The 124,548-nt window shown below is 41.6% G+C and overlaps 5 protein-coding genes across 8 annotated transcripts; 4 read left to right on the top strand and 1 right to left on the bottom strand.

The window, feature by feature from the left end:
- Positions 1–30,762: 30,762 nt before the first annotated feature.
- LOC144512553 (helix-loop-helix protein 2-like) lies at positions 30,763–31,134 on the top strand. The gene has a single exon (XM_078243315.1). The coding sequence runs from the start codon at positions 30,763–30,765 to the stop codon at positions 31,132–31,134; it is 372 nt and encodes a 123-aa protein (XP_078099441.1).
- An 11,755-nt stretch (positions 31,135–42,889) lies between these two features.
- LOC144512905 (vang-like protein 1) lies at positions 42,890–92,482 on the top strand. Its single transcript, XM_078243878.1, has 9 exons — positions 42,890–43,024; positions 52,687–52,965; positions 64,439–64,565; positions 79,174–79,605; positions 80,200–80,375; positions 86,430–86,563; positions 89,685–89,838; positions 89,987–90,224; positions 90,618–92,482. The coding sequence occupies exons 2-9, from the start codon at positions 52,895–52,897 to the stop codon at positions 90,876–90,878; spliced, it is 1,593 nt and encodes a 530-aa protein (XP_078100004.1). The 5' UTR covers positions 42,890–43,024; positions 52,687–52,894; the 3' UTR covers positions 90,879–92,482.
- A 5,023-nt stretch (positions 92,483–97,505) lies between these two features.
- On the bottom strand, positions 97,506–104,944 carry LOC144512852 (calsequestrin-2-like). Of its 2 annotated transcripts, XM_078243807.1 has the most exons (12): positions 104,702–104,944; positions 102,048–102,132; positions 101,673–101,773; positions 100,531–100,639; positions 99,086–99,159; positions 98,461–98,591; positions 98,331–98,376; positions 98,153–98,207; positions 97,964–98,064; positions 97,795–97,869; positions 97,571–97,715; positions 97,506–97,531 (listed from the first exon to the last, which is right to left on the bottom strand). In XM_078243807.1, the coding sequence occupies exons 1-12, from the start codon at positions 104,942–104,944 to the stop codon at positions 97,506–97,508; spliced, it is 1,191 nt and encodes a 396-aa protein (XP_078099933.1). The 2 variants fall into 2 exon arrangements, with proteins under 2 accessions (XP_078099933.1, XP_078099932.1); XM_078243806.1 differs by having other exon boundaries at positions 97,506–97,715.
- A 689-nt stretch (positions 104,945–105,633) lies between these two features.
- poglut1 (protein O-glucosyltransferase 1) lies at positions 105,634–111,645 on the top strand. Its single transcript, XM_078243445.1, has 11 exons — positions 105,634–105,734; positions 106,382–106,472; positions 106,708–106,851; positions 107,036–107,171; positions 107,274–107,395; positions 107,561–107,620; positions 107,804–107,903; positions 108,112–108,170; positions 108,323–108,490; positions 109,967–110,023; positions 110,559–111,645. The coding sequence occupies exons 1-11, from the start codon at positions 105,662–105,664 to the stop codon at positions 110,713–110,715; spliced, it is 1,167 nt and encodes a 388-aa protein (XP_078099571.1). The 5' UTR covers positions 105,634–105,661; the 3' UTR covers positions 110,716–111,645.
- A 194-nt stretch (positions 111,646–111,839) lies between these two features.
- timmdc1 (translocase of inner mitochondrial membrane domain containing 1) lies at positions 111,840–119,615 on the top strand. 3 transcript variants are annotated; one of them, XM_078243446.1, is made up of 8 exons: positions 111,840–112,833; positions 114,485–114,828; positions 115,310–115,475; positions 115,862–115,950; positions 116,613–116,680; positions 117,193–117,271; positions 118,858–118,968; positions 119,095–119,615. In XM_078243446.1, exons 2-8 carry the CDS (start codon positions 114,506–114,508, stop codon positions 119,243–119,245), a joined length of 987 nt encoding a protein of 328 aa, XP_078099572.1. In that variant the 5' UTR covers positions 111,840–112,833; positions 114,485–114,505; the 3' UTR covers positions 119,246–119,615. The 3 variants fall into 3 exon arrangements, with proteins under 3 accessions (XP_078099572.1, XP_078099574.1, XP_078099573.1); XM_078243448.1 differs by having other exon boundaries at positions 119,085–119,174; XM_078243447.1 differs by lacking the exon at positions 111,840–112,833 and adding an exon at positions 112,856–113,407.
- Positions 119,616–124,548: the final 4,933 nt, after the last annotated feature.

Below are 124,548 nucleotides of genomic sequence, written 5' to 3'. Positions count from 1 at the left end.
AGTTACGTAAAAGGTGAAGCTTTACTTGGCATTTGAAGTGGATTTCAAATGAAATTATTGATCAGTTTGCTTAACATGTTACCATATCTTAACTGTGTTTGATGAATAGACCATGTTTTTCAAAAGAGGATCATGACACTCCCCTTGTTTCCTTTTGTGTTTGGTGACAAACGTTACAGGAAATACAGAGGTTTTTGGGTAAACATGGTCACCAGAGAAATACCCAAAAGCTATAGTAACCAGTCTTTGAGGTTCGGTGTGGTTGGGCTACAGCCCCAGGAATAACCAAAATCATGCAAATTAGATTTAAATCAAAGTTTAATTATTTTTAGTCAGAGAGATTGACAGTACAAAAATCATATAGCCCCTCATAAGCTTAAGCCAACTACAGTATTTCATCTGCTGATTACACTGAGTTTTCTCCAGTGTCCAACATAACAGGCCAGTAGATCAGGGTTTTAAAGGCCCATTGTATATTTGTACTGGCCAGAAAGAAAGAGGGGAAAAAAACACTTTTCCACATTTATTAATCAAATATACATTGTAATGATTCATCCAAACAACAAAAAACTATTCTGCCTCTGCAGATGAGTTCAGTCAATTAAGTTGGATTTGCACTCTAATAATTGATAATGCTTGTTTTAATTTACGTTGAAAGGCCAGAGTGAGGCAATAGTTTCACTGTGTCAAGGCCATGACACTGCTGCCTTCACTCACTCTGTAAACTTCCCATGTTGATTATTGTCATCATTAATCAATATTGTGTAATTTGGTTAAAAAAGAGCAATCGTGGATAACTTTTGTGATATGGTTTTGGTATATGTTATTTTTCTTAAACTATGCAACATAGCTAATTTGCCACAATGAAGAGGAGAAGACAGGTTTGAGTTGCTGCAGCTGCTACTAAAGGTCCAAAGCATGTGTGGACTCTTTGTTGCGGGTGCCGGTGGTCGTATGTTGACGTTAGGGAACTCCATTTCTAACCTAACGTTAGCATCAAATTACAAAGAACTGACTTGTTACTTTGATTGGCATAAACAACATGACTGGCCTGAACGGGCCGGCGACTGGCCAATCAACTTGCCCAACATGCTGTTTTACTGGCCCCAAGCCATCGGGCCATTGCTTATGTCGAAACCTGCTCTCATTTCTCTTGATTATTATTTTTCAATAAAAGGTTTTCACAAAATGTAATTCAAAATCCTTTAAGCACTCAGCATAATGGTATACCATGCTTTAATGTAGAATAATACAAAAATAACACTCAAGGGTAATTTCAAAGCATGCATTAGTACTTTTATCCACTACTTCTATCGTTTGTACTGAATATATTTGGCGAAAAGAGTTCCTCCTAGTCTGCTACAATTGCCTTACATCTACTGATTTATCATGAGGAAGAAAGCAAAAAGTACCATCACCAATTGAAATCTCATCAAACATGGTCTCGTCAAATTAAAGCAGGTAGAAGTTAGAGGCTGTAAATTATACTCAAAGAAACTTGCATTATAAATTCCCAAAGATATGATATATATTGCCTGTTATTACAGATTTCTCTCTCTGTCTTTATCACCCTCTGCGGTTCACTTGTAGCGGTAGATCTTGATGCAATGATTCATGCTGTCTGACACGACCATGTGTCCATCAGGAAGCAGCGCGAGGCCCCTTGGGCTACTTAGGCTGTCGTTCACAAGAGGCCAGCCAACACCTTTAGATGGGTAGAAAAGAACACGGTGGTGCTGCTTGCCCCAGTCTACCACCAGGACATCCCCATCGTTGTCAATACAGAGACCCCAAGGGCAGGTCAGAACAGGCCCCAAGCCAGAGCACACCCCTAGGATTCGGATAGTGTTCCAGCCAGGCTCCAGGACCCGGATGCATGGGACGCGTCCAGTCTCATTACCTCGTTCCGATACTGCTACTAGCCCAGTAGTGAGACAGGCTGCCACCAGGTAGGGTCTGTGGTACCCAGTCACCACTGTGCGCTCCAATCTGGCACCAGTTTTGGGGTCCAGCTTGAGGGAAGTTAAGGTGCCACGCTTGATGTCAGCGACCAAGAACTCATCTTGACGGGTAACAGTCACCCCTCTGGGAGCATCAAGCTCTTCGTTGGTGGAACCAATCAATGTGCCTCCAAATGTTTGCAGGAGGCGTCCATGACGGCTGAACACCAACACAGCTCGTTCAGCAGCACAGGTCAGGGCAATGAGGCCCTTTGAGTTCACAGCCACGTCAAAGTAGTTGCAGATGCGGGAAGACCTTTCTGATCCTGAAGGAGATACCTGCTGTACAACATTCTTCTGGAGATCAGTCACCTGAATGCGGGCATTTCCACAATCCACCACAAATAGTTGCCCTTTGACAGTTGCATGGACGCCGCTTGGTAGGTTAAAGTCAGTGCGACCTGATCCTTGTTTTCCAAACTGTTTAACCAGAAAAGCTGAGTCAAGCCCATTTGAACCACACTCTTCCTCCAATTCCCCCAGAGCTGACACAACTCTATCTTTCTTGTCCATGTTGTATTGATGTGATTCCTTGCCTTGGTGTAATTTGTCTCCTTCAATAGCTGACATGGACAGAGATCTGCTCACACGGTTTAAATTTAAACCATGTGTAACAGGAGTCTGAGATCTTGATTGCCGTTCACCAGAACTCACAGTGTTCACGTCAAATTCTGTGCCATGGCCTTTGCCTTTTTTAAGAGTTGAAGGTTCAGAGGCAAGACGCATTCGGTTAACCTTCCTGATTCCTCTACGCTCACCCTGGTTGATCAAAGGGCAAAGTTTACCTGAGAGATCAGTGGTGGACATTGAGCGGCAGGGCTCTTGCTTGAGGGATCCATTGACTGGAGTATTCACAGTATAGGTGTAACAGGAATCCTCACTGTCCACTGGGGATGGAGGGCTTCCACTTTCCATTGAAGATTCATTTGATGTCTTTTTCTTGGGTAGAGTGTGTTGAAAAAGTGGATGATGTCTAGTGGAAAGATCTACAAGACTGCGCCTGGAGAGTGAACTTTTGCGCCTAGTCTTTGGAGTTATTGCCACATAACTGCTTTTTGCATCAGTTTCTTCAGGTGGGCAGGATGGTTCTTCACATGAGACCAAGAAAAGGGCCTTTTGCTTCCTTTTACCCTTTAGTGTGGAGTGCTTCTTTGTTCCATTTTGTCTGCCATCAGATTCATCACCTTCAGATTCTCCTTGACTGGAGACCGGTGGGATAGCAAGAAAAAGGTCTTGCCCCTGTGTGTCTGAACACAGAGACTCTACTTCCTCATCTTGGGATGACTCAGATACACCACGATGCCTTGTTATGGGGGTGTTTAAGGTGGGTGATTTGGGATCGTCCTCATTCTCTGTAGAGCTTGACAGACGTAGTTTCCGGACAACACGCATGTTTCCACTGTTTGCCTTATTGCTCTCCTCTGGACTGAACATTTGCCCAGCTCTGTTTGTTTGTGGTTCCTTTCGAATTTCAAGAGGGGCAATGTTTGAAAATGCTGTATCCCCTGAGTGCAAGGCACACTTTTGTCCTTGGACACCACAGACACCAATTGGGTAGGTCATACTTTGCTCTCGAACTTCAACTTCCCCTAAGTTAAAGGTCTTGGACCCAGGGTTTGGTAAGAAACTGACCCTTTTCATTGTTAGAGAGATCTCCCAAGGTTGAGTGACCTCTGCCACTCCTCTTTGGAGCTGATTTTTGTTGGATCCACCAGCGGTACTGCCCCATCTTTGTATCTGCTCCGTCAATTGTCCAATTTTTCTAAGTTGCTGATCAACAAGTGACTGCACAACACGCACCGCTGCTGCATTCTCTCTCTTTACTTGACTAAGGTGTCGCTGGGCTTCTCTGTGGTCCTGCTCAACCTTCTCAAGGAGGCGACACTCCTCTCTCTGAGCTTCAATTGCAGCATTGTCCAACTCACGGTTCACCTCCTCGGCTTCGGCCTGCTGTCGCTCCCTGAGGCTTTGCAATTCTTGCTTTCCTTTTTCCAGGTTGGAAAGGGCCTGAGTCACCCAGGGAGGCGGTGAAGTAAGAGATATGGGTTTAAAGATGTACTCCCGTGGGGTGAAGGGTGGGGAAGGTGGGGAGATCACATCTCTCTGTTTTGGAGTGCTGTGTGTCAGCAGGGCTGAGAACCCAAGAAGGGCTCTTTTCTCTGAATGTGACCGCATTAACATTATGAATGATAGATTTGAAAAATCCTCCTTGTTAATAAATGGGGTTTCCCTTTTTTCACTCCGCTTTGTTTCTGTCAAGACAAAGAGAAAATGCAAAGGACAAATTTGTTACCGTCAAAACCCACAACAAAGCATTAAGTATAACAACATATACTTAGGTGCTTTTAAAAAAACTACAAGAACAACTTAAGTATTTCAAAGTCAACAAGTGACACTGCACTATATCTACACCATACATCCTGTCATGTTTGGTAAATTAACTCTTCCGTCCTCTTTGAAATCTATTTGACCTACCTGTTTACTCAGGTGTATCAAATAAAACCCTGTGGGGACATGTGACCATTTCTGTTTTCTAAAGCTGGGACACAAGTTCCCTTTCGTTGCAACTTTATCTATCCCTCGCACTATTCAGTTTCTCTCAATACACTTAAGGGCTCTCAGGTAACCACTGTCCTGTTTCCCTGAGGTCAGCATTATATTCAGACTATATTCAACACTGTTGGCAGCCACTGATCACTACAACAATGTCTATTGTCTAATGTCTACTCAGCAAACATATGCCTTGAATAAGCAGAGTCATGCTGTACCTCATCTGAAATTGTATCATTTAATCAGTATTAATAGCTATTTCCGACATTATATATTCATTGAATGGTCATTGTGATGTAAAGGGGTTTATGAGTGTAAGTCACTTCTCTTAATGTCACTCATCGTGAAACCTCAACAGTCTTGAATAGTTGCTTCCGAATGCAGCACAGACCCTCATTGTTACTTTTGGGGAAAACGGCAGCGCTTATCTGCAGAAAGCATTGAAACTGAACTCTGTCTCTCACCACCAACACAAGGTATGTGAGACACTGCCAAGAGAGGGGTCACTTCTTTCTTTTTTTTTTCTTTATGACCATGCAAAATGAATCATATTCTGAGTTGGCGATTGTGGGTACCAGAGTGTATATATTAACAGTGTAGATCAAGTTAAAGAGCCTTTTACCCCCCTGAAGCAAAACAATCAAGGCTTTTAAAAGGATGAAAGGGTTAGGTGTCAGTTTACCGCTGCATGTTCACAATAAAGTCCCCCTGGAAACATGTGACCTTAGAGTGTCCATGGATACAATCTGTTTCCCATGTTTTAAAAATGATGATTAAGATGTTATCTGTGGGGGAAATGAGTTATATGCTGCTCATGAAGGTTGTAATTTTACTTTTAAATTAAGAATTTAAGAAGAAATCAAACGGAAAACTTAATCTTGAGTACAATCTCAATGTCCAAACTTATGCACACACAGGTAAAAAGAGTCATCGATGTGTTTGTTGGAATGAGGGAAAATGTAGGTTATGTGTCAACAACAAATCCCTGGCACTCTCCAGGAGTGAGGCCACTGGGTCTCATGTTACCCCCCTTTAATGTTGAATGAGAGGCACTAGTTGCTAAGTTACCGGACAGCCTTCGCTGAGGTGCTGAGAGAGACTATAGAATAAATGATACCATTCATAATTGAGAGGATTATGCAGGATGTTAAGGAGCATTCCAGCGTATCTAAACTAAACAACAGAGCCATTCACCAAAAGTAACAGAGCGTAACGCTCACAGGTAAAGGACTCTTTGAAATTTAAATAACACCTTCTTTAGTAGTTAAAACAGATAAATCTCTAGGCAGCAAACTGCCCCAGACAAAATACTTTTTATCCTGAAATTCAATTTGAGTACAACAGTGTAACAAAGTTTTAATACAGATTTTAAACTGCAAAATGTAAGAATATAATATATAAGATTCCTCCAGTGCATATACAAAAAAAAAGCAAACAAACATAAAGATGTCTTACCTGAACTCCAGGTGTGTGCTTCTTTCTCCACTGCTCTCTCTCCTCTGTCCTGCAGCCTCCAGTTCTTCCTCCCTCCACCTCTCTCTGTCACTCCCCCATCTCACCCCTTTTCCCTCCCTCTTTTCATTGCATTCTGCACAGGAGTATTTGTCAATTGGGGTATTAATCAACTGACCACTTGCACAAATTAATTGAATATATCGATGTAAACAAACTTAAACATGATCAGAAAAGATTAATAATACGTAGTGTATATTTTGTTATTGTCTAGTGCAAACATGAGAATGGATTTTGGGAGTGACAGCAGGCTTACTATTTTGAGATTCAGTCTTGAGAGAAATATTCAGAAAACAGAAGATTAAAGCTATAGTGCACCACTATTTGATATTAATAAATGTCCGTTGCATTCAAGCCATTGCCAAATTAGTTGATGCAAAGCTATTTAAGCCTATCAGCTCCACAAAACTCTCTGTATTTCTCAGTACAGCTATGCTTACAAAACGGTGTAGTCTGGCGACATTTGAACGCAGCAGCTCGAGTGATGACGTATTACGTCGCCGCTGAGAAAGGACGACCGCAGCATTCAGCTTTGGAGACGAAGCGGACATAACAATTAAAAGATAATTACCTCTTCTGAGGAGTCCATGTTTTTTTTTCATCCTCTGTGTCCACCTTGATTTGACGGGTTAAACGCTACTGGCAACTGCGGGGAGGAGGGTTGGGGGTGATGCGTGATTTGCGAAGGCTTGCGTCATGTGGATGGGCCGACACTGTTGTTGTCATTACTCAGAATTCCTCATGGGGGTGACAGAAACTACGCGTCATAGCTTTAAATCTATAATGTAAGAGGATTTAATTTGAAATATTAAGTCTGGTGATTTTTTCTGATGTGGACTTGATCTGAAAGCGGGCTAAGGTTGTTCATTTTAGGGCTCCAAAAAAAAAATAACTTGCATCCAAAAATTGGAATAGAAATTGGCACTAGATAAAATGACACTTTGAAAGACTACATATTACCTACTAAAATAATTTTTTGGAACAGGATTTACCTCTGAAAATTCTGCCTGTTAATGAAAATGTTTGTGTTAAATGAACTGTTTCACTGGATTTACAGTCTTAAGCCACATAAGTAATAATCATACACCATCAAATTTACAATTAATGAACATTAATGTATTAACTACATCTGTGAGGCAGACACTTTATTGACACATATGGTAGTATACAGTAATTCAACTAATTGATTACATTCACATTTCACCTGTTAACCACTAGATGTCAGCAAATGCAAAGCTTCAGAAAGCAACCAACAGTCAATGCATTGTGCATCACATGAGATTATATGTTACATTAAATATCAGTGTACTTAGCTATAACAAAGGAATCTAACTAATTTACTCTACAATAAGGCTTCATGGAGCCCAGTCATATAGTGTAGTCGTCTATCTGCACAAAGGAAGAGGTACTGAGTGATAAGTCTAAGTTCTCTATTTAGAAAAATGTAAATTAATGGGGGAATTTCTTAAATTTAAGTATTGTCATATAAAAGGTAGGCTACTTAAACTAGTTAATTTCCCATTGCATAACATTTAGCAGATGGCTGACTTTCCTGTACTGTAGGTGTTGTCCTCTCAGGTGTATTATATCTGTGGTCTGTAGGTCTGCAGGTTTGGTTAGGTTTGGTCCCAACAAGAGAGTCACACACATTTACTGTACCTGCTTGTCTGATTTCACACAATATATGTGCAGGGTGGAAGCTTTGGAAAAGAACATTTCTTGATTTATCTTCTGTTATCTGACTGCTCTTCATTTTTTCAAATGTTGGTTTTACAAAGCAAGCACTGAAGATACATTTCAGATGGCACCGAAATATACCTCAACTTGTTGTTTATAACTCATATGAAACTGTGAAATGGCCACTGGTCAATCTACTGTATGAGCCTTTTAAGCAGTGTTAAAGGTTTTCTCTTCTTATAGGATCCAACATCTTCTCACCAATTACACACACACACACACACACACACACACACACACACACACACACACACACACACACACACACACAGACGCGCGCACACACGCACACACACACTGAGCGTTGCCCCCTGGACACGGATGGGTCCTGAGCCATTACTGTTGCTGGATGTCACACGAGGTCCTACAGGCTGCTGGGCTGGTGTTGTGACTGATTATTTCTATCTTTCGCTCTGTCAGGAGAGACGGAAAATTATATCGGCCTAGGGTGGCGCTCTGTTATTGATATCACTGTTAAAACTCTCCAATCCAGCTGCTCACCTCCTCGGCAACATCACTGCAATTAAATCTACACGCTGCTTCCAACCTGTGTGTGTGTGGCAGAGAGTAATGGGCCCAATAGTTACTGTAACAAAACAATAATGTGATTCAGCATGGCAGCATAACAACCCTATATATATATATATATATATATATATATATATATATATATATATATATATATATATATATATATATATATATATATATATATATATATATATATATATCTCAGTGCGATATATGACAGGGAAGTTAATGGGTTATTATTACCACTCCCAAACAAATGGCAGCATCACAGCAAAGCAGGTACTAAATTGACTTGTTGCAAACAAACAATTAAAAAAGCAGTCTGCAAGCTTTCACAGATGGAATTAGAAAGATGGTCAAGAAAGTTATATTGCACTCTTCTCTCCCACTTTGCATACAACAGGCAATATTAGGTGATGAATATGGTAATGGTCCTCATTCTAGTGGGACTATCTATCCTTTCAGAGGGGAAGATCTGGTTCTGCTGTTAGATTCGATTAATTCCTCTTCATGCCACTCCTCATTTTTGTGTCACCCCCTCCGCTCCCCCTTCCTCACTAACACTTTCAGGCCTATGATATTAGACGAACAATCGCAGAAACAAAACGAGCTGGAACAACCAAGATGGGAACAGATGGCACGTAATTGCCTGGTGGAGGAAGCCAGGGAGTCAATTTTTACCCGTCCTGGGGGAGTTGCAGTTGCAAGAAGGAAAAAAAAAAGTGCAGGTGCATTTGTTTTGATCAGAAATGGCCTTAAGGAAGCATCTAACAAATATTCATCACATGCACATTAGGGAGAGGAATCTAACAAAAGTGTTTTGGGTGAGATGCAATGGTGCGCTTTCATCAGGGCAGGGAGAAAGATTTGTGACTGAGTCTACAGCAGCAGATGCATCACTAATTAATATCACAGTGAAGTGTTGCAAAAACTGTAAAACTTTCAGATGGTAGCAGTCTGTCCTAACATTTGCCAACCTAATTTTAGGGTTTTGTGATAAAGTGACACTATGCATAATGTGAGACTACTTTGGAATAATAATAAATTGGTTAGTATCTACAAATTCCTCCAAGAAACAATAAGAGCAGTTTTTTTTGGCATTTCCAAAAAGTCTTATTGTACAGTCTTCCAACAATAAATCTTTTAAAATATTTAGATACTGTGGAAACATTTCCAGAAATTCCTGGGAAATCTCCTCTGATGAAACAGAGAAAAACTAATGAAAACTAATTAACAGTCTATTATCAAATGCGTAACCCCCTCCATAGTCTATGATTTCATCAATAACTGCCATATTAATTATAAAAAAAACAAAAAACTTTTATAAAACATAAATGCAGCTGGATACAATAACATCTCACCTATGTGCCAACAATGTCAAACTACAAATGCAGATCTTCTACGCTTGATTTTGAAATGTCCAATGTTAGAAACATTTTTGAAGAACATGACTAAAATAACTTCTGATAGGCTATTATAGAAACTTCCATATAATTTTGATATGTATACAAAAGTCTTACAAAAATGTAAGAACAAGACTAAGAGTCTACAGCCATGCTACAGGCAGGCTACAGCTGTGCTTTGGGCTAACATCCTTACATTGATAATGTTAACATGTTCAGCAGGTATAATGTTTACAATGTACGCCAACTCAGTTTAGCATGCTAACATTTGCTAATAGTACTAAAAAATTACAGGTAGGCCTAAGGGCCTGTGTCCACAGGTTATTTTTTGTGAGTACCAACTTGCAACATGTTTATATTTTAGGAGACAGAAAACTGATATAACTCTCATATCTGTCTGGTAAATAATACCGCTACCAGTCGGTTAGCTTAGCTTAGCATGGAAACAACTAGCCTGGCTCTGTCTGAAGGTATCAAAAGATTTGCCTACCAGCACTTCAAAAGTTCACGAATGCAAATGCTTGTTGATTAATCTGTACAAAAAGTATAACAATAACAAGTTGTGGTTTTACTGGGGGTTGTGTGCCTGACTATTTCTTGGCTGGCTTAGCAGGGACTTCCTGGAGTCTTGTTGTCACCATAACAGGTTAATTAGTTGGTAGGCTGATTTTGTTATCTTAGAACTGAGCTAACCTAGCCTGTTTCTAGTTTTTTATGCTAAGCTAATTATCTTCTGGCTGTAGCCTCCTATTTAATAGAGAAACATGAGAGTGGTATCAATCTTCTCATCTAACTCTCTACAGGAAAGTTAATGAGCATGCTTCCTAAAAAAAACTTTGTAAACTATATTCCAATTGATAAACAGACCAGACATTTATCATATTTTGCTGTTAACTTAACATTTTAGTTCTTTGAAAATCCTTTATTTTAAGATATGGGTTAACTCTGTCAGGACAACAAACAGGTTTGATAACACTATTTGTCTGCACCCACTTCATCCTTGGACATGAATCAGTCACATACTGTACTGAGATGAATTCCTTTTTTGTCGGTCCTCTAAGCTCTGACCACATCTGTTCAATTACCAGCATGAAAACTGCATTACCATTGGCTTTGTTGTTGGAGATGCTTGATTTTCTTAGTAAAAAGCGGATGAATTTATAATGTTGCAATCCCTTCTGTTGTGAATCTCTTCAGCGGACCGAGGCCCGGGATCAGAATAAGCATTTTGATGAGCTATAGGCCGTCTCTTCTTTTTACAATGCCAAACTTGCGCTGCCTGCCCAATATCAAACTAATAAATTACAGCCCCATCTCCCACATAACTCACTGATAAATAAAAAAAAAAGGGTCTGCCATAGTGTGCAGCTGTGACCCAGGGTTACCTAGCAACAGGTCATGCCCAGACGTGATGCACAAGGTAGAGATATACCTCTAAGGAGCAGGAGAGAAGGGAGGGATGGGGATGGGGATGGGGATGGAGGAGCAGGGGGAAGGAGGGAGGGATTGGGTCTCATCCTCACTCTCTATGACCCTTGACAGATAGAAAACGCACTCAGAGGAAACGGCATTTGATTGACAGGGATATTTGAGGAACCTGAGACTCCTTGGTTTCTCCATTACTGTTTTCAGGCTGGACTCTGAGCTGCTTTATTCGTGAAAGAAGTAGGCTAAAAACAGAGGTGTGTAGTTTTATGAAGCTGTTGACTGACAAATCCCATAATAACAAACCTTTTTCATTCAGCTAAGGCATATGTAAAGACACTTGGACTTAATTTGTATTCATATTTGAGATGTGGCATAAAGAAAACAGTCAGATTGTGTTGTTCTTAATGCCCTTTTGAAGAGTATCTTTATCTATCTCCTGTATACATGCATTAATACAAACAGAACAAATTTTCCACACTGAAGTACACAGTCAGCTTTCCGACCCTTTGCGCCCAGAGAATTGTCTGATGAAAACCCTAACTGACAGGCCTAAAAAGATTGAGCAATAGCACAAGAGACGCACATCCACAGCGGTGTACAATGTCTTTGCCAGAACAGTGTGGCATGGAAATGAGTGTTCAGTCCACCCCCCTCCTCCTCCGCCCTTCCTCTGTTGCCTGTGCGACAAACCCTCAAGGGGACTCTGCAGCTGTGTGGGGTTAGCACATGGTCGAGTTGGGGGCCACACACACAAACACACACACACACACACACACACACACACACACACACAGCCTTTAGTCTTTGTAAATATGGAATACTTATGCTGTGTAAACTGTAATAAATTATGCTTTAATGAGAATATTTTCTTGGGATGATTTTCAAAAGACTGAATCTCAAATAGTGTTGACCGAGAATGCAGCTGCCATTTTGAGTCCCTGAGTGTTTAAAACCACTATACTTTTATTTTTATGTCAACAATGGATTAGATGACTGTGTAGCTATATGGCAGGTTTCTAGACCACAGTGTAATCATCTAACCTAATACTGCATCAGGACCCCTCGTGCAGCACTTGATGCATCGCCACTATTATGCATGTGCATGTACTGTATGCCTTTTTTGTAAAAGAAGAGGAACCACTGGGAGTTAGCCTAGGATTGAAGCTTGCAAAAGAATAAGGGATTAATGTAAGACATCATGTTTTCACACTAAAAGTATGTTCAAAAAAGAGATTAAAAAGATATTAATTTCTCCAGCAGGTCATTGTAGAGCTTTGGGGCGCTGGCAGGCAAAGGCGCTTGTCAAATCTTAGTTTTACAGTAATGTAGCAAAAGAGCACCATGCTAAGCCTTGTTTAGTTTAGGTGCATTTAAACCAGCAGCAATCTACAGCTGAATCATTCACCTTCAGCTAAATCTTTTCAGCCCGGTCCATGCAGACAGACATACAGACAAAGGCACCAGGGTGAAAAATAGCAAGGAGCCAAAATGCTTAAAGGTAATCAATACCATCTTAAAATCAATCCTAAAACAGACTGGGAGACATCATAAAAAGGCTAAAATAGGTGTGATGCAGTCATGCCATGTAATTCTTGTGCTTGAGAGAGTGGCAGTTGAGTCCTGTACAGTGTGTAAATGGAGTAACGTATTCTAGCCACACAAACAGGATGGCTCTAGGGTTGGCAATGTCTGCAGGTCGGTCGGTCCACCACGTTGGTCCAGACTGAAACATAACAACTACTATTGAATAGATTGCCGTACAATTTGATACAGACATTCATGTCCCCGTCAGGATTAATTCTAACAACTTTGTTAATCCCTTAATTTTTAATCTAGTGCTGTCATCAGGGTCAATTTAAATGTGTGCATTACTTTTGTTTATGATCAAATACCCGCAAAACTGATGGCGTTTCCACAGCCTCAGCTGTACTTTGTGTTTAGCTCTGATTAACAAATGTTAGCATGCTAACACACTAAACAGATTAGCATCTGCATGTCAGACCTGTCATTGTGAGCGTGTTGGCATGCTGACATTAGCATTTAGCTCACAACAGTACAGCTTCACAGAGCCGCTAGCTGTAAACATTATTATTAAATTTGTAAAAATTGTTTGTGGGGGGCCTGGACGGACAAGTGGTAGAGAAAGCGCCCATATATAGAGGCTTAGTCCTCGACGCAGAGGTCACGGGTTAGATTCTGAATTGTGGCACTTTCCTTCATTCCCCTCATCCTTCCCTTCCATGTGTAAACTGTCATAATAAAGGCCTAAATGCCAAAAAACTGATCTTTAAAAAAAATCAAATAAAGATCTGTGGGCACTGATAGAAACTCATTTATTTAGTATAATGGAAAAAAAAACGAGTTCATATTTACTGTGATGTTTTCTGTATCCATATGGAATCTGTGTCACTTATTGCGCAAGAATGAAAAGCAGGAAATGGAAAAGGAGGAGAATGACCTCCGATATCACCGATTGTGCTGAGGAAGATGAGCAACCTCAGTGACAAGTTCCACTCCCTGAAGCTCAGCATACACTAGTTGAGATAGTGGGCGGCATGGTGTGTATTGTGCGCCTCCTGATGCAGTTAATGGACAGCATACACGCCGAGGTAATTCACAGCTAGCAAACATGACGTATGCCATCAGAGACTGGTGTGAGTAAAATGGGCATCCATCACAGATGCTAACAACTCTGATTAAAAATACATAATCTGCAAGCAGCCCCCTGATACCTCCGTCAAGCCATTTTGGGTCTAATTGCAATTGGTCTCCGTTATGATCAAAGGCAAGTCGCACCTGCTCGACTTTAGCTTTCGTTTCCCTGATTACTCTTTCAAATTTCATCAACGTCAAGTTGATAGATATGAAATGATGGGGTAAACCTGTTTACTCGTGGTCAACATTGTCAAAATCCCAAGTCCCATCTTTCTCCGGGACTTCTACACCCTCACTGTACCTCACACCTTGTTTTTCTGCTTTTGAAATCAGATCTAAAGTGTTATAGTGTATTGAAAAAACAAGGATAGTAGACTCAGGGGTGAAAGAAGGAGCAGTCGTGAAAGGCACAATGGAGCTCACAGTCCTGATACAAACAGTGTAGAACAGAAATGAGAGCCTGACTGCTTCTCCCCTCTGCATCTTCACCTTACGCCACCTGAATCTCTGTGTGTGAGTGAGTGACAAAGCATCAAGAGGAAGAGGACCAAGCTATCACTCACAAGGCTTTGCACCCAGCGATCACCCAATTTACACCTCTCCCTTTCCTGCAAACCCCACCCAGGATCCCCTTGTGACAGTACTATGCTAACCGCCATCTCCCTGCTGGCATGTGTGTGTGTGTGTGTGTGTGTGTGTGTGTGTGTGTGTGTAAGCGGAAGAGCATGTGTGGTATCCTTGTGGGAAGCAGTTTTAGACCTTCAGACTTGGTACATTTTCTGAAAGCACAGGTTATTTTGTTCCCCTTTCTTCTTCGAGATGCGAGTGTAGAATAAGAGTTTAGGGTTAAAATTAAAAAGGGGTGAGGGGATAAAGTTAATATTAGGTAAGGGTTGTTAATTATAAATAAAAGAATGCTTGTAAAAGACAGTATGGCAGGTTGTCATGGCTTCTGCCTCAGTTCTAACATCAGTTTCATTATGTTGGCCAATGCCTGCCATCAACCTTTGTTATTTAAGACCCTAACATTCTAATAATGATTTACATCGAGTGCCAAAGTTAAGTACCAACACAGGAAGTAGTGTAGTTCATTGTTGCTGCTCTTTTGGCTCACAATAATACACCTTGGTGCAGGAGCTGCGTCTCATAAGAGTGTTGTAAAATAATAAGCTCGAAATTACATTTAATTTTCAAGTCGAGTCAATTTTATTTATATAGCTCAATATCACAAATCATAATTTGCCTCGGGGCTTTAAAATCTGTACAGCATACGACACCCTCTGTCCTCAGACCCTTGATTCAGATAAGGGAAAAAGTCCCCCAAAAGAACCCCTTTAATAGGGATGGTAATAATACATAGATATAATACATAAATGAAATTACTATATAGAGAATCCAAATGATACAATGTGACTATATAATAAAGATATATCCAGGAGGAGGTGAAGCAGCTTCCAGGTGCTGCCAAACAGCTACAGCTGTGTGTGTGTGTGTGTGTGTGTGTGTGTGTGTGTGTCACCACAATTTATGAAATTGCAGAGGCCGGACCATGGAGACTCTCAGCTGCCTTAAAAGAAAATCCGCACACTCACACTAAACCCACTGCCTCCTGAGCTGAACCCCAACTTTAAGTGATGAGTAAAGGGGCTAAAGGAAATGATAAAAAAAAAACACACCGACAGGGTTTGAAATGATGTACCTACTGTACGCAAGGCCTGTTTAAACATCTTTACAGGATTACAGTGGAGTTAAACTGCTTTGCGGGCGCAGTTAATTGAAGCGGATGAGGTTTTTAATAAAGCGTGCAGTGTTAGCAGCTGACAAATGGCTCAGCTGACACACAAGGGAAATTGCATTTAATGGCATCAGGTATGTGCTTTGCTGGAGCTTATCACATTACACTGGTGGGTGCACATACACACACACACACACACACACACACACTTGCACACACGCATACAAGCAAACGTACACACCCTGCTTTCCTCTTCATTTGTGTATGTGTGCAAGTTGGCCCACATAAACACACACGAACACATTAGTTTACGCTTACCTGAGCCAGTCAAGGTGTTTTCCCTCAAGGATTCCAATTATAGCGGGATGCCTCATGTAGAGCACATACTGTAGGTTGGTAGGTAGGTTGCTAGGTATATAGATAGACAGACATGCTCACACTGTTATTTCGCCAAAGTGAAGGTCTTTTTTTGTCTGGTCTCGATACAAAGCCAGTTTGTTATTGTACAGATATTGAAAAACACAAGCAATACGTTTTCCGTCCACCTTTTTTAAGCCGTGGTCAACAGCGATTGGCTGTTCCACACATGCGTACAAGAAACCAAGATGGCAACCTCACAACATCAAGAAGAACAGCTCCTTATATTTAGCTGAACAACAACAACAAAGAATGGGAAATAGAGCACATTGTCGGCCTGCTTATAGTGTGAAGAATGCAATTGGTCACAAATTTTGGGTGGCGTGTGTGCATCTGCACGGGGTGTGTGAGGGCATTCAAGGACATGGTCAGATGACTTTATGTGGACCCTCACACCACACAGATGTGGCAAGCATGACATACGTAGGCTTTAGTCCGTCCCTCAATACTTTACAACTTCCCTACTCTGGCGCTCAGGTCAAAGTCCCTGGTTCTGCTGGTCACTGTAGTTCTTCTCATTCTGTGCCCTCAGAATTTGTGCAAACCCATTGCACTTTATTTAAAACTATTTGAATATTTGAACATCTAGAACTTAATGGAAGGGTGCAGGCGTAGAAAACATGGAGTCTTGGGTGTAAATATATCACTTTGTGTAAACATAAAGCTTTGGAATATATACGATGGCGTCAGACAGTGAGGAATAAGATGATTTCATCAAGCTACTCAAGGGAAAACAAAAGCAGAAGGCTGTAGCTTTGAAGCAACTAAATCACCATTACGTAGAAGTCCTTGTCCATGCCTGACTAGCCACTGTATGTACACACAGGCCGTAACGAAAGCAGAGCATTCGCTTGCCATCTTTTTATTTTTTTTATTATTTTTATCTAAGACATCGTGTATCCATTTCTTCCTGATAATGTGTGTCTGGATTCTCTGGGTGCAATAAAGCCAAGAAACTGTCAGAAAGAACAACATGAATAATTTCAAGTGATATGTCGGGAGACCGCTGCATAGATGCCCTTTAGGAGTTGTCAGTTTGATATCTCACCCAGCAGTGCACACACACACACCCACAGATGCATTCACAACACACACACACACACACACACACACACACACACACACACACACACACACACACGTCCAGTCAGAAATTCCTCATATAAGAGGACAATTAGAGTGTCTCATTTTCCCCTAATATCAATCACACAGCTCATGAATAAAGACAATTAGGTCCTCATGATTCCATACAATTGCATCTGCCCTTTGAGCTCCCCCTCCGATTTGGGAGCGATGCCTCTTGGGTATATGGCGCTCTCATCACTGCGACTCAGTGTGAGCCACCGCAGTCAATGAGACAAAACAGAGGAGGCAAGAGCCCAGTTTCAGACTAGATCAGATCCTCCGGACGCGTGTCACTCTTCATTAGGGAGGCGGGGTAGAAATGGATTGCCTTAAGGTGAGGATGGCCACAGAGTGGAGGGGGTAAAGGGAGGGAGTGAGGGAGGGGCGGAGTGGCAGCTGTGGACAATGACAGAATCTGTGTCCAAGGGCCCCTCAGGCCAAACACCAGCTCTCCTCCACCCTGAACTTATCTCTCGCCTCTAGACCCAGCGAGGAGGGAGGGAGGGAAAAGAGACAGAAATAGACCAGTCACACTCAATGGACATTCTATCCAGACTTGCTGTACTCAAGACTCTGGCTGACATTGATGTAACACATCACATCAATGCGTCTAATGTCATATTCATAGAAATGTGATTGGTTTACCTCAGGCATGGGTGGTTCCCCTTACAGCACAGCAGCTTGGATAATGTCATGTATTAATCTTTCATAGCCTCTGTTAAATTAAGCACTTTGATTCACTTATTATTAATTTATACTGATTGCTGCAATGTTGCTGTAAATGCAGGCGAAGGCAGATACTAAAGGATATCATTCCCTGGGATTGCCATTTGGGAAGACTGTGATCTTTTCACCAGTAAGAATAAACGGTCTCACGACAGTTTGTGAAATTGTCACGTTATTTTTAATCCATTGATTCGTGTACACAGACCTTGTCATCTCTTTTTTTTCGTGGTGCTCAGCACGGAATGGGAAGCATCTATACGGAGGTTGGGTTTAGGAAAAGAAGAACGGGGAAAGGACACATCTCACACCAAGACATGACCCGCGGTCTTTGGGGGACGCGTGACAACAACGGTTGTGTTTAGGAAAAGAAGAACAGGGAAAGGAACCGTCACACGCGGACGGTTGTGTTTAGGAAAATAACAACGGGGAAATAAAATGCCACACGCTGGACGTGATCCCCGGTCTCCGGGGTGAATTTCATACTACTCCCTACCGTAGTCGTGCTGTGGTCACGGAATATGCTTCCCTTTTGAAATACATTACATTAAAATCGTTCTCACCACCACGAAAAAAACGACATAAACGTGCCCATATTTTCTCTGTTTTTAGCTCTGTTGTTGGTCTCTACCAACTCCTGAGAAAAAATATCTGGCTCTTTAGCCGCTACATGCTCTGCTGTGTTCACCAGCTGCTAACTGTGTCTGTCTGCTGTTTAGCACTGAGCAGGTAGTGTGCTGTAGTTTTTAATAGAGGTGTTTTTTTGCTGAAAATAGCTGCCTTTCACAATATCAACATCAACAACATCAATATTTTTTTTTGTTGTAACATTGTGATTTAATTTGTAATAGCAAACATATCGATAATGGCTACTTTAAGAATTCAGTCCTGGTTGATTTGGCGACACCTGTGGTTACTGGCTGTAAGTGCGGTTTAATACTACAGCAAACAGGCGTTGAGCAGCTACTTTGTCAGAAATACCAACGTGATATCATGACTTCGCGTAAACATACACGGCACTTTCTAAAGCCAAGTGGCGCGTGTTATCTGTACGCATTATGAGCTATCCACGTGTATGTCTATGCAGAAGAACGAGATGTTGCATTTGGAGCATACAAGCTATCCGCATGTATGTCTACGCCACAACGGGACGTTGCATTTGGAGCTTGGGTTGGATTTAGGAAAACACGCGGGACGCGGGACAACAACGGCAGTGTTGGGTTTAGGAAAAGAAGAACGGGGTTGGGTTTAGGAAACGTGACATGCAGGACACGACCCCCGGTCTCTTGGGTGAAAGTCCTGTGTTGTTTGACCCATCCACCACCCCAACCAACTTCCCTATACGGATTTTCGGCCTTTCATACTACTCGCTACGGCGTAAATTGACACGCAATCGAAAGGTAATATAAGTCAATGGAGGCCAAACGGCGTTGATAAACACGCTAAAAAGCAATTATGCGTCTTGATAACACGCCAAACTGGCATACAAATTGGCATACATACGTCACTTCATGAGATTAGTCTGGAAATACAACAGAAGAGCAACTGGTATATCTGTTTACAGTGCAGCCGATCAAACTCATATCGTTTTAATAAAGAAGTCGGAGGTTTTGAAAGAAGTAGGAAATGTTGGGTTAGTATTAGCAGTAACATGATTTCTGTTAATCGCTTGTAAGCAATCTGGATCCAGCACTGGCTTAAACTATGGAGAGATAATTACTGAATACAAATACATTATATGGCTATTGCAGAAAAATGCAGACCCTAAATAGTGTCCAAACGGGGTCTGATATCACAAAAATCATGGATTACAACTTTAATTAGTTACCGAAAAGTTTACATTTGGGAGATATGACTACTACTCTCAGTTTTTGCACCATCCTATCACACACCGAGCACTGCACCCTCAACGCAACTGATGTTTTAGCAACACACACGTTTTTGTCATCAGCAATACATCAAACTAATAACCTTGTCTAAAAAAGGACAATGGGGGCTATGACAGAGGCTGTGGTGCTCTCCTGCCACACGTAGGTGGCACACACTCGCCTTATTAGCCAGGTCAAACATAATCAGTGATAGACACGGCAGGGCTGCTTAATTATGGCTGGCAGCTGGCAGCGGGGGCCTTCCTTTAGGGGCCGGGTTATGCCCATGCATGAACCCCCCTCCACACCCAACCCTCCACCAACACCCACCCACCCACACTGCCCTAAAATGGTGAATAAATCTAACCTCCCTTTTGTTTGGAGTGATGCATGTGGCAGCCCCTTCATTTAAAGCAAGACTAAAAATGTGGACAGAATTCGGAATTAATAGAGGGGAATGGGGCATTAAATTAGTGTAATTGCAAGGTAACAGTGGGGTGTGTGTGTGTGTGTGTGTGTACACACACTGTAGGGCCAGTTATCATCTGTATGCTAAACTGGGTTTGCGTATTTCACCTTGCAATGTGTGTGTGTGTGTGTGTGTGTGTGTGTGTGAAGATAATAAAAATATCCCTTCAACAAGAACAAACCCTTTCCTCTGAACAAACCAACAGTGCACCTGAGCTATTACAGGGCTCTGATTTTTCAATTTCATAACACAGAAAGCCAGACAGCCTGTTTGCTGCACTTTAGATGACACAACAGATGTATTCACATGGCAGCTTCCTCCCAACTAGGCAGAACGCATTCTGAAAAGGCACCTAAGCTTCTGTCGCAAACAGCTTGTAAATCTGCACTTAAATGAGAGCAAGCGAGAGCCCGACTCCTGCCTGTCTGCCTGCCTGCTGTGTCACAGAAGAAATATGGCTTCATGAAGTTTGTAACCAACACAAGGGGGGGGAGAAGCAGTCACAGGCTGATATACTGTGTGATTATATGGTTTCTACACCAAAATGTTGCTCCGATCAAAACAGTCCACTCTGTGCTTTTGCATGCAGTGAAAAACAGCAGTGTGTGTGAGAGAGACAGAAAGAGAGACAGTTTGAAGCCGCAAGCAGTTGTGCACTCTGATCTCCCAAGGCTGTCTGTCTACACACACACACACACACACACACGCACACGCACGCACACACGTGCACGCACAAATGCAGACCCCCAGGTTCAGCCCCCTCTGGTATATTGATCCACTTCATTCTGCCTCAATGAGATGCAGACAGCATCCCAGCACCCAGACCGCTCATAATCATGATATAACACTGGGCTGTATTGAAACCTGCCATAGGAAGCCATAAATCGGATAATGCAACAGCCGAGATAATGAACAATATCAGATGACATATCGATGTTGTCATGCACGGCCCATAATGAAACATAAATGTGTGTTGTGTGTTGTTAGGTTTGAATTGGTGCACCCATGCAGGAGCAGACACACAGATGCAAACCTGTTTTTGTCCTGCTCCATGTAGTGTGCAGGGGAAGTTATGAAAGCCAAGGAGCTGTGCACTTTTAAAGCTGGACCTTGGAGAGCTCTCCATTCACTCTCAATTGCCACTTTCTGCTCTGTGTTTATGTATTTTTGTGTACGTGTGTGTGTGTGTGTGTGTGTGTGTGTGTGTGTGTGTGTGTGTGTGTGTGTGGTGTGGGTGTGAACTTAAATCCACTTTCCTCTGCTCCCTTCCCCTTCAGCCTCTCCCCATCACATCACAGCGTAGCCATGGCAACTATTCTGATCGATCCACTGCCATCTAATACCAAATGTTTCTCCAAACCAAAACTTAAACAATCAGGCAGTCGTCAGTGACTCGCCGGTGAGGTTATGGCTCCAGCAGAGGAGGATGATGGGAGTGGGGTTTGCTTGTCTTATTGTGAGCTGTGGCAAGATGGTGAAGTCAGTTCAATAAAATTCAAATTATTATTATTATACTGTGCTATAAATTTGTTCTTTGCAGACAAATAATACAACTGATGAATAGATCATGTATTTATTGTCAGCTTGTTTGGATAAAAAAATATATATTAATGTGGCCCTGAGAGCTCAAACACTGCAACTAAACAAAAGCAAATGAAGAAAACATCTTTTCCAATTCTAGAACCTATTAGTATTACGACAAAACTGCAAAGGGAAAATAAACAACCAAATAGGCCTACGAAAACCGGCTGAAAAAACACACAACAGAATCCAATAAAGAATACACAAATACAGAAAATACAACCAAATACAAAAACATGCTGTACAAGTGTTTATTTCTAAATACTGCCAGAGCCACTGCATAATACCAATGAAACAAAGAAAATCAAATGTAATACAGACTTCAGTGCCTGCCCAACAGCTGGAGGGGGTGTATGGGTTTATGTGAGGAGGGATGTGTCACGTTTACTTTATGTCAACAAGCATGGATAGCTGGTCAGGGTTCAGGGTTCACACTGTGATATTTCACCATGTCTCTGTTCCCCTAAACTCACAGTGTTTGTATCCAGAAGCGATGCGGCCTCTCATAGCAGATCTCTCTGTCTGTCTGCGTCTTTTTATGTCTTGTGTGTGTGCGTGCGGAGGGGAAGACAGCACAACCTTTCAAAACAAAAGCAGAATTAAACACAGAGAGGAAGAAGAAGTGAGGAAGAGGGAAAGATAGAGAGAAAGGATGAATGAAGAGAAAGCTTATTACCAGAAAACAGATGGCCCCCCAATTCACAGTGGCCCCACTGGGACATGGAGGGACAACTCTTTGCACCTCCGGGTTACCGGCGCTGCAGAGAGGGGTGGGGCACTTAAACACGACTGTGTGTGTGTGTGTGTGTGTGTGTGCACTTTTGTTTGTTAACTTGTAAACAAAAAAGCAAATTTGTGACATTTCTGGCAAGTTGCCATTCTTAAGATTCCCCAGGAGCCCAGGAGATGTTTAAAGACTTTGTTGCAACGAAAAATGGATTTGGAAAGGCAAAAACAACTCAGCGATGCCACGAGTTGTCTCTTTTTCCTCTGCGGGTGCTATGAAAACCATCGGACATGCATATTCAAAACAGCGGAATAATCCTTTAAAAAACACACACACACACACACACACACACACACACACACACACACACACACACACACACACATTTGGCGTCACCTTTTATTTCATCAAACCATCACTCAACATCATCGCTGGGCGAGCTAATGTCACAACATCCGTAAAATGAGATCTCACACGCACTTGAACATTCACACTCTTTTAGTGTATGTGTGTGTGCATATGCAACTGTACGAGTGGACACACACACACACACACACACACACACACACACACACACACACACACACACAGATGACAAGCAGTGAGTGGAAATGAAGGATTTGGAGTTCCATCCCGTTACATTATGCAGCAGATGGCGTTCAGGCCAAGCCCGGCCAGGCCTCTCCCAGGAGAGAAAGAGGGGAAGAGAGAAGATGGGGGAGGTGTAGAAGGAGGGGTGAGGGACAAAGCTGTTGACGTTTTAACTTGCGTGAATGCACGTGTTTATTTCCTATTTTTTGCCGGACTCCCTCTTGGGTAGCCCGTGGGACAGAATCCTTGTTGTCCCCTCTCCTCTCCTCTCCTCTTCTCTTCTCCCCCTTCTCTCCCACTCCTCTCCCCTCTTGCCCAGCTGAGACTACACCTGAGCCCAGCCACGGAGGCCTCGACCCCAGCTGACCCACGCCAAGAAGAAGGAGACAGAGGAGGGAAAAGGTGAGAGTGGTGGGAACGAAAAATTGTGGTAAAGCTGCAGGTAAAGTACTGTAGGTGTGTATTAGGCAGAGATTTTGGGAGGAAAAGTTCACATTTTACACTAACTTGCATCTTTGTTCTTATTTCACAAGATTTAAGCTGTTTCAGTAAAGCAGCTGTAAAACTCGCTAATTTGAACAAGATTCACACACACACACATGCACCACAGTTGACTTCATCAAATGCCACAATCAATACGCACACACACATACAGAGCGGCCTGTTAAGTCCCCCCAGATCTTTGCCCCCGGCGCTTTTTGTTTTGTGTTTTCCGAATTAATTGAGCCAACGCTCAAGTGTTGGGCCAGATGTCACTGCGACCTGTGGGGATTATTAGAAATCTGTTTCCCTCATTGTTTATGTGGACCCCTTCAAACCACAACGCCTCGCGCTCTTCCCGCTAAAGTTTCAGGGAGAAACAAGCCCCAAACCAGATTGCTAATGTACAAAATAACAGTCTCCAGCTCCAAGAATGGACACGGAGCCTGAAAATCGACATGTGGGACATTCTGGGACTTTTCTGTCCCACCTCCAATGACCATGGCCTGTGCCCAATGACCACCAGGGGCCCCCTGATGCCCTCCCAGTTTGGCCTGAACAGCGGCATGCTCCTTGGCAGAGCTGTGGGCCTAATGAACCCATCAGCCAGCTGGAGGCCCTGGATGGAGGGACAGGGGCCACTTGGGAGAGGCTGTGGGGCCAGAGGGAGAGAGAGAGTAGGGGGCGGGCAGCTGGCTGAGGTGCTAGGTATGAGGAAGATGGAGGTGTAGGGCGGCTGAGCTCACCAACACAGTAAATGAGGCAGGTGCAGCTTCAGAGGAGGGTTGGGGGCTGAGACACGAGGGTCAGCGGGCAGGAGGAAGAGGTATGGGAGGCTGTGGAGCAGCTAAAGATTGTCAGTTATGAGAACTCCCTCACTTTTCCTGAAGCAAGAGACTGGCTTGATTTGTTGCTACAACTAAAATCTCTTTCAAAGAAGAATAAAATTTGACATTTTACAATGTAGTGAGAGAATAAGAGATGTACTTTTGTGTGAATTTCGAAACAGCTGGGTTGTTTGCTGCCTAATAAGGCCTCCTCTTGCTCTCTGAAGTCATCACACTTATGTCAGCATCATCAACAAGACGCTATCATCCTGTTTGCTGCACAATCAACAAACTCATCACCTTCCTCCTATCTCTCACTGTTTAGTGCGTGTGCGTGTGTGTGTGTGTGTGTGTGTGTGTGTGACTGCACGTCCATGAGAGAAAGTAAGCACCTTTGTGTGTCCATATGTGTCTGGGTGGCGGAGAACGCGCTGGGCGCCCTGCTGGGAGCACAGATGGTGCCGAGGCCTGCCACTGCAGCGCTGACGATGGCCACATTCTCACATGGGACCCCCAGCTTTCTGGATCCCACACCTCCTGTTCAGGCCTGAACTCCCCCTCCACCCCCCTCCCTACACACACAAAGCCAGGGTCCAGGCCGCTGCCTATTTCACTACCCTGGAAGAAAAGACTGAACACAACACATGGACAAGTTGGCGTTCACACACTGCCCAGAGTGTTCCCATGTGCGTGAGTGTGTGTCCGAGTGATGTAAGTGATGCAAATGCGAGAAGAGTTACATCGCTGTCAAATTAAGAGTTTCTGATACTAAACGCTTAGTCACCACAACTTCTGCAATCTTCTTTTTTTCTGTCTTGCAAACTGCATTTTCTTCCACTTCGTCTTCATTTTTGCACACTTTCATTTTTCTCCTCCATGTCTGCTCCTCTCTATTTTTTCTTTCCGGCCTCTAATTTTCTTCTCTGTCCCCTCTCCCTCTCCCAGATGCCCCCTGTGGCTCGCGGTCCACCTGAGAGAAGCCTCATACATCTCCTGACAAAGTGACTAATCCTTCCCATTTCACAGCTCCATCCCACTGCTCCCTGAATGTTCAAAAGTGTGTGTGTGTGTGTGTTTGTGTGTGTGTGTGTGTGTGTGTGTGTGTGTGTGTGTGTTAGATGACAGGTGGGAGTATGTCACACGAGTTCAAGGTGTTTTCTGTTGTAACAAGCGGCTCTGACAGCTGCGGGGTCTACTGAGCTCTGACTGATTAGAGAAATAACTCCATTACAGATGTCTCGTCACTTTCTCGTCACTTTGCAACTTATTGATGACAGCTTCTTTGAAATGACGTCCACCTACACACAAAAAAGGTATTTTCATGGTCTTTAAAGCAATTACAATTTTTTTTTTGCCTTAGCCTGGGATACAATGCGATCCTTTCCAAAAACTCAGGTTTCAAATTTGCATCTTATTTCCTCAGAAACTCTGCAGTATTAGGCCTCAGCTGGATTGGTAATATAAGCCCTGCAAAGAATAATCATGACCATAAATCAGTGTACTGCTTCCTGTGTGTCTGCCAGTTCTGAATGATTATGGGAAGCACAGCGAGAGGGCATTTCAACCCAGACTAAACTCCTGTTCCTGAGGTGGTCTTTTTAAAGGAATATTTCACCCTAAAATGAACAAATTAAGCTTTTTGATTGGAATCATCATTGGATAATTTCAATAGCTTGCAAGTTAGTTTGGTTTTCAAAGAACCTTAGAGGGTTGAAATATTCCTTTAATGCAATAGTAATGGTCTGAGTTGTGTTAAAAGGACCGTCTGTCATAAATGAGTACACTGTGTGTACTGTGTGTTTGTCATGTAAAAGACAAGTATCCATCTTCTTGGTGATGCACAATTAAGTTTTCCCTAATATCAATCTTTTCAAAGGCATATGTTACTCTAAAATTAATGTGGAAGAAAAAATGCCATGAATATGTAGATGCTCTGGTGTTATAGAGGTTTTGCCAACATTATATAATCTTATATATTGTATTGCATAAATGCATACAGAGCTGTCTGTGAGCCTTATTTCGTCTAGAAGTACTCATCTCTTCTTAATTCAAAGGAGGGTAGACTTGCTAATGTTGCCTATCTTCCTGCATGCATGAAAAAAGGACTTGATGCCTATTTTAGCTGTTCTTTTTGGCCACTTTTGGGCAGCACAACAAGCTGTAAACACAACACTGACATCCCGTTTAAAGTGGATATTTTTGGGGGTTGAAATGTTCCTAATGCAATAACATGTCTTGTTAAAGCAGAACCAGCTTTGCAAGAAGGATGTACTGTTGAATCAATCACAACTGCAGACATGATCTTGCCGTGAAGTTTCTGGATGTTCAGTATTACATCTGATTGTAATTGTGATGTAAGATGATCTTATGGGAAATTCAGTGCACATTAACAAAATGCCTTTTACCAGCAACGTCATGGCTAAACCAAGTCTCATCCCTCTGACTGATATGACCATTATCTGGTGACTACACCCTGCAGTTTGCTTCCCTGTCTCCACAGTCAGTACATCAGCTGTGGGATGTAATTGCAGCAGGCACAAACAAAACAGCCTTGGAGGGGTCCTTCATGTCTTTGGCCGAGGGCCTTGCAGACTGAGGAAGAGCCCCGGCGACGCAGACCACCAAGCATAGACTTTCTCCACTTCTCCGTCTGTGGAGCAATTAGGGTGGTGGGGCGTGTGTGTGTGTGTGTGTGTGTGTGTGTGTGTGTGTGTGTGTGTGCGTGCGTGCGTGCGCTCCAGCTGTCAGGAGGCCTCTGTCTCCTGGTCCTGACATGTCTCCGATACACCCCGCTGTGAGTCTCTCTGTGTCACACACACTACACGGACCCGGCCGGAGCCCAAGGCGAGCTGTCCGTCATCCCACACACACACACACACACACACATTCTCTCTCTCTCTCGCTCTTTCGCTCTCTCTCTCTCTTTCTGTCAGACACACACATGCTGATTTCACACTGATATGGTCCTGGCACTGTTGTAGTTCTTCTCTCTCGCACTCAGTGTGTGTGTGTGTGTGTGTGTGTGTGTGTGTGTGTGTGGCAATAAGCATGGCGGTGGCTGCGGGCCACGGCAAGTCATCCGTGCTTCCCCTTATCGTTTTAATCACCTCGTTAGGCGCAGCTAGTCCCCACACTTACTGGCCACTGCCCCTCCTCTGGAACCGTGCTCTCATGACCCACTGCTGGTGGTGCCACCGGGCACAGAGATGCATGATGGGAGGAGGGCAAGAAGAGTGGAGGAAAAGGAGCAAAGAGAAAAGGAGAAACTTTATACCATCCACCAAGTTTCCTCTAAAAAGCTTCACTTTCGCCGTGCAGGGTTGTGTCAATATGCCTTATATTAACATAAACAACACCACCAACATATTATTACACTATTGAAGATATTTTCAGTTTGACCAGTGGTGCTCCTGGTCATGTTTCAGATCTCTCTTGTTAGGAGTTCCATCAATGACACGTTTCCTCTCTAAACTTCTCACATTGTTTCTTTTCAATAACTGTCCGATGCCCAAGAGAGGTCAAATTATTCAATATTTTACACAAAAAAGCAAAAGTCCAAAGGATGAATATACATTTTTGTGTCTGAACTGTTTTTCCTTCTTCTTTCCTCTCCCTTTAATTAACTCAGGACCCCTCAGATGTATCCCCTGACCCTTGGACCCTGAAGGGGACTCAGTTGGGAACCACTGGACTAATGTAACAGTTAGTTAATTAGTTAACAAAACGAATATAAGAATTTGTTTAATTTGAATCCTAGGACTTCACAGAATAGGATACTTAAAAAGCTAATGCTGTCAACATCACCCTAAAACATTTTCTTGTGAAGTGCTAAACTTTTATTATTTTCCAAAAGCTGAAATGATGAAACAAGTATGTTATCTTCTGGATCTGACTTTCACATCGCTTCTATCAGATGTCCCCCCCTCAATCCTCTTCTCCTTACGCTCTTCCTCTCTCTATGCTATTGCAGTAGCGACGGAGGCATTGGTAGTGACATAAACCAACCTGAAAGGGGCTTGATTGAGAACTCAACATTTAAGTCACTTTAAGTCACAGTACAGTACAATTTTGCTACAGAAACAAGGAATCACATATAGGAAAAGTTTAAGTTTTTATTTTACACATCAGACAATGTGACACATCTAAAACACTGATGCTGTCTAAATCATTCTTTAAATTATTCATTATTTTCAAAAGCCATGACACAAACAAGTAGGCTGTCTGAATTGTCCATCTCACTGAACTGTTGTTGAATCAGGGAAAGTACTATTAACTTATCTTATTATGTCTTATCTTACATAGAATGTAGACAAATAAAAAGACATTTTAGCATGGACTTCTGACTTTCAAGCAATCACATTTGCGTTTAAGTTGAAAAACCTCCCTCGCTCTTCCTCTCACTACCTGCACTTAAAAAAAAGAAGAAAAAAAAAGTTAATTTTTAAAAATGATTCACCGAAAACCTGCGCACGTGCACAAACTCACAACACGGACACGCGTATTTATTTATTTGTCTTGCTATCCTTTATCATGCACACATCTCTGCTTTCCCTTTGCCCACTTCTCCCACGGGAGGGAGAGCGCTTGAGGGCTGAGGGGCGTGAAGAGAGAGGGAGGAGGTGTGTGTGTGTGTGTGTGTGTGTGTGTGTGTGTGAGAGAGAGAGAGAGTGTGAGAGAGAGAGTGAGAGTGAGAGAGAGAGAGAGAGAGAGAGGAGGCGGCGTTAGACAATACCATTCCTCAAATATATTCCATCCCCTCCGTCCCTAAAGTGAGCCTTTATTAGTCGGGATCGTTTGGATTGTATCTCGCATATGACACTTGGTGGAAGAAAGACTGGAGGAAAAAAAGAGAGGGGATTATCTTTGAACTGCCTTCCGATCCGCTCATTCCTGACACGGGAGAGCCGCGCTTATCTCGCCCCTTTATCTCCATCTTCCACAGGCGGATGGACGAGAAGCCCTGGCTGCACTTTCTCCACTATCTGCCCATCTCTTCTATTGTCTCTCCATCGCTGGGATCACACGGGGGGGCTGACTGATCCCTGCTCACATCATTATTACCTTCTTTTTTTTGTCACCGATCATCTGTATAAGACTTCGGGACCGTCTTGATGTGCAGAAACACGTTTGACCCCCAGCCCGCGTGATTCCCATGTTGCAAGTTCGCTGGTGAAAAAAAAGTAAAACTAGTTCATATATTTATTTTAATTTATTTAAAATTTTCCGTGACACATCTTGATGGTTGTTAGGTGGAATATGACTTAATTTGGAGTTGAGGCTCCGCTCAAGAGCGTTTTTTTTTTTAAGTTGGTTTCCTGAAGATTTTGCCTCCCAACTCTTTGTCAAGGTGAGTCTCAAATGTGGAAAACAATTCTGCATAGGCTACACAAACGAAGTTTGTTTTGAAATGCTTGTGCCTCCATCAGCGGTTTTTCTATTCTTTATATGCCGCTGATTTCGACATTTTTACTTCCCTCGTTTTTATAAAAACACTAGCTCCAATAATTTCATGTCAAGCAGATGTCAACATTATTTTTGCCGTCTTGTGCCTCCATGTTGTCAAGTCACTCTGGCTTCAGCCAAACAGATGTGTTCATCACACTGTGACAGATGGCCAATTCTTATTATGTTAATTCACGAAAAAGAGTTTCTCCTTCTAAAATGAGCCCAACTCGCATAATTATTATATTATATATATATATTTTTTAAAGGATTATCAAATAAAAATTAATCAGTTGATATGACACTTTAAGAATGTGATATTTCTCCTAATTGTGCGAAGGCCGCAGGCTTTACAAATTAACTATTACACGAATTGTTCGAGGCATTCATTATTTATGGAGTTTAATGTCATTATGCAACGAATAGGCCCTGGCACCTAGACAAGCACCCGCTGTGACAGCTCTCATTCTGGGGCCTCGGGGTGGCAGAAAACACTCAAAACAATTACATTTAATGGACTTTTTTTTCATTCTTTTTGTGTGTTCTTTGTGAGTTTCTATCAACAACAGACGTATTAAGAAGATAAGACATTGGAGGCCTCATTGTTTAAAATGTAGAGAGCCTATAATAGAAATGTATGTGTCACACATGCAGGGGCAGTTTCCCTTGGGTTGGGAGAGAATAGCATAAATCACTGTTTTAAGTGGCTGGGTTGGCTCGGTTAGTAGAGCGGGCGCGCATATGTAGAGGTTTGTTCCTCGACGCAGAAGGTCGAGAGTTCGAGTCCGACCTGTGATGGTTTCCTGCGTGTGTCTCCCCTTTCATATCTCAGCTGTTCTATCCATTAAAGGCAGAAATGCCCAAAAATAATCTATAAAAGAAAATCACTGTTTTAACAGCTGGGTTTGTCCACACCACAGGTTTCTTAAGGAGGAGTGAGTGCCAACATCAGAGAATAAAAATGATGCTGAGCCCGGACCAGGCGGAGGCGGACCTCTCCTGGACTCAGTCCGACCCGGAGTCCATTCTGAACGGACTCAAGTCGGCCGGCTGCACCTCGGACGAGCCGGCGGAGGGCGAGGAGAGGGCCAAATGTAAAGGCGACCAGCCGCTGAGCAGGGAGGAGAAGAGGCGGAGGCGGAGGGCCACGGCCAAATACCGCTCGGCCCATGCCACCAGAGAGAGGATCCGGGTGGAGGCGTTCAACGTGGCCTTCGCGGAGCTGAGGAAATTACTCCCCACTTTGCCCCCGGACAAGAAACTCTCCAAGATCGAGATCCTCAGACTGGCTATATGCTACATCTCCTATCTCAATCATGTGCTGGATGTTTAAAAGTCAACCCCCCCCCTTCCATGAGAGAGAAATGGTTTGGTTTGGGGTTGACAGGACTCAAGTGCACGCTGGGCGTCAATCGGGTATGGCAAGGTTGGCAGTTAGGGTCGACTGATGAGAAGCAGCTATAGCCTACCCAGTAAGTTTGTAGCCTTTCATAGCTGCTATTTTCTGAAGACGTTACTTTCAAATTTGTCAATTGAAAATGAGTCAGGAATTTGATTCTAGATTCCGGAGACAAGTTAGGCCTACAAAATAAAAACTAAAAAGCCTGAATGAACATTTTAATGAATGCAGGTTATAAACACACGTTTCATCCCATGTTTTAACGGCAGGTAGCCTATAAAATGTCAATGTCAGCATCTGCAAACGGATATCGGCCTGACACCTGTGTTACGAGCTCCCATCTTACTTTGACTTCAGGAACTTACATTCAATCGTTGAGCTTTTAATTAGCCTACAACCAACAAAAACTAAATCAGCTAACTTTAAAAACAACAATCCGCCAATTCAAAATTTAGAGGCAAAATGTATGAAACAACTTCTCCTACCAAATGAAAGCAGCTTCTCCCCGGATGCTGGGACTTTGCCATACCTGCTAGTTGACTGAGTTGACCCCCAGTGTGAGTCCAGTGTTGGTTATTTTGATGGCGGCGGTGTAAAAGTTGTTGAAAGCCTCAACCTTCAGTCCAGACCGCTCACTGAACAAAAGCAACAAGCGCCGAGTCGTTTGAGCTGTTAGATGCAATAATGCGAATAATGATTATTATCCGACATACATGTGGGGGGAGGATGGGCTGCACGAGCCCTGCAGCCATTCATGTTTCCCTCCCAGAGGTGATGTATAGTGGAGAGGAAAATGTGGAGAGTTATCATGGATATCAAGAATTTGGGTTTCAGAGAAACTTTAATTTCCACATGAAATCCCCCTAATACAAGATATTAGTTGACTCCTAGTACGTCATGAATATATTCAAGCCTAAAAACGAAGTCCTCCCCTCACTGTATTCATTTGAGGTCTAATAACTCTAATAAACACTGGGGCATTTTCACATCGAAATGAAAGGATGTAAACGAGATAGCTGCTTTAGATCTAGTTTAGATGATGTTTTCCGTAAAGGAAGAAAAAAAAAAAAAGAAGAAAAAGTGCCACTTATGACATATAAAATTGTGACCTTAATCATTTTTTTTAAAAGTGTATGGAGTTATTTATTTAATTGTGTTGATATTTAAGGCTAATTTATTTATGTTGATATTATAGGCTGGCGTCTTTTTTGTATAAATGTATATTGTTTTGTTGCTTCTATATTTTAGGCTGTGAAATTGAAATTGGAAAGTGGTGGTGTTCTACTCTTAAAAAAATGGCACTTTCTGTTAATCCATAACTTATTCGTTTGATGTAGCCTATGTTTGATGTATGTCATTATCTTTTGTTTTTTACTGTCACGTCTATTGCCTATCAATAGCAACGATAAGCACTTCAAAATGGGGATCAATGGCCCCATAAATGTTTATTTCCCTAAACTATTGTGTTGCTCAAAGAACAAGAATTGGGCTGCCTAGAAAACAAAAATGCATTCAATTTAAAAATGACAGAATAAGGTAATCATGTGAAGAATGATTATGTCAAACAGTTTCTACCACCAAGGGGTTATCATGCGATAAAGAAGCAAACCCCCTTTTTTTGCTGTTACCAAAAATGAATACTAATGATTTCGAAAATAGACTGAATTTATTCTCTTCAATGTTTTGATGTTATGTTTTGGATTTATTTATTTATTTGTGTCTGCTTTGTATTACTATATTCAATAAGTAATTTTATAGTGAAGAAAAAAAAAAAAAACATATCCTCTATCCAAAGATTTTTTGTCTCTTCAGGGTTGTGTAGGCTACTTGTTGCTTTATGCAGATCTTTTGTAGTAGAGGTGTCGTGTGACAGCTGGTTTCTAATGGACAAACTTTTCATATTTTCCGGTGTTATTTTTAATTAAAACGGAAATACTTGAAAACAAATCTCTTTCCTGTTTTGAAATATTTTCAAAAGAAAGTTACGACGGTTTTTGAGTTTGCAATTTTAGAAGAAAAAAATAAAGAGCAAACAGCGACAGCTGTTAATATCCAGCTGATTGGAATGATGGATACGGCGCATGGATGACGTCAGGCTCACGCTCAAGTTGACGCGCGCGTACATGCACTCGCGCGGGGGGTGCTATAAGCGCTCAAGCAAATCAACACGCACACGTACATACACACACACACACACACACACACACACAGCCTACTGTACACACACACATACACGATGCAAGGTGAAATACGCAAACCCAGTTTAGCATACAGATGATAACTGGCTACTGTATACACACACACGCACGCACGCACACAGTGGTCAGCAGCTAAAGGCAGTGGTAGCATACATGTGTGCTCCTGGCTGAAAAGCTCTCTCCCTCCCCAGAGAGGGGGCAGGTGTTACTCCAGACGAGCCAAGACAACCAAATTACTGGCCGTCTGGCACCTCCCGTGGGAAACACGGGGAGAGAGGAGGGATGGAAATTTATGAGCGAGCGAGCGAGCGCCGAGATATAATATTGCCAAATGGTATGAACAAAAAGATCCAAATATTTATATTCATTTGTGATATATGCGCCCATTCCCATCGATTGGGCTATAAAAAGCTTGTAGTTGAGTTACAGAACAGGAGATGTAGAGGATGTGTGAATGCTTTTATCCAAGCCACATTAGATTATCATGAGTAAACCCTTTTTTTTTCTCCTTTTTTTTTTTTTGCACAAGCATGGCTGGCCCTAGTGGGAATTGAACCCTTCACCCTGGAAATGCCACAGTTAAGCTGTTCCAATTGAGCAACAGAATGCATCATGTCAATAAAAGTCTATCTCTCTCTCTCTCTCTCTCTCTCTCTCTCTCTCTCTCTCTCTCTATCTATCTATCTATCTATCTATCTATCTATCTATCTATTCTCAGGTGGCAGCTGCAGTGAGGCTTTAGCGAAGCCATGTTTCTCGTTTCAAATCTTTTCAGACTGAAGGTAGCATGACATGTTCTTTTCTATTCAGCTCAAGGGCCTCCTGTGTCTTGTTTTTCTATTTGGCATCCGTCAGTTTGTCAGTCATCTGCCTGACTTTCTTGTTGGACCTTCAGCTGCGCCCACACGGGCCAAGAAAGTTTGTATGGTGACAAGGCTGCCATTACAAGTCAGATTGACATTTTGGAAATGAACTTTAAGCAAGACTGCAACTTTTAAAAGAAGAAATAACACATTGTTTCTCTTTCTATACAACAACAGACATTAGTGAGTTACTGCAGTTTCTGTTCATGGTCACATTTCATTCACTCTTGGTTAGGTAGCCCAATCGTAGTGTCTCGTTGTTTAGCTGTCAAGTCGACAACTTCTCAACGCTCTCATTGAGAGAGAGACCGACTGGTGAACTCAGTGGAGGTTTTAGCAGCTAAAGAGTCAGATATTTCCCTCAGGAGGTGGTAAAGACCAAAAACAGAGATAAAAGAGGGTGAATATTGGCGTGCATTTGTCCGGTGGCCAGAAACAGGATTCCAAATGAATGATAAGTAACTCCTGGATGTGTAAATAAGCAACTGTTTCCTGACACGTTCCCCATGTTAACTTAAAAGGTGATAAAATGTGTGTTTACAGCTTGTTTCTGCTGCTCCAAAGTGGCAAGTTTAGGGCAGGTTAAAAGCAGTTGACTGAGGAGAAATGTAGGGAAATACAATGTGTCATTGTACTGTTAATGCTACGGTGGCCACTGTTCAGTAGACTACTACATTTCGGCCTCGGGTCATTCACACCAATTTGACTGCTGGACCGTTGTGTGTTTATTCGTCCCAAACAGCTTGTGTACTGTACAGGCGTTAGCTGTAAACGAGCTAGCAGTTCAGTTCAGCCTTTGGCTGAACTCAGAATTCAGCAGAAACTCTTTTTTTTTTTTTTTTTTTTATGATATCCCTCCAATTTCTCTCCTTTTTCTTCCCGTCTCTGTACGTTTATGAAGCATATTCACTGATGCGCACATTTTTCACTCCAGTTGAAACTCACCCAGCAAATTTGCACCCACTTGCGTCTTTTGGTCGTCTGAACACAGAAACAGTCAAAAGATGTCACTTAGCAGAAGACAATCACATGAGTCACAAAATAAAGGCGGCGGATTTGTTACATTGAACTAAAACTGGCACTCTCAGCAGTTCAATTTAAATGTTTGATAATCACTTGATTTTCATTAGAACATTTGTTGTACATCATTAAAACCTGACTGGTCCAGTATTACAGACTGCTCTGACAATGCTTTTACAAAAACAGAAAGAAAGAAAAGAACCCCAATATGTTGCAGCAACAGATTGTCCTCTTCAGAACACAAAACAAGCTCTGCGATTCTGGCATGGCGTGGAGTTAGACTTCTGCTCAAGCTTATTGAATGGAGGAGTCCATCTGTACGTCCCTGTGAAGCACTACAAGGCCATTTGTGCTCCTCATCCCAAAAGCTTCCGTAGCATCAGTCCTCTTCAATTTATTCTTTACAAACCCCCAGAAGGGGCAGGGGAGAGAAAAGTGACAGGCGAAGCCCAAACTGCTGAGGGCACTGAACAGCCTGGCCGGTGCATGCTTGTGTGTGTGTGTGTGTGTGTGTGTGTGTGTGTGTGTGTGTGTGTGTGTGTGTGTGTGTGTGTGTGTGTCTGTGAGAAAGTACCACGTTTCACCACGACCCCCCCACCCTCTTTGCACCGTGGGATTATGTAATGGTGGAGGCCGAGGAGTGACCATATGTCAGGAGGTGCGTGTAGACAGCAGGGGATTATACAGCAGCCATTATCAGCGTTAGGACATCCTTCTCCTCATCATCATTCAGGTATAAACACACACACACACACACACACACACACACACACATACACATAGTGTTCTACACACACCCATTTAATTCTGAGAGCTCACTAGCTCAGTGTAAATTGGACAGGGAGAAAGAGTATGACAACAAACAGCCATATGTTCACAGTACTAGGAACAACATTTGGGGCTTTTGGTGCTGCCTCATTTTTTCGCCCTCTCTTTTATTCTCCACATCGTTGGGTATTATGGAAGTGTTCATGTTCAAAACAAGAACTCCCCCACTATATTGCAGCTCTGCACCCCCCTTCTCCTCTCTCTCATGGAGGTGTGTGTCTGAGGGAGTTCATGGAGCATGCCCATCCTTGTGCGTGTGTGTGTGCGTGTGTGTGTGTGTGTGTGTGTGTGTGTGTGTGTGTGTGTGTGTGTGGTATGAAGGGTACGAAGTACAAAGCCTGGTCCATGTGTTGAAATGCAGCCCCCGGGATGGGCCGTATTATCCCTGCCTACTTCACCAGCAGGGTCCCGGGGCTCGAGCTGGCTCGTGGCCCTTTGTCTCCAAACAGATGGAAATGGGCAGAGGAGAGGAGAAGTGGGGAATCAGAGAGAGAGAGAGAGAGAGAGAGGACGAGGAGGAGGAGGAGGAAGAAGGGGGGAGGAATAAAATGGATGGAGGAAGAAGAAGGGGAGGGGAGGGGAGAGAGAAAGAGTCAGTCTGTTCTCATTAAGTGCTGTATTGAAGACGACGTCCCCCCACAATGCGTCAGCAGCGGCGGATGGTCCCCCTCTCATTCAGACTCACGCTCTGACCATCTGTACCGCCGGCCTGTCATAAGGTGTGTGTGCATGCATTAGGCCCCGGCACACGGCCCAATCTGGTGAGTTAAAATGGTTATATTCATTGGGTTTGGTTAAGATCTTTTAAATCCAATTGTTGGCCCTTTGTTCTGGACGCCTCATTGGTTGTGAGTCACTGCGAGTCAGCAGGGGAGTTTATTCAACATCCTGCTGTCCCTTTTTTTGAGTCTCAGAGGCACGCATATGCAGCCAAGATGCAGGTTTATAATTGCTGAATCCTAAAGACATTATCTTAACTTTAATCCTCTGTTATTATGACTAAAAAATTAATTTTTTGCTCATCACTGCCCTGTCTTGAACTTAATTCTCCAAAATGTTTTATCATTTCTCATAATAATCTAGTGATTGTTGTTTCAATTGACTGATTATTTGTTTGGTCTATACAATGTCAGCAAATAGCAAAAAATGCCAGTTTCCAGAGCTCATGGTGACGTCTTAAAATGTCTTTTTTTTCAGTTTACTACTGTATATCAAAACCAGAAAATATTCACATTTTAGAAGTTGAAATCAGTGAATTTTTGAGTTATTGCTTGAAAAAAATACTTAAATTGTTTATTTACATCAAAATACGTACTGATCCATCTTGATTTTTGTTACTGACCCTTTCTTAACTTAAGATATCATAAGAATTTTTTTGTATTACATTTTTCTGGTCTCCTCACATTATTTAGCATATTAGCTCGGTCCCTTATGAATGAGGTAAAAATGCCAGAGCTGCCTTAAGGCCCTTACTATTACACTTTATATTGTACTTTAGTGGAGCCCCAAAAAGAGGCCTTCAGGACCCCTGAAGGTCAGGGGCCACGGGTTATATTTCTATTTTGGTAATCCAGCATTGGTTCTTTGTGACTATAGTTGTCTCAATACACTTTAGAGTTATTATATATGTTGGTATATGGTATTTATGCCTTTTACTGTATTTGTTCCGGGTTTCATTTTTATATAGGCTAGTAGATATAGGCTGCAATATAGAAGATGTTTATAATGTATACAGAATCCAAGTTAAAAAAAAATCATTATAACCTACTTGTGCTTGCCTGTTCTTGTACTTCTACTGCTGTGACACTTTGCTAGCAATAAATTGAGAGTCCAGTCTCAAATTTAGCTTTTCGTTTTTTTGGGTTTAAATGCTCGAAAGAAAGAAGTTTGCCCTAAACAAGATGTACCTTTATATGAAACATATGAATTTACAGTACATATACATTTTTTAAATGTCATTCCATCTTGAAAACCACACCGTATATGTACACCTACTCGGATTGGGCCTTTAAACCTTATTTGTCACACACTGAATGTAATTTGCCCCTGAACAGAGAATCTCATCTGGCTGACTGTAAAGTGGTCTGACAAATCTCACATTCACCCTGCAGTAGACTGAATATCTTTCTCTTTCTGTGTGTGTGTGTGTGTGTGTGTGTGTGTGTGTGTGTGTGTGTGTGTGTGTGTGTGTGGTCTCATAAACTGCATCTCTTCCCACTTCGTCTTCATTTCTACGCACGTTCATTTTTCTCCTCTATTTACCAAAAAACCCTCTAAACTCATAAACTCCGTGTCTTTGGGGAGGAATCCATCCATCTTCCGGACACCAAATTGAATTGATCTCAGGGGCCCCCACCTCGCCTTTTCAATAGGGGCCATCTGCGCGCGCTTCCCTCTTTGAATAAACGTGACAGCACGTGCTGCTGCTCGTCTTCACACGACGCGCGTGCCTACGAGCGTACCTCGCTGTGTAATCTGATTTCACTGCAGCTGATTGATTCACACACCGGGCCATGGAGGTCTTTTGTTAACTTGTAGATGCTATATTGATTTTTTTAATTAGTCACTTCCCTTATAATTCACTTTTTACTTTTAACCAAGCTAAAATAATTGCAGAATGACTTCTAAACAAACAGAGCAGAACACAGACAAACACAAATTATTAGGCTAAATGATTTTTTTTTTTTAACTTATAAAACATGTGAGGTGTAAGGTACAGCAAATATATAGAGAACATTCATCTGTCTGCCGGGTGGAAGAGTTCTGATGTGCCTTTTTTTAAGCTTTCAGCTCATGTCATAGAGACAAAGTGCCACATGGTGGCGCACTTATCTTAAACTACGACGCTTGACAGCTGATGATGCACAGATTCTGAGAGAGAATCAGTATGAAAAAGATGTGTATCCACAGAGAATGAATCTAAACTGTGATAAAAAAAAAAATACAAATCAAAATAAAACAGGAGTTTAGTCTGTTATTCGTTAATAGCCTACATCAAAAGTCCTTTTTAAATATGCAAGTATAATATAACCACTGCTGGAAGTACTGAAGTATATTTTAATATCCTTCATGTTCATATACCCATCTGACCTCGACCTTTTCTAAATATGGGTGAATACAGAAATTGTTAATACAGATATTGTTAGAGATTAAACACACATCCCCCATCCATGACGCAGCGTGTTTATTTGGCTCTCCATTGGGACAGAAAGGGGTCATGTCCCAGTCATGACCTCCATTGTGTTCTGGAGGGGATGAGATATATCTAAGGGTGTGTGGAGTGTGTGAGTGTGTGTGTGTGTGTGTGTGTGTGTGTGTGTGTGTGTGTGTGTGTGTGTGTGTGTGTGTGTGTGTGTGTGTGTTGGGGTAAGGATGCAGTTCAAAGGAGGACAAAATATTGATTCATATACAGCTGTGTAATTGCTCGAGGCATCTGTTGCCTTGTGGTTTGAACTTTCAAGTCTGTTTGGAGTCTGAATGAACTGGTCCGAGACCCCCTTTGTCTCGTGACACAATAGAGGACGAATGGCAGCAACAGCAGAGTAATGTGAAATCAATTGGTGGGGATATATGTTTTAATTGATTTTGTGTAGCCTTTATTTAACCAGATGTACTTATTGAGCACTAGTATAGGAATTGGAAAGTGTGTCTACGTATGCACATGCATGAGATAAATAGTGAAATGCATTAATTGTTCAAATGTAGTTTCTGTGATTACATTAACAGAATAATAATTCTTAAAAGCATGTCATTTTGATATCATTCTAAATCATACCAACTGATGCTGTCAACCAATCAGGGTGCAGCATCAAGACTTAAAAAAAATGCTTTTCACATTCATTCCTTTTAATCAGTGGGAGTTCAACATTTTGGGAAATTTGCTGATCTGATTCATTTTCTTGCCCAGACTTACATGAGCTCCAGTCGCCATGCTAAGCTAACTTGCTGCTTGCTGTAGCAGCGATATATTTAGTGTACAGATAGGAGAGTGGTATTGATCCTCTCATCTAGCTCGCAGCGCGACACTGAATAAGAATATTTCTCAAAATGTCAAACTATTTCTTTAAAAGGAAGCAATTATTACTTGTTTGTAGGTTATGACCAGGTCAATCAAAGAGTGACTTCCCTGTTTTAATTCAGAAGGTAAAAATATTAAGATGTTCACAAGAAGATAGAGCACAAATTGAAGGAATTTCAGGAAGAATGATTTTGTAGATGTTTATCTTTTTGTCTTTTAGCAGTCCTATCCTGTTAATTGTATTGTTACTCTCATGTTTACCTTGCTGGATAATGGATTGTTAGCATTTGAAGAACATTCTTCTTGTGAGCCACAGTTTATTTAAAAAATATCTCCAAGACTGAAAATATAACTCTTAAATAAATCTCTTCCTCTGAGGACACTTGGACAATACAATAAAGCATTCCTGTATTTTACGTCAATAAAAAATACCAGTGCCCCCAAGCTTTTCCTGTACCACTTTAATATGAGTTATAGCCGTTTTAGCAGTAGGGGAGGGAGTGTTGAATATCCAATAGTTCTGTGTTCTTCTTCATTAAATGGCTGGAAGTTATTTGACAGAAAAAGGAATATTTGTTTACATTCCCTTTTAAGAGGCTGCTTCAAGGCCTCAGTGACTTCATTGTGTCTCTTTCACTGACTGTGTCCAGGCCAGATTGCTATCACGCCACTGTTTTGTTCTGTTGCTTTGAGCGGGTGAGTGGTTGAATCACTGACAACTGTTTACCTTGTTCAACTTCATGAGCTGTGACAGAAACACTCTCTTTGCGTGGATGGATGAGAGAATAGATGGTTTTGCTCTTGTCTAAATATAAAAAAAAATTAAAAAAAACTTTGTGAATTGAGTAGAACTTTATACTAGCAATGCCGTTTAACAACAACAGAATTTAACCTCTGAAACCAATTTTTCGTTTCATTTAGTTGTAATATGTGTGCTTGGTGTTCTGAACTGACTTCAACCAGTGTCATCTTTGGAGAGAGAACAGATGATGATCCAGCTTGTTTCCATGGCATCAACAGTTTTATTGATCGCTGTCGATTTTCGCCGCTGACATGGGTGACATCCATGTAAAGCAAAGTCTTGTTCAGGCAACAGTAACTGTGTGAGATCCTGCCAATCTCCGCTCCCATCTGCTTGTTTAGAGCGAACCTCACTAATCAGACAAATGGCTTCTAATGGTTTTGATCGTAAGGAGATAATCAATTACAAATCATGAGCATTGACAAAAAAAATACATTATTAAAACATGTATTTTACCTTTCCATAGAATGACTCTAGTGCATTTTGCAGACACTTTTAAATAAGCTCTTTCCCAGCCCAAGTGGCACACAAAGATCATAGGTCAAAATAGTTTTTGGTCCCGGTTGCCATAGCATCTGATCTGACAAGAAAATGCTTAGATTTTGTACACATGAGGTGTGATTGTTAAGAGTGCAATATGATAAAATTAGTTGTTTAATACATTAAAGCAGAGATCTTCAACAGGGGGTCCTCAGAGTTACAGCAGGGGGGCCCTCCAAATCATTGATCTTTTTTTTTTAAAGTTTTTACAGAAGTACAGAAAAATACTTTGCACATCTGTAACGTGAGACAGGTGTGTCGGAGGGGGATAAGTAGGTCAAAAGTTGCAGAGAAACTTAAATTTAATAGAAGACGATGTTTTTGGTACTAGACCTTCATCTGGAAAAATTAATGAAGGGAGTTTCTTTGCAACTTTTGAAAGTTTTTTCAAAAATTTAAATGTCTTAACATGAATCCAACATATTATTAGCAAATATAAATCAGCCTATTTGTGAAAAGAAGACATATTAATGATAGGCTTACTGGCCTATATGTAAGGTAGTCATTACGATCCAGATACAGTTCATCCTGAGGATTCACTGTGTCACATGCATGTTTAACATTAAAACATGATTTATAAAATCATACCAACAAATACTTCTATAGCTTAGTTTTCTATGCACTAACAATGTATGTATAAAGGCTTTAGGCTTTTATAGTAGGCCCAGTTAAATATGCAACTTAATTTTATAAAATATGTAGTAGGGGTCCCTGCTCTATCCCTCTCTCAGATAAGGGGTCTTTGGCTTAAAAAAACGTTGAAGACCCCTGCATTAAAGTATGTTGTTGTTTACTTTGTCAAAGCCCCCCCTCCACTCAAAAATGTGTTTTGCATATTTTGACTTAGATGTTTTAGCTTCACTGTGCAGAATTATGTATGTGCAGCGTTTGACATTAGAAGGCTGTTTTTTAGTGTTTTTCTGTGTTTAAGACATGTAGGCTACATATGAGATGATTTTATGACATCACAACTAGTTTGGAAGCTAGTCATGGTCCAATATGAAACGTACACACACGTGATGTGGAAAGAAGATATCATTTTAAGACCTTTTTTGTGGAAAAAACATAGAGACACAAATTATCATTCAAAGTAGAGTATTTTAATATTTCTTAAAACATGTCAGTAGGGGGCTTTCAGTTTCTATCTTAGTATGCTGTAAGCTATATTTGCTGACTGGTAACAACTAATGATAAAGAACCTAAACTACCCATTGGGACCCCTCCTGGTGTCCACTTAGAGAATCACTACCTCCCCTGTATACAACACTTTAATGTAATTAACCAACTCAATGTGCAGCAGGTTCACTGCTACACGGTGTTAGTAATATTGGCAGTGGCTTCACGTGTTGAAGACACCCCCTAGCGACATATTTCCGTAATACACCCCCATGTGCTGAGAAGCACTGCCCCCTGTGAAATTCCTGACTGCCAGGGTGATTCCTACGGTCACCAAGGGCTGCTTCCTACTGTAGCCTACCGTGTGCTCTGTGGCAAACTATTTCATAACCTCTGGATAAATGATCAACTACGGGAATGATATCTCCACCAATAAAGGGTGAGTTATGATTTAATAACGCTGAAGATACTGCCGGTCATATGTATTCTGCAGATGTTAATGTGCTGGCTCAGTAGTGTGTGAAGCTCTGCCTTACATGTTATAATGTCCTGTCTCGATTCGTGAAGCTTTCAAAATATGGTTATCAGTGTCTAGCCTACCTATTTTTTTTTATATAGGCTAGGCTACACAGAACAAAGGCTGTTTTTCAGTATGCTGAATGCGTTTTAAAGAAAGACTTGGGAACACGCCCTTGCTGTCTTTCCTACCTGTATGAAAGGGAATGCTTTCAACTTCATTTGAATGCCCACAAACTGCGGCCAGACCAACGCACAAACCCAGACTTGCGAAGTTAACCCTATTTGTTAATTTTTCGCTACAGTTTCGAGTTTGTTACATTGTCGATTTGGTCAGACAGACGTTTTTTTAGCGCCTTTCCCAACAAGAAACTCACAGAGCCACAGTAAGACAGTAAAAAGTCAACTATGTTTCATACGGTTGACTGGATCCGCATTACCCCGGCTGGTGCACCGCAGATCAGCTGTAAACTGTAACCTGCGGCGGCAGAGTTGGATGACGCGGACGGATACATTGTAGCACTAACAGCCTCTGAAAACAACCAGTGAACCCCAAAATATACTGAGCACCCGTTTGAAACCACTGTGGCGTGCTTTGGGTTTTCAAGTAGTCGCGAACATCAGGTTACTGAGGTGAGAGAGAGCAAGAGGGGGGTTCCGAGGCCACAGTGAGACAGGGAGTTTCCTGCCTCTAGGTCGGCCTGCCTGGTCACAGGTAGGGGCTGGGCGTGTAAACCTGCTCTGGAGCAGGCAGGCAGAGAAGTGACCAACGTTACTGTAAAGTGATACGTATAGCCGTTTTCTCCTCATATTGGCCTAACCTACTTCCCTCTTTGCTTAAATTCTTCTAGGCTTACTATAACTCTTCCTTTTTGGTTGACTGTCCATAGTTCAGAACCATAGTTCAGCTCAGCAGCTTATCCCCTGTTTATTAAAATGTAGGCTATTATAAGATAATTACTAGGGCATGCAAAATCGGTCAAAAATGCTAAGCAGGTGCTCCTGTAGCACGTGCTCAGTCTGGCCACGTCTTATTGGATGTCTGTTCTGTTTTTTGATCCACTTCACTTGTGATGTTTATCGACAGAAACTTTAATTCAATACTTTTTACATAGGCCTATTGTTTCTGTGTAGTAGACAAGCGATACCAAGGAGACAGAGTTCTACTATCACCTACAATGAAATGACTACTGAATGGACATGCTTGGTAGGCCTACACATTATTTAGCCTAATGTAAACATTGTTATTTACACAGTGAGTGAAATAAATTACAATAAAAACGTACACGTCATCACAAATCTATGGCTGTCTGAGCAAAATCTGCATGGGAACATAGTTTGACATTGTGAGAGCCACTGTTCCTTCCTCTCCAATAAATTATGCAAGACCCTCATTATCATGAAAACTTGTACGTTTTGGATGAGATTAACATTTGAGAGTTGTGCATTGATTATTCTTCTTTTTCAGACAAGTGCTGGTGGTTTTGCGTGACAGCTGCAGAGAGAATATTGATAGTGATGATGACACCTGTCAAGAGCTCTCAGATTTGAGGTGGGAGAGCATGGTGAGCTGCGTGGTTGTGTTGGAAACATAGCTCAAAACATGTATGTTAATATCAGTTAAAAGCATTTAAATGTACAGGTTTCAGGGTGAACATTTTCTTGACATTGAACTCAAGTTTTCTTCTGTAGAGAGTTACTGTATTCCAGTCACATCTCAAGTCACAGGGCATAGGGCTGCTTTGGCTGGCAATATGTCAGTCAACTACAATGGCTTTTATGTTGCCATGGTGATTTTAATAAACAGGAGGTAGCCTACAACCACCTCATGTCTCTTCAAATGACTGTTGACACCTTGAGTATTTAATTATTTTCACAATGTCTAAGAGGTTAGATCTAGCATAAGTTGTTGAATAACCCTAGTCAAGCAGGGAAATAGTGCTGTCCCTTAGAAAAAGGAGAGGAAAGGAATTGTTTATCCTCCCCTTTATCTCCATTTCATGAATTGGTTTGTCACTGTTGGACTGGTTTGTTTTAAGTGCTGTATTAGAAAAACATTGCTGATAAGTTAGTCTGCTGAGAGGAAACAGGCAATATGTGAGGGTCGCCCATCTACTGTCTGTTAACTCAGGGTCTTTCGCCTGTTTTTGTGTCATGCATGATATGTCATGAGATAAACAGTAATACCCATAAGGAAATTAGGTCATTGAGGCAGCAAAAAGTGACATCCACCAAGATAAAATATAGCAAATGTAACCACACATCACAAGAGCATAAGAAGCTGTACAAACACTGGGAGTAATATTCAAATATTAAAATAAAGCCATGAATAAGTGTAGGCCTTTTAAAAAAATATAAATGCATTATTTAAATATGATTCATCAATATTCCATGGTGACATTTTGGTGTTTTTTTGTCACATAATGAACTAACCATATATATAGAACAATAGATATGACATAACTAATTGTTCTATATCTATGGAACTAACCATTTCTTCTCTGAGTCATAACTCAGTCCTATCTGAACACACAGACATGATACACACACATTTATAAATTCATGCGCCTTATATCTCCAGAACTTGCCTTAGAATCATCACGTTTTGAAGTTTTCTTTAGTTTCAAAATGATCCGATCCAGTGTCTGACTCTGTGGGTTAACACTATGTTATCCGGTGGTTTTCCCCCACAGCGTCTCCGCCACAGGCCACGCCCCCAGCTATGATGAGTCACCGACCAAGTGTATGGGTACATTGCAAGCAAGAATTGTTAATAGCTAATTTGGCATACTTTTAATGGTGCCAATTTGCCAAAGCAGTTGGTTTATGACAACCTGATGACCTCAGCTAATGCAATGATCAACAGCTGGTTTATTTAATGACCGCTCTGGATCAGCTTATTGTGGTTGCCTAGTAACACCAGCACAAAAATGCAACAGGTAAAGGCCAAATGTGAATGAATGAAGCATAAGGGTTGGAGTCAGTGTTAGTCAGACATACCTGTTGTTGAGAGCAGATATAGAACAGATGAGATGCATGCTAATTATCCTTTTAGTCAATGACATGCAGATTCTAATAATCCAATCTCTTTAAACGCTAATAGAGACTCTGGATCTGCTGCCTCATTCATATCTCACAAGATATCTGAGGTAGCCTGACGTGGTCATACTCAGATTCTAGTCAGAATGTGAAATGTCGAACATCCCGACCTCGAATGTTGTGGGCGGGGCTAAGATCAGCTGGCATCCAGACTGTATCTGAGGGGTTAAATTCAGTGACACTCTGGAATGTCGATTGAATTCCACAGAATAAATTACCCTCATTTGCTCAGTCATGGACAGGAACACAATGAGCATGTGACCGGGCCAGACTTCCACTGTGACTTGCTTTAATGTTCCCTCGTGTCCCGGCATGTCTCATGACTGCGGCCGTCACAGAGTTACCTTCTCTCAAGCTGGAGTGAAGTCATTATTGTGCATGAGCTAGTTGTCTCTTGTTATGGTGTTAGGTGATGTGTTATGATGGTGATAATAGAGGCAGAGCTACATGGGCGTCATGGTTACGGAGGGAAGGTTGAGGCGAAAGTGTCAGCGAATGAGCTGCATGCTGATGGCTGGTAAGTGACAGAGCAGGCTTCATTTTTATGAATGACTAAAACAGATATGTTTAACAGATTATGTCAAGAGGCAGGTCAAATGTCACAGCCTAGTTATCCACAATAACAATTTGGTAATTATGTGTTAATCTACAATAAACCCATCATCTCATGTTGGGTAAACTTAGGTCATATACACCATGAGCTCTAAATACATATAAGCTTTTAATAGCATATTTGCTCAAACTGGCATTGCTCCAAGACTACATGTCTACAAATTCGGCCCTGGTTATATCAATTGTCATTTTCTGAACATTTTCTTCTTTTTCGCTGGGGTTCAGTTGGATTATTATTCTTCTTAAGAAGAGAAACCGTTGTTTTCATAGCGGATCAGTGTAAAAAGTAGTGTTGGAATGGTGCAGGAATCAAAGACGTGCCTTGAACGGCAGTGCGATTTCAGGATGAATCACTGCTGAGTGTGAATGAGCTACAGGGGGCTTTTCACTTCTATTCTGCAGAAAGAACGGATGAACGGCTTGCCTGAAAGGAGGTTTTGAATCAAAACCTAACGGATCATCTGATCTGGATCATTAGATGCTTAATTTGCTGCTTTGCACAGGGAAACTGGAAGTCCTCTTTCTGCGCCTCTGACTCCTACTCATACAGTAATTGTGTCTTCAAAGGTTGAGCTCAGCAGGTCAGTTTGCAGGGTGGCTCAGTGACTTCAGACTGGCTTTAAACGGTTGTCATTGTGTTATGGGGTCAGTAAATCCAGTAAGTTCTGAGTAGGTCGTGCCCTTTCCCAGAGTTTCTGAAAAGTCTGTTTCAAAATGACTCTTAATCGGCTCAAGCTGCAGCTGTAGCAGTACAATACCATGCATTTGTGTGTAAGCTACACAGAGCATGTTGTGTCCTGTATGAAAATGAGAATATTGAAAATGTATATACATACGTACTGTAGTCAGGTTGTCAAGATAATCGAATCTCGCCAAGTGGCCACGCTGACTGCTTTTATTGGACGTGATGTGAAAGGTGCAGCCGAGCAAAGCTGATTCGTTTACGGCGGCGGCTGACAGCAGATGTCTCGTGGCTCCGGTGTAACTTCGCTCTAACTCCTCTCTCCGAGATGAAAGTATTTTCTTGGGCTGTTTACGCACGGTTGTTGGTTGAAATTCCCAGTTTAGGCCGCTGGATATTTATTCTGTCTTTGTTCCTCGAGTCTGCTCAGGTTGTTACACCTGTTAGCTTGTGTGTTTTATTTTGTAGAACACATATTTTATCTTGAGTATTTTACTGGGGGCATTTGAGCCTTGTAGCTCTTTTTTTGAAAACTCCCTGGTGCTATGTTACATCAAGGAATTTGGGATATGTTTGGCACACAGAAGTTTTCCCGAAACAATAATTTATGTTTTCAGAAAGGGGGAAAAAAAATGGCCTTGTGAGAAACTATACCTTTCATGCTTCATGATTGCTGTGATAATGTTGCCCTTCCTCCTCTCCCACTCCTCGTTGCCAGTGTTTGCCAGGACAAACAGACAAGCCGGCAGCTCAGCAGGGGTCTTGGATTACCGTGAAGAACCTGCCAGGGCTCCCTGCCTCCCTCCCTTCCACAGTGGGGGATTCCTATTTCAGCCTCGGACTCTCCCCGCAAACTTAAAGTGTTTCCGCTTACCAATTTTCTCTGGCATGGCAAAGACAGAAACCACATGTGAGAACACCCGCAGATCCTGTTTCACTTCAATATAGACCTCAGAGACAGGCCTCTCGCTGGGTTGGTGGTGAGCATGTGCAGGACTGTACTGAACAGTTGGCCCAGTGTGAAGTATCTGAAATGGTTAGAGATAATATGCGGAGACGTTGATTCCTGCGAGAAAACACACCGAAGCAGGAAGTAATCTCTTTACTCGTGGCTGCACTCTGACTGAACCTGGACCACGCACTCATTTAACCCTTATTAATCCCTCATTTAGCCACGTGCCCTTGCGTTTAAGAGGATTAAAACTGGTGATGGAAATGCCTTTGTGATATTGTCCAGCTTGCTTAGCAGTCATTCATCACAGTGAAGCATTAGCAATGTCTGGCCATCTTGATACAGGTTCCTTTAAACCCACTGGGCCCAGGAGCCAGATCTAGCTACAATTTTTTTTTACAAGAATGTATTGTTAAACATACCTCTGGTTTTTATTGTATTTGTTTGGAATAATAAATCGTTGGAATAGAAATTGGCTTTTTATTTCACATTTAATTTTCGAATTACATTTTGGGAAATGGCCCCCGGGTCATTTGAGTTTGAGACGCCTGCTTTAAACTAAGATTTTCATATCTGAATTACCCAAATAGGTTAAATAAAATAAAATGTCATCTGTTCTAAGACATATTAACGTCAAAGAGGATTTAAAAGTCACCTATGTTAAAAAAAAAGAAAAAAAAAAAGAAACTCCTTTGACTTCAGGATCCGCAGCAGCTGGCTGGTGGTGAAACTGCAGAGAACCAGTTGAGGGAGGATTTGTCACCTTGTGAGGATGATTCAGGCATTTAAAAATGATTTGCGCTACGAGCATTTCCAAATATGAAGTTGTGCAACCTTCAAAGCATTTTCAGTAGTCTGTGACAGTCACGCAAGCATTCACACACACGCGCACACACACACACACACACACACATACAACAGTCACTCACAGATGTGCCGACACCACAGAACTGGGTCATACTTGATGATCTGTGCCACTGTGTATTTTTGGACCCAGTGAAGTGTGTTTCCCTCCAAGTGGCAGATAAGGATTGCGGTACGTGCACTAAATCTGGATAAGGGACTCATTTTTTTTTCCTGGAGTTGTGAATGCAGAAAAGCAGGGATGTCTTGTGAGTGAGGGTTTGCTCAGGTTCTCACCTCCTTTAAGGCGACTAGAGTCATAAATCAGCCATAAATCTTTTGTGGCCTGAGAGTTATAGTGCAGGTTTCGATCGGGGAGGCGTACCGCAGCTTCAGACCATGTCAGGACAAAGTGTTGGTATGTAAGAGGAGATAGGAAAGTGTTTAAAGCGCTCTGGATGATGGATGTAGATATGTGAAAATTGGAATTTGTTCATACTTCCCCTAAAATATTGTAGATGGATAACCTTAATTTTTTTTTTTTGGGGGGGGGCTTTTCCCTTTATTATGTAGTGACAGTGGATAGACATGAAAGGTCGTGTCAGATGGGGGTTTGACACGCAGCAAAGGGCAGCAGGTCGGCTTTGAACCCAGGACTCAGCCTACATGGGGGCGAACACTCCTACTGGGTGAGCTAGAGGCCGCCCCAGATGGATAACTTTAAGCATAAACATTGTGTCACATAACCTAAAGCTGCTGTTTGAGAGAGCCCTCTGGTTGATATCCCCCTCTCTAAAGGGTTTGTGGATGTTAAATGGCATGTGTAGGCGGGCTGGCTCAAAGGGTTTGTGTATAGGGAATTGAGTGTTATCTGAGCAGAAATTTGATTTGTCTTTTTGAGTTTTTTAAGTTTTAACTACATGTGTATTTCACACTTCACATTTTTGATCTCCCCCCCCCCTTTTAAGTTTGTGGTTAGAGATGTAAATAAGGCCTTATCTCAGTCTCAGTGCTTTATTTATCCCAAAGGGAAATAGCAGTGTCTAGACGAAGGCGCAGCTTCTGTTTCTATCAATGAACTAAATCTAATTTTCAAAGAGTCCAATTTTATTCTGTGTTATTTGCAAGGAGGTAAGCCTCTCCCCAGAACGCGTACCTCCTATGGCGCCATTTTGATGCTACCAAGCCATCACCCCCCCGTTAGCATTCCATTGACTGCCATTCATTTTGGCGCCACTTTGACAGTGAATAACTTTACATCTGAAGTGTTTAAAGACTCTATTTGTCCATTGTTTATTTCTAAAGAAACACGACAATGTATAAAAGGCTCCATTACCTTGTATTTCACGTTATGGCTCCGTAGCAGACGTTTTTGTAAAAATGGGCTAACGATTATGTCATAACCACGTGACTTACTGTCGCATAGTAGAGGAATTACTGTATAGTACAGGAGAAGCTCGCAGGCAGTTTGGACTTACATTAGCTGTTTAAGTTTAATTACTAATGTTAACTAGCATTTTAGTTAGCAATAATTAGCCTGCGTCCATGTTATCTCCTTACATATACCTACGCTCTCCGTCTCTGCAAGATTGGGAATGATTGAGATTTCTCTTGGCACAGCTACCAGAAGGCTTACAACTTTCAGACAGGTTGCTCACGTCACATTTACGTCCTCGAGCTCAGTTGGAGGCTGCGCAGTAACGCTCAGCCATCACCGCAAAAGTGCTTCTAATATCCTTCACTGGTCTCCGTCCAGAGCAACGGGATCTGTTGGTCCATTTGATATACTGTCTATGGTTATTTGCTAGCTGAATACAAATGGGTGCAAATCAATAGCATCCACATGTGTTTTCTGTTGTTTTTTGTGTTGTTGAAGAACCCTAGGCTATTGGGTTCCACTCTCTAAAACCAAACCTACGTCCAGCAAGTATCAGATATGTAATGATATGAAATCAAGGAAGAACAAGTAACTCTTTGTGACGCTGTAACCAGCCGGCATCGTTTAGTATACATGACTGAAACTGTAAATTAATGAATCAAAATTGGAAGTAGAGAGATTAGATTTCTGGTGTTTGACGCGTATCTAGGCCTGTCGCAATATGCAATAAATCAATTAATCGCACGATAAATGAAAATGAGCTCAATCATTTTTAAATGGAAATTATCGCGGTCGGAAAAATTTCCATTTTATTTATTGTTTTTGGTTGTGTTCATTTATTGTGGATATTTAAAATGTCTAAAGTGTTCCAGTGTTAAATATTCTTTAGAAATAAAAGTTTATTGATCTTTGAAAAGGTGTACCTGCATTATTATGCCATCATCATTATATTAGATGAAAATGGTCTCAGAACGACAATATTATCGTTTATCGCAATCATTTCTGGGACAATTTATCGTCCAGGAAAATTAGTTATCGTGACAGGCCTACGTGTTTCCACTATACAATACGTGCATCTGCATGTCTAGTCGAAGGTTAAAAATGAAATGATACAACAGCATTTCTTCACTCCTTAGAAAGCTGTTTGATTTTAAATGTTATCCAAGCCTCTTAACAAATGCATCCTGGGGTTGTGTAGAAGTGCTACAACGCTTCACTGAAAAAGTTTCATTATATTTTACATGCTTTATTTTACATACAAATGAAGCATGTCCTAGCCACAAGCAATTCATTTCTTTCAGTATCGTTAATGCATTACTGCTGTGACACTCGGGAGCGAAGTAATGAAAATCTAACATGCATTATACTGATACAATCAACTGTTGATTAAAAGTAATGACATGTAGGTAGAACGAGGACACGTTGAGTGGAACAGTTCCTTGAATTTCTTCCTATTTTACTGTGATGTCACAACTCCCTGAGACTCGCTCCCAAACTGGCAACACCTCCATCTTATTGAACTTCTCCTGTGAAAGAGAGTCGTTTATATTCACCACACTCGCACTGTTTTCGTCCTCTCAACGCGTGTCAGTGTCAGGCTTAAATAGTTTGCTGTATGTCAGTTGTCAGCCGTATGGGAATAAGAGCAAATTGCTGCTTCACAGTTGCAGTGTTTCTTTTATCTGGAACGCTCAGCTGTAACCTCCTGAGAGCTGCCTATAACATAGTGTTGTCACTGCAGGTTTGTAGCCAGAAGATTGTACATCTGAGTAGCATGTGGGGTGCTAACAAAATACTAAATGATAAAAAAAAAAAGAAAAAAGAAATGTGATGAAAAAAAGCCTGTGACTTGAATGATTAATTGTGTAATGTTCTTTATTCGCTGTCAGACACTGTCCCTGTCTTGTCGGCTCCTCCTGTCCCTAACAGTCAGATGTGGGCAGGTTTCCCAGACGTTTCACATTTTGAATTCAAATTTCCTGTCTGTCTCACCCCCCCCCCCCCTTTGCTCCCCTCCAGGTTGATGCTTCCTCACCGGGCGCCCCCAGGGTCGCTTTCAAGCCTGACTGCCGACAGCTCGTCACCTCTGTCAGCCTCTTGAGCGAGCCAATTGATCGCCTCTAGCTCAACAACACCGCGCGCAAGGTTCCGCTGCGTCTGCCAGCGGTCCAGCCGAGCAGCCTCTGCTTCGCCCAGAGCCCAGCTGCCTGGGCAGGACTGCATCGCCATGGACACAGAGTCCACCTACTCGGGCTATTCCTACTACTCTGGACGCTCCCGGGGATCCCACAGGCATGGGTAAAACTAAATCCTTCTTTGTCAATATTTCTCTTTCCTCCCGTTTACCTGGAGGGGAGCGGCCAAAGTGTCCTTTTTTAATGACCAAATCCCTACCAGGGCCGAGGCTGCTGTTCGGCAGCTGAACTTGCACTTTGACCTCTCTAAAGAAGACCAAATATATATCTATTGTAACACGTAGTTGACTAATCACTCAATTGCCTAACTAAAAACGAATGTTGATAATTGATTAGTCATTTATCAAGCAAAAATTACAAACATTTCTTGTTTGGGGCTCATGTCATACAATTATAAGCTTTGAGATTGGATGTTCATTGCCAAAATGCACCTTGGTACATGCAGTTTTATAGACACAGGTTTTCAACTTCAACTGTTTCCTCAAAGAACTAGATATGTTGTAACATATTTGGTTTATCTTTTGTACTGATGGTTCAGCTGGGAGAGATCCATGTCCATTCAAGCCAAAGAGCACTGTGACTGTGAGTCACGTAACACTATCTATGGGAAAAATGAAAGGGACTTTTAGTTCTGGAACCAGGGACACCTGAAATAGCTCCTCTCTCTCTTCGCACATCTGTAATGTCAAAAATGCTGGACGAAAAGAGTTGGATTTTAGAACACACGAAAACAAACTACAATATTGCCTAAAGTTGCTTCTGGCTCCTGTCACATATGGAACAAACATCCCTATAGAACAGTATCTTGCATTATTTGTGGTTGTGTGTCTTGTTTCATTGTCAAAGGTTGTTTAATATTTACATACTTAATCTCCAACTTGGACATATCTTAAAAATATTACTTGAAATGACATTTCATAGACTAACCGAATAATCAACTAATTGACAGAATCAATCAGTCAGTTTTTCTTTATTCCCTTTCTTATGCCTGGATTTCCACTACCGTAACCTTTTTTTCCCTACACATGTCCACCCACTGATCCCACCTCCCGTGTATCTCTGTCTTCCTCTCTGGCCGAGCATGTGTGGAGCCCACAGCTTGCATTAGTCTGTCAGCAGTGAAATGGCTGCGGCTGACAGGCCTCAGGAAGGCAGCAGGGGACAGGTGCTGAAGAGGGCTGACTGACTGATGGCTCAGCGGACCCGTTGAGAGCCTGAGAGGGAATGAGAGGAGGGTATTGGAGAGAAGGCTCTTGTTCCACAACAGCCCCTCCCTTGTCACTGACGGCCCCCTCTTGCTTGTTCGCCATATATCTCTCTCAGTTCCCCATTGCCGCCCCCCCCCCACTCACACTGTCACCTGTTGCCGTATAAGGAACTTCGTGTCCCATGTCGTTGGCCAGGGCTGCTGGATTACGGAAAAAAACATAATGGCGATTACTTTGGTCAATACTGAAATCAGGATTATTTAACCCAGATTACTGTTTTTTTTTTTTAAATTGTCTTTTGGAGAGATGTTGCATTTATTGAACTTAAGAAAACAGTGAAACAGGTTAAACAAATCAACAGTGAAGCACCATGAACTGTGAAATTTCCCTTAATACTTTCCCCGTTTGAACTTTCCATTCAGAACACATGAGAAAATAAGAGTTTACTTGCAAAAAATAACGTGTAAAATAATCGTTTTTCTCGACTAGTCCGATTTTGTGATCATCAGAAGCCTAAATCGTAATCGCTATTCAAATTTCAATAAATTGCACAGCCCTATCGTTAGCCACTTTCTGTCCCTGTCTTATTCCCCGTCGCTCTTTATCCTTCACGCTCAAGTCGTCTTTATCTCTTTACTCTCCCTTCCCTCATCATACCCTTGCTCATTTTTTGCTCCCATGTGTCCGTCACGATATGAATGCAGCAGCTGCCCTTTTCCCGTTCGCTCTTGAACTCTCCTCTTGAAACCCCCCCTTCTTAAATAGATTCCTGGCTACTCTCTAAGGATGGGTAGGCACAGGCGTATCACTTGTTCCCCACTCACTCGCATTCTCTGGGGCAGGAATGTGCCCTTCTAGCTCAAAGTTACGCAGAGCAAAAGTCTTGCTTCGGTTGGAATCAAAGATAAGGGGGAGAGGTTAGTGGGTAGTGGTGGGAGCTCCTATTCCCCACTACTTCTGTTTCTGAAGCCTTTCAAGTGAGTGACAGCAAATTGGAAAGGAACATTATGGGCATCCCCGCCAAGCGCCTTTCCCGCTCCTCTGCTGCTCCGCTCCTACCATGACTGTGCCAAAGCCACCGGCTGGCCTCTAATTTGATATTTAAAAATAAATAAATTGTTGCCTTTGAAACTCCTTGCCATCGTCGTCTGAAGGTAATCTTTTTACGCCGAGGGGTGCCACGCGTGAGGCAGTTCTGGATCGCTGTAGTCTAATTACACTGATGCCCGGAACAGATGCAGGAACGTGGGCGCGCAATCGCATACGAATAATTACACACAGTAACATGATCTTCTCGTTGTATTTGTGTGAATGCATAATTTGGGAGGCAATCTTAAACACAATTTGTCCGAATATAATAGAAGGATGGAATGGAATTGGCTCAGGTTTTCATTAACAGACCATGGAGTTGTTCCCTCTCATAGCTGGCTCTTTGCCCTTCTCCTGTGTCAAACAATCCTTAACTGGTGTCCAAGATACTTTCACAAAATAGTCCCCTGATTCTTCAGTAATGGAAGAGTAGCATCTCTGTCCGTGGACGTTACTTCCTGCCAAATGCTGAGACAACACATGCTGATGACGCTGGTTTCTTTATACATTACAGCGATCCATACATAGTTGTATTTAGCCAGAATCCAGAGCTGCACAATTTCACTCTTTGGTCATACTTTTCCATTACCACATGACTTCTTGGAAGTAGCAAGAGGCTGCCATGTTTTGTTTTTGTTTTTGTTTTTCCCCAATATATTCTTTGGTGCAGTGCAGTATTTTGGTGTTGAGTCATTTTACTTCAGTTTCTTTCTCTCAAAAGTTTCCTAAAGATGGCTCCTCACACACAATTTTAAGTATTTAAATAAATATGAAATTGCAAATCTCATATTAGCAGCTGCTCATGTGGAAAATTGTTTCTTTTGATTGGTATAACTCCAATTATAGGGCAGCACACAGCATTCACATGGGACTGAGTGAGTCATTTAAACTAATTCATTCACAATTACAGTTCCATTTGGAGGTTCCTGAACGATATGCCTCTTGAAGAAGACGTTTTATATACATTTTATATAGATTTGTAAGTTGACCGTCTGGCTTAATTAGTCTGAATACTGTTATAATAAAATGTGAAGATGTTTAGGAGAGTGAATACTCTGTGCAATCTCTCAACACAGAGCATGGAGGCTGTGTCCGACCATTTCTGAAAGTTTCCAAAACCGACAATCCAGCACTCACACCCACTTCACGCTGTGCTAGGGTTTGATCCGATTTAAGCTCACTTTTTTCATGCTTCACCCAACTATTTCTCTGTTAGTTTTAATGTGAAATGGCAGAGTGCAATGCTATGAATGTCCTCCAGGAGAGACTTTCTGAAAATCTGTTATTCACACATTTAAACAATATCAAGTCTCCTCCCTCTCTATGATGGACAGCTTTTTACTCCACCTTGCAGTGTGGCCGTGTAGAACAGCTAACACTTTTGAATTTCCGACTTTCGGACAACATGTCATACAACTCCTTCTTTTCCAGCTCAACCCGACCCTTCTTTGTCACTGGAATGTCTCACCTTGCTGTAGCATTATCTGTATGAGGCTTATCCTGGGGAGCGGCCAGTTCACAAGACTGCTTATCACACCCAGTACCCCTCCAACTCAACCTGGGTCAACACCAAACTGCACGCGCTACAGTGGGGAAGTAGAGCTTATTAGTCAAGTTACAATTATCATTACCAAGAAGATTAAAATCACACGTGTTGGACCTATTAAGCTAAATATGTTTTAAAGGAAATGTAATATTGATTTAAATATAATAATCAATAATCAAAGTTCATGATGGAGACAGCTTTCTTTTCAACAACCCCATCACACACTGAGCACTAGACTTCTTGCTCTCTCCCTCTCTCCCTTGCTCCAAAACGTGTCTATGGGTTTGAAATGACTCAGGTGAGTGTGTGGTTGGTCTGTCAGTTTTTATTTGGCCTCATGACTCTGCCCATTTGGCCGAGCTTGAGTCGACCACCAGTGCCGTGGCTCAGATGGCTGCATTGACACAAAGCTGTGTGGCACACAGGCGCCTGGGTTGCCCTGCCAGCCACAGAGAGAACAAATTGGTCCACAGACAGTTTGACGTTCCATGCTAGTTGGCTCTACTTCTCCAATAGCGTCCTGCTATTGCTCTCCCTCTGTGTGAGGTGGAGATTGTGACCACAGCCACACACTTATCCTCAGGTGTTAGATGGAAACGGTGCTTCCAGAGCCTAATTGGCAGGACTCGGCCCCAGCTCTGCCAGGCATCTCTGCCCCTCCCGAGACCCCTCCCCCTCCTCCCTCCCTTCCCATCCTCACTGTTCCAAAAAAGCAATACACGTTTCAGGGATCCACGCTGGAAGTCACATTCCATTAATCAAATCATAGCACAGCACTCTGTTGGAATACCAACGAGCCGGCTGCATGTTAATGAGGCAGGAAGAGGATGTGGGAAGGGAGGGGAGAAGGTGTGTGTGTGTGTGTGTGTGTGTGTGTGTGTGTGTGTGTGTGTGTGTGTGTGTGTGTGTGTGCGTGTGTGTGCGCGTGTGTGTGTGTGTGTGTGTGTGTGTGTGTGTGTCTGTGTGTGCGTGCGCGCGCGTGTGTGTGTGTGTGTGTGTGTGCGTGTGTGTGTGTGTGTGTGTGTTTGGAACGAGGTTTCAAGACGGTGCGATCACCCCTGAAGCATGCTGAAGGGAGAATGAGAAAACGGACTGGGGGAGGGGAGAGGATGGTAGACAGAGGCCGATCTGTTCAAACCACTCCCTGGCTGCCCACAGGTCTGCTCACCTCTGCATTTCCTCGAGGTGGATTCACAATTGCACATTTCAAAATGCTGCTGTTCACAATTTGATGTCTAACTTGCATCATCATCATTTGCACGTTTTTCTTACACATCTGTAGTCTCGCCAGCATGCCGAGAACCAGGTGTTGCTTTACCTTCTGTTCACAATGAATCACGCTTTGCTGGGATACACAAATGGACGTTATACATGCTGTGTGTACAGACACACATCCACACCTTGTTTACTGTAAGCCGGTGGTTCCCAATCTTAAAATGAAGTACATGTGACTGCTCATTACAGGTTATCTCTTAATGTGGATTTGGGTTATGGGCATTTTAATCAAAGAGGGATTTGTCCCTCGCAGATGTTCATCTCGGATTTTTAGGAAAGGCCTGAAGTAATTCACAAGAGAAATAGAATACACAATAATAAAAAACAGTTTTGTGTGACATATACTATATATATATATATATATATATATATATATATATATATTTATATATATATATATATTGTCATTCTTATCAAATGAATACATGTTTATGTCATTCTTTTAATCATTGTGTGACCCCTCTGTCCCTTAGATGTAGGATTAGTAAGATTGTAATTTGTTCCAGAAGTTTCGACACTATCCTTCAGTTTGCTTCACTGATTCCTTATTCATTTACTGGTTTCTGATTTCCCAGATTGCTTTGCACTCAGAGAGAGAGAGAGAGAGAGAGAGAGAGAGGGCTGTGTAGGTGAGATCAGTAGAAATATTACAGTCATTTGTTTTCCAGTTAAAGTAACACTGTCAGTGAGATTATTTGTACAGATGTAAACACTGGCTGCATTGCATTCTAATAAATGAGTGGAGAAAAAGAAACAGCATTGCTCTTGTATATCAGTGTAGTAGATCCTGTAACTATGATAACTTGTTCATATCTGAGAAAAGGCTTTTAGGGTGAGGTCTAACTGATGTGTTTGGTGAACGTGACAAATTGCAATTTCAATTTAAGTGACTTTATTGGAATGGGTGCATAAAATAAAAAGAAGCATCACAAAAGGGCAGAAAAAAGGATGGAATAACACAAGATATAAATACATACTACAGATCATTCATTATTTGACATGTGAGACGGAGCTGTGAGATGTGAGAAGGGCTCACAAAGTTGCGGAGCTCGTGGCCGGCTGCTACATATGTTTTGCTGTCAGTCTGCAGCAGTCCTCCCTCTCTCCCAGTAGGACAGGGAGTCTCTCCAAGTCGCTTACATAGAGGAACCCTGGGAATATTTTTATTATTTTTTTATTGACTGATATTGGCTGCTCTGTCACTCACTTTCAGACCCTGAAATGCAACTTTCATCCCAATTCTTTTTTAAGTAGTAGAGTGATTATTTTCTTTTTAACACAACCTTCTGCTACACTCTGCTCTTTACTTAGTGTAGCTGTTAACTTTCCTTTCCCCCAGAGCTGCTTCTTATTCTGCTGATGACTTTGAAGTAGGATCACGGCTTTTTGAGCCCTGCTGCTCCTCCCAGCCTCCTCCCTGTTCCCTCTCCTTCCCAATTAATAATCACAATCAGTGACAGCCTCTGACTGATGATCACATCCACTGGAGTAACCATTTCTACAGGGATCATTATAGCCATAATAATATTGAAAGTAATAATGATAGCTGTAATATATTTAAGGGCTTAAGTCAACCTAATCTCCTGGATTTATCAGACAAGAATATGTCAGTCACTCTGTCCGTGAGAGAAGCTGCTGTAGGCTATTGGAAATAAGCTCTCTCTCACTGTGTGCAGATTTGAAACTTAAGTTTCTGTTGTGATTTTCTGTAGGAAATCGTGTCCACATTCAAGGGAAGTACAAGAATAGAGGCGGAAAGCATGCTGGTTAACACCCTTTTTTTCAAAACACTTCCATCCATCCAATTGCTAACTCTGTTAGACCTTAACCGTTCCACTGCTGTCAATCATTCTGATTCCACTGTTACCCTTGCAGGCAGGATATCCTGTACATTATGGTTATGAATTGTTATTGTGTGAGAAAGTAGCATTCAAGGGCCACTTGTTTTTACACTTCAGCATAAGGCTATTGTTAATGGGCACCATATCTTATTTAGCTGTGTAAGACTTTCATTATCCAAACTTTTTGTCTTTGTCATTTTTTTGTGTGTGACTTTGAAAAGATTACACCTGCTCTAATCAATATTGTTATAATAACAATGGCTCAAATGAGTTTGTATAATATGAAAGGTGTCGCTTGTAGTTCATCATCCACAGAAAATGATTACCTGTCTGCAGTTCATTCAGCTCTACAGAACATTTTAGCATCGGTCAACTCATTGTTTTGGTGGCATGGCCCACAGCTTCACAGCAGAGTCTCACCACTCTTATCAGCTTTGTTTCTGACCGCAGTAGGCAGCTGATAAATGCTACCTGCCCAGCACCAAACAGCAGACGGAGAAAGTTAGCATCTAGCTGGTGAAGCTAGCCAGCAAGCTAAAGAGCCTAATCTTTGTTGCGGCACGGTGGCTCAGTGGTTAGCACTTCTAACTCACAGCAAGTTGACACTGCAGAGTTCGATCCCCGGTCCAGGCAGGGCCTTTCTGTGTGGAGTTCACGTGTTCTCCCCGTGTTTGCGTGGGTATCCTCTGGGTGCTCTGGTTTCCTCCTACCATAAAGGTTGGTGGAGACCAGAACAGAGCTAAAAAAAGAGTGAATATTAGACTTAGATTTGTCAGGTGATAACAAATGCCAATGGCAAAATAATCTTGGACTGTCTTAACGGAGAGAATGTTGTGGAAGTTAGATTTGTTACACTTCTGTTCTAATGTTGCTCATCCAAAAGAAGTGATAATGTGATGAAACAAGTTAGGGACAGCAGGAAACGTAATTATCTAAGACAACAGCATGTATAAATGTCTTTTGTCTTCTTCAGACGTGAAAAAGAACTGCATGATGTCTCTTTCATTCACCTGATGTCCAACATGTTTGTCCAGTAATCTCCATACAGCATCTTCAGCTTGTAATATCTATGTGAGATCTGACAGCCTTGGCTCTGGTGTCTGTCTGTCTCTCATTCTTTCTGAGCGCCCTCCAACAGCTGGGAAATACAACTGCTGCCAGACAAATTTACCTTCGCATTTTGTAGTGTTTTTGTGTAATCAGTTCTGCAGCATTTTGATGTGTGCCATAAAACACTGTAAGTATGTCCAAGATGTCAGAATCCGGAGGGGGAGGGAAACAGATGAGGGATTAACTGAGCTTTTCTGTGGTAATGGAGCTGCAGAGTAGGCACCGTGCCATGTGGCGATCGTAATGCTGGGCTAAGGATGTGGAGAACCGCTATTGACGCTCTGTGCAAGATTAGGGCTGTAAGTGCAGCGGGTCAGTCTGGCTAAATGGAGCTCATATGGACAGAGGGCCTTGTAGGGAGAGTGATGGAGGGACGAGGAGGTGGATAGATGAAGGTCAGATGTATAGGGAGGGGCAGCGTTCACATGGGCTTCAGTCAACGGAAATTAGATGGAGACTGAAACCCAGTGAGCTGCTCTGGTCTTATCTGACTCAAACAGCAGCCGACTCCTTTCACATTGTCCCTGCTCTCCTTGTGCTGTGTGTGTGTGTGTGTGTGTGTGTGTGTGTGTGTGTGTGTGTGTGTGTGTGTGTGTGTGTGTTAATCTCTTTCCTTTTTTTTTAAAGATTAGTTTTTGGACTTTTTTATTAGTGCAGGTAGACAGGAAAAGGGGGATAGAGAGGGGATGATACGCAGCAAAGGGCCACGGGTCAGATTCAAACCCGGGCCACTGCTAAGGACTCAGCCTAAATGGGGCACACACTCTACAGGGGGCTAGAGGTCGGAAACAAGGTGCAAAGACTAAAGAAAGAAAAAGCAAAAATACATTCATATTTGGTTCTTAAAGGGTTACTCACTCACAAAATGCAGATATATATATATATATAAAAAAAAAATCTAAATCAAAGTAGCAAAGGCTGGGATATCATGATTTTTAGTTCCTGATATGGTTAAAGGTCCCATGGCATGAAAATGTCTCTTTATGAGGTTTTTTAACATTAATATGCGTCCCCCAGCCTGCCTATGGTCCCCCAGTGGCTATGAGGTCATAAGGAGAAAGGTTACCTCACCTTTCTCTACTTTGCCCGCCCAGAGAATTTGGCCCACCCATGAGAGAGAGACATCATGGCTTTCAAACGAGCAAAGTGGCAGTTGGTCAAGGCCACACCCCCACTCTCCACCTTGCCCCCCCCTCTCTCCTCCTCAATAGCTACAGACACAGAAATCCTAAGGAAAGCTCATTGTGGGACTGGCTCTAGTGGCTGTAATTCTGCACCAAGGCTGAATTTTGGGAAAGAGACATCAGATACAGTATTAGGGGACCACTAAGGTCTATATAAAAGAGACTTCAGATACAGTATTAGGGGACCACTAAGGCCTATATAAAAGAGACTTCAGATACAGTATTAGGGGACCACTAAGGTCTATATAAAAGAGACTTCAGATACAGTATTAGGGGGACCACTAAGGTCTATATAAAAGAGACTTCAGATACAGTATTAGGGGGACCACTAAGGTCTATATAAAAGAGACTTCAGATACAGTATTAGGGGACCACTAAGGTCTATATAAAAGAGACTTCAGATACAGTATTAGGGGACCACTAAGGCCTATATAAAAGAGACTTCAGATACAGTATTAGGGGGACCACTAAGGTCTATATAAAAGAGACTTCAGATACAGTATTAGGGGGACCACTAAGGTCTATATAAAAGAGACTTCAGATACAGTATTAGGGGGACCACTAAGGCCTATATAAAAGAGACTTCAGATACAGTATTAGGGGACCACTAAGGTCTATATAAAAGAGACTTCAGATACAGTATTAGGGGACCACTAAGGTCTATATAAAAGAGACTTCAGATACAGTATTAGGGGGACCACTAAGGTCTATATAAAAGAGACTTCAGATACAGTATTAGGGGACCACTAAGGCCTATATAAAAGAGACTTCAGATACAGCATTAGGGGACCACTAAGGTCTATATAAAAGAGACTTCAGATACAGTATTAGGGGACCACTAAGGTCTATATAAAAGAGACTTCAGATACAGTATTAGGGGGACCACTAAGGCCTATATAAAAGAGACTTCAGATACAGTATTAGGGGGACCACTAAGGCCTATATAAAAGAGACTTCAGATACAGTATTAGGGGACCACTAAGGTCTATATAAAAGAGACTTCAGATACAGTATTAGGGGGACCACTAAGGCCTATATAAAAGAGACTTCAGATACAGTATTAGGGGACCACTAAGGTCTATATAAAAGAGACTTCAGATACAGTATTAGGGGACCACTAAGGCCTATATAAAAGAGACTTCAGATACAGTATTAGGGGACCACTAAGGCCTATATAAAAGAGACTTCAGATACAGTATTAGGGGACCACTAAGATCTATATAAAAGAGACTTCAGATACAGTATTAGGGGACCACTAAGGCCTATATAAAAGAGACTTCAGATACAGTATTAGGGGACCACTAAGATCTATATAAAAGAGACTTCAGATACAGTATTAGGGGACCACTAAGGCCTATATAAAAGAGACTTCAGATACAGTATTAGGGGACCACTAAGATCTATATAAAAGAGACTTCAGATACAGTATTAGGGGACCACTAAGGCCTATATAAAAGCATCCAAAGAGCACCATGTCATGGGACCTTTAAAGTGCTACAAATATTGGATCCTACATTTCCCATAATGCGTCTCTGATGACCCAAGGATATTTGTATGCCTCCGCACCAGCGACAGCCGTGGCTGAAGGCGTTATGTTTTCGGCTTGTCCATCCGTCCCCACAATATCTCAGGAACGCCTGGAGGGAATTTCTTCACGTCAAGGATGAACTGGTTAGGTCATTTTTTTGCCGAGAATATATACGCCATTTGGTAGGATACTTAATTGGTGACACGAATCCTGGGTGCCCATCTTGAAACTGTGGTGATTGTGTCATCCACGTTTCAGAATTGGAATGTGGCTTCTTTGCAGCAACATCCATATTTGAAGCATTGTCTACTGTCATGGCTGCATATGAGTCTGGACAGACATCGATGTAAACTGCAAACTGCTTGACTGGTTGGCAGAGGCATTCAATTGCCAGGTGGTTATTGTTGTTTAGCTTTGGAAACCGTTTTCTCTAGAGGTAAAACGTTTTGTCGATCGACAGAAAATTTAAATAGTCAATGAGCGTTCAAGTCATTTTTTAATGCAAAAATCTCTGTTTTCAGCTTCTTAAATATTAAAATTGACTGTTTCTTTTAGTTTTCTTTAATGGTCTATCTTTGGGTTTTTGGATTGTTCCTCAGACAAAATAAGACATTTGAAGATGCACCTTGAACTGTATATTTGTAATGGGTTCCTTGTGACGAGTAAATTGAACTTCATGTATAAAACATGTTCCCCTCTAAGACCATTTTGTTTCCAAGCTTGTATACTAGTAGTTCTTTAAGGCAACATCCGTACTACACTAACCATGATTTTTGCTTTTGCTTTGTTTTACAGGGAGCGAAGCCGGGACCGCCACAAGACCCGCAATAAAGACAGCCGCTCAGAAAAGTCTGTTACAATTAACACGCCGCCCGCCGAGCCGCTGCTGGGCGACTCAGCTGTTCGGTGTGAGCAGGTCCAGGTAGGACTGAACACAGCACCACTGTCTGCACGATCACTTAAATGCAATCCTGCATCCAAACCACCTTAGAAGCCTCTTCCACATGAGTTCACAAAAATCTCCTTTTACATTTCTGTACATTCACCTTTAAATTAACCATTACTGAACAATGTTTTCATAAGTTTCTTTATGGATGCCTCTAATACAAGATAGTATCTCTCTGCTACTCTGATTTATAAAGGATTTAGAGTACAGGAGATTTATCAGTCACTAGTCAAAATGAGTTGGAATGATGATTATGTTTATCAGCCTGGGCTGGGACAGGCCATCTGGTATTTGAGGGCAAAAGCCAGTAGGGCCAGTCCACTTTTGGCAAGGTTTGGGCTGTTACTTTCAGGAAATCTATCACAGATAAATTGGCAACAGGATATGGATGCAGAAGGTTGCTTCTCTGGTCATCACAACTTTGTTTTGTCCAATTTTCCAAAGCAAACACTGTATTTCACTTCAGGGAGTGGGCCAATCCGTAATATGGTCCAATGGAAGGTGGGGGGATTGCTTCAGTGGCCCCCGCTAAAATGGACCAGACCAAGCAAAAACAGCAGCTTAGCTGTCAGTCAAAATTCAAACTCTACCCACAGAAACCATGCTGACTTTGATGTCAGTGATTGCAAGCTCAACAAATGGATAATGTGATGGATTATTTGATAATAGAGAAATATAAGGTAGGCAATTGTTAATCAAATAATCTTCTTCCTTTAGCATTCGTTAAATAACTCAAATATTTTCTGGTATAGGCTACACCGTCAGGATGGGTTGGTTTGGCCATTGGTTTATTCATGTTGTTCTTGCCAAATGTGCTGACTCATTTTCATTTCAGAAATCAGACAACCATGTGATTATGGGTCTTGGAATCAGATAAAAGGCAGAACAAATAAAAGACAGGTCGATCAGATTGCACTGTGTTAGCTGGGCAGGTTGGCTGCAAGTTGGCATGTTAAGACGTGAAATTCCTGGTAGCACTTGAGGGATACAAGAGTTTTGTTACCTTAAGTATTGTGTGGTACTGTTGAGTCAAAACACAACTCCTTTCTTTTCTGCATTCAGTAATAAAATGTACATTGGTATCCAATTTCTTTAGGCACTGGTCAGGTGCATTCATAAAGTGCAAATCACCGTAAACCAATAAAGGTTATAAATGTCAGATAACTAAGAGGAGAGTTTCATGGCATTTTGAGGAGCACTTGATCAAATGTGTGCACTTCTTCTTCCAGCATTCTTTGAAAGCAGGAATTTCAACACTTGCTGCTGGCAAGAGTCAAATGCATTTAATGAAAAAAGAGATTTAAGCACCCAAGACTGACCCGCTCTTTTAGCCAAACAACTGCCTGGCAGTGGTCTTCATCAAGTGTTCGGCTTAACTCGCTGAAGGGAATAGATGACAAACACAAACGCACCCAGACGCTCCATCGTTCACCATCATTTACTGACCTACTTGGTGCTCACTTTGCCTTGTGGCAAGACTCGTTAGCAGTTCTCGTGTTTGTGCAACTGCTTTTTTGTGTCTAATTTTAACACATGACAGGATTTGCCACAGAGCACAGCCATCCTTAGTATTTTGCTTTTCATTTCTTATTCATGCTGTGGCCTGCAGTGGTGCTGCTGACAGGGCGGGGGTGTTTGGCTTTAGTTTGTGTAATCAGGGCCACCAATTCAACTGAGAGAGAGGCTCAGCACAAATCCCTGTGTGTCTGTGTGTGTGCTTGTGTGTTCTGCTCTCACATATGCTCCTGTATGTGAATATTTTGGGTCTGTGTGCGTCGATCACGTCTCAGAGACTAACTGTGCTCATTACTCCACCGCTGGGACTTAATCAGAGTTTGGCTGACAGAGCAGCACATCGCTGCTGGCAGGGGTGTCCTCACAATCCAGCACAAAAGTTTCTCACGGCTGTGATGTGTCTGTGATGCCTCTCCGTCACAGGAATTATAAAAGAAGAGGGGTTGCTTTACATGGAAATGTGGCATAAACACGACTGGAGATTTGAGCCAGAGAATTGTTTAGAGGGCTTGCCTGCGTCGAGAGATGGTGTTTGTATGTGTAAATGTTTGGCTGGACCGCAGGGACTAGGACGTGGAAGTTCTGTCGCTGAGTCACTGAGTGATGAAGTTCCACCATTGCATGGAATGAGTGTGATGACGCCAGTTTTGGTGTTTCCCCAAATTGTATTGGCGCGACGCAAACTTTTAGCTCCACTATCGCCCATCAATCAGCTAATTAACTTCCACAATACAAGGTGGATGTTGTTGCGACAGAGCAGATTAACATATCGCTTTCTACATGTTTAGGATTGTTGAACAGGTGTATTGATAAAGTACACACACACACACACACACACACACACACACACACACACAAGGTTTTATCGCACTTACAAGGTCAACTTTATTTTCCCAAATAGGGAAATTCGGGTGGGTCAAGGTGCAGATGAACAAAGATATACAAAACAGTCATCATAAAACAGATAAAGATGAATATGTGTAAAGTAAATATGAATATTATATGATTATATGACTATGACACCCCCCCCTTCCATCCCCTAACACACACACACACACACACACACACACACACAGACACCCACATATGCACATGCGCACACAGGGAGTGCATTTCCAAGCACTCTTGCTCGGATAAACACTCCCACAGACACACACATGCATGTATGTGTGCACACACACAGAGCACATTCAAGTACGCTCACTCTAGCATACGCTGGCACACACACTCATAAATACTATGATATGCAGTGGGCTACATGATCCCTGAGAATGTCCAAGCATTACAATCCACTATTAAATAAATATATATATTGCACCATACAAACATTGCATACAGATTACCATTCCACACAGCCCAGACCAAAATACCATCAGATCCTATGTTTTTGTACTGTCCCTCTCATTTAACTGTCTAATTGCCAAAGGAACAAAAGGCTTGCTAAACCTACAGTAGCTGTTGTTATTTTCCTATGCAGAATCCTTCCATTGCCCCGACAGCTTAGTTGGAACCTTTTGTGCAGAGGGTGAGCCGGGTCATTGAGGATGCGCTCAGGCTTCATCAGAATGAGGTCCTTACACAACTGAGCAGCTGACATCTGGTCACACCCAATGACCTTACTCGCCATGCTGAACATGCGCCGCAACTTATTCAGATCCAGGCTGCGCATGTTTCCAAACACGCAAATCAGACCAAAGGACAGGATGCAATGAAGGACAGCCTTGTAAAACAGTTGTGAAACATAAAAATCCACATTAAAAATGGACAGTTTCCATAAAAAGAACATTCGCTGTTGCAGCTTTTGACCTTCACAGTGGAAACATAGCACTCGTTAAGCAGTAAAATCTTAAGGTGGGAAGAAATGGTATCAGTAGATGTCTGTGGCAAGTCCGCCTCTGCTGTATTTTGCCAGTTGGGTGTTTTTAAAGGACAATGGAGGTGAGTATAGCTTGGACTGAGGTATGGAACTTCTATAGGTGAACTGACACTAAATTATGTGAGTTATGGGGTCAGTTTATCCTGCTGTTATGGTTGTACGAAACTGGATATTGGAGTGGGTAGTGAGAGATGGATTGGAGTAGCTCAAGTCAATTCAGCATGGCAGCTTTGCGGCTTAGTAGTGTGATGTGAAGTGGCATTGTATGAGGTGTCAAACAGGAGAAATGTGATATGTTTAAACCATAAAGCATTCTTTGAGAATTAGCGCCTTCCTATCCCAACAAGTGGGGAGAGAAAGTGGAGCTGGGTATATTTTGAGATGTTTGTGAGCAGTTCAGAGAAGGAACTATTTTGGCCCTGTGTTCTTGTGTTCATTTGTGCAGAGATCAGGTGCTTTCTGGCAAATAAATGGGGAAGACAGTTTGGCTCAAAATGCACTAAAAACCTGCATGGCTGGCATGGGATTATAAAACTTTGTAGCACATTTGTGACATTTAATGGTTTATGATATCGGCACACAGAGTTCTTGTTATGTGGAATGGAAGTAAAGACTTAAAAGTAGAGTCAAATAAATCTATTGTTGTACTTTGACTGCAGTGTTACTCTACCAACTTGCACCCCTCAGCCTGTTTCCGCTAGTCCTCCCTGCAGCTCAATTCATTCAACTCAAATTAATCTTTGTGATCGCAGCTTCTCGCTTACCTCGGTAATGTAACAGCAGCACAACTTATTGCATTACCTGACAGACCATGGCGCAGGTAGCTCCGCCGTCCCCAACTCTGTGGGGCGCACAGGCAGCCCTGGCAGGCTCTTTGAACAGGCAGTGCACTTGCGTTCATGTTTGGCAACCCTTCCCTGCGGTGAGTGCTTCCTGGCTCAGTCGTTGTGTGTGTGTGTGTGTGTGTGTTTGTTGTAAGCTGCATGCCACGGCCAGGCTGCAGCCTCTGTGGGTGGGCAAAGCCAGAGAGAGAGCGAGAGAGAGAGAGAGAGAGAGGGGAAGATATTCTTAACACTTTCCACGGTAGAATTGGAGGTGTTTTGTGGGGGTAGATTTTTTTAAGGCATTTTTCATGCCTTTATCAGTGAGTCAACAGTTGAGAGATGACAGGAACAGAGGGGAGAGAGAAATAAGGGATGACATGCAACAAGCGGACACTCAGAGATGAACTTTGTGGCTAAAGACTCAAGGTAAGGTCAGCACAATCCAATAACTCTTCCTTGATTTGTGGCTTTGCTTTACTATTTTAGGACAGTGTTTTTTAAAGGCCATGGTATAGTAATATCCTATATAACATTGTGATTTGAGAAGATCATTAGCATCGCAGAATGACACTGAAAAATATGTGCATCATCTGCACGTCTTCCCAAAATATGTGGTTTAGGGCTTGGAGACTCATGGGTAGTTGGTGAAGTACTGTAACTGGTAAGCTAACTAGCCAGGAACTTGCTAATGCTCTATATTATTGTATTGTCAATAAATCCCATGAATAGACCAAAGCCAACAATGGCGTAGTCAATCTCTCAATATTTCAAAATCTCGAATCTCTACATCTTTAAAAACCTGTCACAAATACATACTTCATTCAAATTTTTTTTTAAGATTATTTTTTTGGGCTTTTCCGCCTTTACGTGATAGGACAGTTAGGTAAGAAAGGGGAGAGAGAGGGGGAAGACATGCAGGAAATCGTCACAGGTCGGACTCGAACCCTGGAGCTGTGCGTCGAGGCATAAACCTCTCAGTATATGTGTGCCTGCTCTACCAACTGAGCCAACCCGTCCACCATTGGTGTGTTTTTAATAGTTTTTGGACAACAATAGCGCTCTGGGGGCACAGAGAAATACGATACATCAGCCTTTGATCCTTTAAGACACACTGTCATGTTGTTGTGTTCTACTGTTGATCGGTTGGTTGTTATGAACAGGTTTTGTCTTACCTTCGTCACATGCACGCACACACACACACACACACACACACACACACACACACACACACACACATTAACACACGTGCAGTCTTGCCAGTGGCAGCACGGCGACACCGCGGTGCTCACTGGGTCAGAAGCAATCGCCGGAGAGTGGTGCTGAGGCAAGAGGCGAGCAGAGAATGAGGAGGAGAATGAGAGAGGATGCCTTGAGGGGAAGACGGATAAAAGGGAGGGAGGAAGGAGAGAGAGACTATGAGAGAAAGTGAGGAGGACGATGGGAGAAAGTATAGCAAGGGAATTGTTGTTTACTCTCCTCTCTGGACTCTGGAATATTTATTTACTGTATTCCTCCTTTCCTTCTCCATTTATCCCCCCACCCCATCCCTCCTGCTGTCAGGACATCCCATGTGATCATCTTTCCACCCCCACACACACTCTTCTTCCTCTCTACTGTTCTCCGCGCTCCATCGCTCTCTGCCTTTCTCCTTAAAGCCCCTGACATTATGTGGCAAGTGAGCGCACAGTCCCATACAATACCTCCTGAGGCATGATGAGAGATATTTCTAGACTGATAAAGCGGGGCTGGGCTGCAGATCAGTAGAGAGTCAGGGAGGTCAAACACACACACAATCACTCTGGGATCGATCGAGACGATGTTTGAGGGAACTGGACTGAGGTAAAATTAGTTTTTTGAAGATTTCGGGATGCAGTCGCCAACGGTGATGGAGGCGGGGGATGAGGTGTTGCAGGTGCTTGAGATCTGCGAGACTATAGAGGAGATAAAGGAAGTGATCGTCACCACCGTAGAAGACTCTAACACTAACTCACCTCCAGCGTCCGGCTCTGGACCAGGGACTAAACCAAGCCAGGTAGGACAGAAAGGTCCAACTTGCTCCCTGATGTCTCAGTGACATGTCAGTGTTACATGATAGGACCACAAAAGTTGTTATTCCGCGTGAGGATGTCTAGTTTTGATGCTCACTGTTGCTGGATGTCCAGTTCTTATAGAGAGGGGGTTGTGCGATCCGTAATGCAGCCCTGCTCAGGCACAAACTGCTTTATATGGTTATAGCTGTACTGTACACACTATACATATGTAGCGGCACTACAGGAGATGATGATGTGGAAAAGAGAAACTAGTGTTTCTGTCACTGAGTCCACCAGATTGATTTCATTTTAAAATGTACAAAATCTTCTTCCTGGGTAGCAGGCCCGCAGACCCCCCTCCAAGGTCCATCCGCCATGTTCTCACAAACTCTTGTGGGAAACACTGAGCTGGCATTGATTGAGTCCGTTTCCATGTATCATCACTGTCTGCACTCGTCACTGTGATGCTAAGTTCTCCTTATTATATGATTTCTCTGATGGACCTCCTCTCCTCTCATAATTTCTTTTCTCTCCAGTTGGCTTTGTTTCCAGGTTAGCCAAGTCACTGTTATTTTATATTTATGTTTTAATGAATTCCTATATTAAATCGTATTTATGTTAGTTTGTTGTTAATTTCACATGCTACTGGAGATAATAGCGGCACGGATTACTTCATTAATTGATTAGTTGATGACATCACCTTATGTGGAAATTGATAATGAAAAAAAGAATTAGCTGCAGCCCTAGTGGAGCTATTTCACGCAAAACGAAGTTCCATTTAACAGAACGTCTCTTAAAAAGTGCTCGCGCACTTCAAGCTAGCCACTTAAATGATTGTAATGAATGACATTTTATTATTCCGACTCAGCAAAGAACGTCTTTACTCCTAAATAGACTATTTCAACCATCAAGTGTAATTCTACAAAGTTAGCCCAGGTTTCTGCATCAGCTCTCACTCTAATGCTCTAATACTACATTATAATTGTCATACCACATTCTGAGTTCTCTCTATTCCCCTGTACTGATGGTTAACCGACATTTCTGTGGCTACTCCATTTCGACCAAGTGCTGCTCAGCTGCCAGTCTCCCATTGTCTCACTGTCACTGTCACCTGCCAATTAGTCGAGGAAACTGTTTGAAGTGCTTCCCTTGGCGTTGCACGCTGTCCACAGTTTGACGGTGGTTTTAAATGGCTGTAAAGAGCTCTTTGGGAATGCATGTTGCTATATTTTACACACACACACACACACACACACACACACACACACACACACACACACACCCACACACACACCTTGCCTCCCAGGAGTGAGTTAAGTGCAGTGGTTCCTGCACTGAGCGAGGGGCTTTGTTTGCAGCCCACTTATAGCTGAACAACAGAAAACAGGCTTTTAGTGGATATTTTGATTTACTGTGAGAAACAATAGCTGTTATTTATACTCTGGTGGATGAAGAATGCAGAAAATACACAGCTGAAAGCTTTGTAAATGAACGACATAGCATGTTAGTGTACGTATTCAGTGTGCTATAAATACCGGCTCAGTGTTTTTTGTGATAAACCAGTTGAAGGCTTATGCTAGTTATTGTAGTTCTAAAGAATCTCCTCAGAACGGTATGTTTAAGATATACTGGCTTCTCTGATTTTAACCGCAAAACGTAGTTATTTTGCATTATTGTAAGCAGTTTTATTTTTTTGTTGTCAAAAACAGCTGGAACTGCCATTTAATGTATCATCAAAAACACCCTAAAGGCCTTTTGAGCGAGGGCCTGTACCATCAGGAAATCTCTCCAATCCCAACGAGCAGTCCTGTAATGCAATATGATGCATCCAAACTAATGCCTGTGTGCAGTTCAAATGTCGTGCAGGATGTGTTTAAAGCTCAGCAGTTACTGTATCATATTGCAGCACTTAGTTTCCAGCCTGGCCAACATTTCATCAAAGAAATGCTTTGACGGCGCATTCTTCCTCTTATCAAACCGCTCTCGCCGTGCTTTTGTAACTGCTCTATTCAAGTGTTTTTAATTATGTTGTGTCTTTTCCTGGGTGGGTGTGATGGAGAAAGTGATTTCCTCAAGAGTTGGCTGCACATGTTGCTGTTTTGGATGCTTGCCTTAGTGCTAGATTACTGCTCTTTTTAGACGCAGTATTTTTTCCGTGCTTTGGTTTCCTGGCTATACATACTTTTTATGCTCTCCTTAGTGGCTGGACAAATTGCCGGTGTTTTCCTTTGAAGCAGTGCCAAAGTAATCGCAAAGTTGTAAGATAGTGTATTACTGCTTGCTGTGTCTCATTCACTAAGACGTGTTAAAGGAATAGTTTGACATTTTGGGAAATAGGCTTATTCTTATTTTCTTGCCAAGAGTTAGATGAGGAGATTGATACCACCCTCATGTCTTTACACTTAATATGAAGCTAGAGCCTGGAGACAGCTTAGCTTAGCATAAAGACACAAAGTAGTAGTGTACTAATTAGCACATTGAAGTCACGAGACTTGTTAATTAGTGAGCTTTAGAGGTGCTGGTAGACATTTTTTCACCTTGGACAGAGCCAGGCTAGCTGTTTCTTCCTGCTTTCAATCTTTATGCTAAGCCTCAGGGTCTAGCTTCATATTTAAGACAGATATGAGACCGATATGAGAGTGGTATCAATCTTCTTATCTCCTTCTCAGCAAGAATCCCAAATCTATTCCTGTAATGGGTGATTACTATTTAAGATCGGTGCCTACAACCATAGCTATTTGGTTTATCATCCAGTTTCTACTAGCTAGTTTGAAAAATACAAGCCGCCACTTTTAGCTAGACACCACATTGTACTCTGCTCTCCTACATCTCCCATGTGTTTTGTTGATATTGACATTGTCTCCAACCCTTTTTTCATTTTTCTCTTCTCTTGTTGAGTGGTATGTGAGAACACGTCATATCGGATGTTTCCATTATTCAGATGTTTAGTCTCCACCGTAACGCCCCACCTCCTCCCAGATCAGAGGAATTGCTTGTTAAACCTTGTCTGAGTTGAATAAATCACTGCAGACGTAGGACAAGAGTAGACCTGACAGGTGTTTAGTTGAGGTGCGTATATTCGTGACACATACGTAGTTGTGAGCGTAGGGTTTCACATGTTGGTTTGTGTGCGGTAATCCTGTCTGGCCCTTGAACTGCCACTGGCCTTACTTTGCCTCCCTTTCTGGATCAATCCCTCTCCCTTTAATTGGCTGTCTTGTTATCGAATATTTCTGTCGCGCTCTCGCCCTTTTCCTCTTTGTTTCCTCTACCTTCACTGCTCCTCTCAGTTTCACCTATTTTCATGTGATGAATGGGACTGGGCCTCCTTGGCTGCTGGTACTGAACCAGATCAGCCTGTGGTGGTTGGTTGGTTAATCCCGCCAGGAAATGTGGGTCACTAATGACTATTTTTAGCCGTGCAGGCTGAGGGAAAGCCCAGGAAGAGTAGTAAAGGATCCAACAACAACAATTTGTGGATACCTTGAAGAAGAGCATAGTAGCGATTAGAGCTGGGCAATATATGATGTATACTTTATTATTAATCCCGCAATTCCAAGTGTATGATACACTGTTGTTATTACACACAGGCCTGAATTACACACACATGCTCAGTACCTATACATGCTAATGGAGAGATGTCAGAGTGAGGGAGCTGCCCATGGAAAGGCGCCCCGAGCAGTTGGGGGTTTGGTGCCTTGCTCAAGAGCACCTTGGCAGTGCCTGGTACCTCTCCAGCTACCAGTCCACCACCATACTTTGCTCCGTATGGGGACTTGAGCCAGCGACCCTGCGGTTCCAAGCCCAAATCCCTACTGACTGAGCTACTGTTATCAATATTATATAGATATCGTGATATGAGACTAGATATTGTCTTAGATTTTGGATATCATAATATGGCATAAGTGTTGTGTTTTCCTGGTTTTAAAGGCTGTATTACAGTAAAGTTATGTAATTTTCTGAACTCACCAGACTGTTGTAACTGTTATATTATTTGTCTTTACCCACTTAGTCATTATATCCACATTACTGATGATTATTTATCGAAAATCTCATTGTGTAAATATTTTGTGAAAGCACCAATAGTCAACACTACAATATTGTTGCGGTATCGATATCGAGGTGTTTGGTCAAAAATATCGTGATATCTGATTTTCTCCATATCGCCCAGCCCTAGTAGCGATAAGACCAATTTGAATCTTCTCACCAATTTTGCTTCATATTAAATTATTTGGAACATCAGACAAGGTTCTGTTAATGTACTTATCAATGCTTACTAGTAGAGCTAAAACGATTGGTCAAAAAATCAACTAAATGAATGAACAACTATTCCACATATTGCGATATACGCTTATTTGCTTTCTTGCCAAGACTTAGATGAGAAGATTGATACCACTCTCATGACTGTCCATTTAGCTATTAACATGGAGCCAGGACATAATTATCTCAGGGTAGATTCCAGGAAGGGAAACAAGATATAATGTGTTAATTAGTCAAATTCAGAGATCCTTAGATGGGTTTTTAACATCTGACAGAGCCAGGCTTGCTTTCTTCCCCTGCTTTCAGTCTTTTATGCTAAGCACACCTAACCGTCTCCTGGCTCTAGTTTGTTTTTAGGGGTCAGACATACAGATGTGTTTTTTCAATACAGCCTGTAATCATTATCTGTGTGATTTAGTGGAAATAGGAAGCCGTGTGTGACACCAAAGGTGCCTCAGAGCAGGTTGCATCTAACGACTTTCACTATTGATCCATCTAATAATTATTTGTGCTTGTCGGACTCTGTAGAATGTCAGCGAAAAAAGTGTCCACTACAAGTTCACAAAGCCCATGGTGACATCTTAAAATAAATTGTCTTGTCTGACAAACAGTCCAAAACCCAATGATATTCAGTTTACTATCATAGAAGACTAAAAAACCCAGAAAATATTCACGTTGGAGGAGCTGGAACTAGTGGATTTATTTTTTTGCTTTAAAAAGTGACTCTACTGTAGTTGCAGTATCACTTCATTTTACCCTGATGTGTCTTTTGTAAGTCCTTGTTGTGTACAACTGGTGATAGACTTCCTAAAGGGTGTCCTTAAGCAGTGTGTGATTCAGAGGTATGAAACAAGCGCTATGAGCGATGAGTGTTGATGAGTGTCGGCATGAGAAGCTGTGACTCATGTGTCTCCCCTGGGTTTTCTCAAGGTACACAGGGTCCGACACTCTTCCTTACAAGTAATGCCTCTTGATTTCCTTTCTCAGACACACACACACACACACACACACACACACACACACACACACACACACACACACACACACACACGGAGCATGCTTGTGTTCACCAGCTAGATGGTAGTCAGACAAGATTAAGACTTGAGAATCTGTCAACAGTCAAGACGCACTGTACTCAACACCAAGTGGCTCCATTTCAAAAAACATTTGTACATTTTAGATTTTAAAAGTTCCATCAGGAGACATTAAAACATTTCTGTTTTTATGTAAAACGGCTTCAAACCTTCGTTTTGACAAAATATCTCCAGTGCTGCCGTGTAACCGCTTTGGAATGCTAGTTGTCATCCCTGATGATTTGTGAATCTTCGTGTAAGCAATGGTCGAGGCTCACCTTTTGTTGACCACTTATTTCTGCTAATACAACAAGAAAATAATGGTTGCTTACTTTTGTACTCTGTAGGGGATAATTGCTTCATGTGAGTAAAAGGTCTATTGCATAAATCTCTGTGGAGAGGCTGAGGGCCTCTTCAGTCCGCCTCTCTCATTATTAATGAAGTGGCTTTCATCGTTGTTTAAAAAGCAATCTCCACTCCAATTGAGTGGACTGAAATATGCATTATTTATGTTTGTGTGTATGTTGCATTGTGTTATCGGACATTTGTACCAACTATATTCTGTCAGATACAAAAGTGCGTTCTATTTACTCGGAAGCTGAAGCTGGGAATGACGTCACACCCGAGTTGAATGCGTTCCATTTACAAATCTGATTTACATTGTTTTCGTTAGCTCTAGCCAGGTCAGCCATTTTTAGCAATGCCAGTTGTTAACAACGCATTGCGCAGTTTCTGTGCATACAAACAGCGTAAAAACATTGTCCACAGATAGAATACGGACAGCGCTGTGTTTACGACTGATTTAGTAAGACACAAATAACATTACTACAGCTTTCACAACTGTTGATGCACAGAGCAGCCATGTTGGATTTCTAGCTCGGGCTACTCGATGGTTGCCTGAGTTCCAAGCTCGGAAATCCGAGTCAGGGGGCGTGTTTCCGACTTTGACCTCGGAAAATCCGAGTACCGAGCACAAATGGAACGCAATATTAATCTCCTCAGAATCCCAAATTAAATATGAAACTTGATATGATGTTGAGCCATTGTTACTTCGATCCATTGTAATTTCGACACATGTCAAGTCAAACTTCAGGGAATTACATTCTAAATTAATTTTGATTTCAGTTTGACTTAAATCTTATATTTGCTTAAATGTCTACTATTCACTTGCATGAATAAATGAGATGCAGACACTTTGGCTCTCTAGCACACCTAAATGTCAGGCGTCTTAAACTCTTCACTCTTTGACCTTTTGAACCCGAGTCATGCATTCCACCGTCTGGTTTACAGCTCATGAGATCGGTCGCTCATGATGTTTGAGTCTTTCTACAGCAGTGCAGACGGGGAGATGAATATTTACAACCGCATTGTCATGTCAAAGGTCAGATGAAACTGAGACAGTTTTCAGTGCTGGACATCATCAACAAGACAGTCAGTGAAAACCTATACCAACAAGCCAACATGTAACATGTTGTCTCCCATGAATAATAATGTTGCCATGAATAGAAAATGTTGCATCACGTTTTTGGTTTCCACCGTATGATACTTGGATTGTTTTTAAACTGCTTTTCACCTGGGTTTTATGTCTCACCATCTTTATCCGGTAAAAAAAAATAATGGCGCAAACATGAATTTTCCTCAGATTTTCTTCCCATCCAGTATATTTGTGTACGCAGTATTGCTATTTTGAATAGTGAAAATGTTATTCTAGTGTATGAGTATACTTGGCAGCTTCAAAGACTACCTGAGCATTCTGCCTGGGTCCTCCCATTGTTCTGCTTTATCTGGTTCTCTGCTGTTTTAACCCCTGAGGCCAGTGGGGTATTCTCTGTCCCAATGCACCATCAGCCTCCTCCTCTACCTCCCAACCAACCTCAGTCTAAAGTGATCATAATGCATCTCCTCTCTGTTAGTGCGAGGCTAATACAATCCTTAAAATAGGATTCTACAATTGTATTGCATTTTGGCGACAATGCCTTTGGTTATTGAATGTTGTTGTAGCTGATGGCGGTACATTATCAGTTCCCTTCTCACTGGCAGGGGCAGCACTCAGCCATTCACAGAGCCACGTTAGCAGCTTGTTATTACTGCTGTGTAAAGAGTCCTTATCTTTCTTGTTCTAGCGGCTCTGCTCCGACTCCGCTGACCCTCATTATCTGCGGATGCAGTCAGACCCAGACGTCAGTGCATAGCCCAGTTGGCAGCTCGCTCTGTTTACTTTTTCCACTTCCTATCTTCTATTCCCTTTCTCTCTCACGTGCTTGGAAATAACCTTCCATGCCTTTTGTTGAGCTGACGTCAAAAGCAAAAAATAATGCAGCCCCGGCTATAGGAAAATGTTACTAAGTCTGATGCAGTACAGGTCAGATGAAAGCTTTCTCTCCTAATATTTTCAATCCTCCAATGCCATCTCTCACTCACATTTCCCCCTTGAGCAACGTAGCTTTATTGAGCCAAACCCCACTCTACCATTGTGGTTTTGTTATTGTGCATTTGCTAGACCTGCTGAAGCCACCAGGTGCATCTCGGTTCCTTTCATTCTTCCTTTCACTGAAGACGCGAGGAAATCTGTGAATCTCGGAAACACGTTTTTATTAAAATGAGACCTTTTTGTTTCTCCCAGGCATCATCTGAAGAATCATCAGTTTGGCCAGTTTGCACCCTTAGGAAAAAGGAAATAAATCCCATGTCTACATACATATATGTTAAAAATGTATAAGACTGTATACATATACACTGACCTACACAACTGCATGGAAAAGAAATATGACAAATATACAGAATATAGACATTCACAAAAACAAAACAAAAATAAATATATAGTTATCCGATCCAGTAAAGCACTGTCCAGCAGAAATATGAGCATTAGAAGATCCTTTTATGATGGCAGACCGGTTCAGTCTCTTTCTAGTCAAGATCAAGAAGCAAAGAGTGATAAAATACGGGAATTAGGATGTACCCTTTACCTTAAATCCTTTTTTTTTCTTCGTTTCCTTCATTTTTCAGGATGACAACTGGGGCGAGACCACGACAGCCGTCACGGGCACATCGGAGCACAGCCTCTCTCAGGAGGACATTGTTCGCATCACCAAGGACCTGGAGGACAGCGTGGGGCTGGACTGCCGCCGCTACTTCACCCTGGCCCTGGCCGTGATCCTCGGCCTGCTGGTGTTCCTGACGCCGCTGGCCTTCCTGGTGCTCCCCCACCTCCTCTGGCCGGAGAAGCTGCAGAGCTGCGGCACGGCCTGCGAAGGCCTGTTTATCTCCGTGGCCTTCAAGCTGCTCATACTGCTTCTGGCTGTCTGGGCGTTATTTTTCAGGCCGCCGCGGGCCGGCCTCCCGCGGGTCTTTGTTTTCCGGGCGCTGCTCGCCGTGCTGGTGCTGCTCTTCGTGGTTTCCTATTGGCTGTTCTACGGAGTCAGAATACTTGACTCACAGGTGGGTTAAGAGAAGGGAATGCAGGCATGAAATAGTATAGCTATCATTGCTTGTAAGTGTACACTCTAACTAACCAACTAAAAATATATATGGGAATTCAAGTCTACAGACACACACACACACACACACACACACACACACACACACACACACACACACAGAAACAAATGTTTCCAATAGCAGTGGGAGAGGTCTCATATATTGCAGACACATTCATTTTTAATGCCTTTTTAGAAGCTCAACAAAATCACAAACAACCAAAACAGATATTTGGTTTCCCCAGTGCAATGTGTTTACTGTGTGAGTCATAATTTAAAATCCCAGTTGGCCCCTCATTCAGAATGCATGTAGGAAAAAACACACAGAAACAGGGTCTAAAAAGCTTGCAATCCTTTGAAATGTAGCTTAATATTCATATGCTCTACATTTTGTCTTACATGTGTATGATCTCCTTTTTAACCCTGCAGGAGTATTTTATGCTTTGGAAATGTCTTTGCACGTGTTTACTGATTTGCATCTTGTCTGTGTTCTGTATTGTGTACATATGTTCCATTAAGAGCTACAAATGACCCCTTAAAACATCATCCTTCCTAGGACGAGAACTACCAGGGCATTGTGCAGTATGCCGTGTCGCTAGTGGATGCTCTGCTCTTCATCCACTACCTGGCCATCGTCCTGCTGGAGCTCCGGCAGCTCCAGCCGTGCTTCTCGGTGTGCGTCACACGCTCCACAGATGGCGAGATACGGCACTACAACCTGGGACAGCTCAGGTGAGAAGCACAGTGTTTCAACTTATAGTTGTTTGATGTTGTATCCTCATGTTCATTCAAATCATGGCAGACATGTTCAGTGATTTGTGTAAATGGTCATTATTGAGAGTTATTAACTATTCAAAGGCTCAGTCATTTCCTACAACAGCTGGACTCTGTAGTTTTTAACAAACATTACTCAAACAGGTGGAAAAAAAGAATATGTTGGGGTCTATTTTCAGCTGCAGATTAACACATTTGGTGCTCTAGTGGGTAATTTGGGCAGCAGGATGTTGTACATGGGGTTGAGTCAAAATAAACTAAAGTCTATGTGTTCATGTTGATGAAGGAACATGTCACCCAATGCAACAGTGTGGCTCATTTATACGTTTTTAATATCTTTTGGAAAACAGTGGCACAGATGAATAAGAATTATTACATGGCTTTGTTGAATACTTGATTCTGATTGGTCAATCATGGCATTCTACCGTCTGGTATTTCTGTATAGCAGACCGCCATTATGGACACAGTTCTGATCCTAGACTCTGGGGGACCATTTTTAAACCAATTAAATCATTTTAAAATCAATATGTTTTGTCAAATGATTGATTTCTTCAGTAAGCAGCCGTGTAATAAGCGGGATAATGTCGCCACAAGCGAGTCGTTAATGCACATTGAACCCCTTTGCGTCGGGGTCCTGCATCACCCTGTCAGGGTTCTAATTCACAGTAATGACCGGCTCGCTCTACATTATCCCTTACTTAATGGATGCTGTTAGCAATGCAAGCAAGGTAGCAGAATACCCAGGTGACCTCTGTGCATGTAGCGATTGAAGGCAGAAGGAGTGAGAGGAAGGGACAAGACAGAAGGTAAAGAGAGCTAGGTTGATGTGAGCCACCAGGGGATAGATGAGGAGAAAGTGGGGGGATGAAAGGGAGGGAAAAGAGAATATGTGGGTGAGATGAAGGCAGAAGGAAAGACAGAAACTGGGACACCTCAAGTTAGAGACATACAGACATTACAGAAAGGAAGAGGGAACTCACTGGTTACATACTCGGAAATGGGAGGAAGGAACTCATAGAGGAAAGTGTAGAAACTGAGGGATGTGCCTTACTTGAAAAAGAGTGGTGATCGAGTAGAAAGGGAGATTGACAGTTTAGCCAGAGATGGAAGAAAATGCAGAGACACAAAGGCTTGTAGACAAAGTGGCTGATTGGGAGAGGAAATTGTGTCAGAAGAAAAAAGGAGGGTGGGGAAGACTTCAGAGAGGAAACTCCTGCAGACAAAGGGCGGAGTACAGAGGAAAGACGCAAGAGACTGAGGCAGGGAGAACGCTACGGGAGGCAGTGAAAGGCAGAATACAGAACGTGGGATTAATAGTAAATGGGCGGGTAGTGTTGAAGTATTCTAAAATGTATGTGGGAATGAAAGAAAGGTGTATGTGTGTGCGTGTGTGTCTGTGTGTGTAGGAAAGAACAGCTCAGACTAGACCAACCAGGTTTTTATGACCGTACTGTGTCAGAGGAAAAACAGGAAGATCCCATTTTTAGCCAAGCAGCTCTCCTGTTGCTCCCTGGTATTAATATGCAGCCCCCATTCTGACATACACTGCTTATGGGCAACTAATAAAGCCTGATGGATTTATAGATGGACCGACATGACAGGATGGATGAAATCTTATCCTATATCTACTCTTATGCTAAGGTCTGTATCTTTCTGTAGTTGCAGATGGACTGGTTCATACTTTATGTGCCCTGCACCCACAGTGTTTAGGGGGGTATGTCAGAATGACTGCAGTCGAACCCGACTATGTTATATACAGTAAAGCTGAATATGGTCAGACATATACACAGGTAAGATATATCTGCATATTTTGGCGAAAAGTGCAAATTGTGTGTGTGCGTGTGTGTGTGTAATGTTCTGTTTGGTGTGTTTGCCGGCTGCCTTGGGGGTGTTGTCCTTTTGTAAACTGTGCCATTCATCCTGCTTGGCCAACAGCAGGCCTGGCCTCACTCTGTTGTCTGTCTGTGACTGTAAACACACTGCTAATTAGTGCTCCCTGCGGACTGGGGCACAGCATCTGGTCAGCCTGACACACATGCATGGACACGCACAAACATAGACACATGAGTGTCTGTGCATGGCTAATTGCACCACATACATGCTAATGATCCATGCACATGTAGCCACAAACATGAACAATGCATCATTCAGAGAAACCCAGACACGAGGGGGTGTATTTTCTTATCCAATTTCTCATGTATCTCCTCTACTAACAGGCGCCGGCTGCTGCTCACATTCCTGTTTTTCTGACATCCATGATTTGCCTTATCATAATGAAGACCTAGCCTGGGCCCTGGGGCCCTGAAGGATTGTTTATGTGTGCCTGGCCTTTGATGCCAGTCTGAAGACCGGAGGAAGCCTTTTTTGTGCCCAAGTTGAATATGAACGCATTCCTCACAGCCAGAGAGGGTGGGGGTTAAACACTTTCACTGCTGGGGACTTCCCAGTGTACATTCTCTGACTGGTCAGTCCTGAGCAGCAACATGACAGAAGGCAATGGTCGTCTACCTTGGTCTCAAAGGCAACTGGTTTACAAAGTAGTCTGCAGTTACTCTTTATTTCAGCGTAAGATGCTGCTACGTAGGCCAGGGGAGCTGCTTGGTTTGAATGGTTGTGTGCAATGTTTGCGTGGCTTAATAATTGATCGAAGTTAGGCAGCGGCAGAAACTCTGACTCAGCACTTACACAAGTAGCCACTAAACAATGGTCCTGTCTGTCTAAATGCTTAATGCAGGAAGGGGCAGCCTGGGTCTCTTGAGTTAACCGTGGGAGTTGCTATCACTCCTTGCTGCCCCTGTGGCAGAAATGAGCACTGCCTCCAGCCTTGCTATAAATACACCGTCTGATGTGTTTGTTTTCCTACAATGGACCTTCAGGTATCCAATAATAGAGTAAAACCTGTTTCTTGGACCACGCTCCAGTATAAAGGCCGGTAAACACAATTGAAATATTTTGTCCAAATAACGACAACAGCATCATTATCCCACTATCATCAAGGTCTACACACCCACAGTGGGGATCTTTTTTAGGCTGTAAACTACAGCAATAGTTGGTCTTTGTAGGCTTGTAATTTGTGTACAAAAGACAATTTACCATTGTGACTTAGTTAAATGGAAAATAAAAAGTTCCCCTGCATGAACAAGACTAAATTGGAAAACATTAATCTTCAGAAAATTTGAAGAGGAGCCTTTATGGAGGCATTGCCCCCTTGTTTTTACCATTTTCTCTTTCTGTTTTTCATTTTCTTCCGATGCAGTGAAATTCTATTGATGAACATTAACAGACACCCCAATCCTCTTTTCGCAAGTTGTGTATTTTTAAACTGTTAACTAGGGATGTGTATTGGCAAGAAGCTGGCGATACGATACGTATCACGATACATGGGTCACGATTCAATATATTGCAATATATTTTGATACTGTGAGTAAGGCGATATATTGGGATCAAAGTCAAAGAACTTTACTTTAGGTAAACAATTCAGTACACAGAAAATCAAACTGCCAGTTTGGGATTGTGGTTCACAGGTTCTTAGTGAGCTAATGTTTATATGCTAAAGTAGGCCAAAGTTCAGCCATAGCTACATTGTTAGCTTCTAGCAAAAAGTCAGGCACTGCTAAGCACGAAATATGAATATTTTTGCACATAAACTAAAAAAAAAAAAGATTTCTTACACCCTAGTTGTAACTCTGTTAGCCTGTCATGATGTGACTGTCAGCTCTACACGTGACACCAGACGGCAAAGCAGTAAGAAATCAGTATGAATGACTTTTTAATTCTGACTCGCTACCTGGGTGGGTTGTATCTGCCTGTGGTATTTGAAATGACCCATCACTTGTTCAGAGGAAGGAATTGAAGTTACACAAAGTCAGAAAATATGTAATAAGTGCTTTAATCAGTGGCTCGGATGTCATACTGTGATCCTGATTTAGGATAATAGGAAGCGCATGCTGCAGGCTAGCATGTGCTGTTGTTCATGTATTGTATATTGAGTTAGCTCTCCACGTGGCCCATAAGAATGACGCAGTGAGGGCTCACACACCTATGAATACATCCATACAAACACAGAACGAAAGGGGCCCAGTGTTGAGCAGTAAAGTCGTGTTGTGGGTCAGTAAACAGTTGTCAACATCTGCTGCCGTCCTCTCAGCCAAATGCAGGTCATAGGAACTGGCTTTTGTGGCATCACAACAGAGCAGTATGCTTTAAAACAACATTAATATTTATGCATTCATTGATTTTATTGGTGATAGTATTACTGTACAAAATTGTAATGGTGAACATGTTTTATCAAACGTTGTCTTCTTTGTATATCTAGCAGATACAGACTAACATCATTCATTAAGAATCATGTTCGTGTCCACCTAATGAATTGAAGTCCCATATTCACTCTTTTTTAGCTCTGTTATATCTTACTAGCTCTTTAGCCGCTAAATGCTATTCTATGTTCACTAGCCGGTTGCTAACTTTGTCTGCCTGTCTGTTTGGTGCTGGGCACAAAGTGTACACTAAGTGTACAGCTTTTTTAAATTGAAAACAGCTGCCTCTTGCACCTGGAAATGATGACAGTAGAGCTGCTGGCCATTAAACCGAAACAATGAATTACAAGATAAATAAGCTAAGTGGAACTGCAAAGTCCATAATTCTGTGTGGGTTCGTCATTTCGAGCAACTCCCTGTATATTACATGTAGTTAGTTGATTCATGGTTAATGTAAAAATGGAGCAGCTTTAATATTAAGGTATTAACCTGTTAACAGAATGAGCATTAGTGTAACTTTTGTAATAGGAAGATTGTGTTACTATATGTCTTCTTTCAAAAGCAACATCATCTTCTCTTTAATCTCTCATGCAGCTCACTTCCAGGAAAACGGAGGCAGTATATTATAAAAGAGCTGATGATTTATGTCGTATAACGTGAATACATTCTACTTGTGTACAATTGGTTTAGTAGTGGTGTGTTATGTAGGACAAGACGTGGCATGCTGCGTGATCCACAGTGTAAAGGATCAGGACGGGGGCTGTGGCTGCTGCTCCGGAGCACACATCAGTCTCTGACTGCTTCTACTTATTCCCTCCCTTTCATACATCCTGGTAACGGATATGAACAGGAAAAGCTGAAGCAAAATCACAATAATTTGGAAACAAAGAAATGGCATAATCTGATTTGTTGTTTTAGGAGTTCCAGTGAATTGTTGATCACGTTGCTCTCGGTGTTAATGTGCCATTAAGAACATTTCCCCCATCTTTCTTCCCTTCCCGTTCCCCTTGTGATGACTCCTTTATTTTCTGTGTTTCTTTTTGTATTTAACTAATACAAGTTATTCTAGAAGTGTTGTGGTCTGTTGTTCATTCTGTGTTTCTGCTGTCACAGCATTAAGGGACTTCCCCACTAAGGCATTAATTGAAGTATTACTGTTAGATCTTTTAGTTCTCAGGTGGTGACTTCTTGTTTCTCATCTCCCTTCCTCCTTCTTCATCCCCTTCTGTCCTTCCCCCTCTCTCTTTCTACAGTTGTAGTTTCTCTTTTTTTCACGTTGATATGTGGGGTTTGTTTAACTTAAGTCCTGTTGTTTATTCTGAAAAAGTAAGTGATTTACATTTGAAAATGTCTCTCTCCCCCTTGCAACCCGGCTCCAAACCCCCCCTCCACCTCCTTGCTTCCACTCAGCAGATGATACTCGCTGTCCTCAACAAATACCAGAAGGTGTTTTTTTTCAGTCTTAGCAAGTTTTCAAAGAAAGCCAAAAAGGTCTTTCAGCTAATACTTCCTTCTCTCTTTGCCCTCTCCTTTTTTCTTTACTGTTCTTTTGTATTCAGCAAGAAGAGTTGTCGAATTACTGCAGGGATTTCTTAGCATTTGGTATTACAAGTGAAAAACGTCCTGTGGCTAATGTTTCTCACGTTCTTCTCTCCATTTTTAGAGCTCAGCCTCTCACACTGGCATAGAGCTACATGGATTTGAACTAGAACAGTTCCCTTGGCTATAGCTCATCTCCATTTCTTCTCCTCTCCAGCATTCAGCGGGCAGCTCTGGCCATCTTAGAGCACTACTACTGTGACTTCCCAGTCAATAACCCGGCGTTGCTTTCCGCCTCCAAGTCCCGTGCAGCCAAGCACCTGGCTGGCCTCAAGGTCTACAACGTGGATGGTGAGTTTCCAGCAGCCCCCGCCGAGGGTGAGTGGGATGGCCTTTTTAACTCCATGTTATGTCTTTGTCAGTGCTTTGGTTTTTCTGCGTGTTCTGGTGTGTTGAAGTCTGTAAGGTCTGCTTTTTCTTCCTAATTCTAGTCGTTTATGTCAATATATATGCCGATACATTACACATACTATAATTAGGATTTGATCTATTTAGCACGTTAAAAAACACTCTGTACTGTATATCCATTGTAACACAGAAGAGGTTGCTCATTTTTAAATAATGTGTAGTGTTAACTTGGTTTAGATTATTGTAGGCCTGCAGCTAACCATTACTTTTGTTATAATGTTTTTAGGTTCCATTATTTCTTTCAGGCAGCCATTCATTTACATTTGCTTCAGTATAATGTGAAAATCCACTTGACACTCGCTCAATCCAGTTATTGTTTGGTCCATTAAATGTCAGACTATACACCCATCACAACTTCCCAAAACCCATCTTGATGCATTGAAATTTGTTGTTTTGTTCAAAACCCAAAGATATTAGTATATTATAAAAGAAGACCAATGACCACATTTTTCTTTTTCAAAACTGAAACAATAAATTAACTTTTCTGCGACGGATCACTTATCTAAAGCACATTTCAAGTCTCTGCAAGTTGATTTCCATACTGTACTGGAATGTGCTAAAACAGCCTGGAAGGTAGGAAATGGATCTGCAAGCATATAATTGGAAAATTGTCGACAGTAAAATAAAGCATAGGTGATTTGTAGTTAATGGTTAAAGACATGCAAACGTGTGCAAATGTGGTTATTTGATATGTGCCTCAATACACCCTCTGGTACTCTCTCCTCTCCCTATGTGTCTCCTTACACTGATGCTAACCCTTTAAGATGCCTTTAGAGCTAAACTGATAGCCTACCTTTTGGACAGTAAGTAAATGCAGCGCTGCTACTTACTAAAGCACCCTGACAGACTGCTGGTGTTCACTTTACAAAAGCCATCGTTAAATCTCTATCCACGTCCCTGAAGCTAAGCCTCCGTTCACACAGAAGTAATGTCACTGAGTGAAACACACTGCTTCACACACTCGCTGTCCCCCACTTTTCGTCACTCTTTGCATGCCACAGGTTGATGAAAAAGTTTGAAGTCGTCCTTACAACAGCTGGCAGAATGTAACACAAACCCTCTATATTAAGTGATTACTCTCCCTCAAGTGTACTCCAGTTTCACTCAAGTGCACTAACTTGACTACCACTTCGTTTTGCTGTTTGTCTTCTGCCATTTGTCTCCCTCCTTTCTTCTGCCTGCCCTCAAATGTTAGTGGGAGACAGTCGCGGAGATGGCTGATAAATCAATAGCTATTATGCTGCTGGAGTTGTCATTTCTCTCTCGTGTCTCATCCTCCTTCATTTTCATCCTGCAGCAGCTGCTCAGGGACCTCTCCCTCGCTCTCTGTATCATCACTGTCTGGAGCTTTTACTTCCCATTCCTTTTTTCTTCCTGCAGCCGCACCAACATTGTAATAAATAAGTCGAACTCAAGGACAGACAATAATCTTTCCTTGATTAAAGAGTGGTGAAGCCCTGAGCGCAAAGCAGCCACAGCACTCAGTTACACTGCATCCAAATGGGTTCAGGTGATTTTTATAACGCCTGACAAGCGATTTGGTCTCCATCTTCTTTTCTCAGCTCTAGATATTGGGAATTGGAAATGAATCCCAGCGGATAGAAAGTGTTTGCAAAGAAAGAAAAGATTTAAAGGTCAAACAAAGAAACAAAGTCTAATACAATACACATTTTCTGTCAGAACTAAATGAAAACATGTTAAGGTTATTTAGCGTTTTTTTTCTTTTCTTTAGTACATGAATGATTTTTTTTCCATTCCACAGTCAAATCAAATAATATGTTGATGTTTTTTTTAATATGTTTTGCATTTTTTAAATGTTTCATTATGGCACAGTTGATGCGTACATAAAAAGGGAATACCTGTAACCATGTATATTGTGTTCAGCGGTGGGAAGTAACAATTTGCATTTACTCCATTACATGTATCTAAGTAACTTTTTTGAGAATTGTACTTGTAGTTTTAATGAGTAGCTTTAATGCAGCATACTTTTTTACTCGTATCTAATTTGCTGATTTGTTATGCCAAATCATAATATCATATAGGAGACAACAGGCAGAATGTAAAGAGAATAATATTAAGGTAATATTCACATGGGATTTTTGTGATCACACTTGAGAGATATACTGGAGAGAATATACTGGTGTATATGTCGGAAATGATCTAATCAGGAAATTATGTCATTTCCTCACAAACTTCTTTAACTACAAAGTAACAGTACTTTTACTTGAGTACAGTTTTTGGCTACTCTGCCCACCTCTGTGTGTGTTCACTTTATTACTTTGTTTGAGTTCTTTTTATTTAAAAGTGGTAAAACAATTATTTTACCTGCTTCTGACATGGCAACACATGGCTTTCATCATATTTCTCCCCCATAAATCCCATCTAAGTGCAGTAATACCAACAGCAGGGTGTGCCGAAAACTCCCTCCTCTCCGCCTATGAATTATTCTGTTCATGCATGATCCCTGCCCCGCATTAATAATTCACCAGCTCTGCCTTCTTTTAACCTGCATTAACGTCAGGCGGGGTTCTTGAGCATCCTTCTATCCCAATTCCAAAAATGTAAACTTTTGAAGTTGTCCGAGACACTTCTTTAATTGGACGCCCAGTGCCCCCTAAAGGCACCGAGTGGCAGAGTAAAGGGAATGTTTGAATATCAATAGCCATGTGTGGGTGAGCAGTATTTTTTATTTTTATTTTCCAATGATCACAGTGCTCGGAAAAATTAAAAATTACGACTTTGTGTGGCTATACACATCAGCTCCTGGGGTTTTAATATTGCTGGTGATAAAAGGAAATGGACCGTGGTTTATGTGCATCAATAATCTACCCCTCCACTCTAAAAGCATGTTGCACTGTATGTCATCACCAAGGCTTTCTTTGTTCCTTTACCTTCGTCTCTAAGCCTTTACCTGTGAGATTAGGACACACACACACACACACACACACACACACACACACACACGTATAGTAAGCAATCCTGTATTATCTCTTTGTCATGACAGGTCCAGGGAACAATGCAGCAGCAGCAGGACTGGTCCACTCCCAGTCCAGAGCCATGATCGCAGCCGCCGCACGCCGCAGAGACACCAGCCACAACGAGCTGTGGCCACAGAGAAACACTGAGCAACAGAGGCGCAAGCCGCAGCGCAAAGCACGGTAATTCATTTCAAGCATCTATGTAGGGATTGTATGTATTTGCTGTGGTTTGACTGGACTGGAACAAGTGTTAACCCAAAATTGCAGTCCCAGTCCCACTCATACCAGCTCTGAGTGGAACCTTTTTTATTGCTTTTTTTTCTCAGAGTTTAGCAGGTAAGAACATAGAAGAGGCGTCACACACATCAAGCAAAGATGGTGAGGAGGAGCAGAAGAAGGCTCCAGGGGACGTGATGGACCCTCGAGAGGCAGCACAAGCAATCTTCCCATCCATGGCTCGCGCCCTGCAGAAGTACCTGAGGACCACCAAGCAGCAGCACTGCCACAGCATGGAGAGCATCCAGCAGCACCTGGCCTTCTGCATCACCAACAACATGACGCCCAAGGTCCAGCCTCTGACCATAACATTCACAAGAAATCTTTCATTCCCTCTACAATAACAACTCAGAACAACATATCATAGACACTGTAAAGCTGATGTTTTGTATGTTTTAAATGTGTGGGTTTTTAATGAGCCCTGTCGAAGAAGAATTTCTGTCACAGCTTTGGGATAGACAATAAAGCTATATATATATATATATATATATATATATATATATATATATATATATATATATATATATATATATACAATATAATGTCTGTGTGTGTGTGTGTGTCTGTGTGTCTGTCTGTGTGTGTGTCTGTCTGTCTGTCTCTGATGACGGTCACATTTGCATTGTAGATTTCTCAGTCTAAGATATAATAAAAGTGTGTTTGTATATATCCCTCCCACCCAGGCGTTCCTGGAGAGCTACCTGACGCCAGGTCCCACCCTGCAGTACAGCCGGGACCATTGGCGGGCCCGCCAGTGGACACTGATAAGTGAGGCGTCTGTCACCAGCGGCCTTAAGGACGGCTCCATCTTCCTGCTCAAGTGTGTGGACTTCAGCCTGGTGGTGACGACAAAGAAGATTCCGTACATCCAGATGTCAGAGGAATACATTGACCCCAAGTCACACAAGTTTGTCCTGCGGCTACAGTCCGAAACCTCCGTGTAGGACTCCAAACTTTCTTTTTTTTATTCCTCCCCCTGTTTTGTCGCTCTCAAACGTTTTCACTTTGGGTTTGCAGTTTTTATTTGTACTTTTTTGGATTTTTTATATATTATATATGAATCTATATATTACACTCATGTTTGAATATATTGATCTTTTTAAGTTTGATTTTGATGGAATCAAAAGAAAGAATTGAAGCAGGATTATGCTCACGGTGGACTCTCACATGGTTGTGCGCACATACAGTATGTGTGAGTGTATATGTGTGTACAGTAAGTGTGTATGCACGCGTGTCATTTTGTGTCAACACAATCACTCGTTCCTTTTCTGTTTTGAGATGCTGGAGCCAAACAAGATGGGAACATTTAAGGAAATCCCCACAGAGAATCTGTCTTTATTTCCATGAGACAGACATACAGACAAACCACTAAGGACTGTGATGGTGTGACTCGGATTTAGATATTTGAAGCCTCATGGAAACACATGACAAGTATCCCGCCTGTGTTGCCATTTCGTCTACAACATTTGAAAGTATTCGGATGCTCTATTGGGCGTCAACATGTTGAGAAGTAAATGGATTTCTTTCCATTTGAAAACCAAATTAAATGCATTTAACAAAAAGACTTCAGACTTTGCATTAAATGCACATTTATGTATGTTTATCAATGAAAAGAATAGGCCTAAAAAGGATGGAACGAATGATCTTATCCTGCTCAAAAAGGATGTCGGACTGTTTTCCTCTCCACAATCTACTCATCACTACTTCAGGACATCTGTAGAGCTCCAGACAAACGCTTTTCTTGACATTTGGGACGTAAAACTCTGACCCGCCTCATGTCCAGCCTGAGGCGTACAGTAGCACTTTTTGAGTGCTAATTCTAGCAGCCAAAGTGGATCGCTTTGAGTTGTTTTGGTGCATGATTTGTCTCCAGGTGCAATGGAGCAAAATCTGAAATATTTCCACTTCAGTTGGGAATAACACACACATGCCATGGTAAACACAGCGGTGAACTTGCAATGATCCGTATCATAAGAGACTCTCAGAGGTGAACGCATGCCCAAAAACATTTGCCCTGCCTCATCGGTTCAGTAACCTTCTCAGGGCTTTCATGTCTGCCGTTATCTGCCTGACATGACGGAGAGGGGAGGCAGCGAGGACGAGAGACAGAGCCTTGATGTCACTAATAAAAAGTACTACTGATTACTCCAAACCACAATTCCTCCTCTGTGGGTTACATAGCAGAAAATCTAAATAGCGTAAATTCTCATATAAAAGCCGGTATTCAAGTAAGCTTAGTCAGCATGAACAAGTAAAGGCCACTCGCTAGGCCAGGTAAAACCAAAAACATTAACGGGGTGGAATTACAGCTCACATAACTAACTAATTCTATCAGTACAACAGAGTTGTGTCATACTCACCCTTCTGCTGCTCTGAGTTTATATTAACAGAAATGTTTCCATACTTTAATTAAAGGTGCAGTAGGTAAGACTTATGAAACTAACTTTCTGTCATATTTGCTGAAACTGACCCTATGTTCCAGTAGAACTACATGAAGCAGGTCATTAAAAAAAGTCCGGCTCCTCTGGCACCACCTACAGCCTGTAGTGCAATTCTGCAAAAATACGCCCTCGTTCAGGGACATGCACCAATCAGGGCCGGGGCTAACCGCGTGACAATCACTGCTCATGCACACGCATTCATTCTCCCTTGTGGGAGTGAGGCCAGAGACCATTTGGGCTTTAGCGGAAAGGGGGGAGGGACTGAGAAGTTGTTGATGTTCAAACAGCTGTTTTCAAAAAGTCCTGGATCTTCACAATCCTACCTACAGCACCTTTAACTCAGGATGTTTCGTCTTTGCCGTACTCCTGGTCGATGTTAGACAACACATATTTTTGCACATTAAAAGCATACCTATAGCGGAAAGCTGAATTTTTATTTTGATCATAGTCAATGTCAAAGACAATAACCATAAGGGGAGAGAGAAGGATATGACATGCAACAAAGGTCCTTAGATAGGAATCAAACCATGTGTTTTGCAGTTATGGCAGCTTAACATCGTTCGGGAGAAAAGGCTAAGAAGAACACGTGAAGAGACTGTTGCTGCACTGATGGAACTAGTGCTGTTGAAGCTGACATACTACATTTATAAAGATATCAGGGCAAATGGTTCTGAATAAAGGGCAATATTTGAGAATTTATGGTATTTAAAGTGCGATGTAATCTGTCAGGCGTCACAGGGTTTGCTTGTATCACTAGAATACATTATAGATGATAAAGAATCAACAGAGTGTGTACCAATAATGAGAGCTACAGCAGGGCGGAACCCTTCCCAACTGGACCGTCTGGTTTTCCTTTACTACCTTGTGTCACCTCTGTTGTCTGACAAACATGCTCACATTGAATCCCTCGAGGTCAGAAGGGACTTTTGTAATTATTTCTTTCACCTGATGAATCAGCCTATCTTGTAAATTCAGAATAACACAGTTAAATTAAGCTAATGGCACTAAAATGACACTTTTTTTTAGATTACTTCAGCACTCTGTCCCTGTCATAACTGTCACACTGAGTTTATGTGTAACTCCCTCAAGAAGAAAACTGTCACACTGATCATATCTTCTGTGGCTGTGAGCAGGGTTGTCCCCTACTGCCCCCTGGCTGGTAAACCTAATATTGTCAGTTTGTTTATCTGCCTGAGCGCAGCAGCAACACGTTTTCACATCAAACGCAAAGACACTGTTAATTTTAGCAAAAGTGTAACCGTTCAACCACATGGGGAAGAACTCCCAAAAACACTTTTGCCGTTTACTGCAAACAGCACGTATCTGAATTGAAACACCTGCCACTGGTCACACTTTGTACCTACTGACAGATGGATTTTGTGTGATCCCAATGTGACCGTGCCTCCTGTTTTTACACTGTATCTATTTATGTTAACAAGCATGTGTGTATGTATGTATGTTTGCCATTCCAGTTCACACGACCAGCCTTTGCCCCTCTCCTGTACATCATCACCACCATCTGTCATGCTGTTGCCACGGTTTGGTTGTTGTTGGACAGCTGTATGACGATGACGTGACATTGCAATGTAAGACATGTTTCAGTTTCACAGCATTCGTAGTTGTAAAAAGAAATAAACATTTTTATGAACATTTGTAAAACTGCCGTATGGGATTGTATTGTGCAGAAATTCCACCTTGTATATTCCTACCATGTGAAAACAAATGAGTTTTGATTGCCTTGTATCGTGGTTCACTGCTCCTCTCCTTTTACCTTCTTTTGTGATTATCTACATATCCCAGAATGTCTCTCAGTTCTCAGAAGGAACATGAAGTTTCTGTTTTCAGGTGGCCGGTTAGTATATGAATACTTTTAGCTACCAAACCTTTTTTCTGAAAAGGAGGACTATGTGCTCAAAATCCAACATGCTTAATGGCTGCATTGCATTCTGGTCTGTTGAGGCTTTTTGTGTCTTTTTGTCTGGATGGATTTCTTCCTTGTTTTTTTTACCTTAAAATTGCAATTAAAGTGTTTGTAACATGATTTTAATGGTATATTTAACTTACCAATTAATAATTAATATATTTCAGTATTTACTGTTTTGATTGATTTGCCTGGTTTAAAGAGTTCAAAACTCCAAAAACCATTAAAAAAAGGTGAAAACGTACAGTCATTCTGAGTACAAATTAAAAAATCCTTAAAAGGACACTTTTATAACGAGATAACAAATAAAATTGGATTATTGTGATCACGGCCATTCTAGGCTTCCATAATGAAAACGTGTCCCACTGATGATTTAGATTTGTCCCATGTTCCCTGCAATCAAACTGCATAGCCATTTTTTCCTATTGCAGTTTCAATAGTCTTCCAGACTTACTCCGCAGCATCTCCATATGCACTAGTTTCTCGCCCCGGCTGTAGGCTTGCTAACACTCTGCTCTGTCGCTGCCCATTAGGCGTCTGGCCCTGCTGTGTGACAGGCCGGTGCAAAACTTCCGTTTTTTTGGCCTTGATTTGGGGGCTTTTTGTTGTCATGAAGCTCAATGGTAATTGGCTTGCCATCAGCCTGTCAGAGTGGCGCAGCCGGGCCTTGCGGGTAAATGAATGTCCGTGTCGGTGTCCGGTGCTGAAAACAAACAACCTCATACCTCGGCGAGCCTGGGATGCGAGGCCGCCTGTCGGAACTCATCTGTCCTAGGCTTAATCCCCCTCCCGTACCCGCCTGCTCTGTGTAGGGCCGGGGCGAGGAGGAGAGAGGTGAAGAGAGAGGAAAATGAGCATTTGCATCTAAATGGAATGTTTTTCTTACCTTCATTCTTCCCTCTATATTTGTTTGGTAATGACTTGGTTATCTGCAGATCAAGACGTGAGAGGAAATCCTTCTAGCGGCTTAAGTTTTGAACAGAAATCTACACCCTTAACACATCTTACGCCTGTCTTTTCTTTGTTCTTTTGCCGTTTTATATTGAACCTGTTAGACCCTCCCACCCGCTATGTGTTGCTCTCATCCTTTCTCTCCTCCTGTCTCATCCTTTGGGAGTGAGGAGGTGTCTGTGTGTATGTTTGTGTGTGTGTGTGTGTGTGTGTGTGTGTGTGTGTGTGTGTGTGTGTGTGTGTGTGTGTTCTTGTTTAACTATATTCGTGGGGTTCAAAAACCGGGAGTCCAGTATACTTGTGGGGTCCGGACAGCTTTGTAGGGCCAAAATGCTGGATCCCACAACTTTGAAGGGCTGTTTTAGGGTTAAGACTTGGTTGTAGGATTTAGGTCAGAATTAGGTTATGGTTAGGTAAGGGTAAGGGTTAAGGTTAGGCATTTAGTTGTGATGGTTAAGGTTAGGGTAAGGGGCTAGGGAATGCATTATGTCAATGACGGGTCCCCACAAAGATAGTGAAACGCACTGTGTGTGTGTGTGTGTGTGTGTGTGTGTGTGTGTGTGTGTGTGTGTGTGTGAATTCCATCCTTCTGCCCTGCTTTTAGTCAGTGTTCATGTAAACCACCATCACACTTGACATTCACAGGATAATGTAACCTAAGGGCCCTGCAGAACATCACAACAGCTGCACCATGACACTGCCTGCTTCCTTTTCCTCAGGAGAGAGCGTGACATGTCGTCTTGCTTCAGGTCACGTTTAAATGCACCCACGTAGTTAAATGTTCTCATCTCTCGGCTATGGCTGCATGGATTATGTGTAAATCCCACACCTTGCTACAAACATACTGTTTACACACTGCATCACATCCACCTCCAGGGGAATAATTAGTCTTGCATGGCCCTGTATTATTAATTCATGTCCAGCAGGAGTGTGTCTGCTCCTTATGCAGTTTGTTGGGCCCCAGTGGGCAGCCTCTTAGCTTGTCTCACCCCATCTCCCCCAGCCTCACTGTCCAGGTCCCTTCTCCCATTAGGAGGTATAATGATGCTGAATTATTCACTGATGTTTGAATAATTCAAGGTGAAAATGCTCATTGACTGAGGGAGAAAATGTGCCAATCTGCTGTCTTGAGCATCAGTCTGGACCTTCCTAATGAGGGAGAGAACTGAAGTGTGTGTGTGTTCTAAAAACAGCAGAGGTGGTTCATTAAAAGACGTGCACATCGTTGGTGTGTACTTTTATTTACCCTGAATTAATCACAAGAAAACAATCCAAGCACTATTCTACTTAGAAGAGCAAAAACGTGTCATTTATTTTCACATAGATACTGTATGTATTCACACAATTCCTCCCAATTGTCTAATCATTTATGTCAACCATAAAGCTGTTGTAATCAATACTTTCAATACATGTGTAATGTATGTGATAGATGTGTCTCATAGTGACAAACAACACAAATAATTATTACCTGACTCTGTAGTTCCTTTCAGGTCATTGTTTTGGTTTCTTGGTCCGCAGGTTTAATGTTTTGATTCACTCAAGGCTCTCATCAGCATTGTTACAGTTCTGCGTAAAGCTCTAAAAACCCACCGCATGCTACCTGACCAGCACCAAACCACAGTCAGGCAATGTTAGCTGATAGCTGGTGAACATAGTGGAGCATTTAGAAACTAAAGAGCCAGATATTTGACTCAGTAGTTGGTGGAGACCAAAACGGAGCTAACAGGAGAGTGAATATTGGACTAACATGTATCATTTGACTCCACATGAATGGTGCTCCATGTCAGCTGGATGTTCAAATAGGAAATTTGGAAGCCATAGCAACTTAAAGGTTGATTAAATGTCAGTGTTTAAAGTTTGTTGCGTTGCCCTCAAAATGGCCAAAATCTATAAATAGAGCTTTAACTTACATGTGTACAGTATGCGACACAGAAGCTTCAGTATGCTGATATCTTGATCCTTGGGGAGTACAGGAGAATTACTGCTTCAGGCACTGTGCTAACTTATTATAAACTGGGCCACAAATTTCCCATGATGACCTTTTAATCTGTTCTGTTTTATCTGACTATTTAAACCAAAATCTACAAAGAATCTCTTTTTGCAACACCATACGTTTCCTTTAAATGTTACTTCTTTTAAAATGATTTGGAAAAAAAGTAAGAGAATGTATCAGTAATGTGGCTCTAATGTGTCAAGCGAGTTCAGTATTTTGACCCAGATGTGAACTGCCAGGACAACAACAACCCTTGACATTCCGGTTAGTCATCACTATCATCTTCCTCATCTGGGTCGTGACTTTCATAGCTGTCCGCTGGAACGTAGCCGTCAGGGTCTTCCAGGTCGTCGGCAGACTCATCATCATCCTCCGTGTTCACCCTCCCAGACAGGACGTCCTCTATCCAGTCCTCCAACTCCTCAGGGGTGGGCAGGTCCTCATCGTTGGACATGTCCAGCCACACGCTGTCCGCCTGGACCACAGAGCACCAAGAATGATAAGATTAGGGTTCATTTACTTTCCTACAGTCTAAGATTCTAACCATTACTTACATCTGTGACATTGACCACACCAATCTGAGGTCTAAACAGGTCCAACTTGAACGTTTTTTCCCAGTAAGTGGTCAGCTGGAGGGGTGAGACAAACCCAAGTTAACTTAGCCTATCAGTGACAAATGTGATACTCTTTGTTAGAAATACTAAGCTAAGGATGAGGCAGAACCAGAGGGAAGTCATCAGGGTCGATCCAGACGATGCTGAGCTCCGGGTTGTTGGTGTTGTCTCTGGCCACGTCTTTCAGGATCTCCAGGAACTCATAGCCATCTGGGGACGGCAGAACAGGGCAGCATGATCTCGCATAAGAAAATACAAAGGTATACAACTGCAAAATGAAAAGAGAAAAAGCTCAGACCTGGATCTTCCTCCTCGGCAAACGCAACAATATGGATTCCATCCATGTCGTCCTCCTAGGAATTGAAAAAAAGTTCAGTACTACCTCAAACTTGCTTAAGATAAATCTATGAAAACGTATGAAAAATGGCTTGGGGAGCCAACTCAGTCTACTTTGGAAAGACCGAACACCTACTCACCCATGTTTCAAACATATTCTCTGCCCGGAGCTTCCTCAAAGTAGCCCTGTAATGAGCATATTTTCGTAAAATGTTTAACCAGGTTGTAAAAGCGTTAAGCTAACCCTTAAACAATATAAATCAAGTAAACCTTCTATGTTGGTTGACAAATTCGACAATATCCATCTCAGACAGAGGTCTGCCAGGCAGGATGGCCGGCTCCTCCATGAAGGGCTCATAAAAATTCACTTCGTTCATCTTGAGGGAGAGGTGTTTGGCTACCTAAAACATACAACATGCCAGGATGACATTATGATAAACGTGTGAAGGATATAATTATGGGCTTTTGTTGAATGAGTGGATGAAGCTTATTCAAAAAATCCATTTTCTAATAAATGCATTTCACACTAAAAACAAGAAAATAACAGGGTTTAACCAAAAAGAGCAATCACCTATCATTCACAGTGTTACTATTCATTAAAAAACAAAATTGGGAAATAGACTTATGCACTTTCTTCTTCAAGTCCTTGTGCTAAGCTATGCTAACCAGCTGCTGGCTGTAGCTTCATATTTCACATACTGACATTATGATGCTCTCATCTTTCGGGAGGAAAGTGAATAAGCGTATTTCCCAAATGGTCAAACTATTACTCCATTAAATAGTGCATTAACAAGCAATGTGTATGTGAGAGGAATCAGAAGTAGATTGATAGTGATCCTTAGATTTAGACACTATAAATGCAGATTAGGATGTTATTTTGTGCAGCAAGACTTACAGATTTATCAAATGTAGCAAAGAACTTGATGTAAGGTTGAAAACGCTCTGAGGCCTCCTGGAAAGATTTGTAGTCTGATAAAAATAAAAAGGGGGGGGGGGGGGGGCAGAGAAATTGATGAGGGACTCAAGAGAGAATGGCAGAAACCAAAATTGAGAAAGTGAAACAGATTTAAGCGTGAAACTTCATTCACATTCTGCTCACATCCCTAGCCCAAATCTACAGCATGTGATCAGGAAGGCAAGCAGTGAAACACACTCGCTTCATTCAATTTCCCATCATGATTCTACTGTCTTCACCCCAGTAACAAAGTCTCCCTTAATATAGTTTTATATTCTTGCAATGTGCTCCTGGCTCTGCTCCCAACAAGGTCACAACCAAGGAGCAACCTATCTCTGGACAGAAATTGGCTCCATAATGAAACTTCATCAACTGTCATATCGGACCAGATAGCATCTTCTCTGTCTCACTTTTTCTCCCTTTTTTGTGAGAGGAACTATAATTGCAGTTTGACCTAATAGACAGAGAACTAGAAGCTATTAAAAGTATCTCATGGGACTGAGTGAGAGTGCCACAGTCTGGAATCAGGTTTCCCTTTCGCATGGTGATGTAGATCCATTAGCCTCTAGATCCCATTAGCGTCTTGGGAACTCAGTGAGGCAGCTTTTAGGGGACAGAGAAACAGTGTAGATGACCCAATCACACACTCCTCATGTGTGTTAATGCAAACACAAAAGCATTAACACACACTTCACTTGCTAAAATAGACGCTAGCATGAGCAGTGGTGGAAGAAGTATTCAGATCCTTTACTTAAGTAAAAGTACTAATACCACACTGTAAAAATACTCTGTTACAAGTAAAAGCCCTGCATTGAAAATGTTACTTAAGTAAAAGTATGTAAGTATCATCAGGAAAATGTACTTAAAGTATTAAAAGTAAAAATCCTCACATTTTAGAAACTGGAAACGATACAAACAGTTCTGTCAATCAGCTAAGTGTTTAATGGTCTAATCTTTTTTGGGCTTTTCCGCCTTTAATGGATACGACAGCCAAATGAGAAAGAGGAGAGAGAGGGGGAAGACATGCAGGAAGTCATCACAGGTCAGATTCGAACCCTGGACCTCTCCAGCTGTACTTGTAGGCCGTTATATTGTTTGGTACTTTAATTTATGATAAAATATTGTATTTCATAAACTACATGTGTTTTGTGCGCAAAAATCTTAACTCGTAAAGTAACTAGTACATAAGACTGTCAGATGAATGTAGTGGAGTAAAAAGTACAATATTTCTCTCTGAAATGTAGCAGAGTAGAAGTAGAAAGTGGCATGAAAAGAAAATACTCAAGTAAAGTACAAGTCCCTCAAATTTGTACTTAAGTACAGTACTTGAGTACATGTAGTTAGTTATATTCCACCACTGAGCATGAGTTTGGTGGTAAACTAACAGGAATCTTCTCCCTTGAAGTAGCCAATGAGGCGGATGTCTTCCTCCATCCTCTCAAAGGCTCGCAGCTCCATGGCGTTGTTGAGCATTTCCACTGGGTCCTCCAGCACCTATGGGGCGGTATAATACAGGTAAGGTATTTTACTGCCAAGAAATGGTCAATGTTCAACACGTTCACACCATTGAATGTAAATATGAACAGTGTATGGTCACTCTTTCTTGCCGAGAGTTATTGGCAAGAAAGCGTATTAATCTTCTCATCTAGGCTCCCTCCCAGAAAGAAAGTGAATAAGCATATACAGTTGTGAATTGGGAATGGCTGGTTCTGGAAGTGAAAGTCCCATTCATTTTTCCTCTGCATTGACTCTCCCAGTTAAATCATCAGAACAAAAGATTAACAACTGCATTAAAAATATTAGCTTCTTTGATACAAAAAAAAGTAAAATGTACAAGTCTGTGTAGGCCTTCGTAAAAACTTCAAAAGGTAGATAGCTACTCCCAAGGTGCATTTTGTCAGAAACATTCAATCCCAGAGTTAACGATTGCGTTGCTAAGAAACCCAAAATCACAATCTGCAGTTTAAATCAATTAACTTTCAAATTCTGGGTCAATTTTTGATGAATTCAGAAATTATGATGCTATGTTTTGTTTACAAATGCAAAAATAAAGTGTTTTCTCTACAGCTTTGATTCATGCCTCTGACTGGCCTATTCTCCATAGCAACTGTGGCTGAGGCTCATGGGTATTGTAGTATTTGTGAGCTGTCTGCCAAAATGACAAAAAAGTTGAAATATTTTAAACTGGTGGCCATAACACAAATTTATAGAATCGTTAAATTATCCTGTAGAGTCCTGTGATTCTATTAAAATGGAAATGGGCTGAAAACACTTCAAGAACCTGCGTCTCCTCCCACTTCGCAAATCAATTTCCCAAAATACCAAACTAATCCTTTAAATGTATTCATTTACACATGATTGACACAGATTATCACTTTTAATAAGAAATACCTTCAGGGGAAAGTGAAATACGTCATGTACACATATTCTAAGGAGACTGCAGCTGTTAATTGCTTGAGGATTTCTTCTCTCAATGGCCGCCAAGATTACACATCTAAAAAATAGCAGAATCAGATTTTCCACTTACATCCAACAGAAACTCCACCAGTGTGTCTGCTGAGAGCTCCCCATCGAACTCAATGACACGGTCATCCTTAAAGACGTACAAGCTGCCCACCTCCTCCAGACCTAAGTGAACAGCAGGAATATAGTATATGACTTTGATAAAGCTAAATTTAGGGCTTCACATTTAGAGAAAAGTAGCAAAGACACCATTTCCATAACAGTACATTACTGGCAAGGTGTGTATGAGCAAAGTCACACAAAGAAAGCATGAGAGAGGATTAGAAAATACTGATCTAGTATTTAAAGCAAAATCTGAATTTAGACATTCAGCATGCACAGCAATGCAACTGATACTGTGGTAGGCATCCGTGGAATGATGAAGACACATGAGTCATACCCAGTTTTTTGGCTACTTTGGCATCCTTCTGGGAGTCCACCATCCCAAAACCGATGTCTTTGTTCTCCAGGACCTGAGCTGTGAGCTGGGTGTTCACACAGACAAATGTCAGTCAGCTTAAAGCTCTTATTTGTGTGAATTGAAATAGTAGTACTTTCATATTAAGTTGTGTCATACTGAACAGGTGATCTTTGTTAAATGAACAAATGATCTTTGGTTTATGTGTATTGTATCCAAGCAATTGAAAAAAGTGTTAGAGTTTTGAAAAATGTGTATTTTGATCATTGGTTGTGAGTTTTGTGTCTAGAGTTTTGAAAAATTACGTCAAGGTTCTGAAATTAGTGCCAAAGTGATTGTAAAAAACTGTAACAGGATAGGAAAGATGAGTAAAGTTTTCTGACTTTTCTGTACTTTTTGCTTTTTTATGTGAAATGCTGCAAAGATGTACTTTGTTTGGTCAATACAAATTATTAACTCAACAACATATGAAATGAGTGACGAGGTGTCCCAAGTAGACAGTGCACATTTTTTGTCAAAAAGTTAAATGTTTGGGAACCACTGATGTAGGAAGATAAAATGTCCAGGAAATTAAGACTACAGTATTTCTAAAATCCAGACCACGGAGAATGCGTTGGACCATCTTATCCTTTAAAGATACTAACTGAAATCCCCTTAACTGTTAAATATAATCCACGGATCAGCCTGGTATCAAACACCTTCTACTCTGCACTCTGTATTTAGCTTGGCACTTTCTACACTGTGTATTTGAGCTGGCATCCACAGCTGCTGCTGTCTTCGTTAATACATCTTTTCAGAGGTGTCTGTGTGTGTGTGTGTGTGTGTGTGTGTGTGTGTGTGTGTGTGTGTGTGTGTGTGTGTGTGTGTGTGTGTGTGTGTGTGTGTGTGTGTGTGTGTGTGTGTGTGTGTGTGCTGAGAGACGCCTGCAGAGTTTTCTTGATAGAGGGAAGCTGTGAGTCAGGACTGCTTGCTTTTCAGCTCACAGTTCTGGAGGAAGGAAAACAGATTTTGATATATTGAAGAGAACCAAAGTCTGGTTCTGTTTAACTGAACGGGTTTCTGCTTTCAGTGCATGAAACATGACAGGAATGGAAAAGTAATAACTGAAAAGGTGAAAATATGGGTCCCCTTTTTGTTATACTTTACAGCTCATAAATGAGAAGGGAAGGGATGCAAAAGTACATCTACTTATTTCTAGTCCACAGCCAGATAGTAAAGAGTTTTGGGAACAATCTATAATTAACAGAATGACCTAGAAACAATCCCTGGATACATGTGAACCGCAGAGGAGGGCACATAATGGGATTGAAAATCACTGCTTGCCAGTTAAGAGAGTGTGCAGGTAAAACGTTTGACAACTGTGAATCCTTCTTCAGTGTATGGTTTAGCAGACACGTCAAGAAGACAGAGGAAGAATGAGGCATTCCGTGTCTGTGAGGAGATCACTGACTATACAATGACTTGTTATGACAGGTTAGAATCAAATGAGCCCGGCATTGAGGCTGCAAATCTAACCCACAGGGATTTGAGCTCCAGCTTCCTGAGACATTTTTATGTTACCAGTGGCATCAGATAGTTCAGGGCAATGTATGACACAATGTTTGATCAGTAATGACGTCCTCTTGGCAGGATTCAGGTGCATAACTGAAGAAGTCAGTGGCAGTGTCACTGGAAAATGAAGGATTTGTAGGGAAGTAGACTGTTGTAAGAATCAGTTGATTAGAACTGTAATTTATGAGCTAACAATTGATTGGTTGTTTATGCCATTTATCAAGGAACAAGACTACATTTTAACATCAGCAAGCTGATAAGCTCACAAGGACAATGTTGATGCAGCCAGGTATTTCATTAATCAAAGTAAACCTGAATTGTTAGTCGATGAATTGATGAGTCCAGCTACGGAAAATGAATCAGAAACGTTGGTCATCGATTCATTGTTTTGTCAAGTAAAAATGTTTTATATCGTTTTAAAATGATATCCTTGTAAACCTGTAAACTGTTGCTTTTCTTGATTGTATTGTATGTTACTAAATTGAAAATCTTTTTACTGGATAAGTAAAAAGTGGTGGTGCTACATGCAAACTCACCAAAATCCAAAATTTCATGACAGCCCATCAATTAGTTGGTCCAAAGTGGTCAACCGACTGACCCACCAACACGTTCTAAGGCGCCCTTTATACAAGGTTTATAAGTTGTAACTAATGGATTTGTAAACGTTTAATAAATCATTTACTCATGCTTGATGAACATTAATGAAGAAAAGAAAGTGGTATCTCTGAAATGTAAAAATATGCCCAGTTTTTAGGCAGCATTAAAAGGCATTACACTTTTTTCAGATTGGAATTAACTCAAATTCCATAATAAAGAAACAAAATGTTATTCTTAATTCGTCACATACAAACAGTACAATGTAATCAACTTTAATTACTGCATTTAACCAAGCATTAGGAGCAGTGGACAGCTATACATACAGCATCAGGAGAGCAACTTGGGGATCAGTGTCTTGCTCAGGGACAGTTTGACAGAATATCAGTACTAATCTCCATGTCCTCTACTTTAACTCTACATTTGATTTTCTGTCTATTCCTAACTCCTCCAGCTCTCCGTTTCCCACCCCTGTAGAACCTATTTCTCACCTCCAGCACCAGCTCTGTCATCTGGAACCGCTTCTGCAGGCCCTTGTTGGCAGGCAGTGGTTCATGGTAGAACAGGCACAGCAGGTCGTATCTTTTCAAAGCCTTCTTGTAGTTGCGCTCGCTGATGTCCAGCACCCTGTCCTTCCCGTCAAAATTAGGGAATTCAAGACCTTCCTCGGCCTTGCAAAAGATAACCAGGCGAAGGCAAAAGCCACACAACAGAGAAAGCCAGATTTGCTGCATCGTTGGTCAGTTGTGGAGGTGTCTGTAAGCCAGATGAAGTTTGCAGAGAAATCAAAGAACCTCTCAAGGCCCAACTTGAAGAGTACAGTATATACCATACAAAGGAGATTTGCTAAAATCCATCTACAGATTTGATCTCTATTACCTCTCTAGCAAATATGAAATATTCTCACAAATATGTAATCCCTATTTTCGATCTGTCTCTCTGCTTCTCTCTATATCTCTCCCTCTCCACCTGTCTTCTGTCTCCTCCTTTTTTCGTCACAGTCTTACTGCCCCAAATCTCCCAGGAGGGTCTCTTTCTTTCCTCCTTTTATCTCACTGACAGATAAATTTACCTCAACAATCCATGGACAATAATCCATGTTATAGTCATCCCTGCCCTTGACATACATTCTGAAATTAGAACAGAGGAACTGTGGGGATTTCATCAGTCCATTAATCAGCAATGATTATAATAATATGCATTGGAAAATGACATTTCATGCTAGGAAATAAATGAAGAATGTATTTGTTTATTTAGACAGGCAGAATGTGCATGTGAATATAAAAAGACAGAATCATTTGTGCTAGTCTTCTAAATGTTACGGTAATGTAACCTGTAAATTAATTTAGTTGTGCGCATTACCGTAATGACTCTATTCAGCCCGAAGTAACAGATCACAGATCACCGCTTTGTTTCTCCTCTTCAGACAGAGCTGGAGGATACAAAGAAAAATGGAGCGCTTTTGGCTCTGCATTATTTTTACACTGTTGCAAGTTTGTGTTTTGTGTTTGGTTCCCGCGTCAGGTAATACATATTTAAACAGATACGACTCATGAAATCATATTTAAAAATGGTAGGAAGACTTTGCTGCATTTTGTTTCGCTGTACATATTTGGGGTAACTTTTGTTGTTGGAGTCATTCATCACTTCACGAGCTAACATTAGCTAACTAGCCTACGAGCTAACTCATTTAAGCTTACTGTGCTAACGTTAAGGTTTGCATGAATTGTGTGAAGTTTCGCTTACAGTAAGATTGTAACAAATGTGAAAAATATGTAAAATAAAATGTATATTACTTAAAATGGTTATATTCATTGCGGCTGGGTGTAGTTTTAGTAGTAGTAGTAGTAGTAGTAGTAGTAGTCAGTTCAGGGTAGTTGGCACTAACAAATGCTCTGGCTGGTTGCTCTGATAGTATTTACTCAGACAGATAAAGGCACAAAATATATTTTATGCTTTAATTGTAACTTAAAGTTATGATACTGTACAGTGAATAAAAACAGTGAAAATACAGGATATTTGAGGTCCTTTTTAGGACAGTTGAGCTGCTTGCTGACCCAGTAGCCTTGTGTGGGGATCTTTCCTAACTGTCCGTCTTGTGACCCATCGTTAAATTCTAGTATTGGTCCAATATGAAAATCTATTCTGATCCGATTTGCATTTATCTTTAGGTCAACAGTGGAAGAAAATTAGAGACAAGATTTCTGATGTTGCTAAAGGACACACTCCATGCAACCCTGTCAACTGTAGCTGCCATCTAAGGTGCGTGTAATGCCAACATGCCTTTGCTTTTCCTCATACTGTATATTGTAACTCAGCTTTCTCTTAACTAATAGGAATTACAAGACATGATTAGTGAAGCTGACCATGCTGCATTAAACCTTTTGAGACTTGTTTATATACCCCTTGTAACCCTGCAGGTTTACATTTTAAAGGGTTAATTATATAATGTGGATTTGATCATTTTTTCCTCTGCCACACTTGATTTCTGTGCCAGTGTCCTACAAGATGACTTGCGACCCTTTAAAGGGAGAATCTCCGAGGATCTCATGGCTGCGACGGTTCAGAGAGGGGTGGGCACCCACTACCAGATCATCGGACACAAGTTGTACAGGGAACCCAACTGTATGTTTCCTGCCAGGTGAGGAGAAAAAGCACTTGATGGGATTATTCTTAATGTTTGATCACTTCAGATTAAGGTTTATATTGAATACATTGTTACTTATTTACTCCCAATCAGTCAAAACAGACTGAAAGAGAATATATACAGTATATATGTATACAGCTGTTTGTTTGCCCTGCCTAAGTCTGTCTTCCGGTTTCAGATGCAGTGGGGTGGAGCATTTCATCCTGGATGTGATTGACAGGTTACCTGACTTGGAGATGGTGGTAAATGTCAGGGATTACCCTCAAGTCCCCAATTGGGTGCAGCCAACCCTGCCTGTCTTCTCTTTCAGTAAGGTCAGACTCTACGCATTAGTTTTATGCACAGCTAAAATCACACACAAATGTTGATTAAATGCAATAACTGGTTTTGGATATGTGTATGTTCGATTTAAGTAGACAGCAGACTACCAGGACATCATGTACCCTGCTTGGACGTTTTGGGAGGGAGGGCCTGCTGTGTGGCCCATATACCCCACTGGACTGGGAAGATGGGATCTGATGAGGGATGACCTTAAAAAGTAAGGTTTAGCACTTTTTTTGCTATTTAGTGGAATAAATCATTAAATGAGTATTTACAAAATAAGAAATGCATTAATGCAACACTTAAATAATAATCATTTGCAGCCATAGCATAGGAAGTATATCATTTCAGTGTGCCATTTTCATATGATATGTTGTGGTAGGTCTGCAGCACAGTGGCCATGGAAGAAGAAGGAGTCCAAAGGATTCTTCAGAGGCTCCAGGTCAGTCTTGTCAGTCCTGTGACTTTATTCCTTTGTGTAATAACATGACATTATACAACATTTCAAATGTTTTCACGTTACTCTTTACTCAGCTATATTCTTACCACAGTTGACTGCACAGTTCAGACATATTAAAAAGTGACTGTTTAGTCATTCTCTTCTCGTTTTTGCTGTTGTTGATAGAACCAGTCCAGAGCGCGACCCTTTGATTCTTCTGTCCAGAGAAGCTCCAGAGCTGGTGGATGCAGAGTACACTAAAAACCAGGCCTGGAGGTCTGAGAAGGTCAGTCATACTGAAACCACGCCATGGTCAAATACCCTGTCTGACCCTGTCTTGTCTAATGATTGGTTAAAAGCATCCGGACAGTTTGACAGAGAAACACACCACATTACACCCTTGTGACTTTACTTTTATATTGATTAAAAAAAGGAAATCTGAAAGTCAATCTGTGTTAATGATCTACCAACCTGTGTTTTTCTATCTGTTTTAGGACACGCTAGGGAGACCCCCGGCCAAAGAAATCCCGCTGGTCGATCACTGCAAATACAAGTAGGCTCAATTTTGCATCAACGACAAAGTGTAACTTTTAAGATGACAGCATGTTAAACCGCAACAGCTTTACTGAAAGTCCATAAAATTATGCACACATCTTGTGTGACCAGTTTTAACAGTCCCTCCTTGGCCTTGTTATATCCTTGCAGATATTTATTCAACTTCCGAGGTGTGGCAGCCAGCTTCCGCTTCAAACATCTCTTCCTCTGTGGTTCCCTAGTGTTTCATGTGGGAGATGAATGGCAGGAGTTTTTCTACCCTCAGCTCAAGCCCTGGGTCCACTACATCCCAGTCAAGCAGGATCTCTCTGATGTCAGGTACCACAACTAGTGTCAGACATTTTCTCCTTAGTTATGATGATTGTTTGCAGTCCTGGTCTAAATGTTTTTTTAGTCTACACTGTGATGTCACAGATTTCACATGTTTTTCACAGCCTTAGATCGGATGTAGTATTGATTTTTGTCTTTGTCCACGTCATTAGCTCTAAATGAAGATTGCTAATGGAATCATATTCGATGTTAATTGAGTTTAAATAGTCTTTCCATTCCTTCCTTCCATATTTCGCATCTCTAAATAGGAACGCCTTAAAATAAATCTAACATGAGACCAAACATGCAGTTTTGAGTGCAGCCAGTTTAGGGCCTAAAAAGGTTCATAAATCCTTAGTAAATATGGCCCTTACTGTTTGAGACCTCAAATGTTCCTGCAGATTATGAGTGTTAAATGCATAGTCAATGAATAACTCACTGACAGTGTTTCCCACACATAGACTAATGTGTGGCGGTGCGCCGCACTATCAACACCGGCCGCCGCACCTTGCGTTTCGTTATTTCATTTTTTTTGAAACGCTATTTAAAACACGTTCAGCTGCATTTCCTTTCCCTGCTCTCCTCCGTCTCTCTGTCACTTGCGTCTCGCTCACACACACACACACACACACACACACACACACACACACACACACACACAGAGCCCCTCCCACTGTGCACACAGCGTCTGTCTCCATAAAGGAGAGAAGACGGCTGGCGAAATTCACAAGTTCACGAAAGGTTGGTATCTCGTCAACACCTTTACACAATCACTCATTAAAAAGTGCTATAAAAATCTTTTATATTCTGAATACAGTGTTGTCAGTGTGTTAATGTTGGAGTCCCGACCCGACTCTTAGCAAACAAGCGATTGCGCCTGCTTTAGAAAGTTAACTAGTCGCAAGTTTGCGGTAAAATGCAGTTGGGTTGTCGAGGTCAAAACACTGTATGTAGCAGCTGTGAATCAAATGAACTTATTATAAATAGTTGTCATTTTTTTACTCTTACACTGAAAAAGGCATGTATTGAGGATGAGGACCAGCCTGAACCGGAGCTATCAGTCTGAAACAGAGCTCAACAGTCCGACCAGTGGAATTAGTTATGTTATTAATTGCTTTCTAATCTGTGGAAAACACTGACTGACTTTAGAAAAACAAATGCAGCCAAAGCAAGTTTAAATGTGTCCTCTCACACATTGTAGAATCTACTTTCTTCTTTTCTTCTATTTGATATTCACAAAAAACATACTTTTATAGTCTTAAGAATGTCAGCATCATACAAATACACATGTAAAGGTATTATAGTAGTAGAAACTTGAGAAGTTTCATGTTCAAATTCACACACTTGTGTTCCTTGATTGAAACTCATGGTGTAGTTTACAATTGGGCAGGTCAGTACTTGAATGAATAGAGTCTTGGTCTAAATCTCCTTTGTACAGTATGTATGCTAAACATTGATGTGCCGTTACATGTTCTGTCTACTCAGGGAACTACTACAGTTTGTCAACGAGAATGATGCCATTGCAGAGGAGATTGCAATGAGGTAACGGGTCATATTTTATGATTGTATTTTAATGGGAATTAACTGTAGCAGCTATGTATTTGAAAAGGTGAGTGTTGACGTTATACACTGTTTGTTTCTGGATCACAATTGTTCTGTGCTTCGAATCCTATCATATACTGGCTCGACCTCCTGTGAGTTGATTCAGAAAGCAGTGGTGAGATCTTAGAGAACAAAGCGATAAGAAGCAGGGTTCAATTCACAATGTTCTAAAGGGTTAATGAGACACACAAGTATATATATATTTTCTAACAACCGCTACATTCATTTAGATGACGTGTAGTAAGATACGAAAGAGAGTCAGGATGGACAGAAGGATTGTCTCAAGGTTGGTTCACACAGATAGGAAAACTGTTGCAATTTAGGATACAAATAAAACAGATGAGAGATGATTTCTTCAGAGTTGCCACAGAATGCAATGTGGAATGTAACACGTTCACAAGAGTGTTAAAGTTACGCACTGTTTATTTCTTGCCCCAAAAGCACACTGACTTTCTGTTTCGTTTTCTTCCCACAGGGGTAAGGAATTCATCCTCGACCACCTGCGGATGCAAGATGTTTCCTGCTACTGGGAGAGACTCCTCACTGAGTTTAGCCATCTTCTCACCTACAAACCCAAAAGAAAGAGCAACTTCAACCAGATTGTCCAAAGACCCAGCAAGACGGAGCTATAAGAGTGAGACTCTGCAGGGCCAGGGCAGCTGAAGTAAAACTCGAGATAACGAATGTAATCACTGTACCACAACAAATGATTTCCTCACAAGCAACGTCACATGTTGATGTTGGCGTTCCATGTTTTTGTCAAAATCGCATCTAAATTAGCTAATCTAAAACTGTGCCCAGATACTTTTCACATTTATTTCTATCGAGTCCAGGGTTTTAGTCTAATGTGGAGCACGGTTGGACCATGTGTCCTTACAGTTACAGGACATATAGCTTAGTATTACAGTCATAGGTGTAGTTTAGTGTGTTGACTGTGGATGCTACCATACCTTCAAGTGCCACAAGGGAGCTTATATGCCAATTCTGAGTTGATTGATCACTTTCTGATTCAACTTTTTTTTATGGCTGTTGTCTATACTCACCGGCAAAGTCTATCTATGTGAGCAACGTGTGAGTATAAACTGGGGGTGTGGAGCTTAAAAGATATGGCATTGAGTGTCTAATGAAATATCATCTGTCTATCAAACTGCATTAAGGGAAGTGTAGGATCCAGTGTTTTTGGAGCTTGACCCATACTATCAACTAAAAGTCAGGCCTCTGCTGCTTCGATTTTGACCATTCTATTTTTTAAGTCTCTTGCGAGTCCCTCAACTTCATGGAAGTGACATACTAAATAGCTGAAGTGACCCTTTAACATGCAATGTAAAGACTTTGCATTGTTTTGTAACATTAGTCATCTGGACTGGGCTTCAGACAGATTTTCATGAAAATCAGACCACTTGCAGAAAACTGAGGAAGAATGGAAATTAGATTTTATTTTATTTTTTGTTTTCGAAATTGTAATTAAGTGTTAACTTGGTTATCCTTAGTGACCTGCAAAGACTGAGTGGAAGAAGAAGTTCAGTTCCTTGCTCAAGATAAATCTGAATTGAACCCTTGACCATCTGACCTTTTCCTGCAGACCAACCACCAAAATCATGAACATATTGCATATTCAACTGTGGAGCACCTAAAACTCTATTTTTAAAAATAGTATGATGTTGACTTTCATCCGCTGCTCAAATATCCACAAAGGATGTACCTATAATAATACTTACAGATGCTATGCTGTTACATATTTAATGCAGTTAACTGGGGAAATATTCTACTCAGAAACCCTGATCTAAAAGTCCATCTAACCAAGTCCTATTACTTTAATTAAGTAAATGGCCAAAAGTAATACTGATTTAGATTCTATGTTAAGTCCATGGAATCTGTTGTTGATGGGTGGCTTACACATGAGCTTTGCTACACTTCCCTCTACTGGACAACAGAGGAAACTAGCAGTCCTTTATCAAGCATAATTACAGCAACGTATCCATGTGTCGTTTGATTTACTTGTTTATTGCAACAATGATGCCAATGTCTGCATTTGCATGGGTCTGCCATAAGTTTGTAACTTAAAGAAAGCACAAAATACATATTCACAGTCCGTATTTCATTCCACACTTAAGTGCCAACAGTGTCAATAATGACATTTGAGTGAGTAATTATATTTTGAAGCGTGGAGTTTCCAAGAAACACTCATGTTGTTTTTACCTTTTTAAAAGAATGAGTCTTGGTGTTAAGAGATGATAGTTTATACAGATAATGTTGAATATGTTGTAGTATTCACATTGTACTGTAAACAAGCAGATTCTCATCAATGTAAGGTTATTTTTTACACTATTGTTAAACACTGAGGTAAAGATGGTCCATTAATATGTTGATTTGACCAAAAAGCTGTGATGGGGGGGCCTGGTCAAAGTGTGACAGGCAAGTTGTTATCGCCTTGGGCAGCATTTTAGTTTTTTGTGCCAATAAACAGTTTGGTTTCTAAATGAGTGCACATGCAACACAGTGTTCAGTCCTCCACCGAAGGGGGCGCTATTTTCCGTTTGGTTTGTGACGCTGTATACTCTGGCAGAGGTCAAAGGTCGGAACAACACCGGCAGATTGTCTGAAAGTCACCGTTCAGAAACAAACAGCAGAAGGACAATTATGAAAAAAACCCAATGTGGAATATATTTAGATTGAATGTGCATTAACCAGGGTTGCGTTACCTTATAAAACAAACAGTAAATTGTTGAGAAATTCTGCGCTTTTTGCAGGTAAGATGCTTCCAACGACAGAAGCTTATAGCATGCATGCTAAGCTATGATGTTAACGTTAAGTGTTAAGGGCTCCGACTATCGACATGCATGATATGATTTACGTTTCTTGTAGTTTTTAATCGGCCAAGGCATGTTAACAGGGCTTACGTGCAGTTTAGTGTCTCACATTATTTTCCAAAAACTGAGCGTCCCAAATGATGAGAATCTTATTTGAGACAGGTTAAGGTTAGGGGTATGGTTAGGGTTGCACAGGTGGTTTAGCAGGTTCATAATTAAGGACATTGTATGGGGAATTTGTGACACTAAACTGCACGTATGTTAACAGACGACGGAAATTAAAACCTTAATGTTACGTTTCATGAGCCATTCTAATGTTAGGTAGTTAGCTAACGTTAGGTGTTTTGTCATAGGAAAGTTGTGAGATTTTAGCCTAGCTAACGGCATTGGAAAGTCAGATCTGACCTGACACAGCTGTACGATGTCAAGCTAATTGAGGGAAAAGTCAGTAAATGAACACGCTGTACAAGACACCTTCCAACACATTACCCGGGCAGCATGTGACTTTATTTTCGTAAGTTGTTTATCTTTCAAATATTTAGTCAATTATAAATATATTTTATTAGGTGACACGGGTATTGACAAATGTACATTTCAAGTTAACAGCCCAACGCTGTCAGAAAAATTGCTAGGTAGTTACTTACTTGACCATTCAATGTATTGCATTTTAAAATGATATAAAACAAAAGCAAACAATTGTTCACATTTGTGAAGCTGCGAGCAGCATTGTTGGTGTACATTACATTCAGGGATCCTTACATTGACACAACTAATAAGGACATAAAGCAAGATAAATAAAAATAGATATGAAACAAAGTGTGGACTAAAATGTTTTATACGTTTTTCACAGGCTTGGTACATGGCACACATTTTTGGTTTCAAGATACACATGTCATGGAAGCATACTTCAGCTTTTTAGTCCAATGAACATAAACGGATAGATAACAAACATATTGCAGAACTATTACAGGGTCCCACTGAAGAGAAATGTGTGTGTGTGTGTATATATATATATATATATATATATATACACACACATGAAAATTATTTTTATCTGGAGTGACGTAAAGGTGATGATAAAGAACTAAAGCGCATGTATGTGTGTGTAGGCTTTGTGTTTATTATTATAAATATATTATATTACATTAACATTATTATTATTATTATACATACATTTGCATAACCAAAAACCTAAAAAAAAAATTCTCTTTAGTAATTTCTTACAACAGAGGGCAGAGATCATCAGTTATATATTTTTGAGTGGTATTTCCTGAGTCAGATTGTATTGATCTTTGACCCTGAACCAGGCAGCCAACAGACCCTGCTCAGAGGATCTGAGGGTCCCAGCAGTTCATTGAAACATCAGTGACGCATTTTGAAGTCAAAGAATTTTTTCTGAGAAAGTCTGCTTGTGTGCCCAGTGTGTTTTTGATAGGACTGCACCACTTAACATCTGCTGAGTTTGACAGCTTGTTTAGTCTTGCCAGGATTGCATTTGCCTTAAGGCTGTTTATTTTGAGGATGAAGCTGAAGATGAGGCAGAGGGTGCAACATCCCAACCCATGGCCATGTGTTTCTGCCTCTGCTGCAGCCTAATGCCAGCTGAAGCGTGATGAATCCAGAGCAGCCCAGAACTGGCTTCGCCCTGCAGAGACGACGGGCAGATTTAGCCCCTCGGGGCACACTGAACACCGGCCTACTGCAGGGCCTCATCCAGAGTGCCAGGCCTCCTTCCTTCTGCTTCCTGCTCCCCAGGGTCCACGCAGCTGATGTGGCTGCTGCCCAGCCTGAACGTATGCCCTCTTCTTCTTCCTCCTCCACCACCAGTCCTGATTCTGCACCCATCCCCTCTCCCAGCATAATGCCAAGCAACATAGGCAAGCCAGAATTCCCAGACACAGGATGGGACCGTATCAAGGATCTCTTTGACAAAGAGTTCGTATTTTTTTCATTTTGATTTCTTCTTCTCTTTCACCTCTATTTCCTTGCTCTCTTTAAACAAGTTTTATTAACACTGTTAAAAGACAATAGTTTGTCCTCCTTTCTGCATCCATTTTGTTTGTGTTGCTGTTTGGGTGAGAGAGAGGGTACAATTACAAGACCACAGACTTGAATGCATTGAACATGACCGTTTCATTATGTAAAATTGTGTAAAAATATGTAAATATGGGTATTTCTTTCAAAAACGACCACTCCTGTACCATAATACACAAACTTTTAAAACTTTGCATATACTCAAATATAGTATTGAACTACACGTCTGCTGCATTACTTACGCTGTTTAGTCCCCCCACAATTTCTTAGGTGATTTTGGCAGTTACCGTAGTTGACAATGCAGTTTTACTGCATCTAAAGTTGAGGAATAAGTGGCACCGAGTTGGTTATCAAAAGATGTATGGCTCTTGTCTCCCTGTAGTGTGACACAGAGGTACCCAGAGGAGCTGACCAACGTGATAAAGAGCGGTGTAGTTGCAGCGCTAGCAGGCTTGCTCTACGGAGGCCTGCCAGCAGCTCGCCATGCCAGGCAGAGGTATATCCAAGTCAGCCAGGCCGAAATCTATACTAGCCGAGTGGAAGCAGTGGTGAGTGGAAAGTGAAAGTATATGGCTGTGCATGTGCCATTAACCCTGTCGTTGAATAACCGTATTGGCAGAGGATTTAGGGAAAATCTGCGACAAAGGTGCAATCACTCAAGATCACAATGTAAGAGTAAAGTTGAAGAGTAACTTTTTCTCAAAACAATTAGATTGGACACTGATCAGTTAGTATTGATTAGTGATAGTGTTGAAAATGATAATACCAAGTGCTGTAAATTGTGACACCCTAACACTTGATGATTAAGTTTCAGTAGAAAATGATTGCACTACTGGGAAAACTTTAATAGATAATGTTACCCTCTAATGTTATAGCATCATGGTAATAACACAGCAGCAACCTTATGATTGTGTGTCCTTTCTGTCTAAATCAGCGCTCAGCTCATAATGCAGCAATCAGGGGTTTCGTGAGATATGGATGGAGATGGAGCTGGCGAGTGGCTGCTTTTGTCACCTTGTTCAAGTAAGCAAACAAATGGGTTATTCCAGACCATATCATTTAGGTTTAGAGTTATATTTGAGACAATAAACTAAATAAAGGAAATGTTTACAAAGGAGGAATATAACAAATAAGCTGCATTAGATTCAACAACTTTTCTCTAAGCCAAGCGCAACTGAAGTCAACCCAATGTTTATTTGTATAGCACCTTTCAACAACAATGCAATTCAAAGTGCAAAAGACAGAAAGGCATTAGGAGAACATATAAAGGAAATGCAAGGCAATATAAAAATATGCATACATGGTATGGTACAACAGAATATATAAATAAGTCAAAATAGAATAAGACAAACCAAACGGTATACTAAAAGTGTCAGTGCAAGATATAAATATAAAGTCCCAAGTTTAACTTTATAAAAGTGGCAACACGTTTTAAGCCCTGATTTGAGAGAAGAGTGAAACAAGCTCTGTGGCACCAACTTTTTGCTAATTGCGTTTTTAGTGTTTTAGTTTTTAGCTCTAACAGTAATTTATCTGCAGTAATACAGATTAGCAGAATAGTATTTATATTAGAGAATGTATTCATTGTAATCATTTTTATTTCCAATGATCATCCCCCTTAAATCTTTTGGTTTCAGTCTAACAGTCTTTCCCTCATCTGTCTGTCTGTTCACTTCCTTCTCTAGTACTGTCAGCACAGGGCTCTCTGTGTACCGAGACAAATATTCCCTCAGCCATTATGCTGCAGCTGGAGGTAAGTCACATGGGCTTCAACAGGGCCTGATCACACCTATTTTTTTTAAATCTTTATTTATCCTGGGATAGCGAACTGAGTGCACTTGCTGTGTCACAACATGGCTGCATCACATTCACACATCTCAACACATCTCCATCTGGGGGTTGTTCTGTACGAATTCATATGTTTGTACTGAGCACCAGATTACTGGGGCGCTTAGGGGTTGGGGCGCAGACCATGAACCGTTCATTCCCAGTTCACCTGTGGCCGAGGGCCTTTGTTGCACGCCACTCCCCGATTCTCTCCAACCTCATTTTTTGTCATCTCTCTACTACAGCTGTTTAAATTAATAATGCATAACAATGCCCATAAAACAATTAATCAAAAACAGATTACTATACTATATAATGAAATTCACTGTCCACAAGGGTGATTTTAATATTGTGCAGATATTGTGTTTGTCGAATTTCACACACATTGAGTTATGCATGATGATAAAAGTGTAAGTGTGTGTGTGTGTGTATGTATAGCTGTGACTGGAGGCCTTTTCAGACTAAACCTGGGCCTGGGAGGACTGGTGGCAGGGACAATCATTGGAGCAGTGTTGGGGTAAGGTTGGCTTCTGCTTCCACAATTGTCCTTTCATATTTATTGATTACCCAAACCGTCCTAACACATCAACTTGTTACAGTAACTTATCTAGTTTCTACCCTGAAGCATTTCAATCCTCAGAATTGATTTTCATTATCAGAATCTGCTATGCATTCATTTCTTTAACAGACATGAATATTTGCTCATGCTTGTGTGTATGTTCATGCCTGTGTGCTTGACAGCAGTGAGCACTCTGGCAGCCAGCTGCGCCCCTCCCAGCAACCCTCTGTCACCCAGCTGAACCCCCCCCCCCACCCCTAACTCTGTTCATGGTGCCAGAGGGACTCATGTGCACTGCAGAGCGCCATGTTTTGGGTACTAAAGCAAGGAGGCAGGCCAAGGCAGCAGCTGCCCCTCTCCATTTATGCCATCTCTGTTATTCCAGCCTCTCATCTCCATCTACCGTGGTCTGATCTGGACTTATGCTTCACTCCATCTCCTCTCTCAACCCTCTCTCCTCTCTCTGTCCCACTATTCACTCCTTCCTCTGGCTGCTTTCAGCTGAGTGCACAGAGCCAAGAGCAGATTTGAATTTTATTGTGTAATGGAGATTGAGGGTCAGGTGTTTGATGGTGTAACAGACTGAGGGGGCTGGTTTGGATTGTCTCTGTGATCATCAGCTCTGTGTTGGCTCAGCCCTAGTCTGTTCTCCTGTTTGCTCCATACTCGTATTTCCTCCTCCTCATCTCACTGTCTGCTTGAGTGACCAGCCACCTGGAGCATTTCATGTGTGCAAACAGCCCCAGCCCTGGCTATGCCAGGTGCAGCCGGGGCAAAAGGGGATGAAATGAAAGCAGGCAACTAATCGGAAAAGCACATCACGCTCCAGATCTCACCCAAGAATCATCCTCTTGTCCAGGCACATGGCAGAGGTGTGACTGGAAGGTTTGAGTGGGGCTGGGGGGGAGGGGCGTGATTTTGTAAGACACCGCTAAGGGGAAATTTGGCACTAACTTATTACAATGAGGCAGATGACAGACACCTTGGAAGGGTTATGCAATTAAAGCTTTGACAAACTTACATGTGACAGCTAGGTGTGTTACAAAACCAATGATACAATAGCAGGAAGTGTTTTAGGAATCTATTATATACCAAGTTTCCCCAGTGTTGTGTCCAGTAAAGTGTCAACAGGATAGTTTCAAACATTACAGTAGCTGATGCATCTGTTGTGCAGGTACTAGTCTGGCTCAACAGATGTACATTGCTGGGATAAAGCCTGACATCCAAACACCGGATGTCCCTCCCCTCTCACTATCTCCGCTATCAGGCTGCCCAGAATGATTATGATAGGTTTAAAGAAATGCAAACAAGCCAGAACATTTTTTCCCCTATCCCAGAATAGATAGGGGATGCAGCCAGACTATACTCCAGTGCCGACACAGCGCTGTGGAGATAGGTCTGGCAGTGCTAGACTATGCAGGTAGTAACAACTGTGCTGTGATAATGGATTTTCTGTTTTAATGCAAAAATACTCTATAAAGCAATTAAACATGTTCTAAATATGTTTATGATATTTACAATAACGTAAGGTAACTTCTTCTCAGGATTCCCACTGGTGCTTTGATCATTGGCATGCAGTCGATATCAGGAGAAACTGTTAGAGAGAGGAGGAGGCGAGAGCGCAGAGAACTTTACGAGCTCAGACTTTCAGAATGGTGAGATATATTACAAGATTTTAATAACAATTAACATAAACCCAAATTTACATTCACAATAGTTGTTATCCTGATGTCTTGTTGCTCACAAGTCACTCTTTTTTTTTAAAATATATAAATCATAAGGATGGCCCGTCTGCAGTTGACAGATGATTTGATTGGAGAGCTGGATGTCAGCTCTCAAGCAGAGGAAACCAATAAGGACATGCAAAGGATCCAGGAACTGCTGAGTTTACCACAGACTGAGGATGCGACTCAGGACTCACACAGCCAATGACAGGAGCTGCCTCACTGCCTGTCATCTGTTGGACATTGAAGGTGGGACTTCACACAACTGGGAGGATAAATGGGTCACTTCTTTGCCTGGACTCCACACATCATCTTTCTAACTGAATGAAAACCGCTTCACATCAGAATTAAGACACTGTTGTACCTGTCAATATGTACCAATAATACCTGTCAAAAATCACAAAGTTGCCATTGTAAGGGATATGACCTGATCAAAAATCCTTAACCTCAAAGAAACGGCTCCTATATTTAAGTAATGTTTCCTCTAGCTTTCAAAATCACCTCAGCTCGTGTTTTTAGTGTGCTTGTGTCCTTCAGTATTGTCTCCTTAAGAATAAACAATAAAAAATTGAACAAAATGTCCCTTTCATTAAAACCAAACATTTTCACAAAACCGTCAAAGTGTATTAGCTTACCACTTAAGCTGGCCTGCCAAGACCTTTCTTCTCATTGTAAGTTATTGTAGTAGTTACTGATGTTTTGCTCATTATGTTTAGCACACCTAATTTTTTGACACCAAACAACAAATGGGAATTCATGTCTATTACAAAATGGTTTGTTTCTTTTCCCCATGTCTGTGTGTGTAGTTTGCTTTGCCTCTTGGGCTTTTTAGCAACTAGGTCAAACATAGCCTTGGTCCCTGGTGTAAACAAGATGTGACACAGCAACAGCTGGGGCCAAGGATGCAGCAGTCACTGCTGACATGCAGATGGACAGCCAATAGAAATGATGAAGATGGCAAGCTTTGAACTATTGCAGGTAGACCATAGCGGTAAGGTTTAGAATAATATTTGAATTGTCTGTTGGCTGTGTCCCCGCATCGTTGACTTATGAAAAAAATGTTTTTTGTCCGAGTAGAATACCTGTAAAAATGTCTGTTTGTTGAATAGCAGTTTTAGTTAAACCATTGATGAACAAGTTTGCTTAAATGGACACTGGTCCCATCCCATCATGACCAAGCTGCAGCACTTCCACATTCTCACTGTAGTTTTAGGACATGTAACCTTTTGGGTGGAACACTATTAAAACACTAATAAAATACAATACAAAATGTTAATGAGATGTCTAAACACTTTTGAAACTGGGCTTCACTGGCAACTTGTAAATGTGTGGGATTATGTAGCCTGAATACTGTAGTCATTCTCTCCACACAAGATGGGAAGGGATGACAGCTATCTGAGCATTAACATTTTAAAATTGGCTTTTAGTTCCCTCTGTTGGTGGCTTTGTGAAACTGCAAATTTACCTTAAATAAAAAGAACAAATGCTGCTACATTCATCTCAGTTTAATAACTTACTATCTGACCAGACAGAATTAAATCCTAACTGACATAATATGATCATAGCTATTTCCTCTAGGTCCAGTCTCTTTTAAAATCATCTTTATAATGTTTTCACAGGACAAATTAATGTGAATAAAAAATTGCTCGTGAAACAACCTAGCGTTATCAAATATAAACTGGTTTTGTATGAAAGTTAGTTTAACATTCAAATGTATACTTGACGCATTTAGGCCAACAATACATAATCTCAAATGATCTTTGATAATAGTCCTGCGCATGCGTTTTATTAGCTTTTCAGCAAGGAGAAACGACAGCGTCTTTAAAAATAAATACCATCATGATGCACTTTAACCTCTTCGCATTGGTTTCAGGATGCCGAGCCATCATACTGACGTTTCAACAGTCTTAAGTATTAACGCTTCCTGTTATCCAGCCTTTATTTTACGGATGGTATTTGCTTGAGTGATTAGAGTACTGTCGGGTCCGAAAGACTAAAATTCTTCACATTGTTGCCTCAGGGGGCCAAGCCCCATATCGTGCACATATCCTCGCTGTAGAGACAGTGTTGACAAAAACACGAAGTTTACCACTCATGGGTTGCAACTTTAGCAGTAACAGCGGTCGAGTTCTCTCCCAAAAGTGATTGATTTTATTTTGAACCATTTCTCAGTTTGGACTTAAATTTGGCCACATTACTAATAAACACATTCCGCCTGTACTGAACATCGAGTACTCCAGGTGATGATCACTTTGTTCTGAACATGTTGTGCAGTGCAGGTGCCGCCTTCAAGTGCTGCTCGTAAACATTACATCTTGAGTGGTGGCATATACTGACTTGGCAAACGCATTTACTACGTCTAATGGTAATAGAAGTAGCAATGATAGTGTCATTAAATAAAATAATATAAAATAACGTAAAATAGGCTACAACGTTTTGAAGTAACGTTAACTCCCACTTCCATGTCCAGGCACTTAAGTTGAGTCGGTGTTTACAGCACTTGGAAAACAGCATTGGCCGAGCCTCAGCTTTACATGACGTTAGATAACTACCGTAGACACATGGATGTATTAAGAGAACCATAGACCAGGCATGGATTGGCCATCAGGAGTACCGGGAGATTTCCCGGTCGGCCGGTCTATTTGTATTTATTTATTTATTTTTTTTGCCAACTACACATGGTAGACTACATATGGTGAATTATTACCTACTTACAACTTCCTACCAGTACAGAGTATCAGATCGATAGCTCAGTGTGATGGAACGCTGGTTGGAAGAACACAATGGTTGTGAGTTCAATACTCACGAGGTATGCACCTTATGATGAGGTTCAACACCCAGGAGCATGAGGTCCTTCACCCAGGAGACTGGGGCTTGTGTCTCATGTGTCATGGTAAAGTACTTTCCAAAACCCAACTGTCTGAGTCTCCATAAAGATGCTGAGGACAGTTGGGATTAAGAAAGTACTTAACCATGACATATGGGACACAAACCCTGGTCTCCTGGGTGAAAGTCCTGTGTTGTCCTTATGACACTTAGAGGAAAAAAATCATGGTTGGGGTCAGTGGGGGGTAAGGTGCGCACAACCCCAAGGGGGTTGTGCGCACCTTACCTTTTAAGACAGTTGGGGAAACCCTGGTGGTGGTTGGAGTACTTTGCTGCTCCCTGACTGCTACCAGGATTTCTCCAGCTGTCTAGGCCCCAATGCTGCCCCAGGGGGGTGGCATTGGGGTTGCCAGTGGGCACCACTCCTTTGGTACACTTACCTTGTGTGCATCCTGCTGGATGTGAACCTGGGTCTCCTGTGTGAGGGGCTGCTGCATATTTGACTCTGCCACCACCTCTGCCGCCACCTCCAGCAGTTATGGTGCACAGTTAAGACGAGCTCTTGGGTTTAGGAAAGAAATATATTTTCTGTGAAAGACTGTTTCTGGGTGTTCAACCTCTTAATGAAGTGGATCTCATGGGTATTGAACTCGCAACCATTATGTTCCAACCAGTGTTCCATCACACTGAGCTATCTGATCTGATACTCTGTACTGGTTGGAAGTTGTATTTATTGTTCACATTTCAGAGGAGAGAAGTTGAAAAACTGTCCAGATAAATGTGGGATTTAATCCTTCAACCTCAGATTGTTGCGTTAGTAGCTTATCTCTGAACTATTCCTGAAGCTGATAGTTCAAGTTTCCGTTCTATTATTTGTTGGTCACACTTTGTCCTTGTAGAGTAATTGATTTCAAGTGACAAATAAAATTGATTAATTGGTTGATTGATGGTTCTGTTAATTGATCTGTTAATTGGTTGATTAATTAATTGATTACTTAATTGATTAATTAGGAATAGCTCTCAGAGATAAGAATCTGCCAAGTACGTTTAACACATACAAGGAATTTGTTTTGGTGGTGTTGGTGCACGTCACACATTCTTTAGTTGGAATATTAGACAATATAAATAAAGATAGAAATAAAAAAAATGAATAAAGAGCAAATAGCATTACAGCAAAGAGAGAACAGTGGCATGAAGAGCCAGGGGTGGAGAGTCGGGGTGTATTCCGGGCCTTGTTAATAAGGCTAGTGGCGGAGGGGAAAAAGCTAAGATAAATTACTGACTCAACAATCTGAGATTGAAGGATTGAATCCCATTTTTGTCCTTACGGTTTTTAATTTCTCTCCTCTGTCGTTTGAACAATAAATGCATCTTACAACCAGAGCCTTTACAAGCTTTGCATAAGGTGAAGGTTAAACACTCATGAAGACTGGATGTTGAGGGTTCCATCCCGCCGTGGTGCCGTAATTTTCAAAGTCTAAAACTGGAAGGAGAAAAAGCTAACTTGCATTAGCTTGACCACTACAGTGAAAAGTCTATACCATGGCTTTTTTCGACATACTATACTATGGCTTTTCATCACTTTTTTTGACATACTATGACTTTTTTCTACATATTATACTATGACTTCTTTTAACATACTATGACCTTTTCATCACTTTTTTCGACATACCATACTACTTTTCTTGACATGATATACTATGACTTCTTTAACCCTTTTTGACATACTATACTGTGACTTTTTTTCGACATACTATACTATGACTAGGGGTTGTGTCGTCAGGTTCAAGACCTGCTCGCTGCCAGCCTATGTGCAAACACTTAGGACACTAAAAGAGGTTAGGAAAGGTGTGCAGGGTAGAAGAGATTAGTAGAGTAATATGACTCCTGCTCAGAGAAGAGTAGAAACTAGAGTAGAGAACCTCAGAAGAGTTGAGACTAGAGTAGGGGAACTTAGAGAAAAGTAGAAACTAGAGTAGACGAAAAAAATGTTTTACGTCCACTTTTATGGCATGCACAGTGTAGAGCGTACATAATACATACTACCACTGTTACTTACTTTTTTATAAAAAAATCATGACATCACATGACACTGCACTCATCTGGGGAGAAAAAGAGAGTTTACTGGATTATTCTGGTTCAGTAAATTTCTTTTTCTTAAGGAGGAATAAAAGACAAGTGCATTGCAATCCAGCTGACACAAAGACAAAGTGCGCAACAAATGATATGTGTGATACATATTAATATTAGGGCTGCAACCAGGGGTGAAAGAAGGCTGGTGGGCTGCGATACTGTGGATTGATTACTCTGCTTAGAAACGTGCTTTACACATAAAGCTCTTAGAAATATAATATAGTACAGTAAACATACACATTCTGCCTGCATGACTACTTTAGATACTTCCTGTACATTTAGCAGCATATAAAACATCTTAAAAAGCAGTCAAATCAAATGTTTGAAGAAGATTATGCATAGACTATTATAGTTACTATTAGTTATTGTAATCTAATATATAATAAAATAACTGATGTGGGCCATTCTTCTGCATAATCAGTACTTTTACTTTTGATACTTTAAGTACACGTTGCTGAAAATACTTGCATACTTTCAACTAACATATTTCAGTGCGTGGCTCTTGTTTCAGTTTCTTTACACTGTGGTTTTACTTCTTTTACTCCACAATCT

Source organism: Sander vitreus, chromosome 24 (assembly GCF_031162955.1).
Source record: "Sander vitreus isolate 19-12246 chromosome 24, sanVit1, whole genome shotgun sequence".
Classification (NCBI taxonomy): Eukaryota; Metazoa; Chordata; class Actinopteri; order Perciformes; family Percidae; genus Sander; species Sander vitreus.
The sequence above is the reverse complement of the archived record's forward strand: the minus strand, read 5'-3'. Positions and strand labels throughout refer to the sequence as shown.

Bases quoted from the DNA above. Each gene is read 5' to 3' on its own strand.
- LOC144512905 (XM_078243878.1), top strand. From the start codon at position 52,895: ATGGACACAGAGTCCACCTACTCGGGCTATTCCTACTACTCTGGACGC. The intron at 52,966-64,438 runs GTAAAACTAAAT...TTTGTTTTACAG, and splicing joins CGGGGATCCCACAGGCATGG to GGAGCGAAGCCGGGACCGCC. The intron at 79,606-80,199 runs GTGGGTTAAGAG...CATCCTTCCTAG, and splicing joins TCAGAATACTTGACTCACAG to GACGAGAACTACCAGGGCAT.
- LOC144512852 (XM_078243806.1), bottom strand. From the start codon at position 104,944: ATGCAGCAAATCTGGCTTTCTCTGTTGTGTGGCTTTTGCCTTCGCCTG. The intron at 98,065-98,152 runs GTCTGAGCTTTT...TGCCGTCCCCAG, and splicing joins TGCCGAGGAGGAAGATCCAG to ATGGCTATGAGTTCCTGGAG. The intron at 97,716-97,794 runs GTAAGTAATGGT...TCTGTGGTCCAG, and splicing joins GTGTGGTCAATGTCACAGAT to GCGGACAGCGTGTGGCTGGA.
- poglut1 (XM_078243445.1), top strand. From the start codon at position 105,662: ATGGAGCGCTTTTGGCTCTGCATTATTTTTACACTGTTGCAAGTTTGT. The intron at 107,396-107,560 runs GTAAGGTTTAGC...ATGTTGTGGTAG, and splicing joins ATGAGGGATGACCTTAAAAA to GTCTGCAGCACAGTGGCCAT. The intron at 110,024-110,558 runs GTAACGGGTCAT...TTCTTCCCACAG, and splicing joins GCAGAGGAGATTGCAATGAG to GGGTAAGGAATTCATCCTCG.
- LOC144512553 (XM_078243315.1), top strand. From the start codon at position 30,763: ATGATGCTGAGCCCGGACCAGGCGGAGGCGGACCTCTCCTGGACTCAG.
- timmdc1 (XM_078243446.1), top strand. From the start codon at position 114,506: ATGAATCCAGAGCAGCCCAGAACTGGCTTCGCCCTGCAGAGACGACGG. The intron at 114,829-115,309 runs GTTCGTATTTTT...GTCTCCCTGTAG, and splicing joins AAGGATCTCTTTGACAAAGA to TGTGACACAGAGGTACCCAG. The intron at 115,951-116,612 runs GTAAGCAAACAA...TTCCTTCTCTAG, and splicing joins GCTTTTGTCACCTTGTTCAA to TACTGTCAGCACAGGGCTCT.